This window comes from Rhipicephalus sanguineus, chromosome 10 (assembly GCF_013339695.2).
Source record: "Rhipicephalus sanguineus isolate Rsan-2018 chromosome 10, BIME_Rsan_1.4, whole genome shotgun sequence".
Classification (NCBI taxonomy): Eukaryota; Metazoa; Arthropoda; class Arachnida; order Ixodida; family Ixodidae; genus Rhipicephalus; species Rhipicephalus sanguineus.
In genome coordinates, this window is record NC_051185.1 from 81,829,201 (window position 1) to 81,973,379 (window position 144,179).

At 46.3% G+C, this 144,179-nt stretch overlaps 3 protein-coding genes and 1 long non-coding RNA gene across 5 annotated transcripts; all 4 read right to left on the reverse strand.

The window, feature by feature from the left end:
• Positions 1 to 48,295: 48,295 nt before the first annotated feature.
• On the reverse strand, positions 48,296 to 51,153 carry LOC125760267 (uncharacterized). Its single transcript, XM_049420127.1, has 4 exons — positions 51,022 to 51,153; positions 50,589 to 50,811; positions 49,794 to 50,340; positions 48,296 to 49,454 (listed from the first exon to the last, which is right to left on the reverse strand). Exons 1-4 carry the CDS (start codon positions 51,151 to 51,153, stop codon positions 48,296 to 48,298), a joined length of 2,061 nt encoding a protein of 686 aa, XP_049276084.1.
• Positions 51,154 to 54,202: 3,049 nt separating this feature from the next.
• LOC119406528 (uncharacterized) lies at positions 54,203 to 70,414 on the reverse strand. Its single transcript, XR_007417675.1, has 4 exons — positions 70,142 to 70,414; positions 62,212 to 62,348; positions 58,993 to 59,079; positions 54,203 to 54,433 (listed from the first exon to the last, which is right to left on the reverse strand). It is a non-coding gene; the product is annotated as an uncharacterized LOC119406528 (long non-coding RNA).
• Positions 70,415 to 86,248: 15,834 nt separating this feature from the next.
• Positions 86,249 to 94,589, reverse strand: LOC119406983 (uncharacterized). The gene is made up of 5 exons (XM_037673802.2): positions 94,410 to 94,589; positions 92,130 to 92,266; positions 91,985 to 92,052; positions 91,522 to 91,608; positions 86,249 to 86,579 (listed from the first exon to the last, which is right to left on the reverse strand). The coding sequence occupies exons 1-5, from the start codon at positions 94,518 to 94,520 to the stop codon at positions 86,428 to 86,430; spliced, it is 555 nt and encodes a 184-aa protein (XP_037529730.1). The 5' UTR covers positions 94,521 to 94,589; the 3' UTR covers positions 86,249 to 86,427.
• Positions 94,590 to 112,331: 17,742 nt separating this feature from the next.
• LOC119372163 (uncharacterized) lies at positions 112,332 to 140,475 on the reverse strand. 2 transcript variants are annotated; one of them, XM_037642624.1, is made up of 5 exons: positions 140,300 to 140,475; positions 131,201 to 131,337; positions 131,073 to 131,140; positions 129,292 to 129,381; positions 112,332 to 112,607 (listed from the first exon to the last, which is right to left on the reverse strand). In XM_037642624.1, exons 1-5 carry the CDS (start codon positions 140,405 to 140,407, stop codon positions 112,456 to 112,458), a joined length of 555 nt encoding a protein of 184 aa, XP_037498552.1. In that variant the 5' UTR covers positions 140,408 to 140,475; the 3' UTR covers positions 112,332 to 112,455. The 2 variants fall into 2 exon arrangements, with proteins under 2 accessions (XP_037498552.1, XP_049275778.1); XM_049419821.1 differs by lacking the exon at positions 140,300 to 140,475 and adding an exon at positions 135,889 to 136,169.
• Positions 140,476 to 144,179: the final 3,704 nt, after the last annotated feature.

Below are 144,179 nucleotides of genomic sequence, written 5' to 3' on the forward strand. Positions count from 1 at the left end.
TTTCCGCAGCACAACGAATAATGTCGTGCTGGGTGCTTCCCAACTTCCCAAAAATTACGCTTTGTGGCGTAGTGGGTACGTTGCTAATGTACCTGTATTAGTAGCCACAGGAGACTTTATAACGGGCTCTAGAAATGCCGCTCTTCCAGCTTTCGCTGTGACTGTGCTGCGCTTTCCGCGCAGGCCTGGCGTTTTTTATTGAGTTTTGAAGTTCCTGTAAGCGCCGAATCGGAAATAGAAGCAAAAGACGAGGTCATCGAGCGGATACTACGTACGTCGCGAGTTCTGGCCGGGTTACCGGAGGCGTGTACGAGACGGACAACGCTGGTAGCGACACCAGATGATGCATAGCCTAACCAGAGACCTACTGATATATCGTAGATTATGAGGTGCACGCGCCGAACAACATACCCATAACACGTGCCTCCACCCCTGGCCACGGCGCATGCTCCGGCCTCTGGCCAGGGTATTAAAACCAAGACAGCAGCCTCGTCAATAAACATTTTCCTTCTTGTTTTTGCCATGAAGCGTCTTATTCTTCGCGCTTACTTAAGATACCACAGTGGCGACGAGGATGGGATCCGGTTAGTTGCACTCCGGCGCTGAGACCAGAAGAATGGGATCCCGGCCCCCTGCCTTCGACGACGCCGTGAGTAGCTGGAGCACGTATCGTGTCCGGTTGGAAGCCTACTTTGAGGGCAACGATATTACCTACGCAGCAAAACGCCGGGCCCTACTGGTTTCATTGTTGAGCGACAGTATCGTCTGGATATTGCAAGGGCACCAGCCGGTGGTCCCCATCAACTCCTTGACGTACGATGACGTTGTGAAATGCCTGGAAGAACATTTCAACCCTCAGGCAAACGAAATAGCAGCAAGCTATTCCTTCTTTATGCGAAAACAAGATGAGCAAGAAAGCGTCCGGGACTACATTGCTGAACTGAGAAGACTGGCCGGAAATTGTAATTTCGGGGCGGCACTGGACGGTATGTTGATGAACCGAATCGTTTGTGGGATTCGGGATGAGGAAACGCGCCGGTGCCTGCTGGGCTGCAAGAACTTGACTCGTGAAGAAGCCGAAGAATTCGCCTTAGCTTCTGAGAAAGCGAACGAAGACGCTCGGGGCATGCGGACTCCATATGCCCGGACCGAAGGTGGCGGCGTCAAGGTGGTACAGCCACAAGGCAGGCCGTGAAGGAAGAATTGCAGACCGCTAAGCCCTAGCCTTTCATGCGACAGATGCAAAGGGGCGCATGCAACGGCGTCCTGTCGACATCGCAGTTCCATATGTCATCAATGTGGTAAAAGAGGGCATCTTGCTAGGGCTTGCAAAAGATCCCACACCCCCAGGTCAGGAACGTTCGCTGTCGACGGAACAGAATGTGAAAGCCAAGAAGAGATGTTGTATGCTCTCGTCGCACACAGTTCCGCCAATAAGCACTTGGTGCAGCCCATCGAGCGCACTTTAACGTGAGAAGGCCGTAGGCTGCGAATGATTGTTGATACTGGATCGCCAGTAAGCGTAATTCCCAAGAGTTTGTAAAAGAAGCATCGCAAGTGGTGGCCTGCTCTGCAAAAAACTCCACTAAGCCTTTCATGTTTCCTGGGACCGTTGCCGGTCGTGGGCAAGGTAGATATGAAGGTACAGCTTGGACCAGTAACGGTGAGCAGTTCTCTGATAGTGGTGGACCATCGAGGGCCCCTCCTGTGTGGAAGGGACACGATTGAGGAATTTCGCAAAGCAGGGATGTTCTTGGTAGAAGGCACGTTGTCTTCGGTGAATGTTGTCCACACCGACAGCCAGCTAACCGCACTTCTTGACGAGTTTCCGGACCTCTTTGAGAACCTCGGATGCTGTAAGGGACCACCGGTGAAGCTGTACCTCAAGGAAAGCGCGCAACCTCGATTTCTCAAGGCTTGGACAGTCCCGTATGCCATGAGAGCGCAAGTCTCCGCCGAAATTGACCGACTGGTGGAAGTGGGCGTGCTGTCCCCAGTGAGCGTGGCTGAATGGGCAACGCCAGTCGTGCCCGTAGCAAAGAAGAACGGAGACATCCGGCTGTGTGGGGACTTTAAGCTAACAGTTATTCCAGCGACAAGAACAGAGCAGTACCCGCTTCCGAAAATTGACGACATCTTTGCGGCGCTATCGGGAGGCGAAGTGTTTAGCACACTCGACTTGCGAAACGCATACAACTAGCTTCCCCTGGATGATGATGCTAAGAAGGTAACTGTGTTCAATACACGCAAAGGCCCCTTCTGCTACAACCGCTTGGCTTTTGACATTGCCTCAGCGTCTGCGCTGTTTCAGCGGCGCATAGAAGCCGTGCTACAGGATATACCAGGGGTGAATGTTTACCTGGACGACATTATTGTAGCAGAAAAAAGAGCACGACACCACGATACTGCGGCAACTGTTCGAACGACTTCGGGCGAATGGCCTGACACTGAACAAGGAGAAGTGCCACTTCCGCGAAAAAGAAGTGGTATTTCTTGGGCACCGAATCGACGCAATAGGCCTCCACCCACTGCAGGACAATTTGGCAGCAGTGCTAGCGGCACCACCACCGACTTCGGTAAACCAGCTTAAATCATTCTTAGGACTCGTAACATACTATTCCAAATTTCTCCCGAATTTGTCGTCCACTTTGGCCCCGTTACACCGACTTCTGTCTAAAGGACCACCCTGGTGTTGGGGGCCCGCACAGGGAACAGCATTCCAAGAAACCAAGTGCACCAAGAGCAGGGCAAACTTTCTTGTGCATTACGACCCCCAGAAACCCCTGCGGCTTGAGTGTGACGCGTCGGCCGAGGGTATAGGTGCAGTTTTGTCGCACCGCATAAAAGGGGTGGATCATCCCATAGCGTTCCGCTCGAGAACTCTAACATCGGCGGAACGTAACTATTCACAATCGGAAAAGGATGCACTAGCGCTTGTTTTCGGCGTTGTAAAATTTCGAGATTATTTGTTTGGCAACAGGTTCACTCTGGTGACCGATCACAAGCCTCTGACTGGTTTGCTAAGTCCAGATAAACCCGTTCCGCAAATGGCAGCGGCACGCATTCAACGTTGGGCGCTGCTCTTAGCAGCTTATCAATGCGACTTGGAATGCAGAAAAGGAGAGCTAAATGCAAATGCCGACGCTCTAAGCCGGTTGCCATTACCGGTTCGCGATGATGGCTGCGAAAAGGAACTAGCCGAATATGTCCTGCATGCGCAGGCTCTGGATGATTTTGTTTTGTATGCGCAGAGTCTTTCAGACCACACCAGCAAAGATGACATACTTCAGCAATTGAAGACTTGGATCTTGCAAGGCTGGCCAAGGCGTCTGGGTTCAGAGGAACAGCAGTACCAACCGTATTTTACACGGAGGCATGAATTGGCTGTGAGTAACGGGATACTCTACTGGGGTCATCGTGTGGTTCTGCCTAAAGCTGCTCGGCAATTTGCTTTAAAAGAGTTGCACGATACGCACCCTGGCATGACGGCAATGAAGAACCTCGCGCGCTCAATTTTCCGGTACCCAGGTCTAGACGGTGAAACTTAGATGCTTGCAAAACGGTGTCCCCAATGCTTCCAGTGTTTGCCCATGCCCCCAGCGCAGGTCCCGGCAAACTGGCCAAAGACCAAGAAACGGCGGTACCGCCTACACGTGGATTTTGCGTGTCCCGTGGAAGGGCATATGATCTTCGTTCTCGTCGACGCCGAGACTAAGTGGATCAAAGCAGTGCCCTTGAAGACGGCGACGGACTACGGTAGACACGCTTCGGGGCATTTTCGCTCGATTTGGCATACCGCGGACTGTCGTGTCGGATAATAGTCCGCAATTCACCAGTGCAGAGACAGCGCGGTTCTTCCGAGAAAATGGTGTGCGCCACCTAACGACGGCCCCATACTACCCGCAATCGAACGGTTTGGCCGAACGGGCAGTACGCACCATCAAGGAGGGCCTGAAGAAAAATCAGGTGGGAACGTTGCAAAGTCGGCTTGCCAAATTTTTGTTGCGTTACAGGACCACGCCGACCCGAGAGGAGCAGTCGCCCGCGGAAAGACTTTTTGGATTCCAACCACGGACCCGCCTGAGCACCTACCTGGCAGAGGAAGACGGGGCGAAGAGCGCTTACTTAAGATACCACACATACAATACAGCATCGCAGCGACTTACCCGCTTACTGATTCTGTGTAAAACATTAGCAGTCCGATAATTAGCAACTCACAGTATTTTCATTGCTTTTTTTCCGGACAAGAACATCAACGCGAGAGAAAAAATAGAAAAAAATTATTGTATTTGCACAAAACGCCACAAGATGGCGCTACGGGCTCCGCAGTTGCGGCTCCTGCTGCAGCCGTCAACAGCTCCTGTAACCAGGTACCCGCAAACATTACAAAGTCTACAGACGAACTAAAGCTCTCTGCTGCCGGTATCATATTGCGTAGAGAACAGATAACTGCTTCGGCCCTCGGACGTGCGTACGTGGGATTAGTATGCCTTGAGAACGCGGTGTTGCCCGATGTAAACTCGAGTCAGTGAAGCGTACATCACGTCACTTGCATGTTACGCATAAACACTGTTACAGAGCGCCAATGTTGTGATTTCACTGCTTCCTTCGTCACTTCTCGTCTTGCTACTTTACGAATGATCGGAGGGAAAATGCTTGAGCACGTCTAATGCTGCGGCTACTCCAAGCCTGGCGGAAAACGTCGCCTCAGTTGTACCACGACGACAAGAACAAAATCGCAGCTCGGCGAGGTTCGCAAATTGAATCGAGCTTTTCTTACTGATTTGTACACTCCTCCCAGCTCTTTCATTCATCGCCGCACTAGATAAGCAACGTAGTTTGACGATCGAGGAAACAAGCACTCGCAACGCTCAACACCTGCTCAACACAGCAGACGAAACAGCAGCGCTGACAACATGGCAGCAGCTGGCCGTGATGTCACTGGCTCTCGCGGTCACCTGATCGAGTAGGCCGGCTACGTCACGGGGCCACCAAGTGCTCTTCGAAATCGAAACTACCTCCGGTCGTAACATCATCATCATCATCAGCCTGTCTGCGCCCTCTGCAGGGCAAAGGCCTATCCCATGTTCCGCCAATCAACCCGGTCCTGTGCTTTCTGCTGCCACGTTATAAATACAAACTTCATAGTCTCATCTACCCACCTAATTTTCTGTCTCCCCCTCACGCGTTTGCCATCTCTTGGAATCCAGTCAGTTACCCTTAACGACCACCGGTTGTCCTGTCGACGTGCTACCTGCCCGGCCCATATCCATTTCCTCTTCTTGATTTCAACTATGACATCCTTAACCCCCGTTTGTTCCCTGACCCACTCTGCTCTCTTCCTGTCTCTTAAGGTTACACCTATCATTTTTCTTTCCATCGCTCGCTGCGTCGTCCTCAATTTAAGTTGAACCCTCTTTGTAAGTCTCCAGGTTTCTGCTCCATAGGTAAGTACCGGTAAGATGCAGCTGTTATATACCTTCCCCGTGAGGGATAGTGATAGACTACCATTCATGATTTGATAATGCTTGCCGAATGAGCCCCATCCCATTCTTATTCTTCTAGTTATTTCACTCTCATGGTTCGGCTCCGCGGTTACTACCTGTCCTAAGTAGACATACTCCTGTACAACTTCCAGTGTCTGGCCACCTATCGCAAAGCGCTGTTCTCTGCCAGGATTGTTCCACATTACTTTAGTTTTATGCATATTAATTTTCAGTCCTACTCTTCTACTTTCGTTTCCAGTTCAGTAATCATGAGCTGTAATTCGTCTCCCGCGTTACCGTAACCTACGAGCATATAATGAAACATTCGTCAGGCGCTGGGGCAAATGAGTTTCGTTGCCGCTATTATCGATTCAATAGACATTGATAAAGAGCAAAAAACAGAGGTTCACAAATTTTCTGTCACCCCTCATTTAGGCATCAGAGAGCCTGCTGGATGAAATTTCTTCTGATTTGCAATTAGAATGTGTGTTACATACTTCTGATAATAAAAGAGCCCAAACCACGGTTCGGGCTGCCATTTTTACGTGAGGCATATCACTGTCATTATCATTAAAGGAGCAGTGACAGCGAAATTTTTGTTTGTGGAGTGATTTCACGTAAGATCGAGCAAACGATGGCTGGTCGACCTCTGAAATTTATTTCAAAATTTCATATATTATCGCCTTATGAGTGGAAAGAAGAGATCCGCAATTTGTTTTGCCGCCAAAAATTTTTCGAAGCACAGGAAATTAATAATGACGAACAGGTGTAGTGGAGCGGTCATGCGCTCTGCTGTTTTGGCCAACTTTCGTTATGAATTGCACAAAAAAATATATTGAAGTTAGGTAGCTGAAATTTTTAAGGCTAAATATATGCATGCTGTTGCTTCTCAGGTATATTTAGCTTTTATGTACAGTGTAGATGTTTTTATAAAAACCTCAAAATCGGACCAGGAAACGAAATAATTATTTTCTTTACTTTGAAGGTCTTTATCTCAAAAAAGCCTTGTAGCAGAGCGGCAAAAATTCCGCATTACGTTCTTCGCATAGTCATCTACCAAACTGCCGAATACTATATTTATATAGCTTTCCAGTTAAGAGATACGATCGGGCAATGTTCTAGAAAACACCCAACAATGAAAACTTCTGAAGACAATTAAAAAAACTCAATTTTTTATATTTCTTAAATTTTGTCCACTTATCATCCTCCACATTAGCTTCCACAATCATTGAAAACATGTTGCAGAGTTGCGTTGCACTAATAGTTACGGCCCCTCCGATGAGACCCTTAGGGAATGATTGGCGATTCCGACTTCTTGCCCAGCAAGTGTATAAAAATGCAGGCAGGATTGAACTTCTTTTTATTAAAAGGCCAACAGTACCGAAGAAGGTGTCGCCGGCACTGAAGACGCTAATTTTGATATTATTTGGTCGCTGCAGCGGCCACGAACGCGGGGCTACCAAGCAGGCGCGCGCTCATGAGATGCTCATTGTAATAGACGGCGCAGTAAGAGCTCGTTTTCGCGTCCTCAGACCGATTGAGTTCGAAACAGCAACACCTCTCGGGTGATTTGAACGCACGTGCACCGGTAGTCGCAGTGATCTGGTTAACGACGTCGATTTATTTTTCAGGGGAATAAGAATGTCATCGTTCAACTGCGCGTTCCATGAAGATCTTTCATTGCAGTGGTAGCAAGAGCACGCGTAGCACAAGTAGTCCGTCTCACTGACAGTCAATGATCTTTCAAGTGTTAAACGTTCCTTCAAAGCATTGATGTCTAGGTCGGTACTCTGCGAAATTTTCGCTTTTTTTTGCAATAATAAAAGGAGTACTGACACGATTTTGAGACATGGCAAAAGGGACATTTTTTGCTTCCTCCGTATGCAGTGTCAACGCTGTCCACACACCGGAGTCGGACAACACGTATAAAATATTTTAATTTGACTTTGAAGTTTTCGTTGCTGAGCATCTGCAAGCCAGCTCCACTGCAAGGACATTATCCCGACGAGTCAAGACAGTTCCCCCGAGTTTGCGAGTTCTGCGTCCTGTATGCAGCCCAAAACGTAGAAATCATTGTCAGGGACCCTGGGCGACAATTCGCTCATCGCCCCGCCACGGTGGTCTAGTGGTTATGGCGCTCGACTGCTGACCCGAAGGTCGCGGGATCGAATTCCGGCCGCGGCGGCTGCATTTTCGAAGGAGGCGAAAATGTTTGAGGCCCGTGTACTTAGATTTAGGTGCACGTTAAAGAACCTCAGGTGTTTGAAATTTCCGGAGCCCTCCACTACGGCGTCTCTCATAATCATATCGTAGTTTTGGGACGTTAAACCCCAGATATTATTATTATTACAATTCACTCATCGTTCTTCACTCATCACCACGACCAGATGACGGATTTGCCGCTAGTACGTCTCGAGTTTCTGGATCCCCGTGACGTCACACTGCTATGAAACATCACTGAGCAGCCACCCCCTCGATATCGAAACCGAAAGTGTCTTTTTAAGGTGGCGCTAATGAAAATATATACGATGCATTCCCAGACACCACAATAGTCATTTTTGGTTTCTCGACAAGAGCATATTTATTTAGCGCAACGATCAGAAAGGTTTTAAAATTCGTGTCAGTACTGCTTTGTTTCTTGTGCTTCGAAAGGCAGTCTCCACGATACACTCATTCATAGCTACTTTCTCGCCATGAAACGCACAGAAGAAGTAAAGTAAGAGCAAAGCACAAGAACTATCGGCGCCGAATGAAGTTTGAACAGCGGACCGAACACGTGGCCAGTTCAGGCTGTCTGCTGCCGACATCTAAGATAAGCAAGCGCATCCGGTTACTGATAGTTTTGCTTTCTGGAGCGCCACGTTCCTGCTTTCCACTGATCGCAACTGGCGCAGCGCAGTTTCTCTGGCAGCAGTGTGCGTGAAGCGAGCGCTCATAGCTGCCTTATAGAGTTTTCATCTTGCTTCCATCTCCGCCGCGTTATCAGCGCCTAGCTGCGATGCGAACAGATGGCGGATATAATAGCGAAGCTCCAGTGCACGTGCGTTCAAATCACCCGAGAGGTGTTGCTGTTTCGAACTCCATCGACCTGAGGACGCGAAAACGAACTCTCACTGCGCCGTCTCTTACAACGAGCATCTCGGGTACGCGCGCGCCCGCTTGGCAGCCCCGCGCTCGTGGCCGCTGCAGTGACCAAATAATTTCAAAATTAACGCCTTCAGTGCCGCCGACACTTTTTCGGTACTGCTGGCCTTTTAATAAAAAGAATGTACCGGAGCATGTCGGTGTCAGCTCTGTGCCAGCGTGAAAGAAGACGTTGACGTTCGTGTGGTTCATGCTCGCCGGGTTTCTGCCTGAACCAGCTTGGTTTACTCACGTCTTCTACATAATAAAAAATTCGGCAGATCCCACGTACCGTGGGAGTCGATGTTATGCGAAGCATGTGGCGGGTAGGTGACTGTGGCGTAACTTTTTTTACTGAGCGACACCTTACAAAATGACGCTAAAGATTTGTATATATTTTACACGCACACATATATATGTTGAAGAGCCGCATATGTCTTATATAACCAATTGTTTACGGTTGGGTAACGCAGCCAATGGCAACGTGAGTATTACCAAAACCAGAAGCGGTAAGCTGATATGTAGTGCCTATACGTGTCCCGAAAACGCACGCACGTTTCACGAACCCGTGTGCATGTGTGCAAGAAGTTCTTGACAGTTCTTGAGCAAGGGCATCATCACCATGATCAGTGAGCACCAACACCTGGTCATGACTTATTATAGGATCCGGTCGTGATCGTGGTGACGAGGGGTCCATGTGTAGTGAAGTATGTGGTATAGTAGAGCTGTTGGAATTCGTGGATGCCTCGGTCATTTCGTCGACAAATTATCTGTCGACAGAACCAGCGACATGTCCGAACCTGAAGCCACCCTTCGTGTTGGTGAGGTATAGGCCAGCGAGGCTGGTAGGCCTGGATAGTGCTACGTAGACCAACTTCAGTGGATGGTGTTGGTCGTAGCCTAGTCTACAAAGCGGCTGTCAATTAATCTGGCCTCATCCTCCGTCAGCATGAGGCCATCGGCCAGCCTCGTAAGAAATGAAGAGGACACTGCGTCGTTCTGGTGGACGAAGTGCACTTTATGGTGCTGTGATGTGGATATCATATGTAACATCCGTTAATGTATTCCTCCGCGGTCGAGCAATGCTCCAATATAGCTTCCTGAATCATAGGAATACAAATGTAATGTTTATTAGACTGCTTTAAAAGAGGAGCCAACACTGGAACTACACACGTTCACCTGATATGACGCCTGTACCGTAGGAGTACACATCGTAGGAGTATCATGTAGCGTTTATTGCTGTCTTGTAAAATTAGATAGCCAGCTACACAACCACAATTGACGTTGCACCGATAGTACGCCTGCGTAGGCTGTTTTTCCAAGCCAGTTTATAGACCTGGCGTGGCTCAGTGGTAGAATACCTGATTGCCACGCAGAATGCTTGGGTTCGATTCCTGCTGGGATCCTAATTTTTATTATTTCCATTCGTTGAGTCAACGCTGCCGATGTTGCTTTTCCTTAACGCTCTAGCATTTAAGTTACCAACGTATGTTCTCGCCGTTCCTGGGCAGATATAAACTGTCAATCACCTGTGGCGCATACCCGTACACCGCGGCCCGTGGTAAACGGGTATGTGCCACACGTGTATAGTGGAAAGGGTTTGACGACGTACGCGACAGGATTTTAACGTTATTCATGTCATGTCCCTGCAGTCATATTCGTCAAATCCTCTTATCCTCTCATGCAAATTTTGGTCTACACCAACTTAAGGAGGCGATCATAAGAGCACCCAGACGTAGGCGGCTAGATAGATAGATAGATAGATAGATACGTAGATAGAAACGCTCAAAGTGCCAGAGGTTCGCTAAGAAACGCTTCGCATTTAATAAGTGTTTGTGGGAGAACACGCTTGTTGCATTTGGTGGAGTCGCTGGGTAGTCCCCTTCCGCGTCCTGGAGCTCCGCAGCCGTACGCTACCATCCGATTCCAGAATGACCGAGCGCGTCGATCCCTCACAAGCCTCTTCCACCCCCGCGTCTGTTATGTGCTCTGGTGTATTTAGACTGCGCGACCCTCCACTCTACAGCGGAACTGAAGATCGTGATGTCGAGGACTGGCTCGCAGACTACGAACGTGCCAGCGCGATTAACATGTGGGATGACCCTGCGAAGCTGACTCACGTCATCTTCTACTTGAATGATTTGGCCAACCTATGGTTCATCAACCGCCAAGCCGATATCCCCACTTGGTCGGCTTTTAAAGAGACCGTGACGTCGTTTTTCGGTCGTCCAGCTATGCGGAAACTTCGCGCTGAACACGGCCTACGGGGACGATCTCAACAAATTGGCGGGAGCTTTACGAGCTACATTGAGGATGTCATTGGCCTCTGCAGGCGTGTGGATGCGAGTATGTCGGAGGCTGACAGAATACGACATATAATGAAAGGCATTGACGATGACGCCTTTCATATGCTTGTGGCCAAAAACCCACAGACCGTAACCGATGTAATTCAGCTCTGCCAAAGTTTTGATGAGCTGCTTAAGCAGCCAATTTCTACACGTCGCGCTAACACACAAACAGCGGACCTTTCAGCTCTGGGGTCCAGGAGTATTGGCGCTGACTACACCGCATTGCTGCCACAAATTCAGCAATACATCCGTGAAGAAGTTGCTCGTCAGCTCTCCCTTGTGGCCACCATCAACTTGCCCCCCACTGCACTGGACGACTCACTTCGACATTCTATCCAGACAAAAGTTGTCGAGGCTCTCCCTTCGCCGGTGTCGCCAGCACAAGTTGCTGCGCCGCTTACTTATGCCGAAGACGTCACCCGAGCTCGTGCCCAACCGACACCCGCTTCATTCAGCCCAACCACCAACTACTACAGGTCGCCACTTCTGGTACACCCGGCAAATGTACCCTTCTCGCCTCCCCGAGCATCTGTGAACCCTTGGCGTACTCCGGATAACCGGCCCGTCTGCTTCGCCTGCGGTATTCCGGGGCATGTTGCTCGCTATTGTCGCCGCCGTGGACTCTATTTTCGTGATGCTCAGCCGTCCGGCTACATCCCTCAGCAACTAGAACCTCAAGTTACACCTGATGCGCCTGACTCCCGCTCACGTCGACCCGACTTCACCTCACGTCGATCTCCTTCGCCCCACCGCCGGTCTATTTCCTCCATGCTTCGCCGTTCCAACCCCGCCCAGGTGGAAAACTAGCAGTCGCAGTTCCTGAGGCAAGAACTGCGCCACCGACGAAATTTTCAAGGCCTCATCTATCGCCCCTAACGAGATTGCGGTGTTTGTCGACGGTATCGCTACAAACGCTCTTGTCGATACAGGCGCCGCTGTTTGTGTAATCAATGAAGTGCTGTGCCGCAAACTGAAGAAAGTGACGACTCCGCTGTTTGACATTTCCCTACGCACAGCGAGTTCGCAGCACGTCAAACCTTCGGCCACATGCACTGCTCATGTTGTGATTCAAGGCATGCTTTACATAGTCGAATTTGTCGTCCTTTCACACGCGTCTCATGAAGTTATCCTCGGATGGGACTTCCTTTCCGCTAATGATGCGGTTGTCGACTGCGCTCGTGCACAACTCGCGGTGTCTCCGTTCAGTACCACAACTGTAGATCTCGCTTGCTCGCCCGAAAAGGTGGTTGTCGCTGCTGACGTCGCCATCTCTGCTTTCTCTGTCGTCACGGTGTCCATTTCTTGTACCTCTGTTTCTGATTCGACCGCCCTCTTTATGCCGTCTAAGGAATGCACTCGTCGCCGGAACCTTGTCGTACCGTTTGCCGTCCTCACGTTTGCCGGTGGTTCCTGTGCCGTTTACGTGTGCAATCCGTTCCCTTGCCCTTCTACTTTATTGCAAGGTGAATGTACCGGGCGTATTGACGCTTATGATGCCATCTTCCCTTTCGATGCCCCTTCCGACACGACGCTAATGCCCGTGAATGCCGTCACGTCTGCTGCCGCACCCTCACTACCTGACGAAGACGTACTGTTGCGCAGCGCGGACAGCGCGCTTACGCAAGATCAGCGCAATCAGGTCGCTCAATTCTTTGACCGTTTCCGCGCCTCCTTCGAACACGGCCAACCTTCCTTGGGACGCACGTCAGTTGTTCACCATATTGACACTGGTCATCATGCTCCGCTGCGCCAGCGTCCCTACCGAGTCTCCCAGGCTGAGCGCGACGTCATCACTCAACACGTCGACGACATGCTGCAATGTGGCGTCATTCAGCAATCGCACAGTCCTTGGGCTTCTCCAGTCGTCTTGGTGAGGAAACAGGTCGGCTCAATCAGATTTTGCGTAGATTATCGGCGACTAAACACGATCACACGCAAGGATGTCTATGCCCTGCCACGCATTGATGACGCCCTGGATTGCCTTCAAGGCGCGCAATTTTTCTCTTCCCTAGATTTGCGCTCTGGATATTGGCAGGTGCCGATGGCTGAACCAGACCGTCCAAAAACGGCGTTTTTTACCCCTGACGGCTCATATGAATTTAATAGACTGCAGTGTAATCGAGAAAATGATAGGGGAGAAAGCTGGCTGCCCCATATCGCCTGGTGATCTCGACATTGTGCATCGCGTGCCCACACGTTCTAATGATAAAAAAAAACATTATTGCACGCTTCTGCTCTCGGACTAAGCAATCTGACTTCATCAGTAAAGCACGTAAGGCGAAGCTCTGTGTTAGTGACCTTGGTATCACTGGCGCTTCTAACGCCCCCGTCTTTATCAATGATCATTTGACCCCAAGCAACAAGGTCCTCTTTTCCAAAGCCTTTTGACATTTCCCTACTAAAAAAAGAAAAGAATTGGATGTTTCTCTAGACGGACGACTGTCAAATTAAAGCTAGAAAGACTACTAATAGCCGAGTTCTGCGCATTCGCGATGACTCTGATTTGTCCAAAATAGACTAAGCCTAGCACAACATGTTCATTGCATCATTTTTTATCGCATCATCATGGAGGTTTTACCAGATCATGTTAACTCGTTCATAAGTGGATATAATTCTATCATTCATTTTAATGCTAGGAGCTTGCGTAAACACTTCGATGAAATCGTTAATCTCCTTTCTTCCTATAGTAACTCTTTTTCAATTATTGCCATAACGGAAACATGGTTATCAGTTGATGACAGAAAGCTCTATTGCTTCCCAAATTACAACTCGGAATACTGTAATAGACCAACTAGCAGTCATGGTGGGGCGGCCATTTATATATCTCCTGGTCTTTCTTATAGGAGAAGACACGATTTCCTCTTTCCTGTAACTAATTGTGAATCAGTTTGGATTGAAATCGCTAATTGCTCTCCATCTTGCGATCAGAGAGATTTCATATTTGGCTGCATTTACCGATCTGCCTCATCTTCATTCGAAGATTTTTTTCTAATCTTGACAATGTCCTTCATACCATTTCTCTTGGGAATAAAACTGCCATTTTAATGGGTGACATCAATATTAACTTACTCAATCACACTTCACCTGTTGTTGTTAATTACAGCAGTCTACTGCAAAGCTGTGGATTCGAATCCTTAATTGATGTTCCTACTCGGCAAGTTCCCAGTAGTGCTGGAACGCTGATAGATCATGCTTTCTCTAACTTGCTAACATCTCCGCAAGTGAAAGTTCTCGACATTGACATTACTGATCATTATCCATTGCTCCTACGCTTCAATCGTCAATCTCGTCCTTGTACTCTTCCATATTCGAAATATGTTCTGGATAAAGAGAGTTTCACAACTGCCATAGCTGACTTAGACTGGACCGAGGTTAAATCTTGTAATGATCCCCAGAAAGCGTTTTCTAATTTTTTTTCTTTAATTATATCGCATATCCAAAAATTCACTTGCAAAAAGCAATGTAAAAAAATCTTAGCATTTTCCCATAACCCATGGATGTCTCATAAGCTATTATCAGCGTTGCGCAAGCGCGATAACCTCTACAAAAAAAAAACCAAAAGCCAGCCGTTTAATACTAAATAATCGCCCGCTACAAAAAATTACGTAACGCTGTAAACCAACAATTAAAAGCTGCTAAACGCTCATTTCTCGAAGAAAAAATATCGCAAGCAGGTAATAATGCTAAACTAAAATGGGACATTGTAAACTGCTTTCTAAACAGGAATTCTCGACACCAAGTATCCAGAATCGTAATCGACCACATTGAATTTAACTCGCCTATCGACATAGCTGACGCTTTCTGTTCCTACTTTTTTAGCGTTGACGCACCCTCTCCCATACAAATCACACCACTTAGACGTCTCCCTCACTCTTTTTTCCTTTTCCCACCACTCCTGAAGAAATACATTATGTCATAAAACACCTCAAATCCACCGGTGCAGGAATTGATGAAGTCCTGCCTGCTCATATCAAATTAATTTCGCACCTAATTGCCGATGTTTTGTGTTTCATTACAAATTCGATATTCAATACTGCCGTATTTCCTAATGAGCTTAAACGCAATAAAATAATCCCCGTTCTTAAAAAAGGTGATAGCACAATGATTAGTAATTACCGACCCATTTGCATTCTGCCCTTTTTTGGTAAAGTTCTTGAGAAGTTGATTGAAGTACGCCTATCAAATTACCTTGATAAATTTGTTATTCTGTCCCCTTGTCAGTTCGGCTTTCGCAATCATTTCTCTACTGATCTGGCACTCATTCATCTAACCGATCAACTAAAAAAAATCATTGACGAAGGTTTATTTGCAGGATCAGTATTCATCGATCTAACAAAAGCACTCGACAGTTTAAATCATAGCATTCTCTTTACTAAACTTGAAGCGATCGGTGTATGTGGTCCTGCTTTAGCGCTACTAAAAAGCTACCTACATAACCGCGTTCAACTTGTGTCCATTTCTAATGTATATTCTAAAGAATTACCTAGTAACATTGGTATCCCTCAAGGATCCATTTTGGGACCGCTCCTATTTTTGATCTGTATTAATGATCTTTCTAACTGTCTGTCCTCCACTAATTGCATTTTGTATGCCGATGACACTGCCATATTTACTTCTGACAAAAGCATTTCACTTCTCGTTGAAAAGCTAAGCACTGACTTGAAAAATGTTTCAAATTGGTGCAGTGCTAACTTGGTAACTATTAACGCAACCAAGACTAAATTTGTAGTATTTTCATCGTATCAAAAATATTCAGCATCCTTTCCTTCTTTGACTTTTGGCTCGCACTCTATTTCTCCCAGTCCCTGCTCATCTTTTCTTGGAATTTCTCTTGACTCTAACTTGAAATACATAGATCATATTTCTCATATCAAAAAGAAAATAGCATACGGTATCCGCGCCCTAATTAAAACTCGTCCATACTTCACACGTGCCACATTACTGTCACTCTACTACTCATTCGTTCATTCTCATATTAATTATGGCATAATGTGCTCGGGTAACACCTATAACACTCATTTCACTTCCCTTCAAGTATTACAGAACCAATCCATAAGAATCATTACTAACAGTTCACGTTTTTCTAACGGTAAATGACTACTTCATGATACAACATCTTAACAATTTCAGAGCTCCTCAATTACAACTTAGGTATCATATACTATAAATACATAACCAAGGCACTACCTCCAATCGGCTTCTCATCTACTGACCTGGTTGCCCATAGTAATACTAGATTTGCGCGTAACAATAACGTTCTTTTGCCTGAGGTACGAACTAATTATGGTAAACTGACTGCTGAATTTTCATCAGTGTAATTATTGATACCAGCTTCTATAAAAAATGCAAGAAACTTCCATCAATTTAAGACAGAACTAAAATCACACATTATGCATGCTTAGTATTAGTGTTCCTTTCCATAGCTTCACCTTGTTTCAATGTCCACATTTCATGTGTTACAGCTTTTTGTATTCTTTTTCAGTTATACTGCTTGCATTATTCATCGTTTCATATTGTTTTATTGTGTATATTTTGTCTTCATTTAGTATATATAGATATATTTTTTTTTCTGCTGCAAACGTGTTTAGTTTATACTTTCGATTATTGCTTATGTTGCCTCTAACACTGTTTTACCACAATTTGCCCTTAACAGGAGGTCCCGATACAGTCTTCGACTTTGGGACCTCCTTTTGTATATAAACACATGTAACATTCTTGTATTCGTATCAATAAAAAATCTGAATCTGAATCTGAATCTAATGTAATGCCCTTCGGCCTTTGCAATGCGCCTGCGACTTTTGAAAGGACGATGGACAGTATTCTCCGGGGACTTAAGTGGCGCATCTGCCTTTGCTGTTTGGACGACATAGTTGTCTTTTCTCCTAATTTCGAGACTCATCTCACTCGCCTTGAGCAAGTTCTTCAGTGCCTTACAGCAGCCGGGTTGCAATTAAACTTGAAGAAATCACATTTTGGCGCTCGCCAGCTTATGATTCTAGGCCACGTCGTCTCAAAAGAAGGAATTCAACCAGACCCTGCCAAACTTCGTGCCGTTGCCGAGTACCCCAAGCCTACTACCCTAAAGGAGCTACGTAGCTTCGTCGGCTTGTGTTCCTATTTCCGCCGTTTCATCCGTAATTTCGCCTCTATTATCGCTCCCATGACGCAGCTTCTTTCCGGCAGCGCTGAGCTCTCGGCCTGGAATTCACGTTGCGACGACTCATTTACGACGTTGCGCCGGTTCCTCATATCTCCACCAGTACTCCGCCACTTCGATCCCAATGCGCCTACTGAAATCCACATGGAGGCTAGCGGTGTCAGCCTCGGTGCCATTCTCGCTCAACGCAAGGATGGCTGCGACGAGTACGTTGTCGCATATGCCAGCCGTACCGTAACGAAGGCAGAGTCAAACTATTCTGTAACAGAAAAAGAATGCTTGGCCATTATTTGGGCTATAGGGAAATTTCGCACTTATCTTTACGGACGCCAGTTTGATACTGTCACCGACCACCATGCCTTATGCTGGCTGTCGTCCTTGAAAGACCCTGCTGGCCGCCTTGCTCGTTGGGCTTTACGCCTTCAAGAATACGACATACGTGTTGTTTATCGCTCGGGACGCCGACATTCTGCCGCCGATGCCCTATCACGTTCTCCGCTCCCTCCTGACCCTGTCTGCTTCCCCACTGCCACCTGCGATTCATCATCTTTGAGCGTCACTGACATGCTGGCCAAGCAGCGCAAGGATTCCTGGATCGCCTCCCTGCTCGACGTCCTCTCGCCCTTCGCTAGAATTCACCTCACGCTCCCTCCGTCGTCAAGCAAAACACTTTGCTGTGCGTGAAGTCTTGCTGTATCGCCGAAATTACCTGACGGATGGCTGTAGGTGGCTGCTTGTAATTCCCCGTCATTTGCGCTCGGATATATGCGCTGCCTTCCATGATGACCCCCAGTGTGGCCACGCTGGAGTCTTCAAGACTTACTCCCGCCTTCGTCTAAGGTACTACTGGCGCGGCATGTATCGACACGTTCGCCAGTATGTTCGGTCATCTGCCGCGTGTCAACGCCGCAAGACGCCTCCTCACAGCACAGCTGGCCCTCTGCAACCCTTACCCTGCCCGGCAAGACCGTTCGACCGCGTAGGAATTGATCTTTATGGTCCTCTTCCAAACACTCCTCAAGGCAACCGGTGGATCATTGTCGCCGTAGATCATCTCAAACGCTACGCGGAAACATCTGCGCTGCCAGCTACCACCGCGAAAGACGTTACCTGCTTGCTTCTTCACCACCTGATTTTGAGACACGGTGCACCTCGTGAATTGCTAAGCTACCGTGGCTGCGTGTTTCTCTCGAACGCCATCGACGCACTGCTAAAGGAATGTCGCATTGTCCACCGCACAACCTCGGCATACCATCCTCAAACAAATGGCATAACGGAACGCTTTAATCGTGCCCTTGGAGATATGCTCGCGATGTACGCGTCTGACGATCACACTAATTGGGACCGCGTGCTCCCTTTCGTCACTTACGCCTACAACTCTGCGCCACAAACTACCACCGGCTTCTCTCCGTTCTTCCTTCTATAAGGACGGGAACCTTCTAGCTCCATGGATACCATTCTCCCCTACCGAACCGATGTTTCCGAAGCCACGCCTGTTTCCGAAGGAGCTGCTTATGCCGAAGAGTGTCGTCAGCTCGCTCGCTCGTTTACCGCGCAAGACCAATGGCGCGAAAAAACTCGCCACGATGCCTCTGCGTCTAGTACCCACTATTCGCCGGGAATGCGAGTTTGGTTCTGGGTCCCGTCCACCACTCCCGGACTTTCCGCAAAGCTTTCGTCGAAATACCACGGCCCATACCGTGTGGTGCAACAAACATCTCCCGTCAACTATGACATTGAGCCGGTCGACCTACTATCTGACCACCGCTGTCGAGGGCGTGTAACAGTTTACGTATCACGGCTGAAGCCATGTTACGACCCTCCTGTCATGTCATCTCCTTAGGTCGGCAGGATGGCTCCTTTTTTGCGCGGAGAGTAATTGTACCGGAGCATATCGGTGTCAGCTCTGTGCCAGCGTGAAAGAAGACGTTGACGTTCGCGTGGTTCGTGCTCGCCGGGTTTCTCTCTGAACCAGCTTGGTTTACTCACGCCTTCTACGTAACAATAACAAGTGTTTGCGGGAGAACACGCTTGTTGCAAGAAATTCAATCCTGCCTGCATTTTTATTCGGTCATTCCAGCGACGTAGGCGGCGCCACGCGGCCCTCCATCGAAGCTGGTACACGGTGATGTGACCGGCGTTGAAGGTCGCTTTGCCTTCATTAAAACATCTTTGCGCTTCTTTAGCGATAAAAAGTATCGTCTGCAACGAAACTAGAGGGCCTGACGAACTTTGCTGCTCCAGACGCGCACGCTTGCGAGATCGCCTCATCACCGTCTCGTCCGCCATTTTGACCTCCGAGGCGCCGCCTATAGTCTCTGGAATGATCGAATACACTTGCTGGGCAAGAAGTCGCAATCGCCAATCATGGCCTAAGGGTCTCATCGGAGGGGCCGTAACTATTAGTGCAATGAAATCATGCAATATGTTTTCAATGATTGTGAAAGCTGATGCGGAGGAGAATAAGTGGACAAAATTTAAGAAATATAAAAAATGGCGTTTTTTTAATTGTCGTCAAAAGTTTACATTGTTCGTTGTTTTCTTGAACTTAGTCCGATTGTATCTCTTAACTGAAAAGTTATATAAATATAAGACGCGACAGTTTGGTAGACAAGTATGCGAAGAACAAAATGCGGAATTTTTATCGCTCTGCTACAAGGCTTTATTGAGAAAAAGGCCTTCAAATTAAAGAAAATAACGATTCCTGGGCCAATTATCAGGTTTTTTATCAAAACATCTACACCACACATAAAGCTAAAAATATCTGAGCAGAAGAAGAAGCATGCATTTATTTGGTTAAAGATATTTCAGCTACCTAACTTCAATATATTTTGTGCAATTCATAACGAAAATTGGCCAAAATAGCAGAGCGCATGAGCGCTTCACTCCACCTCTTCGTCATTATTGATTTCCTGTGCTTCTAAAAAATTTTTGGCGACCAAACAAATTGCGGATCCCTTCTTTCCACTCATAAGGCAATAATATATGAAATTTTGAAATATATTTAATAAGAGGTCGACCAGCCATCGCTTGTTCGATCTTACGTGGAATCACCCTGTGTCTTTTTTACTGTATTTTGTGTCTTTGGGTCCGATACTCCCGAAAGTCAGTCCTAAATCTCTAACGCACCATATAATTATTGCTAGTGCCGTTAAGTGTGAACAATTGAAGCACCGCATCGAAACGCCGGCCTAAAACCAAAGAAACAGCGCCTAGCCTTGGGGGGGGGGGGGGCTAAGATCACGTGCGCTCAAGCTTTTGTGACGATGAAAGCTTAGTTTCAAAATTCAGGTCCCTCACGCCGTAACGAATGAAACAACGTGGTTGCTTCGGTATAGCTTCGGTATGAGTTAAAACCGTTGCGCATTTACGAGACAGTTGAGATGGTGTCCCCGCAAAAACAAAAGAAAAAAGAGAGGAAAAGCATTTTGGCGTAAGCAGTCAGAACTGCCTTGAGAGCTGCCAGACAACAGAGCGAGAGGGGGCGAGGAACAACAACCCCATCGGGTGCTAGTCGTGGGATTGTGCGCACCCCGTAAATCTTCTGTGACTTCGACAAAAACTCGTTTTACTCGCGGATCGTAACATAAGGTCCCGACCTACATCATACCATTGGCAATGTCGCGGGGTGCAGCTAAATGAGATGATGACGCACGCTTGCTTTGAAACCTGATTAAGATATCTCAAGGGCAACGTTCACCACTAATAATTAGTGAGAAGTGCACACGTATAGAGGAAAGTCAAACATGAGCATCCCAAAATTTTATTTTGGTGTCAGGTGTCCTTTATTGTGATGTCTGCCCATCTTATCCTCATCTGCGTATCTTATCCTCAACCTACTTTTACAACGGGGCTTGTAGAGCACCTGATTGTGTAGAGCCTTCAGGTCGCTTGTCTCGTTGCAGCGGCCGCGTTTCCCTAAAAGCCATTAAATCACACCCACTTAAAAGACGAGAGGGGTCGCTTCTTTCTCGCCTTCGCTACCCTTCCTACAGATATCACCTCTTCGTCACTTATTTCTTCACAAAGCATGTATGAAATGTGAGCACTACGTGTTGATTCTGCCACGGTTGTCTGCTACACGCAATTAGAGACTTGTAGCAAGTTACGGGATGCGGTAAACCACGGTACGCAAGTTACGGAATACGGTACGTAAGTACCGTACGGTATTACCGTAGCGCTCCTCCTTTCTCGCTCATTGTGCTTAGCAGTTCCAGTGACACTGCGTTCCTCAAACCATGGCGTAGGAAGGAGACGTTACTCGACGAGGTAAGCGAGCGTGGCAAAATTGTCGCTAGGGTTCACGCACTTGCTCGTAGGTGGCGCTGCGCGAACGGCGGCCGCTTTTAAGATGTTCTCTGGCGCACCGGCAGAATCCATACGAAAAACCGCGTCACTGCATTCCGGGCTTTTTTTTTTATTGCTTCCTTGAAGGCCCGGTGTTGTCATGCCTCTCAGCTTGCATCTTTCGTTTATTTTCTCTCTTTCGACAGATAGCTCGGGCATTCTGGAAATATAATAGGCACTGCATCTTTCGAGAGGAACGCTCTGCGGGGCGTGCGAACCATGACATTAGATACTATTCAGCCCAGCGCAGATGTAGCGTCCCGAGAGAGTGTAGTGGACTGCAAGTTGGCTGCAAAACGACGGCGCAACGAAGTGGACGTATCTTAACGCTCCATTCAGTTCACTTCAAAAGCGGAGTGAGAGACCCCTTCTACGTTCTGCTGTTCGCATGACTGTTCTACGCACGCGCACTACAGTTCCTTCTACGTGTTTGCGTGCAAGTTGCGTCACGCGCACTGCACTTCCTTCTACGCGTTTGGATGCGAATCTCTAGACTACGCAGGTCTGACCGGAGCGGATCGAAAACGCTCAGCTAAAAGTGTCTATTAGAGCCTGCCAGGTTTCGGTCACCAAACGTGGCTCGAAGTGCCCTTCTCAGGGTGGTCGATAGCCTTCACCATCCAATATTTGCGGGGTATGATATTGCTCCATGCCCGAATGCGCTATTCTCAGGCCGCGGAAAATAATGTGAGTTGTTCAGTACACGACTTGTAGCCTGTCGTGCACTGTGAGGCGAAACACTTCTTGCCCATCGCTCCCTGGGTCCACGCGCCTCACATAAGTTCACAGGATGAAAGAAAACTGTCCCGAAGTAAGAATTATTTCACAAAACACGAATAGGCATCTTTCGACATGAAACGTAACGTCGCGGACAGAGCGAAGTGAAGTGGCGTCCAGCAGTTTCACACGCGTTCTACCGACCCCCACACGCCTAGCGCCATCTGGTGACAAGAACGCGACCGTGAATAACTTTTCGAAGCGGCTACTCCGCTGCGCCTCTGAGCCGTTGTGTCTCCTCTCCTTCATACACCGTGCTCCAAACGACATGTTGCTCGTTAACAACGTGTAGGCTGACAGGCAACAATGAGGCGTGAATACCCCATAGTCATTTTTTAAAAAGCTTTTGTTGTGATGGGGTTATCTGCACTTGAAATAAGAGCCGCAAAATTCCAACGAGCGAGCTAGGAGGAGCGGTACGGTATATGAGTACCGTATTTCCGTAACTTGCAAAAATACTCTAGTACCATCGTTTGCGCAGTCGGAAACGGACAAGACGAAGTGAAATCGGTTGGTCGCGCACGATAGTTATGCGAGACAAGGAAGAACCGGTGGGCGACTGTATGGCAAAGCAGGGTGGGAAACAATTTACAAGTGTCATTCCTCGCGTACGTACCAATCGACAGTTGGTACCTTAATTACGTCACGTGAATCACCCTTCTGGCGTCACCAAGTGCGTCGAAAATACGAGAAACGCCATGACCGAAGACCGCCCTTGTTTTTTAACACTGTTTCATGCCGGGGTCCACCAGCTACATCCGTTCCGGATATGACGTTCATAAAATGGACGCCAACAGGTGAGAAAGAAATAAACCAAGAAAAAGGTCCGCCGGTGGGAATCGAACCCACGACCTTGTGCCCGCGAAGGTAAGCGCCAGACGCTCAACCGACTAAGCTATCATAGCAGGGCACTTCACGAATGCACTTTATATGTTTCATAGATTCTCTCTCGCACGGTGCTCTCTGTTTGCGGCGTAGGTATAGGCGGGGCGGAGCGGGGGGGTGCCACCGTCTGTGAGAGGTAAAAAGTTATGCGTCACGATCGACATTTACTAGCGCTTACTCCGAGATTGCGCGCGATCTCGGAGGTAATGGTCAAAGCGTCTCGATACCAGCGAGGGACACTGGCCGCGCTGGCGTCGTCGAGGCACCCTAGACGCAATAGGTGGATAGCAAAACACGCGTCGTCTGCTGCAGACGACGCGCCTTTTTGCTATCCACCTATTGCGTCTGCTACAGCACTTCCGGTTCACAGAACCTTCAAGGCTGAGCTCTTCGCTGCTTCAAGTTTTGTGTGATTCAGTGTAATCGGGGAGGAGGCAAGATAACTGGTAACGACCGCGTCGCAGAAAGTACGTGTTTTCTCCCTGATTACACTGAACGGCACACACCTCGAAACAGCGAAGAGCTAGGCATCGCACCGGAAGACGCCATTTTGCTATCCACCTATTACGTTCTTTGCCTTTCGCTGCGTGTTAGCGTGCGCCGGCTCATCGGAGTAGTGCATCTTCCACATGCATGGACGGAATTTCTCCGCCGCCTACTGATTCGTTTGCGAGGGCACCGGCTAACAAACAAAACAGCTGCAATACGCGTTGCAGAAAGGACACGATTTCGACGGGCGAATGTCGTGCCTTGGTGGAGCGAGACAGAGGCCAGCGGGACGCACGCGTTTGCGGCTCAAGCTAAGAACCTCTGCCTCCCGTGTTGCTGAAGCACAGTGTTGTAGTGTATGCGTGAGCGCAGGCGTCGGATACCCATCACTAGAAACTGCACACCATGCCGTTTCTCTCCTTAATTGACGACGTTTCGAAGAAGTGCATATCGGCACGGCCGCCGTGCCGATACACTGGGTCCCGAAGCTGCGATGGTTAGGCTGCTCTTACGTTCGGAGAAGCAGCACAGTTTGAGAATTAGGTCAAGCGAACGGGGCGCCATACGTGGCGAAATATAAATCATGCGAGACGCGGGCCGTACTGCGTCGTGGCCGGCGCCGCGTCTATATCGTCTCGCTGGCGACCCAAGACGCCTTGGGGACACACGCTAGTTCTCAGTTTTTGGCATTGGGTCAACGAGAACTCGAGATCCCAAGAGTCGCTTGGGTTGTGCGCATGTGCCCTGGCGGCTCCAAAACTTCTCGTGACCCAAACTTCTTGGGGCCCCAATTCTCAACCTCTCTAATGACATTGCTTTTCGAGTAACAGCATGAACTTTTTGTCTGCTTTTATTAACCCTTTCAGAAGCCCCCTATGAAAAACTGTGTGTAAGTTCGTCAAATCTATACAACTTTATTTGAAGGCCTTCGATACTGTATTGCAACAAAAATGACGTCATAATACGTTAATTTGTGGGTGTTATAGTTATATTCCTAGTTAAGTTGCTAATAAATATCTGATAATTCTGAATGAAAGAAGATGGCTTTTAAGGGCTCGTTTTTATTTTCTTTTTTTTAATTGAAATGAAATAGGAGAGGTTGGTGCCAGTATAGTGGCACCGGCTACTCCTTCTCGCTTAGAAGACAAAATATGTAGTAACAAAAATAATAAGGGCACAAAATGCAATGCAGTAGAACACATAGGAAAATACGCACAGCCGAACATCACATGGCAGTTCATATACGTCTAATAGGTTCGTATGTACACAAGTGTTGTATGACAAGTTCAAATGGGAAAAGTCAGTTCACATGTATACGTTCAAACTCAAATATTCTGTCTTGCTTGACATACACAGGAAAACACACTGACACAAATGATGCCACATAAAATGAAACGCACTATCACAAACATAGCAGAATTCCTTCAGTATGAAGGGGAAGTCGACATCGTGTGCAGTAGGTCAATATTTCCATAAAATATGAGACTCTTCAAGAAACTTCTTGAAGGCGACAAGCGCTCTTTTCTGAAGACTTGCCGTTGGCCATGGACCTAGTATTTTCTTTAATGTGAAAGGCCTTCTATCTAAAAGTAGCAGACTTGCTCGTAATACTTTTCGTTGTGATTCATATTTTTTATATTCGATAAATAGATTATGTACATCTTGGTCAGGATGGCCGCAGGAACATTCTGTACTAGACGCACATTTTATCCTGTGTAGGAAGTGTCGCATAAATGCTGTGCCAAGCCGTAGGCGGTGGACTAATGCTTCAAATCTCCTATTTTCTCTCAAGTCTGATGGAATGCATAGTTCTATGCCAGGGTCTATTAAATATAAGTCCGAACTTTTAGACTTTTCATCGAACTATTTGTTTTTGGTGAGGCTAGAGGTTGTCTGTCTCAGCAGTAGGCGGATTTCTTCGCGAGAAATTGGAAGGCTAATTGTCTCTTCGTTATTGTGTGCCCGATTTGCCGCGGCGTCCGCTGCAGTGTTTCCTGGAATGTTGCAGTGACCTTGTTCGACACGATAATAATGAGAACTAGCAGACAATAACGCCAAGGAAATTATAGAAGATGTTATTTGTAGCTCGGTGGTAGAGCATTGGACGCGTTATTCGAAGGTCGCAGGTTCGGTCCCTGCCGACGGCAAGTTATCTATTCGTCCACTTTGCTTTCTTCACATTTATATCCCAATCATTACAGCTAACATCTCCTCTTTCCTTGGCATTATCGTTGCTAGTTCTCATTGGTAATTCTGAAGTCATTCGTGCTCTGTTCTTGCATAAACACAATAAAATCTCAGGCTAAAAATAGAGTGCAAATTTGTTTTCGTTTAGGTTCATCTTGAGAAAAGAAAAATACAGTTTTCACGTGACTGGCGGGAAACGGCATCTAAAACGACTTGTCGAACATGGCAGTGCCTTTAGCAAAGTGATGATATGCAACAGTACAATGCAGATGAAAGGTAAATGATGACACTCTTATTACGCAGTAGGTTCCATCCATCTAAAGCTCATCGTGTCTTGCTGTTTCTTAGCCCCTAGTCGATTCAAATTGCAAAAACAAAAGATGTACAGAGTTGTGTATATCGTATCAAGGGGATAAGTAACACGACTAGAAACTGTGCCAAATTGGAGTTCTAAGTAGCAATGGCGCGAGACTGAAAATTTGCTTGGCAAGAAACTAATTTCGCGTAAAGTAGCCACTAACGGTGTCCCTGACTCTGAACCTACCTAATTAGAAGCCTCATTTCTACTCCTTTTGTTATCTACATATAAATCACACGTTAATTTATTAGTTGTCGATTTCGGCAACAAGAAAAGAAATAGGCCCCCTGTTGACATTTTTATAGCCGTAAATGGGAGTAGACGGAAGCTGTTTATAGCAAGGAGATGCTTTTGATTATACACCTTTTCTGATGCCCTCAGAGAAAGCAAGAATTGGTATCAGTACAAATAATACTGCCAGAGCATTTCAAAATAAAGATGGCTTAAATTGGACTGTGGGAATGTACTGAATGTGTAGTTTGTCATGACCACACTTGCGAAAAATGTTGACAAACTTGAACAAATTATCGCAAGTATGAACATTGCGTTGACAATTTCGTGGTTGTTGAGATACGTTAGCACTTTATTGGGGCGACACAAATATACTTACTGCGCAGTCTAGTGACATGCATCAGATTCGGCTCTCGTGCAGAAAAATCACCCCGTAGCTGAGTGCTCTGCCTAATAATGAGATAATAAACATGTAATAAAACACAAATATTCATTCGGAATCTGGCATCTTACCTTCGTCTGCCAATGTAGTGAGTTCTGTTGTATATGATAAAATGTTCGCTAATAAGGCGCATTTCAGCGTACTCGCACCTGCCATGTGCTAGGTTTGTGCTTCTTACAGTCCATATAGGTTCAGATGTGTTAAGAAACTGAAAGAATGAACCAATAACAAAAAAAAAACGCCAGGCCTGCGCGGAAAGCGCAGCACAGTCACAGCGAAAGCTGAAAGAGCGGTATTTCTAGAGCCTGTTATAAACTCTCCTGTGGCTACTAATACAGGTACATTAGCAACGTACCCACTACGCAACAAAGCGTAATTTTTGGGAAGTTGGGAAGCACCCAGCATGACATTATTTGTTGTTCTGCGGAGAAGCGAGGTACCATATGTAAGCGATTATGTGCAGTTTGTTGATGTGGCGGTTGATGACGATGAATAATTATGGTTGCGCCCTTTGTAATGGATTGGAAGCTTTAAACGACCCACTAGTTACGTAATGCATATTGTGTGACGCCCGGTCGTTATTTAACTGTCCCACCACGCTTTATAACACACTTTAACCAGAGAAACGTAGAGCGAGAGAGAGAGAGAATTGACTTTATTGAGACCCTGAGGAAATGGATCATGGGAGCCTTATGGGCTTCCTTGGCAACCAACAGAAGTGCACTTGCGAGCAATACACTACGCTATAAATCATTGTAATTTTTGAGAAGTAGGGCAGTAGGCACTGTGCCATTTTTCGTCATTCTACAGACAGCCGTGGTACCTGCTAAACGCATGTAAGGCATTATGCGCACTTTGTTGATGCTGTGCGTGATGACGATGAAGAATTATGGAAGAGCTCTTTGTAATGGGTTGGAAGCATTCAACAACCTACTCGTTGCGCAATTCGCATTGTGTGACGCCTGGTTACAGAATTCGCGTTGTGCGACGCTTGGTGCTTATTCTACTCTTTACCACGCTATATTGCATATGCTAATGTGGTTTCTTCCCGACATGAAGCCTGTATAGGACCTTTTGCAAAGCAGTTTCAAGCACCGGCCTGGCTCAGAGGTTGAATACTGGGCTCCCACGCATAGGGCCCAGGCTCGAACCTCGTTCCATCCTGGAATTGTTTTCTTATTCAGTTTTTTTTCCTTATTTCGAGCGATACTGGTTACGGACACCGGCGGCGGCGGCGGCAGCGGCGACGGCACCAAAAACGGCCGGTGAAATGATCTCATAACAGCTTTCGCTGTAAAAAAGAAAGAGAAAAAAAAACAGGCCTGCACAGACAGGCGGCACAGTCAGCATGTGAGCTTGGTCACTGTCATGCTAAGGGCCCGTGGTTAACTATCTGAGGACGTTTTCTGCAGAAATACTTAGCATGAAGTGGGTAGCATAATACGCGAACATTTATCTAAATTCAGTCACGTGTGCCTTATGACAGGCAAAAAGCGTTGAGAAGTACTGTGCTGTCCACTGCTGTACAGAACGCAAGAGGGCCCTAGTTGTGGCTTAACACACGCTGCTATTAAGCATCGGCCTGCGCCAAATAAATCGTGTGTAGGCCTACACACGCTGCGCATCCGGATGGGATACCGTTTACGAATTAGGTCGTGTACGACCTAATCGGTGCATTTCTTTGTCAACAGTGCATCTATGACCTTGGCGAAGTGGTCGTGCCGGCTCACGCGACAGAACAGATTTCCGTGCGAACGGGGCTTAAAGTCACAAAAATTTTGTGACGCTTCCTATACGCAGATACGTCGATGTCACTCGCTTTAGCGTTGGACTTTGAAGTGAATTAACATATATTTTAAACGTTTGTTGTATCCAACAGTTTATGTTGATTGCCAATACATACAAAAGAAGTCTGCAGCAGGCTATTTATAGCCTCAGAAGTTGGTATCTCACCCTCTTTATTCTATGTCATTCATGTAATGCAGCAAGCTTTAGTAGCATACCTCTCCTTTTACGCTTTTGCAATGAATGTCGATGGTTGCTTTTCTCGTATTTTTTTTTCATTAGCCACGAGTGCAGTTCCGAAGACAGCTTACTTGCCCCACGCAATCACTGCTGCGCAGAGGAAATTTTTAAAAAAATGCTGGCATTGTGCATAAATTGATAAGCGGCTATAGAACTGTCGAAACAGACCTACGCAGAACATGTCTTTCAGGAGCGATTATGATATTGTTCTTCAGCGAGAACAAAAACATGTCAAGCGTAACGCACGGAAGTAGCTGGACGAAGAATAGATGAATTGTTCATGATACCAAGCCCTCAGTTGTTTATGTTTTTGTTCCTGGTGGCTGAAGCACAGAAGACCTACTTTATATCTAACTTTGCGCAAAATCCTTATTTCGCCCACTGAACGGATTTGTCATTTTGTGAAGTAGTTGCTTCAGTGTTATTTATTTGAAAGGGGTCATCAACAACATCTCGGGCTTAGGGAAAAAACACATCCTGCGGAGTGTAGACACTGCTGTTAACAGCAAAGCCAAATATTAAAGTCGTGCGCGAAGCAAGGAGAGTTTAGCTGTAGGGCGCGAAGTTTCCCTTCTTTTAACACAGAGGCGTGTGCGCGGTCTCTTCGGAGCCGCCGTTGGACGTTCGAACAACAGATAGCATGCTATTGGCTGATAGGCGACAAAAAATCAATAGCGGCGTTTAGATCTGATGCGCTTCTTGCTACGGGATGCCGCCACGTTGCGGAGCCCCGCTCTATAGCCTTATAAACTGCATTACACACTACACGCCACTGCCGCGCATAAAAATCACAACTGCAGAGAGCGACGGCGTTTCATCACGCGCGCTCAAGATAATGACACGCGCTGACGGAACTTCTTAGCTCCGTGCCATTCCTCCCTGACAGAGGAGGGGGAGAGTCCTTAAAGGGACACTAAAGAGCAAAACGATTTTTCTCGCATTAGTAAAGTAGCCTTCCACGATACCAAAAACACCACGCTTTCTGCGCGAAGACGCTTAATAAGCGAGAAAACGCGCAAAAAGAAAATACAGGTGGCGACGCCACCTTGGAATTCCCGCACCATTTGCCGTGACGTCACATATTTTTGACGGCACCTAAAACGCACTGCGATTGACACCGTTTTTGCAAATAAAACCTGCGAAATGATAAAAATGAAGAAACTGCGTATGTGCAAGTTTAACTGTACCGGTTCGATAGCTGCCCAAGTAGTGCTAACACCACTAGCGAAAATCGAGCCCGAAAATGGTTCGGCGAGAGAAAACTGAATAATGATGGCAGCAAAAATCTCTGCCTGTGTTGCAAGTCACTCACTTGGTTCTGTTTAGTAAAGGGTAAAATGGGACCATTCACCGGCCTCTGGAAGCAATGTTTTCAAGGGGCTCACTTAGGCCACTGGAGCGGATAGAGAGCAGTAATCATGACACGTGCGAAATCCAATTTGCTGCCCGCGCCACATGTCGTAGCGAACTAAAAACTTAGTATAGCCTGCTTCAATACCTGCGTAGATGGTACTACCACTAAGAGCGGCGCAAGATTTTGACCGTTCTTTTATTATGCGTGTTTGAAAGGCAGTGAGAAAGTGGTACATATGTCTACCACTGTCCTACGAAGGCAGAAACAATGCTAAAGCTAATTCACGAAAATCAACTCATAGCATTGTGTTTCAGTTCCTTTTTCTTGAAGTGCCTGTTGGTTTAGAAACGCTCTATTTAGATATGAGTTTGGGCAACCCGGTGAATCAAAAAGCATGGCCGATTTTGCACACTATAGAAGCCATAGAATCGATAGAAGGATAATATATTACGGGCTACATTGTTCTACATGACAGGCGATACGGAAGGCACATAACGCTATAATTTTGTTCATTGGTTTGAAATGGATATAGTCGTTTTCAATTATTTTTCCAAGTTCTTTACAACAAAGATAGCCAGCAATTCAAAGCGCGCTTTTTAAACAACCCAACTATTTGGGGCCGAGGTTAGTGGAAACTCTCCGAAGCGTCACGCTACTCCTAGCCAGTGTGTACCGCAGAAATTGGGCAAGCGGCGCTCCTAATTATTCCGTGGCGTTGCATAAGAAGATCGGGTTTAAGTGTAGGCATACGGTGGCAAAACTGGTATCGAGCAAAGTCAACAATGAAATAGCACTACATAATACCAGCTGCGCTGTTCAACCGGTATTTGCGGCGTAAAGCTAATAAAGCTGCTTGAATTTGTCATGTGGAAACGATGCATAGAATGCAGGTATGCACGTTCAAGCAATTGTTCTCGTAATGTTTTTAAGCTGCAAGGTAATTCAACTGAAATCGCAAGATTCGGGATAGCGCTTTCAATTAAATAAAGCGTATTTACTTGCTAACACTCTGTTGTATGGACACTTCATGTTCATTTTTTTACAGTAATGTTCTACTTTAATTGGCCCGCCTAAGTAGTGTCACCCTGTCTGAAAGATTTTTCGTGTTCTGTGAGGTACTAGGTTGCATGATACGACTTGGCCTTGTAACAATGTACTCGTTATGAAATTAAGAATATATTCAACTTTTTATTGGCCGAACTTGAGGCCAGGCTAATTAAGAACGCGCACTGTAGAGGCGGATGCAGCATTCGGTCTTCGGAATGCTGTCTATGGTTGAAACACGACTGCTCTTTTTTATATGCGTAACTTACGGTCTAGCATATTTACTCATGCACGCGTAGGTTTTAGAATATACGCAGCTGTTCTTGAAGTACATGTAATTTGAATGGGCGAAACAATTTCAAAACGTTCAGGTACCCGGAAGCGAATTTGCCCCGGCAGGATAACTGTAACACACTGACGGTGATCATGTGGCAGTGGCTACGGTGAAAAATTGTCACCAAGAACGAGGTAAGAAAGAACGCGTCTCAATATATCTGGCTATTTAACTTGTGGTATAAGTATAGACGAATGGATAACATTTACAAAACTAGCACTTGAGAATATCGTTTTCTTTGAATATTTTTAAGATATTTTACCTCAATCTCAATGGGTGGCATTTCTGCAAAAATTAAATTCTGTTTTCTATTGATGATTGTTCAGAACGTCGCGAAGAGATACTTCTTAGTTATATTCTAACATCACGAAAAGAAAGTATTTACTGGTTTTAAATGTGCTTATTCAAAGATAAACCAGTGACCGTTATGCCCTAATAAATAGCATTCCATACGCTTCAATAACACTGAATATTGGTTTTCCAGGTGCATCTTCCAAGGATTTATTATAACTCTAAAATTCATGAATGTCGTTTGCATTAACCAATTTTAAAGCGCCCTGACTAACTGTACTTTCTTAAACAGTTCAAAAGTTTTCATACAAGGGGGCGATTTTCAACATTAACAACCATTACTAAGAGGCACAGCTCGCAGACTTTGCAGCATCTTTTTGAACAAGTGGTATTTGACAGATGTCACCGTTTGCCTTTGTGCAAGTCATCCGGAGATATGTTTTCAGCTGACGAGTGTACGTGTTTAGGCGGTGAGAGAATTACGCCGTATACTTCTATGTGATGTATCCTTTGCGAGTACTATCTCCAAAGGTTTTCATTTCTTTCCGTTTCTCCTTCTAGTTATTTAAAAGTAAACTTGCTATTTTGTTAGTTATTTTGCCTGACCTTATAACCTTCTAGCACACCTTTTACTGTTGCACATTCTGGGGCGAACATCACGTTTCAAGCAACCAGGCAGATGCTTAGAACAGACGTATTAGCTATATTCTTCAAATCATTATTTATTTTAACACAAAATAATCTTTTAATTTGCACGAACGCTTGAACACTGCGTACTTCTCAGTAGAGCTGTGGATAAAGTATTGGTTATAATAAATAAAACAATGGCCTGCTTTCAGAGAATTTGGTTAAGGTTACTCGTTCGTCATCAATATGAATCGTTAAAGAAGAAAGCGAAGCCTTCTCCACTTTATCAAATGTTAAAGGTTCTGAATTCCTAGATTATGAATGCGTGCTATTTAATGCAAATACGCACGTGCAGTGTGAATGTTCAATAGAAACTTTAGTAAACAAGAAATATTCACTTACCTGCTTCATTTTGTATACACTCGCTGGACGTGAAAAAACAGAGCCCATTTGATGGGTCTTCTCGGCTATAAACAGGAGGCACACGGCTAGCAAAAGCTGTTTGTACATATTTATCCATCTGATGAATCCCAGCATAATTCCCCGCGTAATGTCGCCCTCAACATGACTCGCAGCAACGGAAGTATATAACCTATACGCTCTGTTTCAGTTTCCACTGTCGAACAATGGGACCTTGCAGTAAACAATTGTAGCACTGCTTTTTATTTTCCTTTTTTAGCCATGGAACAAAGCAATCGCCCGAACCAACCGACAACACTGGGAAGATGATAGCATTCTCTGTCCCATCGTCAAGACATTCCTCGCTTGCTAATTTCACGACGGGACAAATTTGGTCTTGATGACCGACCGTTCGGCAAAATTCTGTGGTAGCGCATCACTTCACCACAAGCGATGCAAACGAAATTCAGCGGTGTCTTTGTAGTATCTTCACGACTGAATGTCGCGTTATTTAGAAAAATATCGACAAGAAGCTGGCAAAACAGATCGGTGAGCAACCATGCAGGAGTTCAGTTTCCACTGTCGTCCCCGTGAAAATTAATGACAACTTTTGGCGTTTTTACATCTACTATTGTCGCATGAACAATGTCACTGAAATTATTCACAAGCAAACAAACAAAAGTGTTTTCTACTAAACACAATTGCCAAGAATTGAAGAATGCTGACTGTCTTCAGAGAGCAAATTATTTCTTCTCCATCGACATCCTTTGATTACTGGCAAATTGCGGTGGATGACAACGTCCGGGTTATAGTGGCGGTGGACATAAGGCCACGCCGCCTCTATAAATTCAGTGGCGCTTTTTGGTGTGTGCAATTTCGTATTTCGCAGGGACGTCCGTACGCCTGAATGACTCTCTCCTGCGCCGATTGGAATGGTAAACTTGCTTATGCTTCGGAAGAACGGCGATTTGGACTAGCTGCTTGAAGTACATTTTCCAAGAGTTTAAAGCGCAAGCACGTAGGTGCAAAAGGAAAGCGCAGAAGGACGCAATGTAAAGCGGGGCGCACATGACGGCTGACCACCAACTCATTATTGATCATGAATGATATATATATATATATATATATATATATATATATATATATATATATATATATATATGTATATATATATATATTTATCACACGTGTTAGAATATAAACATTTTTATCAAGCACCGCATACCGCACAAGACTGCCGCTCTGCGCTGTGACGTTATGTGTGTGCGTGTGTGTTCCCCTCTCTTTCTCTCTTTCTTTACTCTTCTTTCATTCTCCCCCATCCCTTCCCCCTGTACAGGGTAGCATACCGGTTATGCCAAACTGGTTAACATCCCTGTCTTTCCTCTCTCCCGTTTTCCTTCCTTATCAAGCACACATCAGTAGCATAGCAGAATTCGGTAGCTTGACTGATAAAACCAGGGAGAAATGATATCGAATACTACACTAAAGTAGATCGAAAAGCGCGAACTACTTTTAAGCAAAGCAGCCAAGGGCTGACTAATGCACCTGTCATCATATTTCTTAATATCATATGCCTTTGCAAGTAACGCGAGAAATTCTTATAATTTTAGGCAGGCGTTTTGAAGCGACGTTGGATTGTTCCCAATTATCGACGCTAGCAATAATTATACCGTACGTTAGGTCATTTACAATTCAATTTCGGCATTACCAGACATTAGACTACAAATTACAGTACAAAAAGTCACAAGCAAAAATTTCACTGTCAGGAGCCCTTTAAGCCGTTGCGCGTCTACAGACTAGGATGCGTGTTCGATTCCTGGCAGCTGCTGCTGCATATCGAAAGGGGTTAAATGAAATAACGCGTGTGTACGTGAATTGATGCGCACGGTAGAGAACTGGAGGCGGTCAACATTTATGCGGTTGTTACGATGGCATTCTTCTTAACTACATCGTGGTTTGGCGCGTAACAGGGGCGTAGCCAGAAATTTTTTTCGGGGGGATGGGGGTTCAACCATACTTTATGTATGTTCGTGCGTGCGTTTGTATGTGTGCGTGTATATATACGCAAGCGAAACTGAAAAATTTCGGGGGGGGGTTTGAACCCCCCAACACCCCCCCCCCCTTGGCTACGCCCCTGGCGCGTAACGCCCTAAAATAAAAATAAAATGTTTATGCGCTACATGAAGTGATGTATTAAACTTCTATGCAGCGACCATGAAACACCGCAAAAGCACTCTTGAGAAATCATCGCTATCTAAGACAAAAGGCTGATAGGAGCAAATCCAGTGCATTCCCTTTAATACTTTTGTCCACACGTCACCAATGAAAGAATAATAACTAGATAACTTCTCAAACGAGGCTTTTTATTTACACCTTTCAGGAACATGAAGAAGCTTAAGGTGAGAATGGTGAGCAGGAAGAAAAAGTAGCTGACACTAGGTCGTTCATGCATCCTTGACACGAGTAACGGTAACTTAATCGTGACGCGCCATAGAAATAAAATAGTCAGGCTGCCACACTAAAATGTTTCAGGCTATATCAAATAAATGTTTTTCCTATCGTTATAACTTAAAGTCAGAGATATGCTATGCTACAAATCACCCGTGAGAATACGAACACTGCACGCGAAAGCTATGTCATAAGATTAATCCTTCGCAAAGGCGAGCAAACGACAAAAATCTTTATGTTATTTTACGAAAACGTGACGTTGTCTAGGCTATCCAGCTTCACGCAAGCGTGTTCTCCTGTCTTCGTATACATGAGCAGCTGCACTAAAATCGAGTTCTCTAAATATTGACGCAGGTGGAAGTTCTGCTAAAACGAGGGAAATTGTAAAAAGAGGGCTTTTTTTCATAATTCATTTTTCCTGACAGTGAAACAATGTCCGTGTTTTTTGGAAACTCAGAAAATTGAACTTCCATTGTTTCTTTATATTCTCCGCCAAGGTACACTATGATCCAGCCTATCCGCGCATATCACATTCAGCTTGGCACAGAATGCTTTCGACCATGCAATACATTCCCTTCGCATATTCTCGAAGACCCGACTTAAACCCTGCAACAAGCGGGCCCGAGTTCGGCTTAGGCACGTGGCTTCAACCTCGGGCCCATTGCTGTATGCCCATGCGCGGCCCTGCCTGGCCCCGACTTTCGCTCTGCGCGGGTTTGAATTCTTCCAAATGGAATATGACCGCCGTGAAATTACATTGCTTGGGACCTTGTTCCCGCGGCGGGCATTACACGGGAACCAGATGAGGTTCTAGCTGAGGCTAATATCCTTGGGTGCTATGCAGGATGGCCCGAGTTTGGCGAAACTCGCTATCTTTCCGAGCTCTGGCGACACCCACTTTTGAACGAGCTAACAGTACGAAAAGAGGAAATGCATCCCCCAGCGCGTGCGGTATTCCATTGGTTACGTTAGAACGCGGCTTCACGTCAAGGGGGGTCGACAAACTTGGGTGGTGTCTTCAAACCAGAGGCATCTTCTTTCATTTGTTTGTCGTTTCACTGAGTGTAGAAGTGCACCCATGCAAGAAAAGTGTCAGAAGCTTTTACTAACGACATTTTTGAGAGGTACGGGCCGTTTAAATTCTTTTTGAAGCTTTTAATGTCTGCACTAAGTATCAATTAGAATAATCAGCACCGCGGCCTTTGAGATTAGCTCCGGCCGAGCGCCTTAGAACACCGCGGCCGGAGCTAATCGCCGAGGCCGCGTGTTGAATCATCATGGTCGGCCTCTGCACACTGGCGCATTGCTCGGCCGGCGCGCACCCCCTTCGTCCTCTTATTAATCCTCTGCTCTCTCCCCGAGCACGTGCGCCCAGCTGATTAGCTAACTGGCTGGTCGGTATACCTTAGTAATTAAGCCAGGGAATATTATGACTAATCTAATTAAGCAAAGTAATGCTAGGACCGACTTAATTATGACCATGCTATTTAGCACGTCGTTAATTAGTGGCGCGCTAATGAAAACCAAGCTATTTAGGACCCTGTTCACTAAATTGACGCTAATTAGGACGGTGGTAATTAGGATTATGGTTATTAGTGAATACTAATTGAAACCTCCCTAATTAAGCCTGAGTAAAAATACCGTGCTATTTAATACATTACCAATTAAGAAAGAAATATTCAATATTTTGTTAAATATGACCTAGTTAATTACCACCATTAAAATTGAGACAGAAATTACGTGGTCTTCACTACGAAGCAGGCCGAACAGACTGAGTAGACAAGCCACGTAAAAAGCTGGAAGCAGCTAAGTGACCACACGCTCCTCCAATGGCTCCCGCTTTTACAAGTGCAAGCTGACCAAATTACTTTATATGCAAAGAAGCTGCTGGTTAGCGTCCACCGCATGAAACTGGACAGGCACACCGGTACTATGACAGTCAGGAGTTGAACTGGGGTCTTTTCAGAATCAAGGATTGTGTACCCGAGTTCGCTCGTCAATCAGTTTGACTGACAGGCGGCCGCGGCAAAGATCGCGTCGCGTTTGCTTTTGCCGAGAAGCAGTGCTCACGCCGCAACGCTAGCGAGCGGCACGATTCCTCTGTGAGCTTAATCGCACAGACTACGCACATACGCACGAACTAAATGTTATATCACCACGTGGCTAGGATGTCTCGCATTTAATTTTACCGCGCTCACGACGTACCACTCACAGCCACGAAGCTACCGCCCCTGCTGGCATTTGCAGAGAGAAATGTTACTATTCACTTGTTTGTGGAGACATTGTTTCTACCAATTCTTTACTAGAGCAAAATCTTCGGACCTGTAATGTAAGTAGCAGTAATCTGTAACATTCGAGAGAAGCGAAACGAGCTGCACGAAAGTGCTGCTTGTGGACCCTTGTTGCCTTTGATAGTGGAAATTTCCCTGCTGCAGGTGGAACGAAAGAACTTGCCCGAAAAGGACCAATGCCCATGAACACGCCTGTGAGAGGCGCAATCTTCAGTTGACAAAAAGATTGCGCGACAGTCACGCTGACTTCGCTGCAGCATTGAAATGCTCACTGAAAATGGCGGCGCTGACGCGTTCGCATGCGGTGTTCCTTTCAAAACCGCCTCAAATGCTTCACATGCGCTTCTTACGCCAGGACTTTTTATTGCAGTCTCGGCTGGACAGTCTCGGCTGGATTTTGCCGTCGCCGTCGCCGTCATGCACCGTATATGTATAAGTATGTATATATATATAAAAGCCCCAAAGAAAAATAATTCAGAAAAATGCTTCCGAAGCGCGGAATCGAACCAGGGACCTCTTGTTCCGCAGCGAGCGGCGCTATCCACTACGCCACGAAACGCAGATCCTCCACGTAGCGAACGGCGAGCGTTATATACACACCCTTTAGCGCTGGACGGACTCGGAGACAGCAGGCGATAATAAGCGTTTCTTCATTACCAGCGAGATGGCGCTAGAAGCCCGACGGGTGCATTTAAAAGTCGTCGGCGAGCTCGCTCGCTTCTTCTTATATTTGCGCATGGGAGAAGCTTGCGCTTCCGCTGTCTCCTCGCGCGGTTTTCTCGTGGTGAGGGGAAGGGGGATGTTTCACGCTTTCACCGTGATGTCCGCGGGCTCATGTTACGGAGCGTACGAAAGTCACTCGATCTCAAGGGACGCCGCTAAACGAACAAACAGAAGATGAGCGCGAACTATCAAGTGTCACAGCTCGACACTTGAAGCACGCTAGTTTCCTTCGCTGCTTCGGCCGCCTTTGCAACAGAAGCGATGTTCAAACTGAGAGTATTCATTGGCGAGCATCACTTCGTATAGCATTAGTTCCTTGCTATCGCATTCATTGCTTCGCCCTTGCGGCGAAACTGTGACTTTTTTTAGGATTGTCTTAATGCCAGGATTTTTGCAGCCGTTTTTATCAACGCTGCTATCGCGCGCTTCGCACTGTCTTCCTATCATGATCGCCGTAGTGCGAGTTCGGAACAAATTCGTATTCCCGAGAAGCTCGGGCCATCCTGCATAGCACCCCTTGTCTCATATTAGAAGTCCGCTGTTGTATCGGCAACTTGTATTTTCGTTGTTTTAATCAAGATTTTGCAGGTATCACCCGACCACCCACTACCTTTTTAAGAAAGAGGTTCATTTTATGTAGGATCTTTCACAACCTTCAGCTTCTACCATGCCGATGTAGGCGGACACCGCATAGGCCCGTTTTGGCGCAACTGCAGCACAAATACGACTGCCTGCTAGCGTGCTTAGCTAGGCACCATTTGAGAGCAACGACCATGCTCCAATAACAAGAGTGAGTATCTCGCTCCTGCGTGGAGCGTACCAAAATTTCTACCCTAGTTCTAGGGGGGACAGTTATCAGTCGTTACAGACCATCATGCCATATGCTGGCTTTCATCCTTGAAAGCTCCAACTTGAAAGCCTTTAATCCCTGAAAGCCTTCGTCACTGGCCTCATGGCTGCAGGAACGCTTGTATTTCGTCGTATACAAATCTGTTCGTGTATATCGAGATACAGACGATTGAGATGATGAAGTCATCCGGTTTTTCCCATCAAGTGTGCCTCCAGCGACACTACAACAGCTAGTAATATACAGAGCTCTACTTCAGTAGAGCTCTGTATAATACTAGCTGTTGACATTCACATCGTTGATGGGGGTCGGTGACTTGTACTCTCGCAGTTTTACCTGACGGCTCATAGCTAATTCTTGCGGTTCCGCAATATTTGTGGCTGACCACCGTTGCTTAACTGGGCGATGTATCCACGGCGGACCACCTCGTTGTTTCTTTTGCATACGATGGCATACGCCGTTGGTTTAACTGGCATGACATTTATCGGACTGTGCATCTGTACGTCACTTCGTACGACATCTTCCAACTTCGCTAGAAGCAGGACGCGGGATCGAATCCCGACCGCGGCGGCTGCCTTTTCGATGGAGGGGAAAATGTTTGGGGCCAGTGCACTTAGATTTAGGTGCACGTTAAAGTACACCGGGTGGTCAAAATTTCCGGAGCCCTCCACTACGGCGTCTCTCATAATCATATCGCGGTTTTGGGACGTTAAACCCCAGATAGTATTATTATCAATTTCGCTAGAAGCCTTTGCTTCCCCCAGTGGTCCCTTTAAAATATTGGAACCCCCTCTATGCGCCATACTTTCGCGTCAGTATTGCTATGCTCGCGTTTTTCCAGTGACTTAGTCTGGTAACAACTGGATCACTGTCCCAAAAGATTACGGCACACAATACGCGATCACGCAGGAAATGCATGCAGGCTGCACCACTGAAGTCCCCTACTTTTTGTTGCGTGATGCCATACTTCACCAAGGCGGCTCTAAACGATTTCTTACAGACAAATGCTCAGAGTTTCTTTCAAAAGTGATCGCGGTCATTGTTACGTTGTGCGCAACCCGTGCGCCGCCATAATTTGCACGTGAAACGTAGCCGTTGTCCGCTTGTCTCACGCTTGTGGTTTCCTTGAACAGCAACGAGTAAGTGCTCTGCCGCTGATGGGTCGTTTCATAGGACATTTAGGGAAGCACGGGAAACAGCACGGAACAAAAGGCGTCGGTGATGTCGCGCCTAAGCTTTTGAGCGGATTCGACATATTACGGGAATTTGTACCTAGGAGTGTACATATATCATGCACGTCTCGCATTCCTCATTACAATATTTACAGTAGAGCTCCTATTGATTAGAAGCAGGTTCTTTCTATTTTGGTTAATCAGAAATTGCGGGAGGTTAATCAACTACCTGACTACGAAGGCACAACCTAATCAAGCCAACAGAGATGGAGTCCAAGGAAGGCGTCAGAACATTCCGCATTATAGATCTTTAGTGAAAACCAACACATTGTGAAGCCAAGAAATATGTAGGGGACGTTACTTCTACTCTTCTAACTGTACTGTAATATTATTGCTATAAATGTGCATAAAGTAAAGCGCACAAAACGAGAACTTGCCACCGGCAGATACCAAGCCCGTAATCTTCGAATAACAAGCCCGAGTCTCTATCAGTTTAGCTACGGTGGCGGTCGTCCTTTGATCCACTTTATCGGGTATTTATTTTCAGGCAGGCCTGGCAGTGTTAGTCGTCAGCCCGGCTTGTAGCCATGACGGTGTGTGTGGAACACTATTTTAGGCGCGTGACACTTCAGTGGCACAGCTTGACGCTGATCAGTGTCTTATATCGCATGGTCGCGCAGTGGTGAATAAAGGCCTGAAACAAGGCTAGCAATTCTCAAAATCAGTGCAAAATAAACTAACGAGGTCTAAAACATTATGAAACTACAGAACTAACCAAGAATTATTCGCAATAATTCAGCTAAAATTGTGAAAAACGTTTTTGAAGCTTCCCGCTAATACCCTGGCCACGGAAGAGAGGGCGCCAGCGCTTCAAGAAGAGCGGGAATTTCAACGGAATTGCTGGGTTGCCCGTGCTATACACATCCTTAGGTTTCACGGTAGCGGAGCTTCACTCAGCGTAGGATTTAGAGCTACACCGAGAGCTAGACATGAACGACATTACCGCTGGATTTTGCGCGGGACTTAGACTTACACCGAGACCGACACAAGAACTGCATTAACGCTACATTAACCGCAGGAAGACCGCAGCCATAGCTCAGTTCGTAGAGCATCAAACTCGCCATCTGAAGATTTCAGGTTCGATCCCTGCCGGCGGCAAGTTGCCTTTTCTTTCACATTATTTCCTCACATTTATATCATAATTACTACAATGTAGTTAAAACAGTACAATTAGCATCCTCTACCCCTCTCTTGGCTTCATTATCTGTTGGTTTTCACTGAGGCTGTAACATACAAAGCAACGAGACCTTCAAAAATTCCTTTCTCCCGTTCCTTCATTGCGAGGTTCTGGTTCCTGCTGACTGGAGGCCTTCAGGAGGTTGTAACGAATAGACGAAGAGAGAAACAGAACCCGGCCGTCTGGCTGTATCGAAGAATTGGAACCAACTGAGCGTGCCAGCGCCCGTGGCAGTTGCTCGTGAGCCTCGCCCCTTCGTTCTCTTTTATTTGTAACACACTCCCGCGGCCGACGAACTTATGACGTGCTGCCTGCTTCGAGGAGGTAAACTTTCTGGACGGGACGTCTAATTATGGAGCCCGACGCCAACCTTAGGCAGCACGCTCGTGCGATGTTGTCGCGACCCGGTAGCAGTTCGGTCACTCGAGCCATTTTCCACGTTATTGGTGGTGCATCGTCGTGCACCAGGACGATGTCGCCGACCTGAAGCCGTGGTGGTGTCTTGGGTGCCGCTTCGTGGGCCGATCGCAGAAGCAACATGTACTCCTTGCGCCAGCGCTTCCACAGATGATCTGTCAGCGCTTGTCGATGTAGAACTCGACGTCGCAGATTGACGGCCGTTGACTGAGGGATTGCGGCGCCGAAATCTTGCGGCAAGCATCAGGAGTACTTCCGTTTGGCCTAGTTGGTGCTTACTGTTAGACATTTTGACCGCACAAAAAAGACGAGGACAGAGGGAGATACGACGACACGGGCGGTAAACTTTCAACTCATTTTATTCACTGAAAGCCGTAGCAATATATAGACTTTTATGACATGCGCAGATACAGTTACGTCCGCTCATCAGTTTAGTGGGGCAGCCACTTGTGGAAGAAAGACAGTTCTGAATGAAATAATTTGATAGAGGTATCACTGACACAATCATCACTTTTCTTTCTTATAAAATAAGCTTCTAATAGCTCCCGAGCTGTTTGGTATTGGTTCTGCCCAGAATCTTTATCTCCTGAAAGCGTGGTTCACACGCGCAGTCTTTACAGTGCGCAGGCAGGTGCGCCAAAGCGTCTTCTTTTTTTACCTTTTGCTCGTGTTCCCTGGCTCGATCATTTACGCACCGCCCCGTCTGCCCTATGTAGGACTTGCCGCACGTCAGGGGGATTTCGTACTCGACTCCTGTAGAGCATTTTGCGTACGGCTTTGCATGGTTTTTACCACAGCCGAGTCTTCTTTTAGGTTCTCTGGAGGTACGGGGGCAGAGCCGCGCCAGCTTGAAGGGCGCCGAAAAAACAAGGGGGACGCCATACCTCCCTGCTACCTTCCTTAGGTTGTGGCTGACCTTATGTATATAAGGCACCACTTCAGGTCTTACGGTAAGAGTGGTCGTCGTCGTCCTTGCCTCCCTCCTCGAACCTTTCACCTTCTGCAGGAGAGTTTCCACCACTGGCGTCACCATCGAGTCAGGGAACCCAGCCGTCTTGAGACGGGAAATCTGATTGTCAAATGCATCCTGCATTTTGTGAACGCACGACTTCCTGAGAGCCGACTCTAAACAGAGCATAGCAACTCCCCTTTTCACAATCTTTGACTGGGAAGAATTATATGGCACCAAACCCTTCTGTGCCCGTGGAAAATACTGCCAGCAGGCATGACCATTGTCAAAAGAAATACTTAGGTCCAAAAAACGCAGGGTATTCTCAAGTGGAAGCTCATGAGTAAAGGAAAGACCTTTGCCAAGGCGTTTAAACATATCCAGAATGGCATCACAGGTGGTTAAAGTGCCTTGCTCGTTAAAAACAATTAAAAATCGTCCATATATCTAAAAACGGTTAAAATGTTTAAAAATGCATTGCTTTTAAAAGCTTCCTCCAGCGCCTTGTCAATGTAACCTAGAAATATATTACACAGTAGCGGCGCAATACACGACCCGATGCAGATGCCACGCTTATGTAAAAAAAGCTGTTCGTCAAAGCTGATAAAAGTGCTATTAAGATAAGTCTCTAAAAGCGTTAAAAAATGTCCCACCGAGATACCAGCTGCGTTCTGGAAAGGAATCGAGCCATTTTCTTCAACGCACATCGTAACCGCCCTAAACAGGTCGCTATGTGGGATGGAATAAAAAAGATCCTCTATATCTACAGAAAAAGCTGGGCCTATGGCCGGGTTGTTCCTAAAAAAGGCAACAACATCATCCGAACTTTTAGTCAAAAAGGGATCCGTAATAATAAGACTCTTCAAACTCTTAAGAATGACGCGACTAACATGTAGCTGCCAGGTTCCACGCTCGCTAACAATTGTTCTGAACGGAATATTGGGCTTATGTGTTTTCGCCGTGAAAAAAACACCTAAGGCCTTACTCGTAGTGCTACTGATGTCTCTGGCTAGTCTATCTAGGTTAAAAGACTTGCACATATTGATAACCTTGCTCTTTACGCTAGCTTCAGAGCTTCTTATAGGTTTAAAATTCTTCCTCAAGGCCTCAGAGGCCTTTGCGCCAAACATCCCCCTCGGAAGGACTACAAACGCTCCTTCCTTATCTGCGTCCAAAATAACAAGATCATTATCCTTACAAAAGTTCAAAGTCCTATGTATAACGGATAAAGTACCATTCGAAGACGGGCAGGAAACACTCTTGGTAAGACAGTCAACACCTTCTAATAAGCACCTGTCATGGTCTTCTTGCGGGGCCTTCTTCGCCACACGTCTATTCAAAGCAGCCAGTTCATGGGCAGGAACCAGCGCCTCGACGCTGAACTTCGGACCCTTCCCATGCAAGGCGGACATGTCTTCTGGGATGTCTACGCTGTCCAACACGAGAGGCTTTCTTGCTTGCTCCTGTCCGGCCCTCGAACCTTTCGATGCTCTCAAAAAACGACCAACCAAGTTATTCCAGTAGTACTCAGTCAACTGATGTGTGACGCGTCTAGCAGACTTTAGATTCTTTTCCGCGGACCACTCGCTGTCTCTTGCGAAGCATAAGATGCGAAGCCAATCGTTGAACAGTCGAACTTGCCGCCACAACTCAGCGCGTAGAATTTTGCAAGTGCGCATTATGTGCCCCCAGGACGGAACAACACACCCGAACAGTGCACTCACTTCAAAAGGGATCAGGCCTCGCTTAATGCAGAAGCCGATGAATCTTGCCCGGCAGGTAGTTGCCACAATGTAACTGATGAGCAAATCTTCATTGCAGGACACGGAAAGCGAAGGAACACAGAAAGAAGGGCCTACTGTACGAGATATATGCTTCAGGAGAACTTGCGTTTGGCCTAGTTGGTGCTTACTGTTAGACATTTTGACCGCACAAAAAAGACGAGGACAGAGGGAGATACGACGACACGGGCGGTAAACTTTCAACTCATTTTATTCACTGAAAGCCGTAGCAATATATAGACATTTATGACATGCGCAGATACAGTTACGTCCGCTCATCAGTTTAGTGGGGCAGCCACTTGTCGAAGAAAGACAGTTCTGAATGAAATAATTTGATAGAGGTATCACTGACACAATCATCACTTTTCTTTCTTATAAAACAAGCTTCTAATAGCTCCCGAGCTGTTTGGTCTTGGCTTCTGCCCAGAATCTTTATCCTGAATCTTTATCTCTTTATCTCCTATTTTCCACGGGCACAGAAGGGTTTGGTGCCATATAATTCTTCCCAGTCAAAGATTGTGAAAAGGGGAGTTGCTATGCTCTGTTTAGAGTCGGCTCTCAGGAAGTCGTGCGTTCACAATATGCAGGATGCATTTGACAATCAGATTTCCCGTCTCAAGACGGCTGGGTTCCCTGACTCGATGGTGACGCCAGTGGTGGAAACTCTCCTGCAGAAGGTGAAAGGTTCGAGGAGGGAGGCAAGGACGAGGACGACCACTCTTACCGTAAGACCTGAAGTGGTTCTTTATATACATAAGGTCAGCCACAACCTAAGGAAGGTAGCAGGGAGGTATGGCGTCCCCCTTGTTTTTTCGGCGCCCTTCAAGCTGGCGCGGCTCTGCCCCCGTACCTCCAGAGAACCTAAAAGAAGACTCGGCTGTGGTAAAAACCATGCAAAGCCGTACGCAAAATGCTCTACAGGAGTCGTGTACGAAATCCCCCTGACGTGCGGCAAGTCCTACATAGGGCAGACGGGGCGGTGCGTAAATGATCGAGCCAGGGAACACGAGCAAAAGGTAAAAAAAGAAGACGCTTTGGCGCACCTGCCTGCGCACTGTAAACGCTTTCAGGAGATAAAGATTCTGGGCAGAAGCCAAGACTAAACAGCTCGGGAGCTATTAGAAGCTTATTTTATAACAAAGAAAAGTGATGATTGTGTCAGTGATACCTCTATCAAATTATTTCATTCAGAACTGTCTTTCTTCGACAAGTGGCTGCCCCACTAAACTGATGAGCGGACGTAACTGTATCTGCGCATGTCATAAATGTCTATATATTGCTACGGCTTTCAGTGAATAAAATGAGTTGAAAGTTTACCGCCCGTGTCGTCGTATCTCCCTCTGTCCTCGTCTTTTTTGTGCGGTCAAAATGTCTAACAACTTGCGGTAAGCATGTTGCACGTTTGCTGAGCAGGAAGTGCGAAGGTGTCAGTGGGCTTGAGTCGTCGGGATCAGCAGATAAGTCAGCGGGCGGCTGTTGATGTTCGCTTCTACCTCGCAGATAACCGTAGAAATTTCTTCGAAGGACAGATGGCTGCGACCCAGCGCTCGTTTCAACGTGTTCTTGGTGATGCGTACGAGTCGCTCCCACCATCCGCCTCACCAAGGGGCTCGCTCGACACTGAACTTCCACTCGATGCGATTGTCACTGCAGAAGTCTTCAAGACTGGAAGTTGCGTGATTTCCGAGCTCTCTTGCGCTGTGATGGAAGACCAGTGCGTTATCCGAGTATATGGTGGACGGTATTCCACTACGGGAGATAAAACGCCAAAATGCTGCGACAAAGCTGATGACAGTCGTGTCCGTTGTGAGTTCTAGGTGTAGAACGCGTGTTACAGCGCATGAGAAGATGGCTATGTAGGCTTTAGAGCCAGTCTGCTCGCTGCATGACAATAAAGTGGTCCGCAGAAGTCCACTCCGACAACCGCAAATGGGCTTGCTTCAGTAATTCGGTCTTTTGGTAATGGCGCTGTGGGTGCTGATTCCGGGGCAATCTTGCGTCGTCGGCACATCAGACAGCCTCTTAATGCGGACTTTACGGTTTTGCGACCTTTCAGCACCCAGAAGCGCTCACGTAATTCGGTGAGTGTGTGCTCGACACTTGAGTGAAGTATTCGCTCGTGAGTGGAACGAATCAGCAACTCAATGACAGCGTCGCCACCAGGAAGCACGATAGGGTTACGGAGGGACATGATGTGGGCAGAAGTTAGAGGCGCCCTCCAACGCGTATGAGTCCGTCGTCATCGACAAACGGACGCAGAAGCAGGTGATGGGAGGAATTGGGCACTGATTTTCCAGCTGACAGTGCTGCAAGGTCGTCAGGAAAGTGCGAATGCTGGACCTGCTTGATCCAGTAATGTTCAGCTCGTGCGATTTCTTGGGCATTTAGCGGTCCGACTGTCGACGCTCGCCGTGTTGCTGCGTTATCGATGAAACGGTAGATCCACGCCGTTACTCGAAGAAGGCGCGAGTACCGGCTGTAGTCGGTGACTTTCAGTAATGCTTGTTGTTGGGCAAGGTTGACGACGCATTCGGCCTCAGGTACTACTTCTTAAGCGGTTAAAACGGGCTTTGGGCATCTCCCGTCATCCTCCCGGGCGTGCTTGGGAATAGAGAGCCATGAGGGACCTCTCCACCATAGAGATGAACGAAGGAGCGCGACCGCTGTGATACCTCTTGTCAGTAGGTCGGCCGGATTTTCCTTGCCTTTGCAGTGCTGCCACTTTTGGCCCGCTGTATGCTGCTGTATTTCTGTGACTCGGTTTCTGACGTAGACGTCGCGGCGCCCTGGATCTTGTGACATCCAGTGGATGGCAATCTGGGAGTCAGTCCAAAAAACGGTCGTGTCTTATGGAAACACGGTATGTTCTTGATGTAGTTGTAGATGCGGGCCGCTGTAAGACAGGCTAGCAGTTCCAGCCGAGGCAGAGAGATAGTTTTCAGTGGTGCAATTCGCCCCTTGCTCATAAGAAGGTAAGTACTGCGTTCTTGCGAGTGCATTGACTCAGCACACACGTAGACAGCTACACCGTACGCCCGCATGCTAGCATCTGCGAAGACGTGTAGCTCGGTGGTTTTAATTGGATTCCCCAGCGCCCTGTTGACTTGTCGTGGCAGGCGAACCTCACTTAGCGTCGGGAGATCGGAACACCAGGCGTTCCATGCTGTTAGCTGTTCTTGCGGTAGTGGGCAATCCCAAGGATGCTTAATTTTCTAGAGATCTTGGAAAATCAGTCTGGCTCGAACATTGAACGGCGTGAGGAAGCCGAGAGGAGCGTACAAGCTAGCGAATCCTTGGAGCATTGTTCGTTTTGTGGTGGGCATGGTTGACACAAATTTGATGACGTGGTCGGTGCTCACGATAACGGAATCATTGCCTCTTTCCCAGCAAAGCCCGAGGACCTTCATTGTATGTGGATCGCCGCCTTCATCTTCCAATGATAATCGGTCCGTCCGGAGCTGTTCTCTTAGCAATGAGCTGTTTGATACCCACTTACGAAGCTCCATGCCGGCGTCCGCTAGAATTATTCTCGCCTCCAATAAATCCGTTGAGCCGTCTGCAGGTTGTCCGCACCGACCACTAAATCATCGGCGTAGAATGACTGTCGGAGGCATTCCACTGTTTCGGGGATTCGCTCTTCGGAGACTCGGAAATGGTGATTTAACGTTGCTGTTAGGAGAAAGGGGCTGGACTTAGCGCTGAAGGGCACGCGGGTCATTCGCCAGTGAATGATTGGTGGAAATGGTTCGTGTTCCGTCGGGAGATCAGCAACACATAGGAAGCGCAGCGCATCTCTGTCCTCCGGGCGAGTGCTGATTTGAAGGTACGCCTTCTTAATGTCAGCCACCATAATTATTGGATGCATTCTGAAGTTGAGCAAAAGTTTGAGTAAGTCTGCATCCACCTTGGGCCCTTTCATGAGCACGTTGTTCAAGGATGGTTGACCGGGAGCGGGAGATGACGCGTAAAAAACAACTCGAAGCTTGGTGGTGACAGCATCACGACGAATTACTCCATGATGCGGCATGTAGTACGTGTTGGGCTTCGGCACCGTGTCGTTGTCTGGAACTCGTTCTGCGTGGGATTCATTAAAGTATGCATTGATGGTGTCGTCATAACGAACAAGAAGATCTGGTTGCTGTCGGAAGCGACGGAGTTGCATCAGGAGCTGCTTTTTAGCGAGGTCGTAGTTGCTTTGGCCGGTTTCCAGACCTGGCTCCCGAAGAAGAAGGGGAACCTCGTAGCGCTCTCCTTTCTTGGACACATCACTTTCGAACAATTCAAGGGTGATGCTGTCACTTTGGCTGCTGTCAGGACTGTCTTGCACACCTAGAGAGTCGATGCACCATAAGTTGGCTATTCGCATGTCCAGGGCGGTATCGTTTTCAGTGGCTTCTTCGACAGCAATGAAGAGAGAAGTAGCTCGCTTTCTCGACCGTTGCGCTAGGCTGCTCAGAGTACCCTGTATGGTCCATCCAAAAAGGGTTTCTGCCGTTGTTATCTGAAGGGAAAGCCGTGTTGTCTGTCCGGTTGCCACGTCCCAGTAGATGTCCGATCCTATTATTACACTGATCTCGTCCTCCCGGAATGTTGTCGCTTCTGGACGTGCATCAGCCGGGAGCATACCTTGCCGTGTCATCATGGTGACGAGCTCGCCGTCTGTTGGTGGACTTGTCACTGGGCTAATTTATCGTATTGCCAGAGCTTCTATTGTGGTCTGGTTACTGCTATGTTGGCTCCGAAGCGTCACCGCAACGCACTCACAAGTCAGAGTCGCGGGACGTTGCGTTTTCCCGAAAGTGAACGAGGTAAGGCGCTCAGTTCGTCGAACGGGACAATTGAAGGCACGAGCGATGTCCTGCCTAACGAAAGAACGTTGACTTCCAGTGTCGAGCAGGAAGTGAACCAGCACTGTCTTTTCTGGCGCGATAGCCCATGCCCGGCCAGTCTGCAGCAGCACAGGCGTGAGACTAGCGCCGCTAGTTGACACTGCATTTGCTCGAAATGGGGTTGTGGCAGACCCTGATGCGCGATCTTGTGGTGCCGACGCGTTGCCGGTACGCTGTGACCGGTTCCTGACGTTGTTGATGTCGCATAGCGAAGTCAAATGCTGTCCAGCGCATTGGTGGCACTGCAGGGATCTGGAGGTTCGGCAATCGTTGGCGAAGTGGTTGCGTTTGGCGCAGCGGAAGCACAGCTTGTCCACCTGAAGCCTCCTTCGTTTCTCTTCCGGAGTGAGGCGTTCGGAGCACTCCTGAATAGTGTGTTCGGGCGAGTTGCACAGCAGGCAGGGGCGCGAGTAGGGGGATCGAACTTCGGCTGATAAAGCCGCAGCGGATGGCAGGGGTGGTTGTGGTGGCCGGAATCCTCGCTGCGGATGCCGCCGGCTTGTGGACGGTGTCGCTTCCTCGAGACCGCTTTGCTCCCGTATTTCTATCTGAACTCGAATGAAGTTCATGAGGTCTTTCACTTGTTGTGACTGGGCTCCTTGATATGCATCAGCGTTTTCCGCTAGCAGGTCTTCCTTTTGCCGCTGACGATACAGGATGCTGAGGTCCGGAGGTAACGCTTTCAAGAGGATGCGCCGTAGACCGTGCAATACACTCCTGGAGACACTCCGAGACCTTCCAGTGCGTTGATGCGAAATGCTGTCTCGTCATAGAGATTCCTTAAGTTGGTCACGTCGTGTGAGCTTCGAATTGGCGCGACAGACAGTAAATTGTCTAGGTGATCATCGACTAGCATGTCGCGACGGCCGAAACGGTCGGACAAGATCTGAATGGCTACGTCGTAGTTAGCTTCGGCGAGGCAAATACCTTGGATGGCTGCCTTGGCTGGCCCAGTCAGGTATGTCAATAGGTATTTGAATTTGTCGATTTTTGGGATCCAGTCGTTGTCATGAATGCTGACTCGGTATTGGTCCCAAAATTCTTGCCACTCGCGCCGCTCACCGGCAAAACATGGGATGTTCAGCTTGGGCAAAGCGATGCGAGATGACGGCGTTGGAGATGAGAGGCCAGGCGAAGGTGAATTTGCTACCTGCGTCGATGTCGATGCGAGAGGCTCACTGTAGGACTTGCGGTAACAGGAGCAGATGCGGGTGGCGTCGGGGGCCGCGGTGCGGTTGCGCGGCGAACTCTCGTTTGTGCATAGCTGACTTTCTCCTCGTACTCGTAGGCGGTAGTCAGGTCTGCTTCCAACTCATCATTGGATTTCGCTGTCGAAGTGGACGAGTTGGGCGTTTTTTACCACGATGAGGTCGAGGATCTCCTGGAGCCTGCCAGCCGGGGTGGTCGAATCTGCGAGCAGGGCGTCGAGTGTTGATATGGCTTTGGTGATGGTGGTTCGGGCGAAGCCGCGCTTAGTGCGTAGTTGGTCCATGGTAGAAGGTCGAGGACGAGACGACCGGGCGGGTTTCGGCACCAGAACGAATGTAGCGAATAGACGAAGAGAGAAACAGAACCCGGCCGTCTGGCTGTATCGAAGGATTAGAACCAACTGAGCGTGCCAGCGCCCGTGGCACTTGCTCGTGAGCCTCGCCCCTTCGTTCTCTTTTATTTGTAACAGTGGGTTCATTGTTCAGCTGTCCGCTTTGTAAACGAGCACGTGCTACGTGGCGCCAGTTGGCAAAAAACCAAAAGAGTGTTCCACACTCGCGTTGACGGCTACAAGCGGCGCTGATTAAGACTCGAAGGCTTGCATCGACATAAATACCCGACAATGTGGACGACAGGACTACCGCGACGGTAGGTTAATTGGTAGAGCCTCGGGTGCGTTATGCAAAAGTTGCAGGCTGGGTCCCTGCCTGCGTAAAATTGCCTTTTTGTTCACCTTACCTTCCACACATCTATTCATATGCTTACCACAATGCAGGTAAAAAAGGAATACTTAAGGTCCCCTACACCTTCCTTGGCTTCAATATGTGTTGGTTGGCATTGAGGGTGTAACGAACAAAAAAACTAGTCTTTAAAAATTTCCCTTCCTTGAATTATTCGTTTTACCCTCCGATATTGCACATTATAGAGGGGAGGGGCATGTTACATATTATAACGGGAAAGAACACTTGATATAAAATAAATGAACAGAACTTGAACGATCTACATAATTAACAAATTGGATGACCTGTCAAAGATGTGAGCAACAAAGAATGTAACGATAAGGATAGTGCAAATGGAATTCATCTTCAAGAACTAAAACAATAAACAAAAAATAAGCCATAGAAGATGAAAACACTACAAATACATAAAAAAGAAGAATCAAACACAGTCAAACATACTTTTTCAAAAAGTCCTTAAAGAGTAATGTGTCGGTAGATTCTATTCGGAGGTGGTACTTAGTATGAATCCATGCGAGCAGGTTACGGTTCTGCAAAGAGGAACTTGGACTTTTTGTAGGTGGTCAATTCTGGGTGGTCTGAATAAGGGGGGGGGGCAGTTAACAAACTGCTGACGAAGGTTATCGTTGTGGTAATAAAGTTTATGAAACAGGCTGAGCAGGGCTATTTTGCTCCAAATGGCGGGTCTAGAAAGGTTAAACTGGGACTTCAATAGGTTAACACTGGCCGTGCGGTTATAATTGGGTAAAATAAAGCCAATTAACTGAACGATTCCAGACTGCTTTGAATTCATGTGTTAGTGTAATACCACTAGGATCCCAGATAGATCATGCATATTAAAGGCATGGACGAATGTAAGTAGTGTAAAGAAGCTTCTTAAGAGATGAAGGGTCCCATGTAGAAGTTTCTTCGAAAATACCTGAGCGAACGGTTAGCTTTGGCAATGATGTACGCCACATTGTGGTTCCATGACAGGCATTGAAAATATGAGCATCTAGATATTTATAAAGAGAAAGAGACTTGAGGTAGGTATTGTTAAGATGATAGTGTAGACATAAAAGTGGGGTGCGGCATACAGGCATTGCTTAGCATTTTGAGATGTTTAGTTCTATGTTCCACAATTGACGCCAGGTAAATATCTTATTTAAATCAGTCTGGAGCGAGCTAACATCGTCGTTGTTAGCTATTTTCTGGTAAAACACAGTCAGCCGTGAATAGGCATATCTATGATGAGACGTTAGTTGGTAAGTCGTTCATGAAAATTAAGAGCAAGGGTCCCAACACAGAGCGTTGGGGAACACCTGAGAGCCCTGGCTGTACAGGCGAAGCACCATTGTTAGCGGAAGCAAACTGACTTCGGTTAGAAAGGAAGACTCAAGGTCAATTACGCACGTTAGGATCTAGATTTAATTCAGCTTAAGAAGTAGTAACTGACGACATGCCCTTATCAACATCACAAAACAGCACACAAACACACGCAGACACACACACACACACACACACACACACACACACACACACACACACACACACATACACACACACACGAGGAAAAAAGAAGGAAAGTAGGAACTGACGACACGAGCCCTGACTGTCAATTGAAACTTTATTTCAATACAGCAGCATCGTCGGTTCTTTTTCTTCTTTTGTTTTCGTGTGTGTGCAATGTTTTACGATGAAGACCTAGCAACACGCCCAAATTGCCAGTTTGACATCGTCAGATGCCTTAGAATAATATAGAAAACACAGTGTTTGGAAAATCCGGAATCGAGTAACAAATGCAGGTTGTTAATAAAGACTAAAAGCTGCATTTCGCAAGAAAAGATTTTTGCGGAAACAAAGTTATTGTGCCACAGAGACGATTGTAGTATTTAACAGCGGTGTAGTGTTATTGGCATAGGTGGAAAGACGTCCCCTTTTAAGATATGACACAATGATACTACGCTGAATTAAAATTACAAAAAGTGTTCCGTATACCTTCCTTGGCTTTATTGTGCGTTGGCCTGATTAGGTTGTTAAACGAAGAAACAAACTCTTCATCTATTCCCCTGTCGTTCGTATGTATCGTTCGTCAGCACCTTTTGCCAGAAGGTTCGCTTGGCAACAACAATATTGTATATTGCACAACACTTATTTCCTACATACTATGGTGAATTTGTGCGTTTGTTGTCGCGTTGGAGCTTCTGAAGAGCCCTTGAGAGCCTGTATTAGCACTGCGCTGGCCGGTTTGTGTGTGGACGACATGACCCAAATATTAATCCCTCCTACCTGTTCAGATTAAATTTCGGCAATATCATCGTTCATAATTCGGTGCACAAAGTCGCAGTGAATCTAAAATGTCTAATAGGGATCGCAATATACTTTAACTCAATTGGATTACCACCTCGCAGAGAAACCCACCGCGACTTCTAGGGCGCCCGCTTTGCGAGATGGCATGGGGGAAGGCGCTAGTGTACTCACATTGCCACTTGTCAAGCACTTATTCTTCAGGGAAAATGGCTGTTATTGCTTTTCTTGTATCTGATTTCACACGAACATGATGTGAGTGACAGGCCAGAAGCACTTCATTGCTTTTATTTAATGAATGAAGACGCTGCACGCGTAGAACACAAGACAACGGTATTGTACAGTTGAGAAATCTGTGGTTTGTGAATGATGATTTTTTCAAAGAAGACATGATGCCAAGACTAATTAGGTGCTCGCATTGTGGGTCGTAAACCACTCTTCTCTGACGAGTGACCCTAGAGAAGTGATTCCAACAACGTCGATAAAAGATGGCTTCAAGAGATGAATTTCTCACTTGCATCTCGTAATAAGTGTGCGACGCTAGAAACAAGAAATATAACTACATTGAGTGGATGCACAAATTTCGGTGCGTCCATTTATTAACAATAAGGGGTAACAAAATATTCGCACTTATGTTCCCAAGACGAGAAAATTCATGATTGCTAAAGATTTACTCCGACTTGTAAATTCATGCTTGCTAAAGGTTTACTCCGATTTAACACAACAATTATTAACGAATTGACATAGACGTTTCGCCACCTATGCAGCTGGCATCCACAGTATATACTGCCGACAAATGAGCAAAGGTCGGCCAGACCACTAGTGACATACGTCCTTCTAATCGTCTGGTAGCGGTCCGCCGTTTTGTTGTGGGAAATGATACGTTGTGACAAGTGAACCAAGATTTCAGGAGTTCCCCCCCCCCCTTCGCTCCCGAGCCAGTTTCGTCGCATTATTTCGGTCGAAGCTTTGTCGGGTCGCCCAGGAGTGCTCAGTAAGCTCCGCTTTGGAATACGTGCCGTGAGTGCATTTATCAACATTGCTTTGTGCTTCTTAAACCTGCTTACGTTTTTCAGGCCAGTTTCGCCGAAGGAAGACGCTTCGCAATGTCATTACAAAACCACTTTGCACCCTTAAGGCGGTTTCAAGCAAGCCAAACATCCTTTTGCCTTACCAAAATTTGCAAAACTTAGGGCGCAAGGGTGTGTTACTTCCCCAAATAGCCTTTAAGGGGTGATGTTCTAACTACAACGTCCTTTAGTAGTTAAGGGTGTTAAGGGTGATCGAAACACCCATGGCCCATAACACAGCATGCCAGATGAAAACGGGGCACGCTGATTAAAAAATCACAGATATACACGGGGTGAATGATAATGAGTGGGGCAAAGCTCCGGAGACATTCATCGGTAAACCGTGAAACTCTTCCGTGAAATTCGCCCTGTACATCATATAAAGAGTGTGAAACACCGTGTATGTATTAAACATCAAACTTTTATTGTACGGTTAGTTTAGGTGGTCCCTTCATTATCACCGCTTTGTGATCGGTGAAATGCAGGGAATGTGTCTGCTCCCGAGCGAAAGAGAAAGCGCGCCAGGAGCGAGCGCCTTGTCTGCCTCCATCCGGCGGCTCCGAGCCAAAGAGAAAGCGCGCCACGAACGAGCGCCTTTTACAATCGCAGACATCCAATGACATGCGCCATACGCACTATACAAGCGCCATCTGTCATCTTTAAACAGCAACTCTAAGAAATACATAAAACGCCGTCTAGTGAGGAATTAATTAAACTAGAGCTCTGAGAAATACATAAAACGCCATCTAGTGAGCAATAAATTGAACTAGAGCTGGCTACATGCATACTACTACTACAGAGGAGGGAACGACCCACACCCTAAGGAGCTTCGCCCCTAAAAGTCGTTTGATCTTAGGCGAGTTTAGATTAAAGGATATGCCTCTTTTACGGCTAACTACAAGCGTACCACACATTTGCGCCTATTCTCTTCGTATTTAATGTTTATTTATGCGGAACAGGAATATCCCCATCGGCACTGAACGACGGCTTAAGATACTATGGCTATATATACCTGGTGGCAGCTTATGGTTGTGTAGCGCGAGTGCTCCGTCCATTGGGTATTTTAAATTACGGTCTGTAGTGTCTACGGTTTGGCGTGTGTGTACGCCTTCTATGCTGATGTCATCTGGAAATGCATGCTCATTGGCTGGTTGATGTTTTTTTCGGTCATAAGGGTGTTAAGGCCGTTGGAAACCCCCATGATAAGGATGTTAGGCCAGTGGCAACATCCCATGGTATGGGTATTTTCATGCGTGAAAACACCGTTTTCCTAGGGTGTAAGTTGTAGATAAGGCAAAACCCCCTTAGGGTGTAAACTGGTTTACAGTGTGTCGCTCTTTGCAGATGGGCACGCTCTCATTGTACGTGGGTGAGCGGTCTTTCAGTATCGCGAACACATGTCCCACGGTACATTGAGGCTCCAAAACGGTTTGTATGCCCAGCGGGCCCAAGGCTCTCTGACCGTACTCTGATGCACCTTGAACATAGCGAAAGAACACATATGGGCGTCTTCACTCTTCACACATCCCCGTTCCCCTTGCATGAGCTTCTGGATATCGTTAATAAACGTCTTAGGATAGTGCCGCTATTCCACTTCATCAACCATGGTTTCCACTTCTTGCACCCGGAGCTGCTGACTAGAGCATACTGCATCGCAACTTGGCCAGAAACTTCCTACAAGCACCAAGGACGTTCTTAGTGCACCACCCGACCGAACACCAGTTCTGGTGTTCGGTCGGGTGGTGTGAGTGAAACGACAAAAAATTCCCGGTGTCACATTGATTGCTGTACACTCTACACCGACAGTGCGCTCATTGTTTTGCGCCAGTTTGAGATAGTAACAGTCTTTGAGTCTCACAATACCTTGGAACACACCTGCGGACGATCAGAGCGGGGTCATCGACGAATTACGATTCAGGAGTTGTTGGGCGACTTGCATCGAGCAAACGGGCAGGAAAAGGTCACAGGGGCTTCAGGAACACAAAGGGGGCGATGCAAATGTCACCCATGCCAGGTATTCTAAGGCAGATCTTCTTGTACACTGCCGGACAACATGAAATCTCTTCGACCTTAAACAATGAGACGACAGTGGCTTGGTTGCGAAGGCTGGGGGAAAGAAAACTCCCGGAGCCATGGTTCTTTCGTCGCGACGCATCCGCTTGCTGCAACAACCGCGGCCTCCTACCGGGAGTTTACAAGGACGTGAGGGAGTAGTGGACTGGTCGAACTCCGTTCATTTGTTGCCGGTCTATGCCGAGAATGCCATCGGCATAGGTGGTGAAAATTCGGTGTCATTTTGATAATACTTTTTGTCTTAAGTCGCAGTAGCCTTTTAAAATGACAAAATACGCATCGGTGAGAAGGATCCAAGAGCGAAATTGTTGGTTTGCCCTATTTAATATTTCCAAATGAACAATATCTGCGACCGGCGCTGTACAATCACTCTTCGCACACCTCAATGAAGAATGCAATTCTTAAAGAACCAATTGGTAAATAACAATTATTTGAGACCGCACTCGACCGTACTACGGCACGCCATTTTCTGTGACACGGGCTCCTTCAGACTGCCGGGTTTTAATTTCAGAAATCTCGGCTGATATCGGCTGAGAATCACCTGTGGCGTATTCCCTCACACTATCGGCGGCGGCTCCGGACGTGACTGGTGAAAATGATTTGATCACGTACGCGACAGGGGTGTCACGTTATTTATGTTATGATGTGCGAATCTCGTACATTCACGTCCTCCCATGCAAATTTTGGCATGTACTAAGCTAAGGAGGCAATCACGAGATCGCCAAGAAGTAGGCGGATAGATGGATGCATGGATGGATGGATGGATGGATGGATGGGTGGATGGATGGATGGATGGATGGATGGAATGAATGGATGGATGGATGGATGGATGGATGGAATAGATGGATGGAAGGAATGGAATGAAATGGATGGATGGATGGATGGATGGATGGATGGATGGAGGGATGGATGGATGGATGGATGGATGGATGGATGGATGGATGGATGGATGGATGGATGGATGGACGGACGGACGGACGGACGGACACTTGAATACGACTGCACTGCGCTGATCATTCAGTCAGTAAGATATCTGTACACACTCAACAAGCCAAGCTGACATAGAGGCTCTGGTAAAATAGTTCGCTTCAGTTCAGTACACAAATATCGTTAATGAATGATGGGTACACGACCTTCTCCAAGCATTAGTGTTCAATACACGAAATAAAACTGCCATAAGCCAGTCATCAGCTTTAATGTGGACTGTGTGTGGGGCGTTTGGCGAGGGATTTTATTTAGAGTTTGTGACGGTGTAATGTGGCCCCAGGATCCGAAATAATTCAACCGGCAGTCAGGTGATTCTGTACACACAACACAGACTTTAACACAACCGATAACTCTGACGATTCACACACAACACACTACAGCATTCCTTATTTACATCCTAAACGTCCTACGCGCCCCGCACACAAACTGTCCTACTCGCCGTTATATGAACTGTTGCCGCTGCGGCGAGGTCGGTCGTCACCAGTACTCCTTGGGCAGTCAACAGTCACGCTGCCTTGACCGTGGCGAGGTGGTAGTGGTGGTGATGATGGCACTGCAGGCCGGTAGATCACCAGGCCACTACAGCTCAGGTTAGCTGCCCGTCGCCAACATGAGCCGCGGACCCCTCGTGACACCACTCGGGCCCCAGGACCTCAGGCCAGGAACAGACTAGGCTGCCGGTCTCCGTGTCAGCACCGGACACAGAGCGGGAAATAGGCTCACCAGGTCCACATGGCCGCCGGACGCCTGGTTGAGTGACGTAGCCCGAAGCAGGAAGCCAGGCTCACCAGGTCCGCAAGGCTGCCGGACGCCTGGTTAAGCGATGTCGCGACCCGAACCGCCGACCAGCGGCTGCCGTTCCAACCGTGTCGCGCTCCAACTCCTCGAGCCGCACGCCCCGCTCGCGCTTCCTTTTCGTCGTCTTCTCCCCCAAGGCGCATTGCAAGGGGAAAACTGACTAAAACTTACTCCCTGTCAATGATCCCAGCTTCACAACGCCGCATGTATTATTCTCCGCCGCAAAAATCAATTTCGCACAAAACATGGGTCGAAAATCTGAAATATAAGCTACAGTTGTAACGTGGTCGGCTGTCGACCGAAAGTCGTGGGTACGTTCTCGGCCACGGCAGCCGCATTCCAAGAAAAGCAATATGCTCGAGGTCCGTGTAGTGTACGATTTCAGTTTGCGTTAAGGAACACCAGATGGTTATATTGTCTGGAGCCCTCCACTACGGCGTGCCTCATAACCAAATCTTGCTTTACGCACATAAAAGGCCAGATATTCTTCTTCTTCTTCTTCTTCTTCTTCTTATTATTATTATTATTATTATTATTATTGTTATTATTATTATTATTATTATTATTATTATTATTATTATTATTATTATTATTATTATTATTATTATTATTATTAAGTGCGAATGCACTTTATAAGCGACCCTGAATCCGCCGTCCCATAGCAACGGCGCGAGGAGCGGAGAGGAGCGTCTGTAGCAACGGCGCAGCGACGTCACCCCCCACGTGACTGCGCGCGCTCCGCCCTCCGCTCCGTGGCTGCGCGCGCCCCGCGCATTGCCTGTGGTGATGAAGGCCGGCGGGGAGACGCCGAACGAAAGCGTGCGAAGCGGGCCGAGCACAGCCGAGCACCCCGAAGCCGATCTGGCGCGGGGACGCGCGATGCATGAGCGAGCGCGGGCCCTCGAATTCGATCGGCCGGACGCGCGCTTCAAGCGAGACTTCCTGGACCGCAGCTTCGGATATAGCTGCGCGGTGTGCGATCGACTGTGGTTCGACAACAACCTGAGCCCCATCTCGGGCGTGCGCAACGCCGCCAACAAGTTGAACGCGTTGCGGCAGTTGCGGGTTCTTTGGAACGAGTTCGGAAGACAGATCATCATCATCAGTAAAAGTGCTTTGCACTTAAAAACGGCCAGACCTCCGTGGGTCGGCTGGCGCGTGCTCTCTCGCTGCCGTCTCCTTCGCTCGGCTCTGCAGTTTAGTCGCGCGCGCCCCCTCATAACATCACCCCGTGCTTCGCACTTCCTCATACTCCCCTTCGGGGAAATGCGGGTTTTTTATTATTATTATTATTATCTTTTCACTGCCTTCGCCACACAGTTTTTACGGCTATTTATTCATGGCTTCATTACATTAAACTAACGAATTTTCACCTGTTACGTGGACGAAACAATAATTCCGTAATAAAGCAATGTTGTCAGTATGAAGGCCATAGCAAATATCTTTAGTGTCGACAGTTTGATTGTGGAAGAGAAGTAATTATGAAATATTCTTTAGAAAAACACGAGAGAAGAACATCTAGCATGTACGGTTTGAAAAGAACGCCAACGTATAATAGTAGCAACCACATCGCCACAGTGGCAACACACACTGTGGAAACTGCATTGTGTCTGAAAAGTAATGTCATTGCGTCGATTAAAGGGCTTCCAGAACAGACCAGACCAAGTTTAAAGTTTTTCAACATGTATTCGTCTTGAGCGTATGAATTGCATATGTTAGGCCTCGTTAGGAATGTCCTATAAAACATTGATGCGCATTCCAGTTCAACTGTTCCATATGATGTCCTCTCGCGGGATCCTTGACGATCGCACAGGCAGCTAGCTATCACTAATTGCCAACTTATGAAAGGAAGGTTTCTCTCCTGGTTCAACAGAAATCTTGAACAGAATCTTTCGAATTGGTTTCTATGAGGGCTGCATTGTGCGTTGTGCGGAAACTGAAGAAAAAAAATCACAGCATGTCCACGGAGTGAATGATGATGAGTGGGCGAAGCTGCGGAGGTTCATCGGTAAACCGTGAATCTTCCGTGAATTCTGCCCAGTACATCATCACCGACGTGAGATCGGGCGCGTTTATACTAAAGGTTCGATGAGTTATGACGACTTGCAGCTCACTTTAATTTTACATGTACGCTGTGAATTTTCATTGTTTAGAAAACCATTGCTTTAGAAAACACCTTGCGTCTTTCGTTAAGCAGCTGGCGTCTTTTTCGTTTTGCTTTAGAAACATCTGGCGTTCTTTCGTTTTGTTTTTACAAAACATCTGGCGTCTTTCGTTGGTTTATTTCATCAATCAACGGCGTTTTGAACAAAATTTTTATTGTTTAATCACGCAGAGGAGAAATCTCACCAGGCACTACCTTGGAGGTAAACAATGGCTGCTAATGGGAATGAGAGACAGAAGAAGTCGGCTTTTAGCTAACACTTACACTTCTACAGAGACAGAAGAATTCGGCTTTTAGTTAACGCGCACGCTGCGAATTTTTTATTGTTCAACAACGCACAGGAGAAATCTCCCACCGGCACCACCTTGGAGGTCAAAGGGTAAGACTTGTTACTCACTACTACGAGCACGACGAGGGACGAACGGGTGCCGCCTTAAGGAGCTTCGCCCCTAAAAGTGATTCAGAGAAAAGGTTATCCTTAAACTGCATATAGTCACAGATATGTGTGTATGTATATATGTGTTTAGGTGCATATGTATATGCATGCATGCACATTGTAATGATTCTTATTCTGTCCTTATTACACATAAATGTACTCAATTCCGGAACTCCGTTAGGCTCATACATGCTAGTTAGCAAAATCTGTTGCTATGTAGCATATAATTGTATAAATTACACTTCACGTTGTTTTGAAGCCCAGCACTGCTTTGGTGATTTTCTGTTTCGTGTATATTTCTATTTCAATTATGTATAGCTGTAAGCACTGCTGCTGTTATGTGCAACGCGTGCAGGACCACGTCAGCAGGCTAACCACCTCCTTATATTCTGACCGATGGGGAAACCTTGTATTGGTCGAAAGGTGGCTACTTTTAATAAAAGAAAATAACAAAGGGATCGATGGCGTGTTTTTAATATAATTGCTGCAGCACTGTGAGGTTGTCCTGCCACACTGCGCGGTATCTTCACGTCGCATTAGAATGAAGCGCATAAAATTTCTTGCAGACCATGTATGCACCAATCATTTGGCTATTCGTGTTTTTTGGAAAATTTGTAGGTAATGAGTGAGACATATTACATATATTTGGTGTACCTAGAGTTGTTACATATGTCATATCTTCGCGATCTTGAAAAACCTCTCCCCGCAGTCGAGCAGAATACCTGGAAGTAGTTGAATATAACTACGTTAGAAGACCTAGGTTTCTAACACAAGAGGGCTAAGATCTTACCTTGTTCTGCCTTGCATGAGAATTCTGTTGAATATAACGAACATTTGGTTGACGCTACGCACGTGATCGTACTGGCAGGTCGTGTTTCCTGGTCTACTGGTTTGCACAGTCCATATGCGCTGTGACGTGTTCAAAAACTGAAAGATGGAGAACACCAAATTAATATTGCAATGAGCTTTAAGTTAAAAATATTTCATCATCACCATAATCAGCCTGACTGCGTCTACTACATGGCAAGTGCCTCTTCTATGCTTCGCCGATCAAGCCGGTCTTGTGTTTGCGACGACCACGTTTTCCCCGCAAACGTCTTAATGTCACCTGCTCACAAAAATTTCTACCTCCCCCTCGAATGCTTGCCGTCTCTTGGAATACAGTCACTTACTCTTAATTGCCAGCAGTTATCTTGCCTACGTGCTACATGCCCTGCCCATGCCCGTTTCTTTTTGATTGCGACTAAGATGACCTTAATACCCATTTCTTCCCTGACCGGCTCTGCCCTCTTCTTGTCCCTTAAGGTTACACCTATCATTCTTCCTTTCCATGGCTTCATGCGTAGTCCTCGATTTAAGTTCTACCGTCTTCGTAAGCCTCCAGGTTTCTGCTTCGTAATTAAGTAGTGGTAAAGTGCAGATGTTATATTCTTTATATGTCACGAACATTATTTAGAGTCTCGCAAAATTACAATATTGTCTTCTTTTCAGGTAACATACAAACGTTTCTGTTCTCCTCTGGTATGTAGATATGAAGGCGCATGAGTACTAGCAATTGAGACGTTGAATACTAAAATTGCATCCCGAACTCCACAGGTAACTACATTATTCATTTGACTCTATTGAACTTTTCTACCAGCCATTGCAATTTGAAAATGCGTAGACTTTTCCGATGAACGCAAATAAGACGTTAGTGCAGCTTGAAATATAGTGTGAACTTATTCGCTTTAAGCGTGTTTCACTAAATGAGAACTTTTCTTTCGGCTTGCGACTTTCGGTCAAACACCGAAACTGATTCGGCAGTTTCGCGAAGTTGTTCTCTGCCTTTTTTTTTCTAGATATTCTTGTCACTTCCCCGCAGGGGCGTCTGCGCAACCAGGCGTTTGGTGTGTAGCGACACCACGGACCCGAGCTAACGGGGGGGTTTCGACTCCCTCCCACGCCTAGCCGTGCGTGGCTTTGCCGTGTCCGGGGAAAAGGGGATCCTGGGGGTTGAGCCGACGCCGGGTGACTGGACCTTTAAGGCCCCCCGACAGAGGCAACACACCCCTTTGGCCCCGGCTTCACGTAGACGGCACCCTTGGGCTGACCCACCCAGGGGAAATCGGCAGTCGCCTTTTCCTGTCTCTCTCCCTCCACATCTTCGTCTTTCTCACTTTTAATCTTTCCTGTCTACTCATCTCTTCTGTTTACTTCCAGTTTTCTCGGCGGCAAGGGTTAACCTGGTGTACATGTCCAACCTTGGATATATATATTAGGTTATAGTAACGGCGTACTACTGGCGTTGTGCAGACCTGTTTACATGCTCTGCCACGTCCCCTTGTTGGGCTCCGTGGTGGGCGGTAGGCGTCGTTGCCGAAAAAACACATTTTCCCATGGGATCACCAAACCCTTTCTGTTTTGATCGCCCCCCTAAAAGGGGGCGCACCGATGCAAACGCATTCTCTCTCTTAAAAAAACAAGACCCGTTCCCCAAGTACCATGTTATCCATTGCGAGAATCCAGACAAGAAGGCCCGCAACATCTCGCCGTTCCTTGTGTCCAGGTGTCTCATAGAGACCATCGGTAGTGGCTACAAGGCCACGAAGATGGCCAGTGGGGACATTCTGCTAGAGGTTAAAGACAAGACACAGTTTCAGAAATTGGCAAACCTTGCATCATTTGGGGACAAGCCCATAACTGTCACGCCTCACCGAACGATGAACACCGTCAAGGGTGTCGTGTCAGATGACGACCTAATGGATCTATCAGACGAGGAACTCCTTACTGGATGGAAAGATCAGAACGTCGTACAGGTGCAGCGCATAAAAATCCGACGTGAAAACAAAGAGCTACCAACCCGGCACATCATCCTAACCTTCGCCTCAAGCACGCTACCAGATGAAATTGAGACCGGCTACCTGAAACTACGCGTGAGACCATACATTCCAAACCCGCGACGCTGCTTCAAGTGTCAACGGTTCGGACATGCTTCGCAGAGTTGCCGAGGGCAACTAACCTGTGCAAAATGCGGCGCGACGGGACACTCTACCGATGATGATTGCAAGGCCGAGGTACACTGCGCCAACTGCGACGGTGACCATCCAGCATATTCCAGGTCCTGCGCTGCGTGGAAAAAAGAAAAAGAAATTCTAACAATCAAAGTCACACACAACATCAGTTTCCGTGAGGCAAGACAGCGTGTCTCGCCGCACATTGCCGCGAAAACATCTTTCGCCGAAATGGTGCATAGGGGGGCAGCACCACAACGGCATGAGGCGGTTGCCGAAGCCACACGTAGCGTGCCGAGGCTACCGCCATCAGCCCCCACGGTGGGAGCAGCCAAGGCTGCCCTGCCTTCCTCTAACATGGCCATGCCAGAGGCTTCTTCCAACCATGGCACCTCGGAGGTCAAGGAGCTCCCTTCGACCTCCAGGTTGGTCGGGCCAAAGGCTTTGTCTTTGAAGGCGAAGCCAACACTGCGCGCACACCGCTCGCTGGAACGCTTGTCCGATGCCTCGCACGAGGCAATGGACACAACTCCAAGTGGAAAGGCGCAGGCAGCGCCAAAGGAGCGGCGAGAACCTCTCGACCGCTCCAAAAAAGACAGAACCCTAATTACAGGGCCTGACAAAGGCTCTGTAAAATAAGTCACTTTCACCTTTTTGCCACACACAGCACACGTAAACTTTCAACATGGACACAATATTACAATGGAACGTCAGAGGACTATTACACAACCTAGACGACATACAGGAGCTCCTTAGTAAATTGCGTCCAAAAGTGCTGTGTGTACAGGAGACACACTTAAATCCCAGACACACAAACTTCCTCCGCCAGTATGTTGTTTTTCGGAAAGATCGCCAGGATGCTCTCGCATCTTCTGGCGGGGTAGCTATCATACTTGACAAAAGCGTAGCATGCCAGCACTTTCCACTCCGAACGGCACTGGAGGCAGTAGCCGTTCGAGCTATAATTGCAAACAAACTCATGGCTATCTGCTCAATATACATACCCCCACAGTACCAGCTACACAAACACGAATTTCAATCTTTTATAGACGAGTTGCCGGAGCCCTACCTTGTTCTAGGCGATTTTAATGCACACAGCAGCCTGTGGGGCGACCCTCGCACCGACGTGCGAGGCCGCCTCATTGAAAATTTTCTCTTTTCCACGGGCGCATGTCTACTTAACAAGAAAGAACACACGTTTTTTAGCCTTGCGAACAAAACATATTCATCCATCGACCTTAGCATCATTTCCCCGTCTATTTTACTAGATTTTAACTGGGAAGTGGTTAAAAACCCTTTTGGGAGTGACCACTTCCCAATACTCCTCAAAACACAAAGAGCAAATGATTATCCACCCCAGGCTCCTCAGTGGAATCTTGACAAAGCCGATTGGGAGAAGTTCCATAAGCTTACTAAAATCTCGTGGGCGGACATGTGTTCTTTTAGTATTGACAGTGCTGTTGAGTATTTTACTGCTTTTATAATTAACGCTGCCGCTCAATGTATACCGGAAATAGCCAGGGGCACAAGCAAACGTCGTGTCCCCTGGTGGAACGACGAGTGCCGTAAGGCTCGGAGGAAACAAAACAAGGCGTGGACGCTATTGCGTGACTCCCCCACAGCTGAAAATCTAGTAATGTTTAAGCAAGCAAAATCCCAAGGGAGGAGAACGCGTCGGCAGGCTAGGAGAGAAAGCTGGCAGAAGTTTCTATCGGGAATAAACTCGTACACCGACGAAGGTAGAGCCTGGAACCGGGTTAAGAAAATAAGAGGGCAACATACATTTTCACTTCCTTTAGTAAACATACAGGGCGACACCCTGGAAGACCAAGCCAACTCTCTCGGTGCACATTTTGAACATGTTTCCAGCTCGTCTCACTATTCGGAAACGTTTAAAAGGTACAAAGGAATAATTGAGAGACAAAAGCTTGAACGCAAATCCACAACAGACGAACCATATAACAGACCATTCTGCCTAGCAGAGCTGGAGGCATCGCTCAATTGCTGCAACAATTCTGCGCCTGGCTCTGACCGAATAGTGTATGAGATGCTGAAACATTTGCCCCATGAGACACAGAAGACTCTCCTCAGTCTCTATAACACTATATGGCTTTCTGGCGAGATGCCCTCAGCTTGGAAGCAGGCCATCGTAATTCCCATCCTGAAACAGGGTAAGGACCCATCTCTCGTTACGAGTTACAGGCCTATAGCCCTAACCAGTTGTCTCTGTAAATTATTCGAAAAGATGATAAACAGGCGGCTGCTACATTTTCTAGAATCCAACATTTTTCTCGATCCATACCAGTGTGGATTTCGAGAGGGACGATCTACAGCTGATCATTTAATACGTATCGAGGCAGCAATTCGCGATGCATTCCTCCATAAGCAATTCTTTCTCTCAGTATTCCTTGATATGGAAAAGGCTTACGATACAACATGGCGGTTTGGAATACTGAGAGACCTCTCACACTTAGGCATCCGAGGTAGAATGTTGAATATTATAGAGAGCTACCTGTCGAACCGCACATTTCGTGTCCGAGTGGGAAATATTTTATCGGATCTGTTTGTCCAAGAAACTGGAGTACCACAGGGTGGGGTGCTTAGCTGCACTCTTTTTATTTTAAAAATGAACTCTTTGCGTCTTTCCATCCCGCGCAACATGTTCTACTGCACGTATGTGGATGACATACAGATAGGTTTTAAGTCGTGCAACCTCGCAATCTGTGAGCGGCAGGTACAGCTCGGCCTAAACAAGGTGGCTAAATGGGCAGACGAGAACGGGTTCAGCCTCAATGCACAAAAAAGCACCTGCGTGCTCTTTTCTAGGAAAAGAGGCATACACCCCGATACCGAACTTGATCTGCAGGGTCAGCGTTTACCAGTAAATATAGAACATAAATTTTTAGGCTTAATTCTGGATTCAAAATTAACCTTTGTGCCACATATAAAACATCTGAAAAACAAGTGCTTGAAAACAATGAACCTCTTAAAACTGCTGGCACGCACTACGTGGGGTAGTGACAAAAATGTCTGTTGAATCTGTACAGGAGTCTTGTACGCACGCGTCTCGACTACGGAGCCATAACGTATCAGTCGGCTTCACCAAGCGTCCTAAAGATGCTCGATCCTGTCCATCATTTAGGTATTCGCCTCTCTACAGGTGCCTTCAGGACGAGTCCTGTAGAAAGCCTGTATGTGGAATCTGACGAGTGGCCACTTCATTTGCAGAGGTCATACCTATCATTCATGTATTTTTTAAAAGTTAGTATCTGCCTTCTGTTAGTATCAGACTTCTGCCAAGCCTCTCTGCGTGTGAGAGGCTTGGCAGAAGAAATGGGTGTTCCACTTCTTGAACACAACGTGATGCCTCCCGCAATAGAGCTCCCACCGTGGCAGTGGCAGACTATCGACTGTGACCTATACTTTGTAGAGGTTACTAAACACGCCCCACTTGCACATATCCACACATATTTTCTTGAATTACAGAACAAATATTCCTGCCCTGAATACTTTACAGATGCTTCAAAATCTCACACTGGTGTGTCTTATGCGGCGGTCGGCCCATCATTCTCCGATGCCGGCTTTCTGCACCCTAATACAAGTATTTTCACCGCAGAAGCCTATGCGATATATGCTGCCGTTAAACACATTAAGCAATTACAATTACAAAATTCAGTCATATACACAGATTCATTAAGCGTCGTAAAGGCATTGAAAACCCTCAAGAAACACAAAAACCCTGTCATCGTCTCGCTGTATTCACTGCTATGTACTGTTTACTCACTCAAACAGCATGTTGTAGTGTGCTGGGTTCCAGGACACCGTGAGATAGAAGGCAATGTTATGGCAGACAAACTAGCTGCAACCGTCCAAGAAAGCGCTGCCGATACATCTGTTGCAGTCCCTGCATTGGACCTTAAGCCCGCTCTAAAGAAATCATTAAGGGCACACTGGCAGCGCTTGTGGGATAGAGAAACCAAAAATAAATTGCATGTCATCAAGCCCTGTCTTGGTGCCTGGCCACCGGTGTCAAAGTCACGCTATACAGAAGTCACACTTTGTAGAATGAGAATAGGACACACACATAGTACACACGCACACCTTTTATCCGGCGGTGACCCACCCATGTGTGAGAAATGCGACGCGCCACTCACTGTATTCCACATCCTCCTTCAATGCACCCATCTTGATGCCATCAGAGAAAAGCATTTTCCATCATACCGCCGACATCTCCCACTCCATCCCTCAATGTTCATAGGCAGCGAACCTGTTTTTAAATATGATTCACTCCTCGGTTTTCTCAAAGATGTACATAGTTTTAATGTTATATTTCCAGGCAGCCGCAGCACGGCTTCTCAACAGAGGCCGCTGCTGCGGTAGTTCTCTCAAAGAAAAGCACTTGCCTCCAGGCCTTTGGACACAAAGGACTTGAGGAGGCACACGTGCTATTCACTCCGTACGTCATCGCCATAATTTCATTGTATATATATATAGATCTGTTCACACATTTTCATGTCACTCCCATGATTTTAATAGATATATGTTTTTACCCGCCTTTAGGGCGTGGAATTTTAAGGCCCTTATACAGCCACTTACCATAATCATTGCTCACATCTTTTTGTCCCACGACCTGGCGCTCTTTGGCCATTAATTGGCCCTTGCGCCATAAAACATCACATATCATCATCATTCTTGTCACTTCCTGCTATTGCCGATTAAATTCCTGTTGATGTCTGGTACAGAGAAGAGGTAACAGCGCGAACACACACTCACAAGAGAGATGACACGGACATACAAGCGGTGATGATGATCATTTCTAGTAATAATATGCAAGCGGCTCTGTTCGATATTCTCATGGTAACTATACATCGTGTCACTGGCTGTTTAATAACGCACTCCAGAAGCGAAACACACTGCAGAAGCAGAAACGGATTGTAAAAACTTATCGGCAGAGTACTACTGAGGGTTTCCATAGTAATGAAAAAAGTCTTAGCCTTCAGATGTTATTTAGATTATTAATTATTCATTTCTGATATTGTACATACCAAAACAACATTATGACGTGGTAGTCGAGTGCTCCAGAAAATTTCTGCATCCTTGCGGTTCTTTAACGTGCCCCTAAATGTAAGTATACGGGCCTCTAGCAATTCGCCTCCATCAGAATGCTACCACCGAGCCCAGGATCCAGCCGACGTCTTCCGGGTCAGAGGCCGGGCACCTTAACTATCGTACCACCGAGGTGACGTAAGTCATTATTTCACAGCTGTGCGTATTCTGCTCGTTAGTGTGCCGAGTAAACAATGTCCCTGGATAATCAGTTACGTCACATAAACCTGATGCATTCAAGGAAAATATCAATGGTGCAGATGTATGGTGCTGTAGGACCAGTTATACATTGCCTTATTAAACTGGCCAAAGCAAATTTCGTGCTATGAACCTTCAGTATTTGCGCGAGTGAGCAAAAAGTACCATCAACCTGTGCACATGCCGGCTGTATACACAACTTATTTGCTAATAATATTCATTGGTGGCGATAACAGCATTATCATATACTAAGTTGCGCACCATCATTCTAAATTTGTAAAAGTAAAGAAGCAAGGCTATGTCAGAAGCACAAAAGGCTGAAGACACTCAATGCTAGTTATGATTAGACGTGTTATGTGTAAGAAAACGTTCTCACATGTTCAACATTCGAACGGACAAAATATTAAAACAAAAATATTCACTTACATCAATAATATAGTAGGTCCTCCTTCGATGATTCGGTAAAAAGCGCATCGTACGCGTCATATGGGCTACGAAAATGACGAACATTGCCAGAAAGAGCGTTTTGTACATTGTAGTGCAAATACTGTCTCATAAGACGGCTGTACGTTCTATGCGATGCTGAACTTATCCCGCTGTGTATTCAGGAAACAGGAATGAAGAGCGAACTTTCTGACCGATCTCAAGTACAGCGCAAAAATACAATACGACCATCAGTTCGGATCGTTCATGCTGTAACGCACTACGTACGCGTCGAGGCGATGAATAAGAGTCATCGGCCATAATTCAAAGTCTATCTTAAATAGGTACGCCGGACACTCGCTCCTCTAGCTTTTCGCTATGTCAACGAATACATGGGCGAAAGTTGAGGTGACATGTTTGCAATGGTTCTTGATTACAGCCTCCTACTGAGCCACTAGAAACAGAGGAAAATATTGGTCTCGAACAGCAGCACGAACAAATTGGTTTGTCAATGCCTCGAACCGGTTCGCTTTTGAAGAACAGCTGCTTGATCACTGGTTCACTATATCGACGGTGCAATGCCGCACACCTCGGCTGCGATCATCCGCACAGTAATGGTTTCCACGATGTTGCTTTCGCTAATATCTCTAGACGGAGAGACCACAGTTGTGAGCCTAAATTTTAGTTGACAATCACAGTTGCCGATCCGTCAGCCATGAAACTTTGCTGCGCGTTGAAGCAGCTGCATGTACCAGTCAAACTTTGTGCGCGCCACTATTGTCTCGAGATCTGGACGAATATATAACGCAATGAAAGCGCCAAATGTGCAGCTGTCCGCGTGCACTTGTACTGCCTGTGCTTGCTTTTAAATGCGTTTTTATAGCTTGGAAGCACTGCAATCACTACGGTTTTAAAATTGACAAAGTTAAACCACTAAAAAGAGCTGGATTGTTGCCAATCAGCCATTGCTTTTGCACTATGCGAAACCTTCGCGAAAAGTGACGCCGTTTCCTTCTGCACTGTCGAAACCGCAATCACTACAGCGCCATCAAATTGGCGGTAGCTACTAAAATAGCGAACAACATTGAGTCCCGTGAGATGTCTACAAACCCAACGGAGTACAGGTGATCCCTATTACCATGACTCACGAGCAAGAGCACCTGAAATACTGTTTGGTGGTCATCGTGGGTAATCTATAGAACGTGACAGGGTGCACGGTCTATTTGTTTATAGTGTACAAAAGAGCAGGCGACAGCTTGTCCTGGTGCAGGCACGATGGCAAAGTATCCGAAATGATGTGAGCACCGCCGTTTCTGCTGCAGTGTATGGTCAGACATAACAGCAAAATGAAATCGATCGGTACACCTATTCTCTCTTAGTTCTTCTATTTCGGAATGACTTGGCAAGACGATGCTCCCGGTATGGGAATGTTCCCGGTACGGGAAGCGCAAATTTATGCTGCCTCAAATTAGGTTCTCGTTGTCGCCGTCTGTAAATCACCAATACCCACTTACGCGGTTTTAGGATAATACTACACGTAATGCGTTTGACGCCTTTGAGCTGCTTCACCACGCGGTTTAGAGTTGGCTAAGTTTTGGTGTCCGGTCGGAAGTAATCGCGAAGATCTGTGGGGTAATTCAGTGGCTGTTAAATGACGAGCTTGAGCTCAAGGATGTTGCTCAGCTGAGCGATTGGTCCACTTTTTTCTAATGGAAACGGCAACACTGACCGTCAAAACTGAGGAAGAAGCCGCAGCAGTACACACGTCAGGTATAACTGCAATTCCATATCGTGGAAGCTGATCCCTCACCTGTGTGACATTACCTAGATGTCTATGTTCTGCACTAACTGACCAGTATTCTTTCAAACACTTCGCGTACGCTGATTTTCAAATATATGGGTAGATCGTCGGTACTTGGGTCAATGTCGACGCTGCTCCTGTGGCTTTCAGCAGGTTATTGCTGTCTACCCGGAGACATTACAAGGCCGGCGGGCTGATGCAGCACAGGCAGATAGCATGTTCAGTTGCAAACCATTTTGCAAACGACCAAATGTGTGTTTGGTTCTTAAAAACACAACTCGAGGTTTTCATGCGGCCTTCATGCACCTAATGAATTTGCGCCTTTGAGTAAAACTGCGCATCCGCCAAAAAGGGGTTGTTTCTCCTGTTCTACGCTTTGTAAAGCTGGATTCAGACATTTGTGGCATAAATAGGCACACAAGGTGAACTCTTTGTCCTCGTCTTTTGATGTCTTTGCCATGTTGTCATCGATAATTGTTTCCATTTCCTATCAGCACAGTAGAACATGCTCATTGTGGCCAGACATGAATGAAGCAAGGTCTAAGCATTAGAATAACGGAGAGCTGAGCTAGATGGTACGTATTCATTCTAAAAAGACAGGACGTGCAAACACGGACACAAGAAAGAAGGCAGGACACCATAAACGCCGACTAAACAACTGAATAGATGCACAACGGCGGAAAAGAAAGAAGGCACGAAACTTATCTGCGCATGCCCATGCAATAGGCGAACCTATGAATCCGGCACGCGTGGGGCCTGCATAAAGATGAAATAAAATGCCTTAACAGTTTCTTTCGCGTAGGCCCCCACGCGTGCCGGATTGATAGGTTCGCCTATTGCATGGGCATGCGCAGATAAGTTTTCGTTCCTTCTTTCTTTTCCGCCGTTGTGCATCTATTATGTTGTTAGAGAGCGTTTGTGGTGTCCTGCCTTCTTTCTTGTGTCCGTGTTTGCGCGCCCTGCCTTTTTAGAATGTCTAAGCATTCTTAGCACACTCTACTTATCTTTTGACACAATCAGAACTTCCCAAATGACATACAAGATGCTGCACGTAGGTTATTCAGAACCTAAAACTAAGTACATCTCGACGTTGGTGCTTTATTGAACAAGCACTGCGATCTTTGAATTTCCATGCAAATGATGGCTAATTTTTTAGCAGCGGAGCTCTTTAAGTGATCACCTCGTCCGCTGTCCTTGATGTCACGCTCGCATATGGCTTCCAGATGGCAGTAGAATGGAAAGTTGGGCTTGCCGGAATGCATTCCTGAGTGATGCAGCGCTAAAGAAGAAGACTAAGACTAAAGGAACACAGAGTGCATAAGACTGCGCCCGCCCTGTGCACTCTGTGTTCCTTTAGTCTTAGGCTTCGTCTTTAGCGCTGCATCAGTCATGATTCCAGATGGCATTCTCCGCAGGTTCTTTACTGGTTCAAAGGAAGGCACCAGCGCGTTGTCACGGCCCCTCTCCGCTGGTTCTGCAAGCCAATCAGCAACAGCCAGCTGGTGGAAAAGGAGAATGTAAGGAGAAAAGAGCGTGTGCTTAAGCCGGTCTTTCCCGCCATATATTTCGTTCGGATAGGAGGTGCGAGTGCGCTCGCCGGTGCTGCTATAGTAGTGTAGAACCTCATAGTGAAATTGACGAGGGTAGCGATGCGGGCTTGTTGGTCTGTCATGGTTCTTGGATGTGAGCGCGAAAAGACAAGGACGAAGGGAAGAAGACACACACACTGACGCTACTAACAACAAAAAACGTTTATTTTTATTCACCAAGCCTACTTATATACCTTCTTTTGCACACGTGACCACTAGCATATAACATGAAAAACGAGCAATACAATCAACAACATGGCAGGGTTGAAAATCTCCTATGGCGACATTGACCGCTTCTGCATCACCGGCAACCAGACAGACCTTAACACATGCGCAGGTAGTCTAATTCCTTTTTGCTCAATTACACTACCTGCGCATGTGTTAAGGTCTGTCTGGTTGCCGGTGACGCAGAAGCGGTCAATTTCGCCATAGGAGGTTTTCAACCCTGTCATGTTGTTGATTGTATTGCTCGTTTTTCATGTTATATGCTAGTGGTCACGTGTGCAAAAGAAGGTATATAAGTAGGCTTGGTGAATAAAAATAAACGTTTTTTGTTGTTAGTAGCGTCAGTGTGTGTGTCTTCTTCCCTTCGTCCTTGTCTTTTCGCGCTCACATCCAAGAACTCATTAGTGAACTAGCAAAATGAAATAAATTTTCTCGGCGAGGTGGGGTTCGAAGCCTGTTCCGAAGGTGTGTGGCATAACCACTGTGCCCTACACCCACGCTTGCCGAATATGAATTTATGGGAAGCATATGAATGCGTTGCACCGAGGATTGTAGCGCGTTTGAAAAGGGAACACTTCCTATGGACGTTTCATTGAAACATTTTCTGAAAATTATTTTAAAGGTGTAAACCTAGTAGTATTTTCGGAACGATATACAGGAAAAGCATTTCGGGCTTTTCTTAGAGTTACATTAACTGCAAAAAACCATGGCAAGGTACCTGGGCGTGTAAGATGGTCGTAAAGATACGAGCCAGCACACGCTCAGCAATGGCAATTTCGGCAATATCAATCTTCCGACTCTCTTCACGGCACCGAAATTTTTGTAATATCCATCAGAAATAAAATTTGTAAAGTGCGAACTTTTGAAAAGTGATTCAAGGGGGAAGCACCATGTGAGGGTGTTTCAGGCACGCGGTTATTTCCCCGCGGAGCTGCACATCGTGGACTGGCAACTGGACTGGCAACTGGAACTCGTGGACTGGCAAAAAATGCGCTACAGAAATTGTGCGAGCCTCAATGCTCACCGCCGGTCCACTAAAAATAAAGAAGGAAACAGAAGATGCGCATGCGGTAATCCAGACAAGACGAAGCATTTCGCAGCCTATATCACATCACGTCATTTATTTCCAGTTTGTTTTACTGCTTCTGGCTGTTGCCTTCCGATTATGCTCTTTAGTGTACTTGGTGTTTTTCGCGTGTAATAACATTCAGAATACTATGTATGTACAGTAGCTCCCGAGCATAGAAATATAAAGCTAATTCAAATGTATAAAATTAATAGCAGCCCGTTCTCTTATACTGCACCAGTTTTGTCTACTCTGTTGCTTCTTGGCGTTCTTGATGGTTTACGCATTGCAGGCAATATTAGTCGAAATGCACTACTATACGATATTTCAGAATACGTGAGGAATACTGACTTCGTCTTCTTCATGGGCAATATATCTGCTTAGACTGCGACAACTTCGAATTCCATCTCAACTTCTTCTCCAGCAAGCAATGAACTTTCGAACACACCTTGTGTAGCCGAGGACAGGAAATGACCATATGTGGTTTCTTGAAAGTATACGGTGCGTTTCAAGAAATGTTTGCTAAACTCCTCAGGATTAAGCGAAATGTGATATTTGTTCTCTGACTCCATAATTGCAGTTCGTGTAGTGTTGAACATCATTACTGAAGGCATCAACTAGCGACTGGAGCAATTGAAGAATTTAGATTGAGTTCTTAATTAGAGGACGCAAGTGGTCGAGTCAAATGACTCGGGTGACGCAGGTGGCAGCGGCGGCGGTGCAAGTGCAAGGACGTTCCCCTGATCTGCTGCCGGGGCTGTGGAACAACATCATGACGTCATTGACCTCGCGGAAGTGTTGTCGTGTTTCCGGCGCCGATATCGTACCTGGACAAACTGGTGGCAGCGGCGGCTATGAAAGGACGTTCGCTAATCTGCTCTTTTTCGCCTACCCAGGTTGGTAAGTTCGCTTATTTTCGTAATACCGCTGCCTTTCCGCTACCGCCGTTGCCACAGTGTTTCAGTGCTTTGCTCAGTGCTGTGTGTTAAATTTGATTCTTTTTTCCGAACTGAATGCCGCCAAAGTGAGTGTGAACTGAGTGCTACTGTGAATCTCCGGACGACGTACCATGGGAAGCACATGCCGCTCCAGTGATGACTCCCTCCCTTGTGATGGACTCGTCGTGAAGTGCAACGGATGTGAGTCCTCTTACCATATTGCTAGTTGCTCCAGCTGGTCGGAGTCAACATTTAAGACTAAATGCGAGAGAGGTCGCAGGGCATGGCGATGGTGTGCTTGCCGTTCGTCAGAAGCTAAAGCTAAAGGTGGGGGAGAAAACTAACACGGACGCCAAGTTAACCGTTTGTTTGGCAGATATAATTTGAAGGCTTGATGCTTTGGTAGGGCTGCCTGCTCAGGTTGGGAAAATTAAAGACTCAATCCAGCTATTGTCACAGAAGTACGCTAACATCCTGAGGCGTCAAGTTAAACAGGGAAGAGACAGTAGTTTAAGCAGACGCGTAGGGAAATTGGAGGCTGACCGCACTTCTAGTGATATTCAGCAACTGAAGGCTACAGTGAATGATCTCGAGTTTCGTAGTCGGAGATTAAACATAGAACTTTGTGGCATCCAAGCTACGCCAAACGCGGATTTGCTGTGTAAGTTGAATGATGTGGCCAAGACTGCTAACTTACCAGAGCTGACGGGGAATGTCATTGGCACTATTCACAGACTTCCATCAAAGCCAAACAGAACACCTGAAATTAAGTCCGATTTGCCCAGCAGTCAATTCGTGATAAGTGGTTCTAAATGTCGAAAGCCCTAAGAGACGCTTCATCGGGTGTTTTGATCACTGAGAACATGACTCAGCAAAACAGGGTTGCTGCACTGTATAAGAGAGTGGGCACAAAACAATGGCTATCGTTTTTCATGGCATTGCAACGGCAAGATTCTCGTCAAGAAAAAAGTGGGTGATAGCGCGGCTGTAGTTCGTTGTTTGGCTGACCTCGATAAGCTGTGATACTGTTGCTCTGCATTTCATTGTTACACTCCTGATAATCGTTTGATATTTTTCTTACCATGATTCCCTTAACTGCACTGATAGACCTTATAAATCTTAAAATGGGACGCTTGTTGTGAGAAAAGCTTTAGTGTTGTTCATTTAAACCTTAGATTATGTAGAAATAACAGGATGAACTGGAATATTTTTAGTGAAGCACAAGTATGCTTTGACGTTCTGATGTTTTCTAAAACGTGGTTTGCTTGGGAAAATGATGTATTGAAGTTTCCAACTTATAAACCGTACTACATGAATCAAACAGGCTAAAAGGTGGTGGCGTAGCAATGCTGATCTCAAGTTCGATGGACCCTGCGTTAGGGTCGAAATTCTGCTGTATTTCTGCTTTTTATAAAACGCTTACTATTAGATGTGGTAGTTCAGTGTGTTGTGTATGTTACCGCCCTCCGTCAAGGAATGACCGTTTTTAACACGAAAGTGTTTTATGCCTGGGTCTACCACGGCTCCACTGACGTATTTCCGTCACGGAAATGACGTTGTAAAATATAAAGACTAACAGTGGGCAAAGAAAAAACCAGAAGAAAAAGTTCCGTCACCGGGAATCGAACTTACGACCCCTCGCTCCGCAGCGCGCAGCGCGAAACGATTTGGCCACGGACGGTCCGTTCATCGCAATGCTAACGGTGAGCTATGTATATACATACACCATTTGCCGGTGGCGGTACTCAGAGATCGGCGTTACAGCGTGTTTTCGTTATCACTAGCGAGATAGCGCGAAAGGCTCGAAGGGCAGAGAAGGGGGCGCTTGAAAGGTCGTCGCCGTTGCGACGAGCGCCCGCGTCTAAGGGCGTGGTCGCTCGTGCGTGCGCTTATCTCGTCATCGCGGTGGGTTGTATGTGTCGCGTTGAGAGCACGAAGGTCACTTGGCTCACTGTAGCGGCCGCTTTTGCGAAAGGAGCGCAGTGCTCACGCAGGAATAAGTTACAATTGGGACAGTTAGTTCGCTCTCATTCTCTGTATGTTCGTTCCGTGCGTCCTTTCTGCTTGAGCAGCGCGTTGCAAGTTTCGAGCTGCTTGCCGTTCTTCGCGTGACATTGCAATTTGTTGTTGTAGCATTCATTCCTTCGCCCTTGGGGCGAAGGAATGTGCAACAAGCGCTCCACTACGTCTGTGAAGACAGGTTTCACTTCCGTGTTATACCGATTCCTATGACAGATGGATCAGCCATGTTTTTTTTCTTGTTTACACTCTGTTAGAATTTGCGAGTGAAAGAAAATATGCCTTAATTTTAAGGGGTGACCGCAACATCAGCCTGTAAGCTAACAGCAGTGTTAAATTAGAACTTGAATCATTCTTAAGCTCGCGTTACTGTCAAAATGTTGTAACGTCTCCTACGCGAATCATTTCACAATCAGCAATGCTTTTAGGTCTTTAAATAACCAACTTTGATCCTTCCCTACTTACGGCTGGCATTCTGATTCACAATATTAGCGACCAGATGCCTACATTTATGTTTCCAAGCCAACCTATTACCGCACCTAAACAACTGTGCGCAGCATTTCTATATAGACTGATTAATCCTGAAACACTGACCCTATTTAGAGGATGCTTAGGCAGAACAGACTGGAGCGATGTGTTCGCAGTGAGCGCCCCCAATTTAGCATACGATGTTTTTATAAACAAGTTATCTGAAATATACCTTGAATGATTTCCCGTAAACACGTTTAAATCATGTAAAAAAAGTCGGAAACCTTCAATAAATAATGTCTTACGCCTACAAGTAAGCGCGACCAACTGTTCAAGGCTTTTCTATTGAGCAAGTCCCCGGTAGCCCTCAAAACTTATTAAAAGTACCGAAACTTTTTCACAAAACGCCTTCGTGATACAAAAAACTATATTATTCAAACCTGTTTAACTCAGCACGTGGGTGTACAGAAAACGTTTCGAAGCGTACTTAACAGTGTGCTTAGTAATGCACCGGAGGCAGTAACGAAAATTATGACAAATGGGACAGAAATTCAAGAGTCTGACTTAGCTGACGCATTCAACGACTTCTTTATTCAGTTGGTGACACAACAACCAGTAGTACTGCTAAAACATATACGAATGATCAAAGCAACAAAACAATGTTTTTAGAGCCAGTTTCAGGGAGTGAATTAATAGCGACGTTCCTGACACTCCGCAATAGCAAAACTGCCGAGGCGGGTAGTATTCAAATGAACCTGCTAAATATGTTATTCATATAGTAGCACCCTCCCTTACCAGCTTTTTTCACACATGTTTGTCCACGACAGATTTTCCGTGAAACATGCAGATAGCAAAAGTCACAGTTATCTGTAAAAAGGGTTATAGAAATGTGTTTTCAAAAGGTGTAGCGAAAATAGTAATAACCATTTCAACTCGATCAGTTCGGCGCAGTAGGGTTTCCACAAAACTAAGCCTACAGAGCTCGCGCTACTGGCACAAAAGGAATACATTTTAGAAAATTTTGAATCTAGAAATATGGTACATGGGCTTTTTCTCGACTTCTCATAGGCCTTCGACCTCATTAATCATAAAATTCTTCGTCAAAAGCTGGATCATTATGGTATAAGAGGCATTGTGCACAAGTGAATCGTGTCTAACTTGCAACACCGCACTCTATCCGTCGTAATTGGAGGAAAGCGTTCCTCAATAAAATCCATTAAAACAGGCTTCACACAAGGAAGCCATCTGGGACCGTTTCTCTTCATACTTTACATTAATGAGATATTCCGTATTGATCAATCAGCTCAATATATAATATACGCTGAATATACGAGTTTATTATTTTTTTTCAGGCAAATGTAGCAGCGAAGTAGGTAGTCGAGCGATTAACGCTCTGTCAGAAATTACTGCATGGACTCCAGTAAACACGCTAAAACTAAACATAAAAAAACTAAGGCTGTTTTATTTCGCTCCCGGCACACGCAGTTCCAGTTTCCCATCATTTCATTAAATAACCCAGCAATTGAAGTTGTCAAAAGTTTCAAATCATTAGGCTTTTTTTTTACAAAACATGACATGTTATGATCACGTGAACCATATTATCAATAAACTATCCAGAACAATCGGCGTTATGCGCCGCCATTGCTACTAGTTTCCTGCTTCCGTTAACGTGCTCATATATAATTCTTTGTTTTCTTCTTTGTTGAATAATGCCTTTCTTGTATGGTCAACAACAACTACTGCAAACATTAGCAAACTTACCGTCTTTTAAAGGAAAGCTTTGCATCTAGCCTGTAAAGTGCCACATCGCTGCCACACAGCAGACTCATTTAAAAAGCACCGCATCATTCAGGTTGCATAAATACACGATTGCAAGGTATGTCGTCTATATAAGTTCGGTTTATTGAAAAATACCATTGCAAGAATAGTGAGCTTAAAGGAAAACCCTTCTTATAAAGTACGTCAACCTGAAGTGTGGCGCATAGCGAAATGCAAAACGAATTATGGAAATCAAATGTTAAAATTTCAACTGCCCACAATCTAAACCACATGACAAAGGAACAAAAGATTAACATATCAAGCATATCACGATAACAACCGCGATTAGTGTTTGTATAATTATGTGATGTGACGAGTACCGTTTTTTCTATGCTTGCATTGTAATCTCCTTTTACATTTTCAGTCACGTTACGAATTCATATATATTTCTCTTAATAGGCTGTACTTACCTAGCCGCACGCTTCTTTGCTATTCTGTGTACTAGGGTAGGTCAGGGCTCCTCAAGCTGATCGAGCGGCTTTTACGTGGCCTCCTCGTAACATGCTCTTGTTGCGGAATGAAATTTCAATGTCAATTTCAAAATGGAGTATTGGAGCACTTCCTGCGAAGACCCCGTTGCCGCTTTGAGGTGTCCAAAGTGCGGCAGCTGGTAATTGTCGCGGAAGGACAAAATCCAGTCGATTTCGCCGGCGAAACCGAAACAAAGGCACGGAGTTGTGCAACGGCCGCACTCTTTAGACACACCCAAAATGAACTTGCGTCATTTTCTAAGCCATCGACATAATTCGCTTCGCGAATGTGCGGGCTGCATTCGCCATTATGACAGGCATGGTGCATGTAGTGTAAAAAATGCGGAACACCACTGCCACCATTTTCGAAAACAGTGATGTGATTTATTTCTAGAAGTAAGGTGCGGTGTAGTGATGCCTTCCACAATTTTACGTATTCATGGTCCCCATCGTTTGCAGAAGTGCGGTTGGCAATGAGTTGAATTGATGTTGACAGACCTGATTAGCTTACATTCGTATGTTTCAGCATTCTACGCAAGTAAATGCAAACTGCACAGCTACACCAAATGGCTGCACCGTCGTAGAGCGTACAGTCATTTTCTTCATGCATTGGTTGCCAAATGTACGCTTCAACGCAGTTTTGCATCAAGGGTGCAGCCACCCAGCAGAGTACAGCCTCCGCAGGGATATCTTGCGTAATATATATGCGAATGAATCTGCGACAGCGCCACAGCTGCGAATTAGGCGGTAGTTAGCGCCGTGGGGAGAGAATTAAACGAGCTAAAAAAACACGGACATTCGGCAAGGTTAACTAAATCTCTCATGTACGTGGATGAGGCAAAGCGGCCAGAAGAGAAACGCAGAGCGTGCACAAGTACAGTGCAGTGCCCAGACGTACTCAATCATCCACCCACGCTTACAAAGAATACGCGTATTTTGTAGACAACTGATACGACGCCATAATATGACATGATACATTATGATATGACATGATACATAATATAATATAGTAAGTACTTTAATCGAGCATAAACATATATAGCGGTCTTACATGTGTTGGTTGCGCACACACACCTGTTAATTTTAAGGCAAATAATAGTGAATAGCTGAAATACAGAGGTATTTCATTAGTGCTACTGTGATGACAACCATGTTGTTAGGCGCTGTGCGACATCACAGTGACGTCATGCAGCGACAATCCTGGTCTCAAACATAATGTTTGCTCTGATCTGCGTGCTCGAGTCAAAATTACGCCGATATGACCCGAACTAAAGACGGTGGAAAGTATCGGTAATACTTACACCCGTATTCTCAAATAAGCCTCGACTCGGAGTTCGTCCTTCACTTGACTGAGTTGAGCACAGCACAGCTACTCGACTGAAAATGACGCCACGCTTCTCAAGACTCGCTGCATATTATCGCTAATATGCAGTGACTTGTCTTACCTCGAGACAGCGCTCCCATAGACTTTCCCAAGTCAAGGGGAAGCGTTGAGTGACGAAACGTTCTAGAATACGGGTGTTAGCCTTTGATCATCCCTCATTTTGACCGCGCTGGCATTTTAACACGAAAGTGTATTATGCCGAGGACCACCAAGGCTTCACTGACGTATTTCCGTCACAAATATGACGTTGTAACATGCACACTATCAGATGACAACAAATAAAGGCACACATGCCGTCATTGGGCATCCAAACAACGACCCCTAGCTCCACAGCGCAGGGCACTAAATGACTCGGCCACAAAGCGCACGTTCTTGAGTACACTAACGGCGAGCTATTTCTATACAACATTTCCCAGTGCTGATACTCAGAGCTCGGTGGCACTTCAATGTGTTCTCGTCATCACGAGCGAGATGGCGCGAAGAGCGCGCTTTAAAGGGCAATGCCCCGCTCGTTGCGGTGCGCGCGCGTCCTACCAGAACTGTGGCCTGCAGGGCGTGGTCGCCCGTGCACGCGCGCTTATCTGGTGATCGTGGTGTGCGATCACCGCAAAGGTTGCGTTGAAGTTACAGGGCCCACGAAGGTCATTTCGCTAGCTGCAGCAGCCGCGTTTGCGAAAGGAGCGCACTGCTTAAACACAAAAAAAGTTACATCGGTACCCAGGACTAATAATGGCAAGTTTACCACAAAATTTTCGTCTGTATCCTTGTGGAATTCTTTACCTTTGGAGATCAAAAATAGATCCCTCGAAATGTTTAAAAAATTCTTGCGTTCGCCCTTATTAAATTTATAATGCTTGATATTATACAGAGTCAATGTTATTGCATTTTTGTGTTAGTCTTTTCGTGCTTATGGGCATATTTTGCATAACTTATGTTCGCTATCTCGCGCTTATCTGTACATTTTGTATATCTCAATTTTTCTATCCTTACCACTGTTAAATGCGAAGCATTTCTTAGCGAACCTTTGGCACTTTGAGCGTTTCTATCTACGTATCTATCTATCTATCTATCTATCTATCTATCTATCTATCTACCCGCCTACGCCTGGGTGCTCTCATGATCGCCTCCTTAACTTGGTGTAGAATAAAAATGGCATGGAAGGGTAAGATGATTTGACAAATATGACTTTCTGGTCATGACATGAATAACGTGAAAGCCCTGTCGCGTACGTCGTCAAACCCTTTCCTCTAGACAAGTGTGGCACATACCCGTTTACCATGGGCCGCGGTGTACGGGTATGCGCCACAGGTGATTGACAGTTTATATGTGCCCAGGAACGGCGAGAACAAACATTGGTAACTGAAATGCGAGAGCGTTAAGAAAAACCGACATCGGCAGCGTTGACCCGACGAATGGAAAGAATGAAAATTAGGATCCCAGCAGAAATCGAACCCAAGCATTCTGCGTGACAATCAGGTATTCTACCACAGAGCCACGCCAGGTATATAAACTGGTTTGGAAAAACAGCCTATGCAGGCGTAATATTGGTGCAACGTCAATTGTGGTTGTGGTGGTGGCTATCTAATTTTACAAGAAAGCGATAAACACTACATATATACTCCTACGATACAGGCGTCATATCAGATAAACGTCTGTGGTTCCAGTGTTGGCTCTGCTTTTATAGCAGTCCAATAAACATTACATTTCTATTACTATGAATCAGCAAGGCATATTGAAGCATTTCTCGACCACGGACGAATACACTAACGAATGTTACGTATGATGTTCACTCATCGCACCGTAAAGTGCACTTAGTCCACCAGAACGACGCCGTGTCCTCTTCATTTCTTACAAGGCTGGGCGATGGACTCATTCTGACCGATAATGATGTCAGATTGATTTACAGCCGCCTTATAGACTAGGATACGTAGGCGACATACGCCCATGTAGTCTACGAATATGACAAGCGCCATCCACTGATGTTGGTCTACGTAGCACTATCCAGGCCTACCAGCCTCGACGGCCTATAACTCACCAACGCGAAGGGCGACTTCAGGTTCCGACATGTCGCCGGCTCTATCGAAGGACGATTTGTCGACAAAATAACCGAGGCATCCACGATTTCCAACGCGCGTACTATACCTCATTCTTCACTATACATGGACCCCTCGTCACCGCGATCGCGACCGGATCCGATAACAAGTCATGGCAAGCTCCTTGTGCTCAGTGAACAAGGTGCTGATGACCTTGTTCAAGAACTGTCAAGAACCCCTCCTACACATACACACAGGTTCGTGAAACGTGCGTGCGTTCTCCGTCATAGCGGACAAGTATAAGCATAACACTGTAACAACTGCAACTGTAACGTACTACGTACAATGCGCCTGCGCGTGCCCGTCGGCTGCGTACCATATGTCTATACTCCGTTTCACACATCAAGTGCAACGTTGTGGAAGCTATGCAGGAAGTTCAATAAACAAAATGTGTAAATCCGCGCGTCCAGTGTTCGGCTTTTGTCGTTGTAAACGCTCGCGCAAGCTGAGCACGAACCAGCGCGCGACGCGTCACGACGGGCCACAAATAAAATAACGAAAAACAAAAGCAACTAGACGCTCAGTGATTGAGCTGCATAATACCGCAGATATAACGGCGTTGGTTTATTTGGAAGACACAAAACATTTTCTGTAACTGCCCACTGTGAAAGCGAAAAGAAAAGTCAATTTTGGGTGGTAAGAACACCGAACTATTTCTTAACACGGACGGATTTACTGCAAGAAGTCTCGCTAGCCTCCATAGCGTTGCACCTGATGTATGAAACGGAGTATAGGGAAACTTTCCTGAACGAAGCTCACTTGCGAGTAACGCCTGTCTTGTGCATCTGTGTTCCTTCTTTGTCCTGTTCGGATTCGCACTATCGAGTATTGAGGAACATAATCACTACATATCAGCTTACCGCGTCCGGTGTTGGTCTTCAACATATGAGTTTACGTATACCACTTCGACATTTCTCTAGCGCCATCCGTAACGTTTCGCTCAATGTGTAAAATTACGCCACATTCACCATCCCGCGCATGCTTCCCATAACATCGATTCCCACAGTGGCAGATCCCACGGTACGTGGGATCTGCCACCGTGGGAATCCAAATCCAAATCCAATTTTTTTTTACTATTGCGTTGTATCTCTGATGTATGCTTTTATAGGAGGTCTCACTCACAGTCTCGCGACTTTGAGACCTCCTTCTGTATTTGTGTACAACACATGCAATTTATCACTTATATTTCAATTCTAAATAGCGTTCAAGTTCAAGGGTAAAAAAACAGTTCGCGCTCATCCTGAGTATACTTGTGCGTTCGTTTCGTGCGTCCTTCTTTGTGTTTGACGGTGCTATAGCTGCCAAACAGTAATAGATATTGTACAAGCGCTCATTCATCAATGCGCAATAAACGCTCAACTACCTCTGTGAAGACACGTTTCACTTTCCTGCCATACCAATTCCTATAACGGAGGGATCAGCCATGTTTGAAAATTATGCTTTCTCTTATATATCTTAGCAGTGTCACGAAGACGGTGACACTTCTAGGATATTGGCACTCAGCTGTTTTTCGAGTGCCCTGAGGTGGCTGACGTCGAGAAGTAGTATGCCCGTGCCCCGGCAGGGCTCACAAAGCGGCCTCGGGTCGGGCAACCTGGCATATCTTGTACTTTACATAACACAACCTTATATTTAGGCATGGGAATTAAAAGATGTGCGAAAAGGAACAAGTAGCGGAGATATTTCTCACGTTGAATTAGGGCGACAGGGTCAGTAGAAATGGATGTATGCAGGCGCAAAAAATTTTCTTTTTTTTCGAAAATTCATTAATTTCTTGACGACCATCAAGTACCTTGTCGTACTCCATTTTGTTATTATATCTCGTTTGTTTAACACCACAATGAGCAACCATACACCGTTATGGTCCACAAACTGTAAAGTTATTGCCCTGTGCCAGAGGGCGCCCAGAGTGTAAAGGCATTGTAAGGCGTTCTTATCTGTCTGGCGAACTTCCTCTGCCTGGGAAACATCGTGCGAGCATAAAAACGTGCGACGTGTGCACAAATATCTTTCGGTATTTGTTCCGCCATGTACGGTGACGCTGATGAGTTCCGGTAAATAAAAAAAGCCAGAAATAGAAGTTTCTTAATTTGGCTCCACTCTACATGACAAATTGCCTTCAGTCAACATATCTTAGCTCTGCACCTAACATTAGCGAGGCACATCCGAAAAGACGTCGCTTTATTGACATCGCTGCTTGTCGAGCAGTCATTCCAGTAGAAATGTGGATAGTCGAGTCTATTGCAACCTAAAGGTACATGCCCATCATGCCTGACAGCAGCGGACCACTTTGTTTTTTTTTTATTAGCTTGGAATGCCACGTGCGAATAATGGCAGCATTTATATGCACCGCTGTTGGTAAGGTGAAATATGTGCAGCTTGTCAAAGATAAATTTTTAAGGGCAGTATATCATGAATTCATTCGCGTGGGCGAACGTGATGTTGGCATTCCGAATTGTAAACATATACTTCTCGATGGGCGACGCAATGAAAGTGCCTCCAGCACTCTCTATCAATCATGCCTTCGATAGAAGAGTTCTTCACTCGGAGCTCATAATATAACGCAGCATCTAGAAGCAAGGAAATAACATAACGGCACAGTTACTAAATGCAGAACTTTGGTATTCGGGATACATGTATATGTATGCCAATCGGACAAGTATACCAACGAAAGAAGTGGTTACAAGAAAATATGGCAGAGGTTGAACAACGTTAAACCAAATTTGTCGAGCAATGCCTCAGTTCTGCTTGACTTGAGAATGAACTAGACCATTGCTAAGCAGATATTTAACGTTCTTACACGTCTGCTACATTACAAGAAGTCTTGACACGTCTACTACACACAGAGACAAAAATGTGTAGCACAGCAAGACAAGGCACAGACGCTGGTCGCCTCCGGCGGCGCTCTAGGTGTGTGCGCGCAGCAAACTTGGATGCAACCAATGCTTCTGGGAGTGGCGGCACGAAAGGCTCACCATGAGCCGTTGTTCATTTTACAGAACGCACCGAGTGTTTCGCTGAAGCTCTTTCGCAGGCTTGGCTGAGCCTGAAGGGGAGATTCACGAAACGGATACTTTTTTTGGGGTTTGTACCGAGAAGAGTAGAGCTATCACTCTATAAGATAGGTATAACATTCAGACTGCTTTTCTATATGGTCCAAAAGTGAAAAACTCGGAGGACATTTGAGCTTCGCCATGAAGCGTTGAACGCGATAGATCGGGTCCCGCGCCCATCGCCTCCAACCGGGCCGCAAGTAAAGAAACATTTGTTCGCGTAGCATTGGCCGTTTCAAACTATCCTATATCGCACACTACAAGTACAGTTTCGATCTGCCCACTACGCCATAATTCTTCCTTTTGTAAAGTGCCACGCGCACCTGCGCAGCTGCACGCTTTCTAATGGGTGGGCAGCTGTAAAACACCCACTCGTTGCGTATTTCCCATGTAGTGACGCTTGGTGCGCTTCTACGATTCTAGCACGCAATATTACGTGCGTTAAGGAGAGACTCCTCCCACTGCATGAGATTCTTATAGCGTTTTTTTTATGAAGCCGCTTTATGCACTGGTGTGGCTCCGTGGTAGAAATCGATTCTTACACGAACCGATGATTTTTTTTGTTATTTATTTACTTGCATCCATCTGAAATTTTAGCCCACAGACAACGTCGATTTTTTGCTCACAACCAACGACGCCGTCGCCGATGCCGACCACGCCACCTACGTTGACACCGGAACTTCTGCGAAACGAGGTGCCACTACAGCGGCGCGCGCTCCGCATTTCACTCATTCTATATGGCTGCGTTACTTGGAAGGGTGATCTTTAGCCCGTAACTGCCTACGAAATTGCTGAAAGGGTTTATCGCTAGATAATTCAGTTTGCAAATGTCGCACGTTGAGTGCACCGTTACAGAGACAGCAGCATGGAAGCAGTCTAGTCAGAGAAGCAGCTCGAACGCACTGACGAACTACAGGCTTTCAGTGTCACTACTGCGCCGCGACGAGCGCGGTCGAAGTCGCTGTACAAGGGTACATCGATGCTGTTGAAGCTATTACTCCACCTCAGAAAACGGTCGTCTTCGTAGTTTATCTACTGTCAGGCCTATCGGTGCATGTTTCTTTGTTTCGTAAACCTTTATCTGGTATGCTAGCTGTGTTCGTATTTCTTAAATGCTTTTTTTAATCGGTTGAATATGTCTACCGCACTCTTTCACTTTTCTACACAGGATCCGTCGCACCACTCCTACGCGTGAAGCGATAACGGAGATCTGTAAGTGCACGCGTCCTTTAGGACTATCAGTATTTTATACGCGAAAACTAGCCGACGCCTTCGACTACCTTCCAGAATGAAAGCCGCTCAAAGCTCAAGGGAATATTGATTGACTAATAATCTAAATGAACAAGAAACGTTTCAAGTGAAGCAGAGGGCACGTTTTATGGGCTAATAGAATGAAACATGCATACAACTTCCCTCACTTAACGTGAGGAGCAGGTGTCATAACATTGATTCTTCACTGCTTGATTTTTCTCAATGGCAGTTTTGCCGCAATCTGCCTACATGAAAGCCCGGTCTTCCTAGCTAAAGTCATGGAACTCAAATTGCAAGAGATGTAACGTACAGCTTCTCTATATTGTGACTGATACGAGTACAATTCAAGAAGAGGCTTGCTTGTCCATGAACTTTCGCCAACAGTGACGCCGTTTGCACACAGTGCGCAAGTGGAATCCTGGGAAACAGTGTGAGTATCATGAGTGGAACGTCGAGTGTTCGCAAATTCTTTCCTCTTCGTGCCCTTTGCTTTGGGCACTATCTATCTATCTATCTATCTATCTATCTATCTATCTATCTATCTATCTATCTATCTATCTATCTATCTATCTATCTATCTATCTATCTATCTATCTATCTATCTATCTATCTATCTATCTATCTATCTATCTATCTATCTATCTATCTATCTATCTATCTATCTATCTATCTATCTATCTATCTATCTATCTATCTATCTATCTATCTATCTATCTATCTATCTGAGAGCGCACAACTTTAGCCACCACTGAACATTGTAGTTATACACAGCTTCTTCATTTTTTGTGGCGCTTCGTTTTAGTGATTAATGGCTTACCAAATTTCAGTGGCACATACTCGTTAGGTGCTTCGTGCAGCTATGCAGAAATTTTCCACTAACCTCAGCCTTAAACAGCTGAGCTGTTATCATTGATAATTGCGCGTTGCTTTAACGTCCACAATACGAGCGAAATAAAAAATGTTTTTATTATAATTCCGATTTTACGAGGTGTTGTCTTTTGAACGAAAGTGCAATCGCATTACAGTTGATGTTCATCACTCATCACGCTCTGCTGGCACGACCTAAGTCGATAAGAAGTTTAATTCTGGAGAGCGCATGTTTTTAGCCGTCGCCTAACATTCTAGTTATAGACAGATTCTTGATTTTTAGCTGACCGGATGAGAGTAGTGGAGCGTTCCCAATTTCCGTGGCAGATATCTGTCAGGAGCTGAGTAGGCTTCGTAGGGATTTTCCACTAACCTCGCCCTTAAAGACCTCCGCCGTTAATATTTGAACAGCGGGTACGTAAAACTGACATGTCAAAAAGAGAAGAAACAGGGGCGGTGTCGACTTTCAGCTGGTGTATTATAATGTAGCAAATCTTCTGTCACAGTTCACGTGATAACTTGAAAAATGTATCAGCCTGAAAAAAAACTACAGAATAATTAAATATGTCCTAAATGCACCGAAACACCGGTATGTAAGCGTGGTATGTTCTGAAAGAACTGCAATCGAACCAGATCTATAGAAAGAGATTCATACACGATAACATCAACAGAATGATAAAAATGAAAGCAATAAAACCTCATTACAATGATCACGACACCATAATAGTTGTCGCCGTACGATCGAGAAGACGCTAACAACAATATCAGCTTCATGTTCATCGTGTACTGCAATGTAGGAGCAACTGTGTGTTCCTGGCAGTATTATATGCGATGGGTATAACCTAATTACCGAGTCGACAAGGACAGGACGTTTAGCATTTCACTACGCGAAATATGAAGTTGTAGAGTGGAAGAGATAAGCTTAGTGCATCTTTATGTACTACTTTTCGTCGGAACGAATGAGACACTGTAAGACAGTTTCTTGCCCACGCTGAAATAGTGATATAAGGGATGGAAATTCAGAACTTGTCTAAACTTCGCAGTAGGAAAAGGGCATGGACGGCGGGCGTGTAAAGACAAAAATGGAAATGTGTCTATTGCTCCCGCATGAGTCACGTTTATGGTCTCGCGGCGATGTGGTCCACAAGTCTTACGTGCTGAGCAGCGCTGCGATTTGTAAAACTGAAGGTTTGCGCCTCAATATCAGAGTTTCTATTCCTCCTGCACATATGTTCACCGCTGCTTCCTTTCCACCACTGTCTTGGTAGGCAGGCCACTCCGTTCCTTCCGAGCTCTGGCTGCACATCGGCTCCCGTAACTGCTGCAGCAAATATGCGCTAGATATTGGCCAATAACAGAGCCACCACGGCTTTTCGGCTCCTAAGGCAAATGCTTCAACTCGAACTGGCGACACTGCAGTGCATAAAGACATATCATCAAAAGCCGATTCATCGCACTACGTGCGCGTATTATTTACGTCTCCAGACCTCCTCACTCAAGTGTGGGAGGCTGCGGTGTCCCAGCCAGAACTGGTTGCCCAGTGCCAACTCGTCGCCCGGGCGCGGCGGCCGGTGCAGGCTGGAGGAAACGTAAAATTAAGGTACCCTGCCACCTTTCCCAACTAGCTATTCCTCAATAAACGTTTTTTCGCTCTCTCTCTTTCTAGGCCTATGCCGACTATACCTACTTTCCATTCCAGGAAATTGTCGCTCTCTCTCTCTGCGTTTTCTCAGCAACAATAGGCGTGATGACGGTTTTGATGTTTTTCTTCCGTACATTACAGTTACCGAGACAAACCTAGCGTCGTTGTGGCTACCAGTCTCCTAATAATGAGAAAACAAGACGTGGCATCGCAAGCAGCCATGGCGCTTGACTACGGCTGTTCAGTACATGACCTAACAGGCGTGATTTTGCGCACGCGCTTAAAACATTGGCTAGGATTTCAAGTGCAGTTTTTCTGCAACCTTGAAGATTTTCATCGGTAATTTCTTATTTAACGAGTAAAAGAGGGCTGCAGCAAGGTGGTCACTGTTTGTACTGTACTGTATAGGATGCCTTGCAACGTATTTGGATTGGTGTTGTAATAAGATTCCTGAGAGCGACCGGTGTGCACATCAGCGCCAACTAATTGGTAGGAGAAATGCCGAAGCGCAGAGGCGGCGGCTACGGCAGCGGTGTCGAGCCCCGCGAGAGCTAGAAGTTCAATTGGTGGTTCACATATAGACACAGGTATGAACTGAAGGAAACGTGCGGAGCTCTGGTGGAAAGAGACAGTGATGATGAGCGAGAGTCGTGACGCTGCTATAGCGTACTGTATACGTAAAAAGATGGTACTACTTACCTCGCGCTAGTAGCCCAAGCTGCACGACACCACACGAAGAATTTGGAGCCTCATAAATCAACGTTTCGCGAGAAACAGCTTGCATACCTGAAATAGGCAATCACGTCGACTAAATAGGTGACAAATAATTTAACAGGCCCGAGGTGTCATCATCAGGGATTCTGCAGTGAGAGCGAGAAGAGTTTGAGAGTCATTTTACAAAAAGGAAATACTCCAAAGTAGATAACTTGTCGGCTTTTGCATTCACCAAAGAATACAAATGTATCTCTATGCAAACCACTCTGCAAAAAGTCAATCGGCACTTCATTTATAGAGCATGATTGTTATTTAACTTTTATTAAGTAAACTTAAGAAAAAGCTCACTGTTTGACTTATTTCTGAAAAGACGTGCTCCTCATCTTAACAGCGTCGTGGCAATTGGTTTACAAATTTAGTGACAATTATGTACATATACACGTTGTACCTAGGGTACTAACATCCATGCGATCTCTGCGTAGTGGATCAAATTCTCCCCGCAGCCGTATGCTATACCTGTGAAAAGAAAAAAAACAGAACAAATACTCATTAGAAACATTCGAAAGGTCAATAATGAAAAACAAACAGCCTACCTTTGTCCTCGGATCAAGATCGTTCTGTTGAAGAAAATTGTCAGTGCGTTCATAATGCGCCTTTGGTCAAACTGGCAACGGGTGCCAGTTAGTCTAGATGTTCTGCACGTCCATATACGCTCGGAGCTGTTCATGAACTGAATAAGAAAAGCGCCAATGACAGAAAAATTAGGCTAGTATTCCTCATGGACCTATAAACTTAGCACACTATCATTCAGGTAAAATATGAATGAACCTGGCTTCTCCCCACGGTGGGCGACTGCGCAAATGCCGCCCGCTGCTCCGGTTCACGCCCACCACTCCAACTGATACGTTTGAATTTCGCGCTTGTAAGGAACCAATAAATAATGAGCGCGCGCGAGATGCCAGCGAACCGTGCCTCCCGCCACCTGGTTATGTAAAAAGAAGCTAGACTCAACAGGTGGCGTTGCGGTTTCAAAGTTCCCCAACGCTAGTGCCAGCGCTAGAACACGGGAGACCTTACTTCCATTGTATATTGGCGGCATAGGTGGCAGACATGCGCTCGCCGGAATACAAGAGCCCTTGATTCTGTTTTCTATGTGCGTCATGGATGCCAGGCATGCGCGACCAGAAATGAAATGTGGATGAGAGTACGAGGCGGGAAGTCTGAAAAATTGAAATTACCAAACTTGAATTCTCGCTACCCCTCTCCCGCTCTCAAAATGTCCACAGCTAAAAACTTTCCGAGGCAGCCTTACACCGAACTGTAAGTTGCCGAACTGCATTACAATTCAGGACAGCATATACAACGCTAACGTATGGCCAAAGAAAATAGAAAAGACGGTGCTACCGCTCGTCCCATTATTTCCATTATCTGTCCCTTGTGTGGGCGCTGCTTTCACTTCGATGAGATCGCAAGACCTACCGGGGGCCATTCAGCCGACGCAGAGCAGTGAAAAGATTCGCTATTTGTAAGGGTGAGAGCGCGAAACAATACTGTTCATCCAAATGTCTATTTTTCTGTGTGCTAGAAGTCTGGGAGCGTTGCTCCTAAAAGCAATTTAATATTGACTGTCGAGTTTCCCAAGACCCCACTGAGGGCCTTTTGTTATTTGGTCTATTTAATATTGACAATATTCATGAATATTTCACTCATAACAACCTTGATGCAAATGACTGTATCTTGCACATAATTCTTGTACTCTGAATCCATTATTACATCGTCCCGCCACGGTGGTCTAGTGGTTATGGCGCTCGACTGCTGACCCGAAGATCGCGGGATCGAATCCCGGCTTCGGCGGCTGCATTTTCGATGGAGGCGAAAATGTCTGAGGCACGTGTATTTAGATTTAGGTGCACGTTAAAGAACCACAGGTGGTCGAAATTTCTGGAGCCCTCCACTACGGCGTCTCTCATAATCATATGGTGGTTTTGGGTCGTTAAACCCCATATATTATTATTATCATTATTACATCGGACCCATCGCTTACTGTATACTCGGGCATTAAAGAAGGAGCTATTCGGCTCTGGGAATGCCAAGCGGCAATACAGTGTATTATATACTTTTTAATGAACAAAATGTATTTATTTATTTTAAAATTGCCGATACAACGTCGAAAGTACATGTCTATTTGAATTGATTCATTATAAGCTCATGGGACTCATTGTATCAAATATTATAGACTTGAATAAGCAAATTACTCGAATAACTAATTCAAACATCCAGCTTTTCTTTTCGCACATGGAGGCTGAATTCCTCGACTCCTGTCCGTATTCTATTGTGCCAATCGGCCTTTCTGCCCGATATTGCTTAAAAAACGCAGCTTAATATTCCGGAACACGTGTCGAACCTAATATTTTCACATCTTAGAAATTGCGCAAGAGACCGGCACGTTTTGTAAGAAACTTTTGCTGAATATTTAAATTGGAAACATTTTACACGGAATTAAACTTTCGCACATAGCAGTAAACCTTCCCACGCAGCTGTCTCATCAGAGGAACTCGAAGAATGTCTGTAGACTATGGTATTATTGGCTTATATAGATAAAATATTATAGCACGAATCACCAAAATTCATAACCCTTTTTGTATGGTACTTTCAGTCCCGATAATCAAGCTCCTTTTCTTTAACAAATTAAGCCAAGTACCAATAATACACTAACAAAAGTCACATGGCAGCAAGTCATATGTCGTTTGTTTTATTCAGCTGCGGTTAACCACCTTCTTTAAAAAAAGATGGTTCTAGTTGCGTGAAACAACCTCTATAAGAACCTGTATGTTCTAGTGAACGTTGAAATGAAACTGAAAATAGTCACTTACGTTCCTGATTGAATATCTATGCGGACGACGTGTAGGAAAACAGCGGCGCATTGCAATCGCATTACCGGCAATAAAAAGGATAAATAGGGCCACCAATATGTGTCTGTGCATGGCAGTAAAGTATGTAGGTCTTTATATGACTCGGCGCGTAAGTGAGGTGGAAGTTCCCAGCAAGCCCTTGAGTACGTAATGTCAGTAGACTATTCTTGTGCCCCTCTGTAACAATTGGGTGAGGCAGCAGGAACTGGTTGTGTCATTCTGAAACGTTGCTTTACATATGCGAAGACGGATTTTCTAACGGTTATGCAGCGAGTGGTATTGTACAATGAAGTGTGTCCACCCGAGATTTCAACATATTGGAGATTGTGTCTTCAGCAATTACATCATTCTTTATTCGTTCAGACTTTATCGAACATGTAAGAATTGACTACTGAAAAAAGTTTAACCAGGGACACAATTGTCTAGCAGCATGGCTTTTTCCCGTCCTGTAAGTTGCACTTCCACAAAACGTGACATATTTGTTTCAGCTGCAGTGCCAGAACAGTCAGTACGTCGTCATGCGTTCGCGGTAGCTGGTACAGATGATTTCACAGAACTCTCAGAATAAGATGCAGCATGCCAAAGGCTTCATGGACGAAATGAATGGAGTCCAAGGTCCGAAATGTTCACTTGGCGGCGATTGCAATCATTCGCAAAGATTTCTTAGCGGTATTTATATGGATAAATCTATTTATCAAGCGATAGTCACAGGTGGATACCTCCAAATTCGCAGCTAGCAGCAACGCGGTGCATCAGAAGTAGCACTGAACGTCGAAAGAGGGAGATATTGACATATTCGCGGCCACGACCTGCGGCAACTGATTGAGCACATGGCAAGCCGAATACTGAGGAAAATACAAGGTTTGAGGTATTCACAGATTCAAGCAGGACAATTTACGGCTGAGCAAGGTTGCAAACAGGCGAGGCTAATCTCAGGCCCACAAACCACCCTAAGCTGGGCCCATCGTCTGCTGGGCTGTTCTCTCAAGATCTTAGCAGACGATGGGCTCAGCTCTGTTTGCTACTCGGCTCCGTTGTACGGCGCTGACTCACAGTAAAGTCACCGCTTAAAGACGCCATTTAAAGATTTGGGCGGCTGTAGTTTCTTTTCCATCATCCTCAGTTCGCGTAATATCGGCGTAATTTGACTGGACGACTTACATCAGGGCCATCTTATCTGACCTTAGGAGCTCACATCCGTGGCGAGATTACGTGGTATTTTAAGGAATCGCTCATACCTGTCAATTGTGCTGTCATACTGTCAGTTAAGGAAGAACAATTTTTTACTCACATTTACATTGGCTCTGCGGACATTCTTGCAGCTGTTTCATTGCCGGACGCAACACATGGACAAGTGCTTGTCCATGTGTCCCCGTGCCACTTGTATACAAGGTGTTCTTTACACAATAGTTTTTTTATAAAAATGGTATGACAGTTGAGCACATGTCGTCTTCACACAAAAACTCGACGTCGAGGCTGAAATACTATGCCGCACCTAAAGGTAATTAAAATACTTAATCAACAAAAACTCGGTGAAATAATTTGAGCGGCCCTTAATAACATCGAAACGTATTGAACACCTCTTGTGCCGCTGTCACCAGTTTGATGAAGATCGCCGGACTCTCCGTGTGCCTGGAGTAGACTCGATGACTGGCCCTTTATTGAAGGAAATATCTTCGGAGCCCGGTTGCGCAGCACATCAGCCCAGGAAGCCACACGAGCCCTCCTGCGGTACTTGAAAGCAACTTCTTTGAGCGACCGCCTGCAAAACTCGGCACTGTGTGCGTGATGTGAAATGTGTCTCACCTTCTCTCTCTCTTTTACTGTCTTACTCCGCCTCCCCATGTGTAGGGCAGCAAATTGGACGTATAGTCTAGTTAACCTCCCTACCTTTTCTACATTCCTTGTCTCTCTCGCTGTCTCTCTTGGACATCACACTTTATGGCCCACCATTTTTTAGGAATGTCATGCACCATCGTAATTTAAAATGTGAATCATCGAAATTCATGATCCCGATCTAGGGGATATGAAAACTTGGCGCGCAGGGCGCGCAGGAAATGCAGTCTCGCTGCTACACCAAACCGGCACATTAGGTGTGAGACTTCCATAAGACTCGCTGCAGGAGAATTGGGTCAGGAAGACGGCAAGTCGTCATAAATACAGAAGTGGACCGCTTGTTCTTTGCGTTTAGTGTGTTGTGCTGATATAATATAAAAAGAGAATTTTAAATGCGAAGCATTTCTTAGCGAACCTCAGGCACTTTGGGCGTTTCTATCAACGTATCTATCTATCTCTCTATCTGGCCGCCTACGTCTGGGCGCTCTCCTGGTCGTCTCCGTAACTTGTAATATACCAAACTTGGTATAGCAGAGCAACAGTGTATGACGAACACGATTCACTGGTGATTACATGAATAACGCAAATTACCTGTCACGTACGTCACGAAACCCTTTCCCTCAGTCACGTGTGGCACATACCCTCATACCAGAGTCCATGTTGTGCTGGTATGTGCCACAGGTGATAAGAGTCTCAATGAACGCAGTAACCGCGAACATACACAGTGACACGGCAGGAAAGTGATAATAACAGTAATTGTTGGGGTTTTACGTACGGCCCAAAACCACGATATGATTACGAGAGACGCCATAGTGAAAGGCTCCGGAAACTTCAACCGTCTGGTATTCCTTAACCTTCACTGACATCGCACAGTACACGGGCCTCTAGCATTTCGCCTCCATCGAAATCCGACCGCCGCGGTCGGGATCGGACCCGCGACTTTCGGGTCAGCAGCCGAGCACCGTAACCACTACACCACAGCGGCCGACACAAGGAAAGTTAGGGAGCTGTAGACTGAGCACCCCTGGGCTACCATCCACTCCTAGACGTGGTCCACAACGTCGACCACGTGGATTACGTGGATTACGCGAAAACCGGGGTTAATGCTTCATACAATAATGCTGCCGAAGGACCATGTCCATCATGATTACCGGTGACTTCAGCATTATATTATCAAAACCCAAAACCGCCTGGTTATTAGACGGAATGAAAGACGGCTTGGATGTAGGCAGGGCATTACAAGATCTCGGTGCCACGTCCAGGACAGATGCCATCATAGATCAATTCTTCGTAGAAGTCATCCGCGGTTTCCACCAGCTCTACTATACCTCGCACCTCACTACACTTAGACCGTTCGTAGCCGCGATCACGAACGGATCCGATAACAAGTCCTGTCCAGCTGCTGGTGTTCAGTGATCACAGTGATGATGACCTTATTCAAGAACTGCCAAGAACCCCTTCCACAAATGCACACGGGTTCATGAAACGTGCGTGCGTTCTCCTTCATAACGGATAAGTATAAGCATAACAACTGTAACTCAACTCTGCAATACTCTGTAATAACAGCTGTAACACAAATATGACGTAACTGCGACTGTGACTGTAACGTACGTGCAGTGCGCCTGCGCGTGCCACTCGGCTGTGTATGTATCTAGTAAAACTTTTCTGAATAAGGCTTAGTTGCGAGTAGCGCCTGTCCTGTGCCCAGTAGCCAATGAAGGAACGATGGTAGCCCATTGTCCTTCATTGTAATATGCGAACTCGCGCTATCCGCTATCCAGTATTGAAGAATAGAAGCACTACATATCAGCTGACTGCGTTTGGTGTTGGTAACGCCTATGTTGCTGTTGGCATCGTTAAGTAACTGTAAACAACTGGCTCTATAGAAGATGTGCGACTCTTCAAAATATATCTGTGCGTATACCGTTTGCACATTTCTCTAGGGTCATTTCGCAACGTTTCGCTCAATGCGAAAAATTGCGACACAGCCGGCTTCCTGCGCACGCTTCGCATCGCATCGATTCCCAAGGTATACGTGGGATCTGCCGAATTTTTTTTAATGCGAAGCATTTCTTAGCGAATTTCTGGGAATTTGAACGTTTTCATCTATCTAGCTGCCTACGACTGGAACATAGCAGATTATACATGCATTCATGCATGGCAAACATGCGATAGTGAATTATAAGCCATGATATGAATGACTTCGTTGGCCTCAACTACAAACAAGGCGATCGATGCAGCTGGCTGATTCGCATTACATCGATTCCCACAGTGCGTGAGATGGACCTGATTTTTTTCTTTGTTAAACTCTAAATAAGCGCATCGAACACTTTCTCTTGTATGCGAGAAGCGCCGGAGCGGCATCTCGCTTGTTTTACGCTGTGCAATGATAAAAAAGCAGGTAATTCCGGCTTTCTTGGGCACAGCGCGAATGAATCAGATAACCATGAAACGTCATAAGCAATAATGAGCGGTGCACTCGTGTACTTATGATGACTTACCTTTTTTTTCTGACCGGATTCCAATGCGACGCGTTTTTTTTTTTTTGATGGTTCATCACGTGGATTTTCTGTTTGCCTTAAAAGTCCTGCCTGCGCGCGCGATGCGCTCCGCTTCGATATCACCTAGATCGGGGCCTTTCTTCAGTTCAATTATATTTTGCTTGATCTCAAGGATGGGGGTAGACTCAAGAGGAAACTGTCGTAAATAACTTAAGAAGAACCCGGCCTTCCCTGTTACATGAAAGCAACGAGGACATATGGGTCAATTGTCATTGAACACACAGCGTGAAATGTTTCGCGCAGAAAAATTAACGTAAAAATACTGATAAAAAACAACGCTTTACAGACAATCTATAACATACGTGAACAGTTGCTTACGGCCCACCTTACATTCTGCGTACGTTAACGCAAACATGTGGCTAGAATACATTGTAGTTGTGCATCCCATTGTCCTATCTGACATAAACGCATGTTCGTATAGATGATGCTTGAATTGTACAACACGTCTTAGCAGAATCCAGTCATGAAGAAGTTGCTGCAAAGCATAAATATTCTTGCTGCGCCAGTCCTAATGGCAATGCAAATATTTCTTATACTTCCACTCTTTCGAGTGGCATAACACTTCAGATCAATAGGGAGGTACACATGGAACTCGGGCATAGAATTACAAAGCTACCGTGCGGAAAAACTTGCAATGATGTGATTGGCCAGCATCCAGTTTGAGTTGTGAACTCATGAAACAAGATGCAGAGACCAGGGTGCTGGGAAGTCATGAAATTCTGTCATGAAGACCTGCGCATAGAAAGCTTCGTGAAGCTAGGCCCAAGTGCTAAGCTTTTTCCTAGCGAAAACACATATAAATGAGTACATGGTGCTGCTTGTAGCACCAACGTAAAGAATTCTTCGAAATTGCCTTTTCAGAACCAGCAACAATCACTTCACTGAAAGCATAGACAATTTATCAAAGAGATAGCCGCGAAGGCGCAGACATGAGCCATACCACTTTGTCAGTGGCACCGCTAGCTATGCGTGATGATGCGTATATTCGCTGATGCATACAACTGCAGTTTATGCCAAAAATTAATAATTTCACACGTGTAACACACAGAAAACCTGCGCTCACTGAAATTATCTTGCCTTTATTTTAGCCTTATGGGTGGCAGCAGATCACATGCGATGTCCACAAACAATTGATATTTCGGTGATATGCATAATAAGAAGGCACATGGTATTTCTCTCGATTAGTAATAAAGTAAAAGCATTGGTTATGGGCTAAGCTTCACCAATGCTGCACTGCGTATACACATTTCTTGACGCAGAATAAAAATTACCGCACTTATATCATCCTACTGCATTTATGTATGGTTCTGAGAACTTTGAACTCCGTGTAGGTTTTGCATATTTAAAGAATAAAAATTGTGCATTATTTCTGTTTACAACGTTAGGTTCTCAGTTGGACCACCTCGTTTGGTACGGTTCTTTTGTCAAAGATTATACATGCAGCGTGAGGGTGCAGCAGCGGCATTTCAGTGATGCGATGACCCATCATCACATCAATCCTCAACACGAAGCTGTTATTAACGTTAGACAAAGCCAGCAAGGGGCTGTAGGGCTGTCCAGACAGCAGCAACGCCATCCAAATGTAATTGTTTAAAACAATTTGGCAGATCCCACGCGTGGTGGGAATCGGTTTCATGCGAAGCAGTCAGCGAGTGCTTCTATGCTGTATTTCATGGCTTTGAGCCAAGGGTTACGAGCTGGATCGCCGTAGTAGCTGTGTGCACATCGTGGGCTTACCAGGCACATCTACAATACTGGCATTTAAAGGGAAACATGGTTTGACGTAACGTCAGGCGTCACGTTAAAGTACATACGTCAGTATTATCGAAACTAGGGGCACCTTATGGTGCAGTCATGTGAATATCATATGTAACTTTCGTTAATATTTTCTCCGGGGTCGAGTAATGCTACAATATAACTAGCTTAATAATACGAACGCAAATGTAATGTTTATTAGACTGCTATAAAAGCGGAGCCAGCACTGGAAAGACATAACCTAAGTTGGTATGACGCCTGCAATGTAAGACTGCGTATGTAATGCTTATTGCGTTCTTGTAAAATTAGATAGCCAGCACCGCAACCACACCTGATGTTGCAGGGGCATCACCCCTGCATAGGATGTTTTTTCAAACCGGTGTACAGATATGGCGTGGCTCTGTGGTGGAATACCTGATTCCCACGCGGGTATGCTTGGGTTCGATTCCTGCTGGCATCCTAATTTTTGTTCTTTCCATTCGTCGCGTCAATGCTGCCGATGTCGGTTTTTCTTAACGCTCTCGCTTAAACCACTAATGTCAGTTCTCGCCGTTCCTGGGTAGATATAAACTGTCAATCACCTGTGCACACTTGTACACCGCGGCCCGTGGTAAACGGGTATGTGCCATACGTGCCTTCTCAAGGAAAGGGTTTGGCGAGGTACGCGACATGATTTTCACGTTATTCAGTCATATTCCTCAAATCCTCTTACCCTCCCATGCCAATTTTGGTCGACACCAAGTTAAGGAGGTGATGATGAGAGCACCGAGACGTAGGCGACTAGAAAGATACATAGATAGGTAGGTAAAAACGCTGAAAGCGCCAAAGGGTCACTAAGAGTGCTTCGAATTCAAAAGGAAATCATCACGCAGAGGCCCACAGTCAGTCAAGGTGCAATATCATCGTGTTATGAGAGGAAGCAAGAGGGAACGCCGGCAGCAGCCACAATGGTCAATTTAGCCCGCTACAGCTACAATTTATTACGGTGAATAAACAAGAGCAGCCTACTTTTCCTCTGATAGATCAAAAGCATACAACAACGGCAACGCTCATCCAGCTTGCTCGCTAAGTCAACACATATTGCGCATGCCACTAACAGTAAAATCTTGCGTTGAAAAGGCCGGAATATTCGTGTGCAGCTGCCTACCCTCTACGAGCAGCAAATATAGTTGCCAATACAGATGCAAATACAACGCAGCTCGTCACTACTCACCTGCAAGTTCAGCGAGGCGTTCTCTTTTGCCTGCAGTGCAAACTGGTGTTTTGCAGATGTCTGAAGATGTGTTGCAGATACCTGAAGGCGTCGTGCTTGTTCCATTCACGAGTGATACTCATAAGTGCGGCGCTCTCGAAATGGGATGAGACATTAGGCGCAATCACGAAAAAAGAGAAGCGGAAACCCCCGAAACGTACACACGTGCAAAATGTGACCCGCCGACCACATGCCTAACAACACAACTAGAGTGAACGCGAACCTAGTTGCGCTAGGAAAGCGCCGCGTGTTGGCTGCTCAGGTCTCAGCGCAATGTTTTACAGCGAAAGCTGTGGTCAGATCACAAGGGCCGTTTTTGGCGCCTTAGTTGTCCCCCGCCGCCGCCGGTGTCTATTATCACTATCGCGTGACATAAGAAAAAAAATCACCGCCATATCCACGAAGTGAATAATGTTAATGGAGCTTGCTCGGAGATGATCGGGTCACCCGCGAATCCTCCGTACACATTCCTCTACCATATATAGACGTGACAACGTTGTTATATACACATTAGCCATCTTCGCTTCGGCCTCCCGGGCTCTCACCGCAGGGTCTTGGCGGCGAGCCCGCCGTGCAGCAGCACGAACCAAGGCGGGGTGCAGCCAAGGCGGGGTGCATGAACGCAGCAGCATGAACCAAGGCGGGGTGCACCGCCTTGGCTGGGTTGCGCCGCCTTGGCTGGGACCCAAGCAGCACACAACGTCGGGCCGATATTGGTTTTACGGCGGCTGTGCGCGGCCCCACCTCGGGCCAGCGTTGCCAGCCTGGCGCCGATATCGGCGGAGCCGCTGACTTTCGCCGGCAAAACAGGGCCGATTTTGCCGCCTTTCAGCCCATGTGGGGCTTTCACCGGCAACATTGGGCCATGTTTTCCGGCACGCTGCCGTCTTCCCGCCGATATCGGCTTAGCCGATTTCTTTCACCGGCAACACTGGGCCGAGTTTGCCGGCGTTTTGCTGTTCTTCCGCCGATATCGGCTTAGCCGATGGCTTTCACCGGCAACATTGGGCCGAGTTAGCCGCCGTTCTGCCGTACTTTCGCCGACATCGGCCGAGCCGATGGTTTTCACCGGCAACATCGGGCCGAGCATGCCGTCATTCTGCCGTGCTTCAGCTGACATCGGCGGAGCCGATGGCTCATCGACGATGTTGGAACTTTCTTGTCTCCCTTCAGACAGTTATACATGCCCTGTTGAGAACGTCCTCCTGCGTCGCGGCGCTCCAAAAGTCGTCGTCACCGACGGAGGTACGGCTTTTACGGCAGCGCTAACGCAAACCATCTTGAAATAGAGCCACACAAGTCACCGATGGACATCACCCGTAGGCGAATGGCCTCACCGAGCGGCTAAATGAAACCCTCGCCGACATGGTGGCAATGTACTGTACGTCGAACACATGACATGGGACGCCATAATATCTTCCGCACATAACCTGAAGTTAACAAGGCAGTGTAAGAAACGGCGCACATATTACGCCGTTCAAAGTAGTTCACGGAGGCCCCTCAACGACGCTGGACGCCGTGTTGCCGGCCGTCAGTGACGAGAATAACCTCGACGTTGCGCTCTACCTTCAGCCCGCAGAAGAAGCCCGGCAGCTCACCTGCCTAGGATACAATCGTAATGCAATAGAGCATTAGGCGCTTGAATATTTGTAGCTTAAGCTGCAGAATGCCGCTACATGAATTGCTGTACTAGCACAAATAACAAAGTTCAAATATTGTACCGTGCTAATGCCGCACGTACGATTCTGGGCGCGAAGTATCGCCGACTGAATAGCTTGCATTCTCTTATTAGTTTCTGCTATGACAATGACTAACAAGTATCACTAGCACAGTCACTTTTCTACCTAAAAAGGTGGTCTTTAGAAGAATAACTGACTCAAATTAGATGGCCACTTCGTTGACCAGCTGTTCAACGCTATCAAAAAATGTTGAAACGTTATAACACATACCATTAACTTCAGGCCACATTCGAAGTACTTTTTTTTGTAAATGTGTTTGCCACTGGTCGGCCGACTTGACTAATGTATCCAGCATCAAAATTCACCCAAACATTACCGCACGAATGCTTTTAGCGGTAGAAGTTTTATGTGAATACTAATTCTCTGCATAAATCGAGCCTGTCATCATATATATAGCGCTATATCCTTTCAGCCGCTGAATGTGTGGCGCGAGTGCTCATATACTACACGGACAGTTTCCGATCTCTGTGTTTACACATATTTACTCACGCGCGTGTTTGGGTCAAGCGTAACAAGCGCATTTGCTTCAGTGATGTCACATAATTTTACTTTATGAAAATACTAAAAAGCTCAGCAAGGCGTGTTGCTGAGCTAGTTGGTTCATTACTTGAGAAAAATAGGTATGGTGCAAAAAAGACCGGACGAAGTGAAGACACGTTTTTTCGTTTGAATGTTTCCAAATCAACTAGCCCGCTGACCAACTTTAACGAACTGACAAACACGTGTTTGCCACGCCTTTGTCAGTTCGTATTTGCACTTCGTTGCCGTCAATTTTGTGACATACATATCTTTTTCAAGTAAAAATCTCGCTCAACGATTGCTTCCCACGTGCTTTCAGAAACAGTCCCATAAAATTATTATTATGCCACGTGAAATACGGTGAAAAATGCGGCTCCAACGTGGTGTACGTTTTCATGTAGCGACATGTGGCAGCAAGTGATGCATCGAAAGTTCGACGAACGCCTTTCTCAAACGGCATGCCCATAGACATGCTGGGGGGATCGCACACCATTGTGGTAGGCTGAGCCGTGCTTTCAAGAAGGGAGAATTCGACTTTTTTTTTCGTCTTCTTCAACCTCTACTCCCCCCCCCCACCCTCTCTCGCTTCCCCTTGTTCAGGTATTGTCGCGAAACTCGCTTGACCAGGCAGGGTAGGGTGGCCGTCCCGACGGAGGGACAATCGTAGCTGCGGGAGCAGGTTTTTTTCACTCCGACCAGCAGAATTCTTCAAGAAGTGCGGTGTGTGGACATGTGTGGTGGAAAGAAGTCAAAATCGTGCACGAGACGGATCAACACCACCTAGACTATTGACAAGGCCCCTCCAGAGAGAGCGTGACGTCACGCTAGTTGCCCACCTGCACGCACCCCGTCCGTCGTCTCCACTCGTTCTCGTTATATCTGCTATGGGCACTTACTGAAAGCCGGTGTTTCTTTTTTTGTTCCTGCGCGGTCTGCATTTGTTTACGCTTGCCTTTACACCTTACAGGCATCGAACTGTAACAAGAATCAGACATGCATTTGTAGAAGTGGTTTTATTAGGACGAAAGGCTAAAACCGTCCTACCTCATTCCTTGTTCAAGGTTTTGATTTTTCTGTCAGCAGCATTTTTTTTGTGCGGTGCTTTGGATGGTGCAGTAATGCTTTCATTTGGGCCAGTTGGTGCAAATTTGTAACTTGATTCATGGCTGCGCTAAAAACACGGACAACAGAAGAGACGTACACAGGACGTCTCGCCCGTCCTGTGTACGTCTCTTTTGTTATCCGTGTTTTTAGCGCAGCCATGAATCAAGTTACATCTTTGGATGGTGTCGTTTCGAAGTCTACAAAAGTTGTTCAAAGCGACATTTGTTGCAACACGCACTACAATCCGCACGATAGTCTCAGAGGTATGGCCATTTTCGCAAGTCTTTAGCTCAACATTTTCTAGCAGTGATGTGGAAATGGAGCTGACAATGCCTCGTTGGTTGTTCGACGCGAGGAACGCCTTTGCATTTTCTGCCTTGGTGAGCTTTTCGAAAACAAGCGTTGCCACCAGCATCATGTGCACAGTACATGGCTGCGGAAGCTTTGAGCTTCCTCTTGACAAGCTGCCATTCATTGTGTTAGCTTCCACATCTATGTTCCTGCTCTTCAGAACGAGTACGCCGCTGCAAAATCCTTCCCGACGCTGCGTCGAAATGTGACAGCTTTCTGATGAAGTCAGCCTCGAGGAAGTGGAGTTCGCAGACCTGCGCCAAGCATAACACAGACTTAATTACTTTCTTACGAAACGGGCTAATGGGAAATTTGACACGACCCTGAGTATTTCTGCTCTATTTTACCGCACTGCCCTACCTGAAGCGCGACAAAACTGCCATCACCGCACACGATACTCGCTCGGTTCAACAGTAACAGAGAAAGAACACCAGCAATGCGACAGAGCCGGTAAAAGAGCAAATTTCAGCAGTTTCTCACCTTGGAGTGTATGCTTGGTGTGAAATCCTTTCGCGGATTGGCTTTTATCCAAGACTTCTTCCGAGCTTCATCCTTGGGGAATGCGAAAACACCCACTTTCGGACCACTGTCATAATTGCCGCGGCATCCGGGAACACAACAACGTCCCATGTCGCACTGATCGAGGTGTAATCACATACTCACAAATGCAACACCAATAAAATAAGACACGTGGCAACAGACGAAGACTCAGAGCAGTGAGATGCAGCACCAAGGCTAACGCAGTCTAACCAGCGAAGCAGGTAGCGAAGAAAGGCAAACCTGTCGTGGCTTGTCCGCCGTTCGGGGTAAAAAAGTGCGCGGGGTCACCAGCACCTACACCTGAGCGACGCGTCCTCGGCCACTGGACAGTAGGACAACTAGCGTGACGTATGCCGTCTGGAGAGAGGGGTATGAACAGGCCTTGTGAATAGTCTAGGTGGTGTTGGACGGATACGCGGCAGGATTCCGGCATTGTTTTCGGCAGAGATCACCGCAGCGAGAAACCAATGGCCCCCTGCTTCCATGTTGAACTCGCTCACCACATATAAGGCCACGTGTTCACTACTGTTACGTGTCATCAGATTTTTGTTCTCTTCTTATCGCGTATTTTCTATTGACCATCGTGTTTTGTGTATTGTGATATGGTGCGCTTGCATTTTTTATTTACTCGTGTTTTTAGCGATCCAACGGGCACACGTGAGTGGTTTTTATGCACGATTCCTTTCTGTTACAATCTTACCTTTAGATTAGGAATGTGTGCGTGTCTATCTTGTTTAGATGTAGAGTTCATGGGATCTTGTGGTACCGCTCGCAATGTTTTTCGCGTCGCGTGCAGCAGTTTATCCATCTTTTTGGCCCTTAAGTTATCACTGAGAAATTGCAATTTCCGCTTATAGGATAACGCTAATTTAATTGCCAGTCATGTGTTGCGAATGCCTACCGTTCCTTGGTGAATTTAATAAAGGTCGGGGGGGGGGGCGTGCTCTTCTGCTCCTAATTATCTCACGCGTTGCACAATCTTCTAGTCTAGTTGCCACTCTTAATCTCGCTTTTCCGGCAAGCCGCTTAACATTATCTTTCTTTTCTTCGGGTCCGTCTTTAATTCTACTCTGATGCTGCTTTCGTTTACATCTCCAGAATTTTTTTCCTGATTCGGCACCGTCGTTACTGAAAAGCGCGATATCGTCCGCAAAACGCAAGTAGCTAAGATGTTCTTCGTTAATCCTTATTCCTATTTTTGCGCGTTCTAGTTCTTTCAATATTTATAGTGAATGTACCGCGCATAACGTTGATGAGATTGTAACTCTTCGCATAGGCGTGCGCACAGTGGGGCAGGGGGGCGGGCGGCCCCCGTAGTCACCTAAGAGGTGGGCGCAAGGTCTGCCAAACACATTGACTTAATAGGGAGGGGGGGAGGCGCCGCGATTAACCTTCGCCCCCCCCTCTAAAGGGGAACCCTGCTCACGCCTATGATTTTGCGCCTGACCCCATTCTCGATTAGGATTGTCCTGCTTTTTTTTTAAGGAATACGGTGGCTGTGGGGTTGTTTTAGATGTTGGCTACGGTATCTATAAATGTTTAGATATTCCTTTATGGCATAATTATTCAGGAACTGCTGGCGTGTGCTCATACCTGTGAATAAATTTGTGTTTATCACCTTGCAAATGTGTTGCTCCTTAATTTCTCAGACGCATGCGTAGTTGGTGCAGCAGGTCTTTCATCAATTTAGTTGTGTTAGAGACAATATTGACTTTCGTTCTCGGCCTTGCACGGTTCGACAGAATTGTGGGTCTTAATCGCACACTAAGACATCAGTGGAGCAGTCGTTCTAATTAGGCAGCATTTTTCGAATATGGCACCAATGGTAGTCGATGAATGCCGTTGGGCCGCGAATAGTCTATTTTAGCGCTGCTGATTTACAGTACAGTAACCACAGTAATACCGAGCTGCCGTGGTCGCCACGCAGCCATTTTACTTCATAACACGTGTATCAGCCTGCCTGATCAAGTTACTTTACGCATCGAGCAACTACCGCCGGTGTCCTCATATAAACTAGGTGCAGACCACGACGGTACAGTACTACCGCACTTAACGCATAGTAAGCCACCACTGCTAAAACATAATAACGGGTGTAAACGGTCACGCCGGCGGCTACCCGACGTCGGCGGGGCCGACACCACGCCAGCATCGGCTAGCATACATAGGCCCAATGACGGCTTGCCATCATCGGCTGAATAACGGCAGGCCCGTCTCGGACCGACGCTGGCTAGCCCACGTCGGCCCTAAGCCGGCAAGACCGCATCGGCCCAACGGCGGCTAGCCCACGTCGGCCCGAAGCCGGCAAGCCCGCATCGACCCAACGGCGGCTAGCCAACGTCGGGCCGATGCGGGTGAAAGTAGCGCGAGCGTGATTTGCCGACGTGGGGCCAATATTGCTGCCGTCATTTGCCGACGTTGGGCCAAGATCGGTCCAATGGCGGCGTGCTGCCTGGGGATGTTCATGCTGCGGAGCGGCAACGAAGAGTGTTCACTGAGTGAGCTCCCGGCGAAGAGAAAGGAAGAGCGCCAAACGCGAGCGCCAAACGAGAGGCGCGGCCCTCTAGCGGCCACCTATCTAGCTAGCGCATGCGCGAGCGTGGTGTGCGCCGCCTTGAGCGGCGGCGCGCCATCTAGTGAATATTCTTCAAATCACCGGAGAGTGTACACGCCGGCGACAACGGACAAGGCGCGAGCATAAGGAGCAAGCTCCTAAAACTAAGTAAGAAAAAAATGTCCGGGATTGAACGGGGTTGGAACATGGGCCCTCCGCGTGGGAGCCCAGCATTCTACCTCAGAGCCACGCCGGTGCTTGAAACTGCTTTACCCCATACAGGCTTCATGCCGGGAAGGAGCCACATTAACATATGTAACGTAGTGTGGTAGAAGAGTACAATAACAACCAGGCGTCCGAAATTGCGAATTACGTAACTAGTGGGTAGTTTAATGCTTCCAACGCATTACAAGTGGCTGAGCCATAATTCTTCATCGTCATCAACCGTGACATCAACAAGGTGCACATAATGCCTTACAGGTGGTACCTCGCTTCTCCGCAGAATCACGATTAATGTCGTGGCGGGTGCTTCCCAACTTCGTAAAAATTATGATTTGTGGCGTACTGGTTACGTTGCTAGTGTACATGTATTAGTAGCCACAAGAGAGTTTATAACGGGCTCTAGAAATTCCGCTCTTCCAGCTTTCGCTGTGACTGTGGTGTGCTTTCCGCGTAGGCCTGGCGTTTTTAAGTGTACTAAAAAAAACATGGCTGATCCCTCCGTCATAGGAATCGGTATAACACGAAAGTGAAACGTATCTGCACATAAGTAGTGCTTATTTCGTAATGATATATGAGAGCTTTTACAATGTCTTTTCGTGTTTGGCCGCTATAACATGGATGGGCGTGGATGCACTCATGTTGACGCCTAGTTCGTAGAGGTTCTTAGCTTGAGCCGCAAACGCGTGCGTTACGCTGGCCTCTGTCTCGCTCCACCAAGGCACGACATTCGCCCGTCGAAATCGTGTCCTTTCTGCAACGCGTATTGCAGCAGTCTTGTTATTCGGTGCTTTCGCAATCGAAGTAGTCGGCGGCGGAGAAATCCCGTTAGTACATGCGGAAGCCGCACTACTCCGATGAGCCGGCGCACACTCACACGAAGCAAAGGCAAAGAACCTATAACTAGGTCTAGGGTGCCTCGGCGATGCCAGTGCGGCCAGTGTCCCTCGCTGATATCGAGACGCTTTAACCACGACCTCCGGTATCGCACGCCATCTCGGAGTAAACGCTAGTAAGTGTCGATCGTGACGCATTACTTCTTTTCGCCTGTCACAGACGGCGGCACCACCCCCGCTCCGCCCCGCCTATCTACACCGCCAACAGAGAGCACCTTGCGAGAGGGAATGCGTGAAAGATATAAGGCGCGTTCGTGTGGTGCCCAGCGTCTGCGGAGTTGGTTTCGCGTCGGGCGCTTATCATCGCAGCCGCAGCGTTGTCGGTTCGATTCCCAGCGGCGGATCGTTTTATTGCGATAGCAATTATATGGACAGTCTCGGCTGATTTTTGCCGTCGCCGTCGCCGCCGTCATGCACCGTATATATATATATATATATATCAAAGCCACAAAGAAAAATTCAGAAAAACTTCCCGACGCGCGGAATCGAACGGGCGACCTCCCGCTTTCCAGCGCGCGGCGTTAGACGGTTAGGCCACGAAGAGCCCAGTCTTTCAGCCTGCTAACGGTGAGGTATTTATATACACCACTTACATCAGTATGCTTGCTGAGTTACCACGTAGATGGCGCGATGTCCGCGCGTGGCGTAGCGTGGCGCGCTTTGAAGATCGTGGCCCCGTTCCTGCGAACGTGTTCGCCTTCGTGCGCTTATCTCGAGGAAAGAAGGGGGCGGCTGGCGGGGGAGCGGGGGGTTGTATGTCTTGTGCTTTCCCCGCGATGTCTGCGCTGAAGTGACAGAGCGTACGAAGGTCGCTTCGACGCTGCAGCGGCCGCGTTTGCGAAAGGGGCGCGCTGTTCAAACGGAAATAAGAAACGACTGGGGCAGTTAGTTCGCGCTCGTACTGTGTGTACGTGTTCGTTAGTTTCGTGCGTCCTGCTTTATGTTTGAGCAATGCGCTTCCAGTGTCGAGCTGTGACGCATGATAGTTCGCGTTCGTACTGTGTGCGTTCTTTTAGTGCGTCCTTTGGGCTCGAGCGACGCGCTGGCGATTTCGAGCTGCTTTCCGTTCTTCGCGTTACATTCCAATTTATTGCTATCGCATTCATTGCTTCGCCGTTGTGGCGAAACTGTGACTTTTTCTTGGTTTTTTTCTGTCTCACCCATAGGCGTCCATTATGTGAACGTCATATCCGGTAACGGAAGTACTTGGTGGACCCCTGCATAAAACACTTTCGTGTTAAAAACCGCCAGTCCTTTTTTTTAGTGTACATAAAAAGGCTTCTCATACTGTATTCCCCATTGTTTTTTAAGAAGAAACCACGTTTATGAAAACTGACACTCGATAATGTATTAGCGTTGACGTGCTGCTTCTCTCATAAGTGTCTGTTTTCGCGCATCCTTTGTAGTTCTTAGTTGAATAAATTGTTTATTGTTTACTAAAATGCACGCCGCATCCACTGCTGGAGCCACGTGTGCAGCGCCTGTGCCGATGTGTCTATAGGCATTAAGCTACATTGAAATGACGGACTGTGTGTTTCATCCGCTTTTGAAGACATTTCCGGTGCTGCTCCTGTGTGTGTTTGCTACGAAGAGCTCTCATCTCTTACGCAAAAAGTTGGGAACGCGTATTGCGGCACCTGTAAACGAGGAGTTGCTTGTGTTTCGGGTCGACGTGCTGCGTATGGTCAGCCAGAGGGGCAGGGCTCAACCCCCTATCTCCGAAAGCTTGAAATTTTGCAGATGGATATATGGACGTTTACATAAAGGGCACGCAGAGATATACATAAAGTGTAGTTGAACACCCGACATGGCTACGGACTTGTTATCATCGGATGCTGACGTCATTAATTACTTTTGTGCGCTGCAGTGCCGAGCAAGAATATATGGTGTGTGGACAGACATGTGGGCGTGTTCACATTTGGCTGCTGCCCGCTGCAGGGTAACAAAAGTTGCGTGTCGAGATCAAACGCTCGCGTTCGTGTTTTCGTTGCTCCCTTTCACAGTGGAGAATAAGCTGTTGCTCCCCAGTTTTTGAGACACGTCTGCCCGTTTGTGCTTCTTGGTCTTCTTAGGGAGTAAATGTTGGTATTTAGGACTAACAGCGGCAGTTGCCCTTGTTATGGCTGTTTTTGGATTAGAGTGTATATTGAGGCCGCCCACGCTCGCGAGACCACGTGCACAATAATAATAATAATAATAGCTGGGGTGTTACGCCCCAAAACGCCGACATGATTACAATGCACGCTGTGGCTTCGGGCTCCGGAAACTTCTTCCAGCTGGGGTACCGTAATGTGCACGTGCAGCTACGTACACGGGTCTTTAACATTTCGTCTCCATCAAAATGCGACCGCCGCGGCCGGCATCGAACCAGGGACCATATGGTCAAAACCCAAGCGCCTTAACCACTGTACTATCACTGTGGCCAGAATACATCGACAAGGCCGGCACAGTAACGAAAGCACAGCTCATGCAAGAAAGTATTGTCCCGACAAACTCACATGCTATCGTATACTACACCTGCCTCAAAGGACAATGAATGTGACCGACAAGAAAAGAACGCTTTTTAATTTTATTGTATGAAACCAACGTATGAAAAACAAAAGAAGATGGCACTATAATTGTTGTTAGTCAGAAAAAGATGTAACTAGTCAGTAGGGTGCTGGCCGGATGACGTTGTTATGCATTCACTTGCGTGGCCTAATTAGGTGCTGACACTCTGGACTGTAAGTAAATATACCAGTACCAGCGGCACGATTGAAGTGCCTCCCACAGCGTCGGTCAGGGACGGTTGAAACGTAAGCATTCTGGACACGGAGCTCATAATAGGTTGTTCCATCTAGAAAAGAAAGGAAATAATACAACGCAAAAATTATAGATCCACGTAGTTTTCAGTGTTGATTAGTCGGAAGGAACGCAGAAATTTTAAGGAATGAGAGCGAGGAAACCGAAGGAAATCACTATATCACCTATTATGCCTAATACATATATTCCATGTGAAAAACCCGTACATAGATGTAAAAGATGCGGTTTCGACATTCCGGCCACTAGGCCGCACTTCGATGGTGACGAAGTGCAAGAGTACATGGTATTTATATTTTTGTATACAATAAATAACTCCATGTGGTCGTAATCACACGGGAGCCCCTACTTAGGCATTCCTCATAGATTAAAGTGTCATTTGAAGGAACTTCAAGGGACCCAAGGAATGTAGTTCACTTAACTGGAAGTTTAATAAACTGAATTTTCACTAGATAATGGAACACCATTGGGCACAGCAGATATCGAGTCAAAAGTGTGAAATGCAATTTATATATAACAGAGTTCAGTAATTTTCATTTGACCCGGAGCCCTTAAAGCGGAAGACGAGACAAAGCTGTGTAGAGAGCCAAAGTTTCTCTGCACTGCTTCTGGCGCAGCTCGTTGCTGTGACACGACGTCTCGCAACTTTCTAATATATTCGAATGTGTCCAGACGCTGAAGGATTTTGAGTTTTTCTGAGTGAGACAGCCCCTTCCATTTTGTCGATCCCATAGGAAAGTGGGCGCACGGGGCACGAACAGCGATGTTGTTACCCGAAACGATGTAGACAAACAATACCGATGAGACACACAAAAAAAAATGAACTGATGCGCACCTGTCTTTTTGTTTCATCTCCCGCACGGTCACTTTGCCTCTGCGGTGCTGCATACACAAGCGATGTTGCACCGCCGCTGATGAATGGGCGATATGAGGGCGGCGCACATCTGCTACGCCAGTGCTGCAGAGCGCAAAACTTTGTTGAATTGATTGAAAAATGAACAGGGGTCCACGGATCAACTTCATTCAATCAAAATATTCACTATTCAGAAATTCGTTTAACTGAAATGTTTTTACATAGAATGCATAGGAAAACTGCCGGGGACTTTCTAAAAGTTTGTTGTCCTGAAATATTCGTTAAACTGACGTTCGTAAAAATGAGAGTTCACTGTATTGATACTCTGGTGCTGGCGCGTAAAACAACAGCAATTATTAGATATTACATAGCTGTCTCCTCATTCAACGCCACCCTCTACCGAATGTACTCGTTCGCGTTTTTTCTGCCTTCTGAAACGTAATTATTCTTCCATATTTTATTTATTATGCTGTTAAACATTCGTAGCTTAGTAATGTTGATATGAGCCAATACCGCGGCGAGATAAATGCTCGAAATCTATGTCGGCGATGCTGATGAAAAACAAGAGACACAATAGAACTGGTAGAACTTTCGAAGTTATTCAATAGGCGTAAAGTAGCCTACGCAAGATGATATAACATGGAGGGAGAGAATTGAGCATGCTCTAAACGGGCGCGACCTCAGGGCGGTGAAGAGGAAGCTGTGCACAGGCGAAAACCAGATACATGCAGTTAGGGACAAGGAAGGTAAAGTCACAAAGAATATGGATGAGATAGTTAAAGTAGCTCATGTGTTTACAGAGATCTGTATAGTGGCCGGGACAACCAGGACCATAATGTACGTAGTAGTAGGTCAGAGGAAGTGGATATCTCACACGTAAGGGCATAAGGAAGTAAAGAAAGCCTTAGAAGGGAATGCAAAGAGGCAGAGCCGCTGGTGAGGATCAGGCAACATCAGATCATTTGAAAGACGGTGGAGACATTGTGTTGGACAAACTGGCCACCATGTATACGAAATGTCTGTTAACGGCGAGGGTACCAGAAACTTAGAAGAATGCTTATATCATGTTAATTCATAAGAAAAGGGACGTCAGGAACTTGAAAAATTAATGCCGATCAGCTTACTGTCCGTTGTCAACAAGCTGTTTACAAAGATAGTTGCTAATAGAAGTAAGACAATGGTAGAATTCAATCAACTAAAGAACCAAGGAGGATTTTGTAGAGGCTACTGGACAATATTTCACATTCACACTATCAATCAGATCATAGCGGCATGTGCGGAATATAGCCAACCTCTATGTATAGGCTTCATAAATTACGAGAAGGCATTTGATTCGATCGAGGTATCAATAGTAATGCAGTCACTGCAGAATCAGGGCGTCAACGAACTTATATAAACACACTAGAAGGAATCTACTGCGGTTCCACAGCCATCATAGTCCTCATCAAAAAAGCGATAAAATCTGATTACAGAATGGTGTAATTTAGGGAAACAACAGCTCCCCAATGCTCTTCACCGCGTGCTTACAAAAGATTGCCAGAGCCCTAGATTGGGAAGAGTTAGGGATTCGAGTTAAAGGAGAATACGTTAGTGACCTGCAATTTGCTGATGACATAGCATTGCTGAGTGACTGAGGAGACGAATTGCAAATCTTGATTACCAAATTGGACAAGCAAAACATAACGGTTGGTCTGAAAATTAATATGCCGAAACCTAACGTAATGTGCAACACCTCGGAAGAGAACAGCGCTTTGCGATAGGTAGTGAGGCACTGGAAGTGGTAAAGAAATACGTCTACTTAGGACAGGTAGTAACCGCGGAGGTGAACCATGAGACTGAAGTAACTAGGTGAATAAAGTTGGGCTGGAACACATTGAGCAAGCACTCAGAAATCATGAGTGGTAGTTTACCACTATCACTCAAGAGAAAGATATATAACAGCTGTATCTTACCGCTACTCACCTACGGAGCAGAAACCTGGAGGCTTACAAAGAGGGTTCATCTGAAACTGAGGACGACGCAGCGAGCAATGGAAATGAAAATGGCAGGTGTAACATTAAGGGACAAGGAGAGCAGAGTGGGTCAGGGACCAAACGGGTGTTAAGGACATGTTAGTCGAACTGAAGAAAAATAAGTGGACATAAGCAGGGCGTGTAGAGCGCAGTCAAGGTAACCGCTGGTCAGTAAGAGAAACTGACTGGATTCCAAGAGAAGGCAAACGCGCGATGAGGAGACAGAAAGTTAGGTAGGCAGATGAGATTAAGAAGTTTGCGGGCATAACGTGGCAGCAGAAATCGCATGACCACGTTGATTGGAGAAACATGGGAGAGGCAAGCCTTTGCCCTGCAGTCGGCGTAGAGAGGCTCACGATGATGATGATATACATATACGGGACATGACGGCAACGGCGAGGGCAAAAGCGAGCCGATGGTGTCCTTATAATTGCTATCGATATCAAGACCCACAGGGTTGCTTATGCACTTGCCTAAGACGGCTGAAAGGCGAAAGCCATATTTTTCTTTTTTCTTTTCAGTGGATGTACTGATCCTCCCCTGACCACCTCAGAAAGCTTGCTGCACCTATCGTGGTGTTGCACAGCCTCCAGGTTCAGAGGTATTGCAAGCTTCCTGCACATCAGCAAGTTTTTCACTGCCTCCATGATCGGGCTAGCTTTGACCAAGCGACGATTGCGTGTGATGGCGTGATTGTGTTACACCATAATATTAGACGTCCTAATGTCGTCACAATTACGTCGTGATGATGCCACAAGCTTAAATGATATGTGACGTCATGATGACGACATGTAGTGACGTCATCCCGTGGTCCTGTTTTTGCATCAGTTGTGTTGACGCCGATGCCGCGGGACCCCGACGTCGACGGCGAATGTTCTCGTTTTATGAGGCATATAAGGCTTTCGCCTCAATAAATGAGACCACAGCTGCCAAATCACGCATTCCATTTGTATTTAGTGGTTGTTATGCCAAGGCAGAGAGGCAGAGAATAGTGTGGGTCAGGGAACAGACGGTGTTAAGGACATATTAGTTGAAATCAAGAAGAAGAATTGTACATGGACAGGTTATAGGGCGAGGTGGGCAGGTGAGATTAAGAAGTTTGCAGGTATAATGTGGCAGCAGCAAGCACAGAACCTGGTTGATCGACGGAGCATTAAAGAGGCCTTTGCCCTTTAGTAGGCGTAGTCGGGCTGATGATGATCATGATGGTGATGATTATGATGCGAAGGCGACAATAGCTAGGAGGGAGTCGCGTTCCAGAGTGCATATCCGCTGGTGACAGGCGGGGGTGTATCCCATTTGCCATCTTTTCTCGCTCGAGAAGGATGGTCGCAGAGCGCACTCCAAGCGGATGATTTGGCCGGTACTGATTGCGCTTTGAGGCGGCATGAGCGGGCTAAATGAAAATGCAATGCTCCTGCGAACCGGCTATTACGATGCCGATTATGTGTGAACTACCTTTGGCTACAGGTCCGCTACAGAACCGCTGGTACGAAAGCTAACCTAGCGAGCAACCACTTTTGATGCATCTACAATAGAGAGGTTTAGCATTGGGGAGCTAGGGAGCTCGGGGACCCAAGAAGTTTGCGATCCGCCAGGGTACGTTCGCAGAACCCAAGCCATTCTTGGGCTCGCGTTCGCGTTGACCCAAGACACAAAAATCCAAAGCTGGCGTGGGTCCCAAAGGTGTATTGGGTGACCTGCGAGATGACGCATACGCAACGTGGGCCACAACGCAGTACTGCCCGCGCCTCGCATAAGTTTAATTTCCGCACATGTGGCGCCCCGTGCTCTTCACCCTGCGCCGCGTGCGTTTGAGCCAACTCTCAAACTTTGCTGCTCCTGCGGACACAAGAGCAGCCTACCCAACGCAGCTTGGGGACCCACTCACTTGGGCCCCAATTCTAAAACTCTCTAATGCCTTTGGAAGCCAAGTTCCTAATCACTCCTTCGCTATATCTTAGCAGGAGGTGTGTTACCAAGTGCATTCCAGATGCTTGCTGGGCATAGTCCCCAGACGGCCACGGACGTGATTCAGCTCTGCCACAACTACGATAAGCTGCTCAGGCAGCGCGCTTCCACATGCTGCACTGCTCAAGAAACAGCGGTTATTTCATCTTCGCACTTTCGCCGAGACACTGCCGACTACTCCGCTTGAATGCCACTTATAAAGCGGTTCATTCTCGAAGACGTCACGCGGCAGCTATCTATAATCCCAAGAACATCTAAGCCGATGGCGCCCTGGTCGCCTTCTCTTCGTCACCTCATGGAACCTAAGTTGCCGACGCGTTACCACGTACTCATACTCAACCGCATGTTACTACAACACTGGCGTACGCTGCCGTTGCTGCTCTGCCACGCACTTAACCGTCTCCTGCCACATACCAAGCAACTCGCAATGTTTATACGCCGCCACCAGCTGCACGTCCGGTTACCGTTCCTTACTCAGCCATCAGTGCTGCTGCCATCAGCCCACAGAGCACACCTGACAATCAGTCCATATACTTATCATATGGCATCCCAGGTCTATTATATCACCAGTGTCACCATCACAGGTTCTGTTTTCCTGACAGAACAGGAGCCTTCAACCACATGCCTGTTCAATCTCGATATCGCGTTCCTGCGAATTCTCCTCCGGACCTAGCGGCCAGTGACCGACCGTTCGACTCAAACCGTTCGCCTTGTCCTCTTCATAGATTAGTTTTTCCAATGTTACGTCGCCACCCTCCCACTCCGAGGGGAAAACTGACAGGCGTCGTTCCGGTGGCAAGAACTGCCTTGTCGTCGAAAATTTCAAGGCTTAATTGCTGTCCCCCAAACGAAACTGAACTACTTGTAGGTGACGTTAACGTACATGCGCTTGTAGGAATCGGAGCTGCCATAGCTGTCATTAGCGAGAAATTCTGCCGATATGTCATAGAAGTTACCACTCAGCTAACGACACATTTTTGCAAACGGTTACGTCCCGCCAGGGCTTAGTCTCCCTTCATTGAATGGGGGCCCGCAAGCCTAGGGCGGTGACCTACAGCATATATATATATATATATATGTATATATATATATATATATATATATATATATATATATATATATATATATATATGACACATGACAGGAGAACTGGACAAGCAAGAAGTGCGCGTGCAAAAGAATAACACTATGGCCTCTGAGCCACAGCACGTCTACCACATCTAGCGTCACACAAGTCGACAGGATGGAGACCTGGCAGCCACTTCATCAGTTGCACATCAACGAAGTTCTTAGCAAGAGGCCATGACCATACATAGACCACCGAAGCACATTCTAGCAGTACACACCGACCACCTTCATGGCGGCATCATCGGCGGACCTTGACATCTCCAAGTACACAAGGATCAGCGGACAATGGACCCGTACAAGACTGCTTCCACGTTTTCGAGCTCCACCCTACCGCTGCATCGTGGTCGGAACGGGACGTGGTCACCAACTTCAACGCATACGTCAGTAGTGAGGACTTCCGATTTTATCTCAGGTACATCTTCGAAAACAATGAGTCGTGGACAAAAATCAAAGAGATGGTCACCCGATTTAAAGGCAACAGTGAAGACTTGCTTATAACGCATTATCTGTAGACAATCGCACTTAGTCGTAATTTTCACAAGCAGTCTTTATGTTCATGATGGTTAGCGCAAATTCGAACACCGAGCATACATTGGCAATTCCCACAAGACAAACGAAAGCATTAGCTGAGTGAAAGTCACCCAAGACGTTTTAACACAAGGCCCGACCTTCCACCAGATTTCCCATCTGCGCAATGATCGCCTTCTCCTACCTCTCCACTCCGCTACAAAAATGGAGTCAATATTCAACTACCCGACTTGCTTAACCTCTCGTCTTGCTTACGTGGCCCACCACCTGGTTTTACGTCAAGTGGCTCTTCTTGTGCTTGTAATTCTCACGAGGTCGCTACGTACGTGACAGACCAGATAAAGTATCCGGAAAGTACCTTGCCAAGCCACTGCCCTTCCGCCGGAGTTGATGCTTCAGGAGAACCTAGCTCGGTAGTTTCGCAAGGTGACACGAATTCACCATTGACCAAGCCTTCACTGCCTGATAAGCAACACAACAGCCCACCGTGCGCCAGCTACCCACTGGAGAGCACATCAAATTCCGAAGAAAATCTGAGTTATGTTCCCAAAGGGCTGCCTCATCAGCGAGACCAGCGCAAGCAAGTCGACGAAATGAAGCGACTACAACGCACGCTTCAACATTGGCAACGACGAACTGAAACTACATCTAAAGCACACTTGCGGCGTAAAGAAGGTCGCCAGGAAAGAGACAACCTAAACCAACGACAAGTTCATCATCTCAGGCACCTTTGTGTTAGCAGCGTCGTAAGGAAGTATTCCGCACCACAGATCAAGGCAACTGCAACAAAGCCACAGAAAACGACGAAATAAGCGAAAAACCATTCCATGTTCTTGTCAAGAACACAGACAACGCCCCACGATCTTCGGTCAACGAACACGCAAACAAGAGGCACACAATGTGTATAAGCCACGATAAAGACACCAAAGCCTACGACATTTGCCCTGCCGATGCTATAAGGTCTCCTAGCCGTGTTCGCTTTTCACTGGAGCTCAAGCTGTGTTTTCATCAGCGTCCAGGCGCCGGGGAAGCCTATGTCATCTGCTGTGGAACACCCAGCCTCGCCCACCAGAGCTGTGCCGGACATTACCAGACTGCTGAACCGTGTCCTAAAGTTTTGGGGAGGTAACTGAACTCATTGAGGACATGGAACTATTGGCCTATTTTTCTCGTACAAGATTCCTCGTTCACTTTTCTTTTTGTAGTCCGCGCACTCCTTCGGGGGGGGGGGGGGCGGGGGATCGTGTGACACATGAAGCCATGGCAGGAGAAGCCCACGAGGAAGAAGTGCGCGTGCAATAGAATAAAACCATGGCGTCTAAGCCACAGTACGTCTATCACACTTAGCATATATTGATGCGAAGCATCTTATGGCGGAGTTCAATCCGGTGATAGGGGTGTGCGGCGTGACCACCCTTACTGCGCAAGCGTAAGCCCTCTTCATACACCTTCTCTCCACTCCCCCTCTGAATCTCTGCTTCGCATCGCCTCATGATCCCCTTTAGAGGGAGAAGGTATGTATATATATATATATATATATATATATATATATATATATATATATATATATATATATATATATATATATATATATATATATATATATATATATATGTGTGTGTGTGTGTGTGTGTCTTTGTATGTGTATACGCGCTAGTCCCACTTTCTTTGCAGCTTGGAAAATTGTACACGTGAGACTTTCTTTATTGCAAATAATGCAATGGGGGTTTGCGTAGACACTCTCCAACTTTGCAAATACCATTTCTTGTCGAAAGTCAATATTCAGCAATTGAGTTAAGTAATCCTAATGATGAAATTAATTCATTACAAAACAAAACATATTCTGTAGTTTGCAAGGTGGGTATCAGCAATATGCAACTTATTTTACTCGCCAGCCTCTAATATTGTATCTTTTAACCCTTGGCACAAGTTAGCTGGGACACCCGGTATATGTGGGTGCGTGTGTGTTTTTGTGCATGTGTGTATCCGTGTGTGAGCGTGCGCGCCAGTGTGTGCGTGTGTGTGTGTGTGTGTTTGTGTAGTCATCATTCTCACAGGCCACAAATGTACTGCCTGGGACGATCACAGTGTAGTGAAGAAGCTAACTGTGTCTAGAACTTAACAAACGCTTATGAAGGTTATACAAATAAATGCATAATTGCTAGCGTATTTCCGGCATTTATTCAATTTGCCGATGCAATCACACCAAACAAATTGGCATTTTGGATACGATTTTTTAAAAATAACTCGGGATGTAAAGGAATAAAGTATGAAGTCAAGTGGAAAAAGCAAATTTTTTTTCAGAACGTCATTTTTTGGTTTTTGGTTATGGTAGATGTGCGATTTATCACCCATCTTTTGCTACATAAATTTCTGTGTACGTACTTTCTTTCAGAAGATACAAGAAAAAATGTTTGACCACCCGTCATCTACGAAACCGAAACTGATGGTGCCAGTTTTGTGTGCATCATAGTATTAGCTTGAGACGTCATATTTTGTTGGTTATTTAACGATCTTACATCAAGTGCGAACATATCATAAGGCTCTAATAGCATTGTCAACACATCATTTTTTATCGTAATAGTTAAACTTCTCACCAGGTTGACGCGCAACGTCGTACACGTGTTCTTTAAGCTCGAGGACACGTATGTGCCTGTCAATCATCAAATATGCTTTGTATGACACTGTGTGTCGTTTCGATAATGGCAACAGCACATTTCATATTTTCAAGCAAGTCGGCATATCGAGCCTGGCCTTTACACTGGAAAAGCTGGCCTCACAAATGCTTGGCACCGCATCGCGAAAGCCTCCTGTCAGAGCACTGATGCTGCAGAGCGAGCTAGAAAGAAAAATGGCGAGTCACTGCTCGAGCAAAGGCAGACGAGAGCAAGGTCAACGATGGAAAGAGCTACAAATATCGAGTGTTTTAGCGCTCCTGATCACCTTGTGTAAGCGCTTCACCTGTTTCAAATCTTTGTTGTTGATTTTCTCAGAACTGATATTTTTTTGTTTTTTTTTCCGTATGCGAACAGTCATAACTTTGAGATGCGAAGCAGCTTATGAATGAGGCCTGGCCCTATGGCGTCCCGTCGGCGTAGCCAGTGCCCCGCGTGCGATTAGATATACGGAAGAAAGAAGAGAATGAAGTGTTTCACGAGAGGAGAGCTCACGCATGGTGTGCAGAAAGGAATGTTTGCCTGACATATGGACGTGGAGTAGAGCGCTCGCTCCACTGCAGCGCGTGCTCTAGTATAAATCATGCAAAGTACCCACTACGCCATAAATCATGCAAGGTACCCACTACGCCATAAATCATGCAAGGTGCGCACTACGCCATAAATCATGCAAAGTACTCACTACGCCATAAATCATCGTCATTCGTAAAAGGTACCCAGTACGCCATAAATCATTCAAGCTACACTTAGATGCGAAGCAGCTTATCAACGAGGCCTGTCCCCCGGCGTCGCGTACGCATAACCAGTGCCCCAGCCGATGCGGAGCGGCCGGCTCATGAAGCCGAATCGAAACGGGCACGTTCACACCGCATTCTAAACCTAAAAGCTGCAGCCTTTGCAGCAAGAGCCATTAACTTCATACTTTACGGACAACAAGGCCGTTATACTCAAGGGGAAACGTTACCCTGAGCTTAAAGTCATATATGGCGAGTAACAATATCAGGAAACCTCGAATGGAAGGTTCATGAACAGTGATGAAGAAAACAAAACATTTACAGAAATCTAAGGGTTCCCTTTACGGAGAGATAGTGAGATTTTTTGTTAAAAAAGATATTTGATTGAAAGATAGCACACTTCCTTATCACATTAGTAGGCGTGCAATGAAATTTAATAAGCAAAATCGTGCCACAAGATTCAATATGGCAGCCTGTTATACTAAGGTGCCCCTAGTGTTTATGCATAATTTTTGGTTATTTAATCAATTTGTATTTATTATGCATCTGATGTCATTTGTTTGGGTTAACTGCACTGAACAAAGCTTCTTTTATGTGATCTTTAATTTGAGCTAGGATTGTTCGCGTAAGGCCCTTTTTTAATGAAATTTTCAGTTATGAAAAATAAAAGAAAGTACGACTTGCTTTATAATGCTCACATGTGCTAGAAAGGTGTGCTTTATAATGTAGACTAATAGTCTCTAGTTCTTATCACTTTCTAAAAATTTTGTCGGACACATGGCCTCATACCTTAAAGATGTATGAGCTGAAAGCCTCTAGCTGCCGCGCAGAACATCAATCGTTGACTCACTACATTGAGAACCTTAGGCACGACAACGCTATATTTCTTTCACACTACTTGCATAAAAATGTAGGCAAAACGCATGTGTCTTTGGCATTATACAAGGCTCGCAATGCACAACTAAAGGAATGAAAATTGACTGGTGACCTACTGAGAGCAAGGTCAACCTTCACTGATTCACGATGAGGTAGCTCCGCACACGGGTGCCTCGTGAAACAGTATGCTATACCAAGGACCTTCGAACAGGGTGATAACCTGCGGTGTGTAGTGTCTCGGGGAACTGCATTCAGCTCTACGACAATACGTGTTTTTAACACGAAAGTGTTTTATGCCGGGGCCCACCACGGGTCCACTGACGTATTTCTGTCACGGAAATGATGCCGTAAAATATGAAGACTAACAGTGGGCAAAGAAAAAAAAAGCCAAAAGAAAAAGTTCCGTCACCGGGAATCGTACTTACGACCCCTCGCTCCGCAGCGCGCAGCGCGAAACGATTCGGCCACAGATGGTACGTTCTTCACAATGCTGACGGCGAGCTATTTATATACACCATTTGCTGGTGGCGGTACTCAGAGATCGGCGTTACAGTGTGTTTTCGTTATCACTAGCGAGATGGCGTGAAGGGCTCGAAGACCGTAGAACAGCGCTCTTGAAAGGTCGTCGCCGTTGGGACGAGCGCCCGCGTCTACAGGGTGTGGTCGCTTGTGCGTGCGCTTATCTCGTGATCGCGGTGGTTTGTACGTCTTGCGTTAAGAGCACGAAGGTCACTTGGCTCACTGCAGCGGCCGCTTTTGCGCAAGGAGCGCGGTGCTCACGCAGAAATAAGTTACAAATGTGACAGTTAGTTCGCGCTCATCGTTTGTGTGTTCGTTCCGTGCGTCATTTCTGCTTGAGCAGCGCGCTGTAAGTTTCGAGCTGCTTGCCGTTCGTCGTGTGACATTACAATTTGTTGCTGTAGCATTTATTCTTCGAAGGCAAAAAAACGCCAGGCCTGCGCGGAAAGCGCAGCACAGTCACAGCGAAAGCTGGAAGAGCGGCTTTTCTAGAGCGCGTTATAAACTCTCGTGTGGCTACTAATACAGGTATATTATATTAGCAACGTACCCACTACGCCACAAAGCGTAATTTTTGGGAAGTTTGGAAGCACCCAGCGCGACATTATTCGTTGTTCTGCGAAGAAGCGAGGTACCATATGTAAGCGATTATGTGCAGTTTGTTGATGCGGCGGTTGATGACGATGAATAATTATGGTTGCGCCCTTTGTAATGGGTTGGAAGCTTTAAACGACCCACTAGTTACGTAATGCATGTTGTGTGACGCCCGGTCGTTATTTGACTGTCCCACCACGCTTTATAACACACTTTAACCGGAGAAACGTAGAGCGAGAGAGAGAGAGAATTGACTTTATTGAGACCCTGAGGAAATGGATCATGGGAGCCTTATGGGCTTCCTTGGCAACCAACAGAAATGCACTTGCGAGGAACCCACTACGCTATAAATGATTGTAATTTTTGAGAAGTAGGGCAGTAGGCACTGTGCCATTTTTCGTCATTTTACAGACAGCCGTGGTACCTGCTAAACGCATGTAAGCCATTATGCGTACTTCGTTGATGATGTGCGTGATGACGATGAAGAATTATGGCAGAGCTCTTTGTAATGGGTTGGAAGCATTCAACAACCTACTCGTTGCGCAATTCGCATTGTATGACGCCTGGTTACATAATTCGCGTTGTGCGACGCTTGGTGCTTATTTTACTCTTCTACCACGCTATATTGCATATGCTAATGTGGTTCCTTCCCGACATGAAGCCTGTATAGGACCTTTTTGCAAAGCAGTTTCAAGCACCGGAATGGTTCAGAGGTTGAATACTGGGCTCCCACGCAGAGGGCCCAGGTTCGAACCTCGTTCCATCCTGGAATTTTTTCTTATTTAGTTTTTTTTCTTATTTCGAGCGCAGGCCTGCGCTAAAACCGCAGCACAGTCACAGCGAAAGCTGGAAGAGCGGCGTTTCTAGAGCCCGTTAAGATCTCTTGGGGCTACAATAGAAGTACACTAGAAAGGTACCCACTACGCCATAAATCACAATTTTTGTGAAGTTTGTAAGCAACTACTAAGCCATTATTCTTCATTCTGCGGAGAAGCGAGGCACCAGCTACACGCCTGTAAGGCATTATGTGCACTTTGTTCACGCGACGACTGATGACGATGAAGAATTATGGCTCAGCCCTTTGTAATGGGTTGGAATCTTTAAACGGCCCACCAGGTATGTAATTTGCATTGGGTGACGCCCGGTCGCTATTTCCCTCTCCCGTCATGCTGTATAACATACGTTGACGTGGGAAAGAGACGGGGGGGGGGGGAGCGAAGAACTTTACTGAGACCCCGAGGAAATGAATCATACGCTTATGGGCTTCCTTGGCAACCAATACAAGTGCCCTTGCGAAGAACCCACTACGCGATAAATCATTGTAATTTTACTGAGACCCAGAGGAAGTGTATCATGCGCTTATGGGCTTCCTTGGCAACCAATCCAAGTGCACTTGCGAGGAACCCACTACGCTATAAATAATTGTAATTTTTGAGAAGTAGGCCAGCAGGCACTCTGCCATTTTTTTCATTCTACGGAGAGCGTTGGTACCTGCTAAACCCATGTAAGGCATTATGCGCACTTTGTTGATGCTGTGCCTGATGATGAAGAATTATGGCAGGGTCCTTTGTAATGGGTTGGAAGCATTCAACAAACTGCTCGTTGCGCAATTCGCATTGTGTGACGCCTGGTTACAGAATTCGCGTTGTGCTACGCTTGGTGCTTATTTTACTCTTCTACCACGCTATATTGCATATGCTAATGTGGTTCCTTCCCGACATGAAGCCTGTATAGGACCTTTTAGCAAAGCAGTTTCAAGCACCGGCATGGCTCAGAGGTTGAATACTGGGCTCCCACGCAGAGGACCCAGGTTCGAACCTCGTTCCATCCTGGAATTTATTTCTTATTTAGTTTTTTTTTCTTATTTCGAGCGATACTGGTTACGGACACCGGCGGCGGCGGCGGCGGACAACTACGGCGCCATAAACGGCCGGTGAAATGATCTCATAACAGCTTTCGCTGTAAAAATGTGCAAGTGACGCAGACTCATTCTACAAATACATTTCGCTCTTACAGCTCACTCAGGCTCAGGCTCACCAAAGTTTTCGACAACCGGACTCCCTCAAACTCAGACTGACTAAAGTTTCGCTCAACTGGACTGGCTCGGACCCAGACTCCCCAAAATATTACTCAGCCGGACTCACGCAGATTCAGACTGACGGCTCGATCTGGGTCTGAGAGAGACTGAGTGATTCGAACCATAAAAGTGGTAGCATATATACTTAGCTTTCTAAACATGGTTTCAATGATGTTTAACCCCAATATCTCGCAGAATGGGTGCTCTACGAGGAGTCGTTTGATCTCGTATTTTCACATATGAGTTATCGAGCATGTGCAGACACACGAGTTCTAGCAAATGGCTTTGTTCGTTGGCTAGGGTGTTATGGAGCAAAAGCATTAGTCTATGGTGCGCTGTTTTTTTTTTCACATGTGTAGTACACTGAAGTAAAAATTGTAATTTGCTAGTTAGAAACGTTGTCGGTGGTTTCTTTGTACTTTGTCTGATAATGTTCGCCTTCAAACGTGCACTGAATATTCCAAGCTTGTACGCTGTACCCGGTTGTTATACATTTGAGGGCATCAACTGTCAGCAATACAATTCTTTATTCCACTGTGAGCGTGCGCCGTCAGAATCTCGAATGTTTACTTGGGACACTGCAATCCGCCTTTTTGACGACACCCCCGCGCATGTGCACTCCCCTAGCGGAAAAGACGCGCCCACGATGCATGAAGAGAATCGCGTTTTTATTTGTTTGTTTGTTTAGTTTCTTGCGCTGCCGTACAGGTGGGATATTGGAGCAGCATGCTGCTTTCCGAGTTTTTTTTTTTTTTTTTCTGCTAGCGGGAACCATTATGTTTGGGTGCGAACAGGATATTGTGGTTGCATAATAAACCGAATTTGCTTTGGTGTACCACTTGGGTGATGCTCGTTTGCTCCTTGCGTTACCTCAAATTAGAACTGGATAAGTTTGGGAACGCTAGGAATGAGAGTAAAAAAAAGGAAGTTAAACATAGTTTTTATTTGTTTTCATTTAGTTCTTATTGAAATGTGGCTGCCACCGCAAGCTTGGCGCCGTCTAAGGGGGTGTGCAAAAATGATACAGTCATTAAAAGATGATCTTGTACACCGGAAAATGTGAACTTGGTTAGTTTTTTGTTAGGAATGAATTTAGAGTAGAACATATACGACTGACGTGTTGTGTAACAATATCTAGATCTGCCGTCTATCCCGCTAAAAAAGGCACTCATCTATCCTAATTGCATTTCTTCTTTCTCTTTCTTTTTTTTCCCTTTTTTTCTCACGGTCGACTGATTCATATGCTTGAGGTGATTGTCTTGAATCCTGTTGGCGCAGATACACCAATAGGTTACTCTAATGGGCTGGAAGTTCTCCTGAAGCTCTCCTTTCATGTTCTGTAGGCGCAGTCTCTTTCAACTTTGCACTACAGCAAGCACAAAGTCGATCATGAATCACCTACTGGCCCAATCGTCCACTTTGATCAGCACAAAGAAATTCAGAAGAGTCAGAAGAGCGAATTTTGGCGTTTTTGCGCTGACAACAACGATTGTTAATGCAACATAATATAGTAACTATTCCTACAATCTCTCAAAATCTCTTCTTTATTCTGTATCACTCCTGATGTAGAATACAAAATGCATTTGACTTGCTCAACAACGGGTCCCAAGACACATCAGGGAAAAGCGAACCCTTTAATTCCCCCTTCTTTCGTTCACCCAGCATATGAAAATTTCTTCAGTTGTGAGTGGAGCTCCTTCTGTTGCCACGCAGATGTGCAGGCGTTCCAAAGCAAATCTTAAGCCTTTCTTTCCAGGAGGTTCCCTTAAGAGAACAATGGTGTTTATGCGCACAGGAACTTTAGATGCGAAGTATCTTAAGGCGGAGCTCAATCCGGTGGTGGTGGTGTGCGGCGTGGCCACCCTTACTGCGCATGCGCATACCCTCTCCACACACCTCCTCTCCATTCACCCTTTCCCCACCCCTCTCCACTTTCCCTCTCCCCTCCCCCTTTCCACTCTTCCTCTGAAACGCTGGCTAGACATGCCGAAATCCTCTCCTGTGCAACGCCGCGATGAGCTCGAGCGCATGCGCGCCCCCTCCGCTTCTATCTCCTCTCCCAAGCTACCCCCTCTCGCCCGCCTATCGACCGCGTTCCCCGCTCGCCCTGTGAGAATTAACGGCCAGGCTAGGAAGATACGACGCGCGTAGCGTCCCTCTTCGCGTTCCACGACACCCCGGCGCATGTGCACTCCCCTAGCGGAAAAGTCGCAGAACATCTCCTCATCTCGGAGGCTTTGCTTCTGACAATACCGGTTCTCCCGGCCCCTACCAAACCCCTACCAAAACAGCAGAGGGCAGCCCAGAAAAATTATAGAGGCGGATTACCAAAGCAATTGATTGATCCTGCTAATTTCAAAGTAAACAATACTCACTGCTACTAAATGACAATAACATCTCTGGGCAGGGTTTTCTATGAGTACCTTTGCAAAATCTTAGCAAACCGCCTTGTAGGCCAAGATAGCTCTCTAAAAAACAATGCATTCACAACAGGGTTTTTTTTTTGGAATAACTGATGAAATTTGTAGTAAGCCCTTTAAAGCTGATCATGATATGTCATAGGGTATATGAAGGTCGTCTTTTTTTTGCCAATATTACCATTTGGCCTAACATTGGAAACATTCGTTGTCCAACATTAGGAAAAAAATAAAATATTTCAAGATAGCAACTAGCAGTAATGTAAGCAGACGGCGGGGCGTTTTTCAAAATATTGAAATTAGTGTATATTGGAACAGGAGAAAAAGGGAAACATACTTCCTGCTGGGTCGATCTTCACGACGCCACATGATGCATTATTAGTCATATATATCAATGTTTCTCTGCAGAGAAATATCGGTTCCAAATCTGAAACATAAATATGCAATAAAGATATCAGGCGCAGATCCCTTACATCTATCAGTATCATCGTAATGGTAAAAACTCATTCGCTCTGTTATGGGATAGAGTAAGGTGACTCAATGGCGAATGTCATACGGTCCGTATGACTATAGTACCGTACACTTTATATCGACAACCAACGTTCGCTAATTGCCTATCACACATTGACTGCAACTAATGGCAATTTCATTAAATTATCTAATTAATAAGTGCTCACCTATTTGCTTTGGTTATTATAACATAATTAACTTTCACTGCCTACCCCACTACTGAATTAATTTGCTTTGTTTAGCATCAAATACATAAGATACATGGCTTTCTCTCCCCCAGCGGTCAGTAAGCCGATTAACACAAAGGCCGCTTTTTCATAAGTTCCAAGAGGCCGGCGCCACACTGTGGAGGCTTTGCACGACGTCTGCTTCAAAATCGGATCGTCTTTTTGCTCTTCTTCTTTATCACCTTGGTTTCACGCTTTCGAAAATATAAAAAAAAATGCGGTTGGATTTCTCTGTACTACCGTCTATTTCCTTTCGCTACTAAATATCAGATTAGGTGTAACTGTATAACCCAGAAAAATGATGCTTGTATTTGAAATTCTATTGCTTTTTTCAATATTGCATTTTTTTTATGACCAGTCCCATCTGTATTGCGTTTGGCCCTGGGGGCATCAAAAAAAAAAAAAACTCGCAGGGTGCCTCATGCTTCCACCTCTGTTGACTCGGAGGTGAATTTCACCTTGTTCTTACTCTTCTAAGTCGATGTATTGAACTTACCCCGCCCCCACTCCGAAGGTTTCTGCGACGAACGTGGTTTTGCAACGCATCCACGATTGTCGGCATTCTTCGCACTGCCTCCGAGATCGGCCCGTCTTTGACCAAGCAGTAATGTCACTTGATGACGTTGCGATATGACGTCACAAATATTGGTGATCTGTGACGTTATTGCTGACGCCATATGGGGGCGTCATCATGCTATGATTTTTTTGTATCACTCGTGTTGACGGCGCCAAAGTTGAACGCCGACACGCGAAGCCAGTCTATTTTCGCGTTTGATGAGGCATCTCAGTTTTCGCCCTAATGAATAGATAAGTATACCGTGTATGGAATAAAATGTAACAAAAAGTCAGAACGACTGGGCATATTCAAAGTCGCTCAGGCTTTTAGTGTAGACTTTTTGTACTAACTGGTGTTGAGAAAGATGCAAATTCAGAATTCAATTAACTTTGGTTATCGAAATTAGAGCGTGAAACTGGAGCAAGAAATAATCCTCATGAACGGTATAATGTGCAGAAATGAAAAAATGAGACAACTAGACAGACACAAGTCAATTTTTCACTATATATTTGCACAGTACTGTAAGTAAAATAATCTATACTTTCGTCTGTCGAAAACCATTAAAATGACAACATACATAAGTGATCAGCTTAAGGGTTGTTGTGTTATTATAATAACCGGAGCGTATGAAAATGAATAATTCAGCAAGTGGTCCTTGACCAGTCTGTAGACTACCCAGGTTCATTCATAAAAGGGAATAAATAACTCCGCTTCTCGTAAATACAACAAATTAGAAATCTCGCTGGTGGATGAAGCAATCGCTCAAACTATAACCCTCGAATTTTCTTAAATACTTAGGAGAAGCACTAAACATATTGACTGTACCTGCATTGCTCACATCCATCCAATTCCTGTGTTGTGTGTGAAATTGCCCCTGTAGGACAATGCTTTCCCTGAGAAATAAAACAATAAATAGGACGCACATATGCCGCTAAGAAGCAGAATAACCTTACCTTCTTCCGTTGTACACAAAGGTTCTGTTGTAAACAACGTGCTCCGCCGTTATAAAACGCACTTGATTGTTCTGGCAGCGGATGCGTACTGGCTTACTTATTTTGTACGTCCATAGGCGCTGTTTCGTATTCACAAACTGAAAAATCAATAAGCAATAAATCAAAATTTTCTAATATAAACGATGTATTAGCGCTGTCTACAAGCGTGTAAAATTGCAATGTTGTGTCATGCTCAGCAAGCATACTAAATACATCGTGTGCTGTGAGCGAGCCCTTCAAAATCAGAACTCTAGATGTTTTGGCATATCTAAGTGACGAATTTAAGTTTATGCCAACTCTAAGCTTTTTTCAACAAAATCCACCTGGAGTTCAAGAAACGAGCACTAACAGACAGTGCCGCTTTTTAGGCATTTCTTGCTGAAAAGCGGCAGTTTGGCGTGAAAGTCTTCCCTTCAAAGAACTTAAAAACACTTTGAAAACAGAAACACCTATAATCTTTCTACGTAACTAAAATGGAGGAATATATGTGTCTTTTGGCATTTTTTCTTAGGAATCTGAATCCACAATTATTTGTGGTGAAAATTATTCATATTGTACTTCTTGCTAACGTCATATATTGTGAGGTCGATCGCATACGATAGCAAAAAGTATCTATGTTTTCCTTCATCGCCTACTTTCATGACTACTGCTTTAATTATTTTGTACGTCCACCATGAAGAACTCCGTACATGATTTTCTGCGGGATGTTTGGTGTGTTGACACACATATTCATCAAAATATCTTGAGTACTTAGCCAGCACGTTCCCACAGAGTGATTTCTTCGCGACCGCAGTCCGCTACGCGAATTCCACGGCAGCCAACACTATAGTGATTTTGATTGTGTTCAAATTTTTGGCAGCATTGCAGAACTCCCACGCTGGCAGCCTAGAAGAGAGCATCGAGCCTCACTAGCTGGAATGATAGAAGGTGTCTGGATGACGCTTGTGCGATATGAGGCCACCATACGTGCACAAAAAGAAGCCAAGAAAAAAAAAGTAATTTCTTGGCATTCTTTTGTGTTTCAATGTCTGAAATCTAAACGCCGCTAACATTAAACACATAAAAGGCACATACCTTGTGCAGAATATACAGGTACCGCCCTCCCGATGGCCCGCACCACACGCTGCTCATGAGAGGGCAGGTACGCTCCTCTCTCAAAGCGCGCACGGACCCGCGCCCCTTCCTTCATCCTCGTGCCGAAGCGGTTGGTAGAGGACACTGACACGTGTCAGGAGTCGTGCGCGGATAGGATTTAACTCGGCAATAGGTGCGCAAGGCAGGATGGGGTGTGACAGCGAGAGACAAGCGCACATTTGATGCCAGATTGTCGACGAGCCTGGACGGCCACGAGCGATTACGCAGCATAAGCGAGGTAGGCTTTGGCTTCCAATTGGCACACGCCAGATACTAGGCAACTTTGAAGAGCACAAGCTGGAACGGCTCCTGGGGAGCTTCAGAAACATGCGAAGGGCCTGTGCTCAACCTGCTCTTTTACTGACGTTGGTGATGGTTCATATCCTGAACTTGCGGAGACCTGCCTGCCCGCCCTCGTCGTGCAGGCCTGTCTGCCTCACCTGTTCTGCCTACAAGGCGATGGGAAGGGTGGCATTTCTCCGACTTGAGTGGATTTCCGCTCAGCATCAACTCTTTGCTGAGGAGGCTACTGGTTTCAGACACTACCCCTGCACCGCCGGCTCTATCGCGGGCGTTGTACCTCCCTGCTAGACGAGATGTATAACGGTGACGTCGTCATGCTACTGCTGCTGTACGTGCTGAGTGAGTTTAACTGGCAGCCGAACGTGGTGGACGGAGCCGCGTTGGACTGTCATGACATAAAATGCTGCCTTCGAAAGATCGTCTCTGCTTCTCCGGGGCGCGAAACCTTCCGGGTGCTTGCGGGACAGGCGCTGAGCGACCATCACGTCTGCAACTCCACAAGAGTTGGGGCTGAGAGCAAGGCCTGCCGACTTTCGCTTGTCAAGTCCACTGATCCACACATGCAGACGACGATGAGCTGTGGGTGCAAGCAACAAGGATTTCTCGCTCCCACCCATATCGCTGTAGCGTGCCCTACAGGCGGTCATCTCTTTTACCGACTGCACTGGCCTCTGTGTAACCGGCCAAGGTGGAGGTGATGTTCTTATTCTCTTTCCAGCAGACCGCTAGGTAAAGTGGCTGTTGTTCTTCAACCCCACAATCCCTCAGAGGCGCCAGATCACATAAGCTGGGCTCACGATAGGCCACCGTTTCACCTAGATACTGGCTCCCAAGGCCATCTCCACAAGGCCTCGTGAGTCCAGGGGGCGGTGAGCAAGTTGCAGTACCATGTACAGGACTACACCATCTAGTGGGTACAATGGCTGAACCAGGCAACTGCAACATCAATCCTGTTCTACGCCCTGCCTCTGGTATCCCTGACTCCAGTCAGACAACAGCAGCAAGACGGTCTATACAGTGGCGCAGGCATGGGCAACCTGGGGATCCACAAGTTCTCTCCGATTGCCTCTACGCTGGCTAAGACCGACAAATGGTCCTTATCCCTGCTCATGATTCGTCGGGCCCAAGGTAACGTTGACCACTCACCGTTCTCAGGATGGCGAAGCCCTGCTGTCGCGACTGCATAACCATCTCTTGCCCCGTATTAGGGCCCCCTACATAGTAGCGGTGGCCTTACCAGTATCACAACTCCGTCTTTCAGAGGTACACCTGGCGCGTCCAAGCGCTGGACACCAGCATCAATACTACAGCATTCTGCAGCTAACAAGGTTGAAGAGCAGGTGCAGTGCAGGCGGCTTGTGCGAACCGACGGGCGCGTGCTTCTTGACAGCTTTGCGGCAGCGGCCGCCACTATACTATCTGTAGGCAGCAGCAGGAAGTGCCGGCTCCTGTTCCCTGCGAACTCCATTACGGTCGCATTGGCCGGTATAAACAGCTGGAAATTTACTTGCTGACGAACCGCCGGGGCAGCCAGTGGCTCTGCGAATCACAAATCACTATTACGAATCACAATCACTCTGGGGTCGTCAGAATCACTTTGAATGTCAAGCTGACCACACTTCCTGGTGTCGGGGTCGACACCTCCCTCACTGTTGCCCTCCAACGTAGTCATCGCCAGGATTGAGGAGGTTGTGTCCTCGATCTAGCCGCTCACCACCCTGCTATTCCTCTCAGGAGAGCTGTCGCGGTTACTGAGCTTTCCAGGTTCCAGCTGAAGGAGCTCCTCGTCACAAACACACAAACTACTTTGCAAGCTACTCATTAAAATTTCACTGGTGTAAGGACATTTAACGCTGCCTCGGCAAGGCTGTGCGTACCAAGTATAAATACCTTAAAGACCTTGCGCTGCTGCATAGTGGTCATGATGATACACTTTTTCCACCGGCATCACCGCACTATACGTTGCAACCCCTACTATAACAGGAACAAAGCGTCAGTCTCTGGAACTTGCGAGCCACAACGTTCCCTCTTAAAGATTGTTATGTCAGCTCATTGCGCTCGCTCGATGCTGAAACAGTTTGGCGTGTATAATGAAGTCAACCGCCATGCTTTATTGTTTTGCTTCCTCTGAAGTTCATCAAGTTGTTGTGTTTTGTATTCGGAACAGGCCCGACTTTAGGAGTCTTCGAGGACGATTTGACTACACCTCTTCTGCGCATTCCGTCATACTTACTTTGCTATCGTCGCAACGGATTACCTCACCAACATGGCAACTGCTCAAAACCAACGCGATGCTTCAACCGAGCAAGTCTTTTTTTGCTTTGATTGTCTGCACAGTTTTTCAATATAGGGAACCTGACTTTGAGATGACATATTGTTCGACAGCGTTGCACCACACGCATACAATAAATATAGATCTCTCCGATAGCAACTACTTTGCGGCCTCTTCGCAAGAGATCAGACGAATAGACTGATACAGTACACCAAGGAGATGCTGGATTACAGCTTCTGTAGATGAGAACAACTATGCTCCCACCGAAACTTTCACCTGCATTGACGCTCTGCTACCCTTAATAATTTGGGAAGACATAAGCTTCCCAAATCACTTCAGAAGACACGCCTTAGATCTTACCTATGGCTGTATGGAGTCATGAAGTTCAACTTATCGCATCCCACCACCCTTTCTTTAATTCGTTCAAGACTGGTGACAAGGTGCTTGTATTTGCGTTCTCTACCACTGTGAAGAGCTTTTGTTTGGATTCACTTCGCCTTTGGTGCAGAAGGACGGCTGTACTGCATTACCGTTCATTGAAAAGCAGTGAGAAAAATCAACCGATAAACGCTGTAATGAAATGTTTGCCTCGCATTTGAGCAAGCTGAGCGTGTACTTTTGTGAAGAAAGTTTTAGAGCGGCACTTATGACATTTCGCAAGAGAAGAAGGGGCGAGTGTAAGTGACGAGGTACTGGCCATTAGATAAACGACTGTGCAGCAATGCGGAAGTGCGAGCGTAGAATGGTCAGAAAAAATTGCGCGTGCCCTAAAATTAACTTTCAGTTTTGGAGGTATCAGACGCGTCTTGAACGTTTTTAGAATCATTTTCGTTCCAGTAACAAACCTATTCCGTTCCCAAGACAGTATGCGGTCGCTGTACTAAATGACATGTTTGAAGGAAGACATCTTTCCTGCAATGAAATCAACTTTCTTACTTACCTTGTGCATGCCTTGGTCTATAACTCCAGCGAACCGGAGTTACAGTGAGTAATTGGCCGTTTAAAAAACTCATCCTGTGCTTGAAGTTAAAGTGTTGATATTATTCCTACCAAGTGGGCTCACTGTAAATTCTTGTTACCGATCATGCGTCTTGTGTATCAGTCGGGCAAAACTATGTGTACTCATTTTCCAAAAGGACACAATACAGGCTTAATTTTAGCATATTGAGCATTTTTGCTGCTAACGGAACCCGCAAATTGCAGTGCTCGTTCGCTGCGGAAACAGAGGAAACGTTGAAACAAGCTCTTTATTCCACTCAAATTGGAGTCGCAATACTAGTTTTGAAAGTACCTTGAAATGCCCCGTTGGTCATGATGGATTATACCAGCGTTTTTTAGCGTCAGCGCCAGTGACAGTTTTCCAAAGACAATTCGCTCACCTCGCTTCTTTGTTATTGGTTGAGACGTACTTGTTTCAGAATTCCAAGGTTATATCTAATATAGACGTAAGAATGGGGAAGGCACTTTTTCTATTTGTGCAAAAGCTGAGGGGAGTACATTTATAGATCAATATTTGGTAAGATTGTCCCCTGCCTGACAAATTTTGGTACAACCTAGAGTTAATAATTTAAAATTCGGCACTTGATTCTCCATGAGGTTGAGTTGGTGCTCTCTCAGTAGGAAAGTAACATATATTGTGGAAGTTATCGCCTTCGTATCATGACTGGAGTGGTGTTACAAGTGTTACAAAATATTCCAAAATTTTCCGCATTGAGCATATTTGGACGGGAAGATAAAAATTCCCATTTGTTATAATAGTTTCTTAAAAGCTTATTTCATTCATAACTACTATATATCGGAGCAGTTATCAGGGGCTCTCAAAAATGCACACCCATGAAATTTTTTAACATTATCGCACGAGCGCTGATCGCGGGATATGGCAGCGTCTAATATTCGCGAAAGGTAGCGGGAACCGCCGACGAAGCGCAAGCGAACAAAGCACACTGAACTGCGAGCGCCGACTGCTACCTTGTTCACTTCAACCTATCTTTAAGCAATTTTAAGTAAACAGCCTTGAAGTAAACAATCTTTAAGTACATCGTAGAAATCGCATAGAGGGTGCGCATGCGCTGTGTGCAGATAAGTGCACGTGTCCTTGGTTCTGCTGTTCTGCTAGGCGCATTCGATACCTGTGCTTTCTGCTGCGCTATCAGTCCCATTGTATTTGTTTTTTAATGAATAGAATGCACATCCACCTTAAAAGCGTGAGCGTCAAGCAGGCCCAGGCACGCCAACAGGTGTCGCACGTTTTGGGCATATACGGACTGCCCTCGCAGTTCAGTGTTCTTTGTGCGCTGGCGCATCGTCGGCATATATCATAAGGTTTCGATGGAATTAGACTCTACTCTATTCCAGGCTCAGCGCTCGCGCCCTACTGTTAAAAATTGCTAGGGCGTAGTACATAAGGCCTACTTACATTTTTGTCCTATACGAAAAGATATCTAGAAGGTACTGTTAGATAAGCAGTTATATTTGGGTGTTTATGGTTTACTTTTGTAAGCCAATCGCTAATATTCCAGCAACATAACTTGAAGTTGCGATTTGGTCGATTATAGTGAAGGAGTTCGACGAAAGCTCATCTGGTCAGGTAGCTGCTTGCACAGTTGCGGTAACTGCCACAGTGTGGTCATCACCAAGCTTGGCTTGGTCAGTGACCGCTGTTTTCGTTAGTCGGCTATGTTATTGCGATAACAATTATATGGGCACTCTCGGCTGATTTTTTCCTTCGCCGTCCTGTCCCAAATATATATATATATATATATATATATATATATATATATATAAATAAAGCCACAAATAAAAATAATTCAGAAGAAAAATTACGAAGCGCTCGACCAGGGTTTCGAACCTGCGACCCCTCGCTCCGCAGCTCGCTACATTACACAATTATGCCATGCCTCATTCATCCTCCAGAATACTAACGGCAGAATACAAACGCACGCGGCGTTGGGTGAAACGCACGGTACGCCACACGTGGCAAAATTATACGAGACGCAGGCCATGCTGCATCGTCGCCCGCGCTGCGTTTGCGTCGTATCGCTGGCGGCCCACGCTAGTTTTTCATTTTGGGGTTGTAGTGCTACGCCACTGGTGGCAAGTCGGGCAGCGAAAAAGAAGAGCGTCCTGTGGCTCGTGGGAGCGCTTTGGCTCTTCTGGACTTATGCCACAGGAGGGAAGAAACGAGACGGCTGAACCAGAATCACAGTATATATGTTACACCACGACCAGAATCATGAGGCTAAAATTGCAGCGCAAACGAACAAGACACCCACGAAGCAAAGAAACGTAGCACACAAGCGCTGTCTAATAACTGCTTTATTATATCATTACCAAAGCCTTTATTATCACAAGGCACACTTATCGCACATGCGCACATAATAGCTCTAAACCAAAACGTGTAGCAAGGATGATATGTATTAGATACATGGTGACACGAAAGTACATTCAGATGGATGTAGAGACAAAGAAGTAAAGAAGTAAGAAGGACAAAGTGCCTTTGCGCTGTAATTTTAGCCTCAGGAATATGTACGAACTACAGCCTAATGAATATTTATTTTAGTGACCAGAATCGACGCCCGCAGGGAACGCGAGCCGTGGCATCATGTGCCACTGCCAAGCGCCGTCTTTATTTCTTCTCTTGAGGTCGTGCGCTCTGCCGTTTTGTTTGCCGCCCAAAGGAAGGCGCTGAATGGTCTTGGGACAACGCGATCGCAAGAGCCCCTCGAGTGGATTGCGTTCTGCGCATGCGTCCTGGCGGCTCGCAAATTTCTTGGGTCCCCAACTCTAAAACTGTCTAGAGTTTCGCCGGACTTGTGATGTGCGCCTTCGACTTGTACTTTGACATACAGGGCGCGGTCGACCGTGCTCACGCGATTATCCCTTGAGCGAGAGTTTTGCGTGTCTTGTGCTTTCACCGCAAAGTTTGCGCTGAAGCTATAGACCACACGAAGGTCACATTGGTTGCTACAGCAGCCGCGTTTACGAAAGGAGTGAGCTGATAGCTAGAAGAGCCAAAGCGGGGGTTAGTTGAAGTAACTGTGACAGCTCGCGCTCGTACTGTGTATACCTGTGCGTTCTTTTCGTGCCTCCTTATTTCTGTTTGAGCAGCGCGCTGCAAGTGTCGAGCTGTGACAGTTGTTAGTGCGCACTCGCCATGCGTGTTTTCTTTTCCTGCGTCATTTGTGCTTGAGCAGCCCGCAGCAAATTTCTAGCTGCTTCCCGCTTTTCCTGTGACATTCCAATTTCTCGCTATTGCATTCATTGCTTCGCCCTTGAGGCGAAACTGTGACTTTTTTGTATATTTTAACTTACTTGCTAATTTTTCGCTGTGCAATACAATAACGCATTTTGTACTAATTTATCACAATGATCGGAAGCACTGGGCCTGCACGAAACATTAGACTTCTCTTGCATCAAGAAAGACCAAATAAATAAACTCAATTTGATAAAAAGCCTTATCAACATCTCTACATAGCCTATTTACACAACACATTAATTTCGTTCACTTGGCTCTATTAACATTAAAAAATTCCTGACATGGGCATCTTAAAAATAACTAATCACTGCAGCTTTCCCAAAAAAATAAATAAGGATACTAGCGAAAGGCTATTTCAGCGCACTGTAAATTGCGATGGCGTCCTATATGACTGCTCTATTCTTCACGTTTTAGCAATTTTACTGTGCACCAATACGATCGCAAAATAAAAACCAGCTCGCAAGGCTGCCAGTCCCACCAACACTTTGGAATGGCACTTATAGAAGTTTTCTCAGAATCACTCATCATTCGCTATTCTGTAAACTGTATGTCCACAATGCTGCTGCATAAACAGTATGCGTGGCAGCCGCAAGTCAGTTTGATCTACACCTCTTCTTTTTTTATCATCGCTCGTGCAATAATAACCGAATGTATCGAAGATTATGCTTGCTTACTTGCAGTAAAAATGTGAGTCAGTGCCATGCCATAGTCATTTAAAGTGGAATTTTCACTCAGGTATAACGTAGAGGTGGAACATATTGGAGATAATTATTGAATTATTTAGGTTAGAAAATCCTTAGTGCAGTATGACCACGCGTATTCCCGCTTTTATCAGTGGAGCCACTAGAATATTCCCCTATGAAACTTTTTTTGAGTAAAAGGTGCATATTTTTCTTTTGCAATAACAGTCACTCCAGCTGGAAGCCCATATTCATACAAGAATATGTTCTGAACTTTTGGGACTCTTAAAACGAGAAAACAGTGCTCCTTGATTCACATGAAATACATTCGTGAAAACGAATATCTTCAGGTGTAGAGATGGTTATGTTATCCAACCTAACAATGACTTTGTAATAGGAACAACAATATTACTTACATCCTTGATAGAGAAGATAACCGGACGACGTTTCGGAAAACAGTTCATTGAACTCGTGGATTGGATGCAAAAAACAATCAGTATCACTAGTGATGCCTGCATGTGCATCGTATAACAGCGTATCACTCGTTATATAACTGTGTTCTTGATGTGAATAGGAACCTGCGCTGTAGTATGCTGAGTGCTCGAGGTTGGTGTACGTTTTTCCTATTCAGTCTCGAACAATGGGACAGGGCAGTGAACAATGCCTGTGTAATTTTGATTTTGCCATTTTCATCAGTCAGCGCGTGCGTAATACATCACATAGATTGAGAGGCGCTGAAGAAAATAATCGTGACACTAGATCAGCGTTTCGTAACAAGGTCGACAATGCGAAAGCCACACTCCCTGTTTTGAGGATCCTTCTAGGTTAACTTGGGAAACTTTGAGAACGGAAAAACCTTAAAGTGCGGAAAGGATTGAACTGAACTCAAGGCTTACTTCCGCTCTTTACCTAATTAAAACAAATCAGAAACCCTGGTCTGCCGCAGTGCCAAACTACCAGCTGTACAACCACATGTTTTCGGCACCTGTGCGGTTACAGCCACCGCACGTTGAGCAAGAGTGCAGTATAGGACAGCCGCAATAACAGTACGGATTCGTTAAAGGGGGCATGACACGGTCACCCAACAATTTGCAGTTTTCACCGAAAAATAGAAGTAGATGGTCTATTGTGCCTATATATGCATGAAAAATGCACTGTACAAGAGTATTTCAGTGCAAAATAAACCCTAGAAGTCGCCGGATATAAACCCCGCCCACGCCGGCGACCGCCATTTTGCCTTGGCGTGTGTGACGTCATGTGCAGCATGCAGCGGAGCCGTCGTCTTCTACCAAAGTTTCAGCCGCTGCAAGTTGTTCCCATTCAATGCCAAGCTCAAAAAAAGCTGAAATAGCTCGTTTTCATGCGCAGCTGATAATGAAACGAAGTCGTTCGCCGGAATGCAGGTGCTCCCACAGCAAGCAGCTTGTAACGTCACAGCTTGCGAGTGCGCCAGCGTTGCACGATTGTCCGGCTGCTCGCATGTTTATAAAATATTCGATCATGAATTAAGCGATCGACCAAATGCGCTAAAATTTCGCGAGCTTGTTTGCGAACGCAGAAGGATTTACAGACATAACAATGATTATGGTAGAAAATTGGGTGTCATGGCTCCTTTAAGGGAATGGCAGCTGTCATTTGCTCTCACAAAATTCACTTGGCGCGGAATGCACACATGAAAGCGACAAAGGCAAGATACACGCTTTACAGTGCACAACAGTAGTGATAATACAACAGAACGCACGACATGAAGCCGGCTGCCGACCAAGGAACTCGTAGGTCGCAGTATGCTGCGGTTGTGAAAACAGAAGGCACGTCGACAGAAGATATTTATCGCAGTTCAATTTGGAATTCAGAATACAGACAAGCGCTGGGTGGGGACCACGCACTTCATAGTGGATTGCCCCTGTGTTCGCAAAAGAGACAAAGAACACATCATTGACCTAGCATATCTCTCATTGAATGAGCCGTGCTTTGTCGGAAGCACAGCTTTTTAAGTTCAATTACAATTGCGCCATACTGAGATGAGGCATATTTTCAATTTTTATGATAAAACCCCTATTTCCACCTGCGCGCTTTTCCTACGCTGAAGCGGCTATTGTTATGGTCCGTTGTATTAACGCGATAGCGTTAAAGAGCTCGTATCGCAGAAATTCCGCCGTTGGCGTCGGTGTCGGCGCCGTTGGTTGTGAGCGAAAAATCATCATCTTGTCCGTGACCGAAAAATCGAAAAAGCTGCAAATAAAATGAATAGTAAAGAAGTTGGGACCGAGTGAGAATCGAACCCAGGCAGTCTGCGTGGCAAGCAGGTGTTCTACCACACAGCCACGCCTCTGCTTGGAGCTGCACTGAAAGTAACTTTCATGCTTCCCAAAAATGCGCGTCCTGTATACATGTGTCACAGTACGAGATGTAATATCGCAGTAATATTGCGTTGTACAAGCGTACAGTGCCATCGGGCGTCACACCATGTCAATATCGAAAACCCAGCCCCGTTTCGCTAATGTACCGCTCTTGACAATATGAACATTCTATCATGTAGATAACGTTTGGTTTTTATGTGATGGACGTAATCACTTTCGGCGCTTTTAACTATAACGTCATTTTGAAGGTGTTTGCAAGTCTTACATGTTGGACGAGAACAAGGTGTTATGTGGGCAGTAGAATGAGGGTTTACTTTAGATGCACTAACATGTCCTTAAAATTCCTATTACGGCGATTCACGACCTTTGGTAATCCGAGAAACGCTTTTCTAAGGCGCTCGTTGCTTGCCAGTACCGGGTAATACTTACGGAGGATATTATTTATGTTTGGTAGCGCATTTCAGTATATGGTTATAAATGCTGGCGGCTAGTGGGGCTGCGCTATGGGGGCCTTTTGAGCTAGTGATGATTCAATATCCCCCCGTCTCCCCCCACGGCTTTTTCTTCCTTTTTTTCGCCTTCCTTATGACTCACCCAGTTCGTCACGGTGGCCTCTCCCTCCTCCACCCCCATTCTGGAAGTTGCCCTCCCCTTCTCTCTTGTGGTGGAGAGGGCGCGAAGCATATACACACCATAGCTAAGGAAATCAGTTCCAGCCTTGAAGAAGACAAGTCCGCTTGTCGAAACATCGGCTCGAGCACCCAACCCCTGTTTACGGATTTCTTCATCGCTGACTTTTGCGTGTGATTGACCACCAGGTCTGGTTAGACTGCGACGACCACTTGGAATTACGTCTCAGATTCGTCCTTGCGTAGCACTTTACTTTGAACCAGACTTTCGCGTTCTCGGACGACAGTAGCGAATTCCTGAGCCCAACATTTCTATTGGTTTTTCACAAAACGGGAAGAGACATTGTTTCGCGAGCTCTCTTGATAGCTAGTCAAACCTAGACACACATTTTGAGTACGCAGAAATATGAATGCGGCCAGTGCACCTTCGAGAGCGACATTTCTGTACCCGGCTGGCGCCGGGCTTTTCGCGTACAACAATGCCAAAACCGAAATTTGTAACGCATAACAAGCTTCAATTGAAACGCGTGAGTGGCATAAGGTAGCCAGTAATCATAGTTTATTTATTGAATATATACAGCAGCCTACGTTATTTTATTGACCGGCTTCTTATCTGCCAAAGTCTCCTAATGTGTGATTATTATACCCTCTTAGGATTTAAAATCTCAATACTCATCGGCTTCGAGCATTGTGTTTGCAAGCGTCGTGGTCTGGGTCCGGTTATGTAGAATTTTAGCACATAATTCAATATGGGGTTCTATGTCTTATCTCAGTGCTCCCAAGTCGTAGCGAATCTATTTTGTTCTAAGCCCGACAGCTAAAAACAGTCAGAATAAAGATTATGAATTCGCGAAGAAAATGTTTCATTTTCAATTATTCATGGATTACTTAACGTTACTCTCTCGGCCCGTGGCCCATAGTATATTCATAAGGCGTTTTAATTTGCAGCATCAATGTTCGTTATCTAACAGGTATGCTTTTCTGTAGGGTACAAATGAATGGTTGTTTCTTCTTGGACGCAGAAATACGTAGAGGTGATCAGAGCCATATTTGCCGCAGAGGCGTATGGCCGCTGCGGAACAGCTGGCGCGAACGCCGCGCGTGTGACCACTTCAATAACATTTCCTGGGCTTGATTCGTTCTGGCATGATGTCATATGAGTGGGAGCTGAAATTTTAGTAAATGCAAAATACCTAATTACGAATTCACTATACGTGCTGGTATTTAAATTGCCGTCCAGCCATAGCGACCACCTCTTTTTGGAGGGTGCTCACGTTTAGAAAACAACATGCACAATGCTCGTACGG

What these genes read in the sequence shown, in the direction of transcription:
- LOC119406983 (XM_037673802.2), bottom strand. Translation starts at nt 94,520, where the DNA reads ATGCACAGACACATATTGGTGGCCCTATTTATCCTTTTTATTGCCGGT. An exon ending in ATAGATATTCAATCAGGAAC is followed by an intron (nt 92,267 to 94,409) that starts GTAAGTGACTAT and finishes TTTCTTATTCAG; the next exon opens with TTCATGAACAGCTCCGAGCG. An exon ending in GCTTGGGCTACTAGCGCGAG is followed by an intron (nt 86,580 to 91,521) that starts GTAAGTAGTACC and finishes CCTTGCTTCTAG; the next exon opens with ATGCTGCGTTATATTATGAG.
- LOC125760267 (XM_049420127.1), bottom strand. Translation starts at nt 51,153, where the DNA reads ATGGACCAACTACGCACTAAGCGCGGCTTCGCCCGAACCACCATCACC. An exon ending in AGCCAAGGCAGCCATCCAAG is followed by an intron (nt 50,341 to 50,588) that starts GTATTTGCCTCG and finishes TCCTCTTGAAAG; the next exon opens with CGTTACCTCCGGACCTCAGC. An exon ending in CCACAAGATCGCGCATCAGG is followed by an intron (nt 49,455 to 49,793) that starts GTCTGCCACAAC and finishes ACGATAAATTAG; the next exon opens with CCCAGTGACAAGTCCACCAA.
- LOC119372163 (XM_037642624.1), bottom strand. Translation starts at nt 140,407, where the DNA reads ATGCACATGCAGGCATCACTAGTGATACTGATTGTTTTTTGCATCCAA. An exon ending in TTATCTTCTCTATCAAGGAT is followed by an intron (nt 131,338 to 140,299) that starts GTAAGTAATATT and finishes TTGATTTTTCAG; the next exon opens with TTTGTGAATACGAAACAGCG. An exon ending in GATGGATGTGAGCAATGCAG is followed by an intron (nt 129,382 to 131,072) that starts GTACAGTCAATA and finishes TTTATGTTTCAG; the next exon opens with ATTTGGAACCGATATTTCTC.